The 111,080-nt window shown below is 30.8% G+C and overlaps 2 protein-coding genes across 2 annotated transcripts; both read left to right on the forward strand.

Moving 5' to 3' along the window:
• The first annotated feature begins 12,036 nt into the window (after window positions 1-12,036).
• Window positions 12,037-12,408, forward strand: LOC142322619 (zinc finger BED domain-containing protein 5-like). The gene has a single exon (XM_075361695.1). The coding sequence runs from the start codon at window positions 12,037-12,039 to the stop codon at window positions 12,406-12,408; it is 372 nt and encodes a 123-aa protein (XP_075217810.1).
• A 1,964-nt stretch (window positions 12,409-14,372) lies between these two features.
• LOC142322855 (uncharacterized) lies at window positions 14,373-91,162 on the forward strand. Its single transcript, XM_075361939.1, has 6 exons — window positions 14,373-14,468; window positions 70,074-70,246; window positions 79,803-79,945; window positions 85,918-86,041; window positions 87,543-87,775; window positions 90,529-91,162. Exons 3-6 carry the CDS (start codon window positions 79,818-79,820, stop codon window positions 91,052-91,054), a joined length of 1,011 nt encoding a protein of 336 aa, XP_075218054.1. The 5' UTR covers window positions 14,373-14,468; window positions 70,074-70,246; window positions 79,803-79,817; the 3' UTR covers window positions 91,055-91,162.
• The last annotated feature ends 19,918 nt before the right edge of the window (window positions 91,163-111,080 follow it).

Here is a 111,080-nt window from a genome sequence, read left to right on the forward strand (position 1 = left end):
TCATCCATTGCAACTCAAGTATACATAATATATAATTATAACCCTTGATTCTGTTTCATAATTCTACAAAGTTTTTATAAGCGGTTTTTTAAAATACTTTTTTAACATCCCAATTTCATACATTTTCTGGTTTATTCGTTTAGATGTCTTTTAAAATTCTTTCAATATAAATTTTAATTCTGTCGAAAAATGGTAAAGAGATTTTCTTTTTATTTTACCGTTTTTTTATTTTAAATTCTTTATATCGTACCGTTCCTCTTTTTAACATCTGTTTTCTGTTCGTATTATATTTACGAGTATTGGCATTCTTCACTGAACTGTCATCTGAACCGTTATCGAGTCGCATAATAAGCCTTCTCAAATTGTCGCAAAACAGATCCTTAGCAATGGCGGCTCGTAGCTAAAATTAGTGGGGGTGCTGCTCCAGAAAATTTTTTTCTGGGCCTTTTCAAGGCCATGGTTAAAGATTTCTGTAAAATAAAAAAAACGTAAAAAATGAATCAATAGAATAGCTGGAAGCAGGATAATAATCTAATTCTACACTTTATCACAATCAAGAATATGGTACACGGAATTTGGTTTAACCAAATAAATAACAAAATGTCAATACAGATAATATTTTTTAGCATCATTAGATAATAACTTAATAAAATCTCCGCTTGAAAAAACTATAGTCCAGTGGTGTTTAATTTAAATTTCTATATACACAGAAACAAATATACAATTAGTTCGCCCTTCCAGCGTGTTTTTGGACATATTTCGGAACAAAGAGCCCTTGCTTTCCGCTATCTTCTGATCACTACTAAAAAAACAACTAAATCGTTTTCATATTCCTTCCATTGACTAAAGTAGAAAAGAGAATTAACAAGGAACGTTCCATCACACGCGGAGTAAAAAAAAACTACCTTCCACCAGCAAACCAAGGTCGGTACTGCGGGAGCGACAGTGCTTTCTCCCTCGCAGCCTAGCGTGCAGCTTACTATGTGCGATGCACACAACAGCCAAACACTACTCCGCTGGAACTGTTAAACGCACGGTTCCATATAAAGATTTTTGTATATTTTTCAGACTGCGGGATGGCTATTGACATTAAGCTTAAGGATTATATACATTGTACAAGTATAAAGAATGAATTAAAGAAAAGAGGACTCGTTATATTAAATTTTATCGATAATATAAAGTGGAAATAGGGGGTGCTGCAGTTCCACAGTGCCTATACGCGAGCCGCCACTGTTCTTTGGTCTACCACACTACTGTGTACACACACCCTCCAGTTTTCTATCATTCGCTCATCATTAGATGATTTCTGTAGTGTTGCAACCATTCCGGCAGCTTATGTATCGAGAAGGTCTAGTATTATTCTATTGTATATTATATATACAATAACGAAATTGAGCATATTTCTCAATGTTTGCTTCATCAAATGGAATGAACCGGACGGCTGAATTTAATTATTCATCTACTGAGATTATAGTTTCTGATTATTAATTTAAAATTTAAAAATTGTAAGAAAATCAAATTTCCATTATGATGATAATTTTTAGCTCAGATTATCGTGTATAATTTTTTTTTACATTAACGTTCATATAGAGCGCTTCATTAATTTCATTTTTGAAAAAAATTGTCAGTTCTAAAGTAACTTCTGTTTGTATCGCACACTGAAATTTTTAAGAATTCTCTCTATCCTTGTTAGATAGTCAGAATACAGATAAACTGTAAATATAATGTATACACATGGTACTGTACCTTCTGAATTTATTGGAAACTATGTGCGCTGTTGAAGTATTATGAAATGCTGAGTTTCTCCGCATTCATAACGATAACCACTTTGTCCTCGAAGCTCATTTGTAAATAATTTTCGTAAGACAGAGGTGTTTTCATAGATTATATAATCCTCCATAACGAAAACAAAATTGAATATGTTCATTGTACCATACATAATGAAAATTGCATTATTGTTATTACAGAATACAGATATTTTATAGATAACCAGCATTTTTTTTCAGTTGTGATCAAAGGTTCTTTATCAACTTATTTATTACATCGACGCCATTTATTCACATATTTTCATCAATTTCTGCGAAAACATCGTCATCGTTTCTTCAACTTATTAAGGTGTGTGCGAGGTGCATTCTACGATTAGTTTTATATGCATCGTTTACCCGGATTACTCCTTGTAAGATCATCCAACGCTCTAGTTAAATGGAAGAAGTGTGCAGAACAATCATTTGTGATTGTGTTATAAGGTGTGCGCAGCAAATGCAGATCTGTTTTTATCAGACTACACAGATCTGCTTGCTGCGTGTACGTTGTAGCACGACTATTTACATTTAAATAGGAATTTTGTTTCGTAAGCTACAAGTAGAGTTCTACTCGTTCGAGTAACAGTTAATTGTTAAGCGATAAATAGGTAATGTTTAACTTTAATTATCTTAGCAAGTAATATTTTAGATGTATGTTTATATCAATAAATGTATACCGTAGTTTGATGATATCATTTTCATTTATTAAGCGCACAGTTATAAACACGATTTAATCTACGGTATTTATAAAAATGTAAATTATATACTGCTTGCCGTTATACGCTTGTAATACAACATGATGATGATGTACTGCACTATGAGATAAGTAAAGAGATTAACCTATAATTAACGTCTGGTTACGATGATGTACGTGTACTAATGTTAAATATAAATGAATATATAAATTTTAGAATACCGAACGTTGAATTCTGAGTATTTTTGTTTGCTAGTCTTTAAGTATGTTCTTAACTTTCAATTTTAATATAAATGTATTTGTATCAGGCTCCAGTGATGTTAATTCTAAAGACCTTTTGAATCCTATTTTATAGCGATACATTGTATTTTGTGGACGATTCTAATTTTGATTAAACTAACTGTCCCTAATATGTTACCTTAATTTACCAATTTTTAATAAGTGGGTACATTTTGTGAAACAAAATATTTTTGATTTGTAAGTATAAGTGTTTTCTCGCAGCGATTCGTGTGCCTAGCTAGCACGTCCTAGCTCACGTATTACTCGGGTAATATTTTCGTACAACCTGTTAAAGACCTAATCGAATTCTTCTGGATTCAATGGTACTTATTACGGTCCTAAGCTGTAATGTTTCTTTCTTCTTTTTAATCTAACATTTATTAAATATTAATGTAAAAAACTACACCGTATATAATAACTACTCAGTAAATTAATTTTCCTCACATCGCCTCAAACAGAAGATCAATAAATATATTTCAAAAAATTTACATTTATTAGTATATTTTTGTAAAAATATCATTTTTTAATCTATGAATCTATTCTTGTTTGCTAAATTATTAGCTCGATAAAAATATGTACTTAAATACGTTGTATTATTTGGCAATCGATAAACTTTTGACGGACAAATTTTAAGATGTGTAAGCATGATAACTGAACGGGACAGTGAAAATGGAAAAGGGGATAGTTATAATCATTTATGGAAAAGCGGATGTGTTATATTGTATCTTATACGTTGTTATATCTTGTTTGTTACATACTGTATTAAAAAGAATACACCACACTTTGTAAAATTTTGTTTTTCAAATGTGAAAACTAAACCTATTTTTTCTATGGTTTTTGTATTCGTAAAAAAGATAGAATTATTAAAATGATGGAAGTATAAAATTGCCTCAACGGTGTATTTACCACCGTTCAAGTTTTTTGAATTTAAAAACCTGGAACATTTTTATCTACTAACTAGATAATTTTGGCTGCATAGGTATTAAGAGGATCTATTATCCGGATTATAAGAATTTATAAATTGGTAATGTAAAACATAATTTAAAAAAAAAATTAATTGCATAATGTACGAATTTTATTTTTAACAATAATGGGCAACTGCTTGTTTGATAACCTGCTATTTTTTTGGAAGAAAATATTTATTATAAAAAATGAATTTTTGAATATTCAATTTTCTTGTATTTTTCATTTTAAATGAAATATGTATTTTTAATCACTAGTACCATTTAATCGGTACCATTTAATTAATCGGAACTAGTACCATTAATCGGTAATAGGTCATATCTCTAGTAGAAAAAAATAAAACTAATATTAATATACTATTCCCAATAATCCACATAAAAACTCTAAACATAATCGACCGCAAATTACATTGCCATCCGCTTGATATCTAGTAATATCGTATGTTACATTAGATTCTCTGAAATAATTCATCAATTCTGTAATGGGTTGTACACCGCCGATCATATCAAAATACTCTACATTTTTATCGATTTTTTTTTCAAAACAAACCCAATGTGTACAGAGTCGGTTTGAAGAATCTAAACTGACTATAGCACGTTCATTTTTTCTAATCTTTTTCGATAAAGCATCTCGCATTAAAACACCACTAAAATGTGGAATTTTCAACTGTTTTGCATATTTAACCAATTCGTAATCATATAAAGTACCTTTCGGTATTAATCTATTTTTTTTTTTACTTTCACTATTAACTTTTTGCTTAATAGTACCGCCGCCTTTCTTTAGTTTCAATCTACCACCAAATTTAGATTTAAGTTTCATCGCGTTAGGAAAAATAGTCACAAAATAAAAAAATTGTTATAGGAAGTGTAATTCAAATCAAGAAAGCTTGGAAAATTGAAGCGATGAAGTAAGTAAATACACGTGAAAAATTTTAAACTATATTACAGCCATTCTATAATTGTATTTGTGAATTGAATGCTTATGTGAAAAGTATTCTAGCAGCCACCAAAGTAACAATAGTCTGCGAATTAAAACTAAAAAAAATCATTGAAATCAGTCCATATAATGAGAAGAAATGCTTTGACTATACATTAAAAAATTAGAAACATAAAATTATTTAGAGGTTTTGTCTTGCAAAGTGCTTTCAATTGTAATTAGATTTATCAATTTTTTTAATTTGTGGATGTAGATTGTAGGTATAATTTAATTTTTCTACTCCTTAATACAACTTAATTACATTTATTTAAATGTGGCCATTTATGCATTATTGTGCAAATTTTTTTTGTAAACATGTTCAAAAAACTATTTTAAGTTATTAGAAAATAAGTAATAATTTTCAATATTAGAATATAGACAATCTATTACAAAACTATCACTGGATACAAGCAGATGTCGTATATTAAAAAAAACGTTCAATGAAATTTACTTTATAACTATCTACAAATTTATATATATATATATATAGTTTGTTATCATACATCAATGAGCTTATTCTAGGTTACAGGCAAACTACGTAAAAAATTCCAGAAAACTGTAATGCTACCAATGATGTAGTTCATTTAGTTATGAATAAATACTGGAGTAGGAATAAATGATACTAGTAGTGGATACTTGATACTTAAGGCTGAATTTTTCAGAGCTTTGAAAGATTTAAGGATTAACAATTAATGAAATACCATATGAATTACTACACCATTTGGACCAGGTCTGAATAGAATGTGCACATTAGTATGAACAATCTATAAAACTGGAGAAGTATCCTCAGATTAAATAATCAAAGAAAGCAAGGGTGTGGAATTACTGTACTATACAATTAAGATTTTGTATCTCCAAACTAGTAATCGGTACAACTTACAGAAGAATAATGCATGAGATAAAAAAGCTACTAGAAGAAAACCAATTTAAGTTTAGGAAATTAAGAGAACATTAGAACCAATTTTATCACTTAATAATAATTCTAGAAGGCAGATGTAAGCAAACTACTTATGAAATATTTATAAATCTAAAAAAAAGATTTGATTATATAGACTGGAATGTTTACAATTTTAAGACAGCTGGATTGAAATAGAAGAAAATAGGAAAATAGAAGAATGTAAAAAAGCAAAGCTTAGGTAGGAAAAATATTTTTCATTGTTAGCTTTACTCGTAGAAATATTATAAATAAGTAAGATAAGTGGAAGAAGAAGTTTGCATGTTGTAATTTTAATATTACTACAAAATGGTATAGGAAAAGTATTTCTGAGAACGTGAATGCTTTGATTTCATTAACTATAACATTTGTTGATTATGAATTATATTGTAGAACATGAATTCCTGCTAAAAGAAACAGTGTGATATCTTCATTACCTTCTGTAATAATTACTTTAGGTTGCTATCCCTCTGTTCAATCATTAATTAATCAGCCTCTCTCCACTTAACGTTTTGCTATTTTAATTACTATAGTTCAGGTACCACAGACTCAAAACACTTGAAAGTTTTCTCACTAACAAGGTCACACGATTTCTAGGACAAATACATTTTATTTATGTCATTGGTTGAATCCTACAAAGATGTAATCAAATAAATGTTATTAAATCCACTTCTGTAATGCAATCTGCAGTGATTATGTTTGCAGGACTTTATACTGTTGTAAAACACTATTTTTTTGTGTAAGGAGGAACTATGATGAACTGTATTTGTATTGTTATGCGTTTTTAAAATATTTTTTGATTTTATCAGGAATGGTCCTAGGAAAGATGTTTAACCAATCCAGGCACCCTTAATCAGAGAAAAGCTCACTGTGGGTTAGTTATTTCCTTTTCTTTCCTCCCTTTTCAGTATCCTTATTTCTTCTTCCTAAGGCACGTACCCTTGGGGTTAGGTGAACTGTCCTGGTCCCACCAATGACACCATGCTACCATCTTCTGGTAATAATCAGGGCAGTTACTTTTTATTGGAGCTTAGCGGGATGGCAGTCTTGTTGCCTGAGCAATTGTCCAAGCCAGCGTTTCCAATCTGAGGCTTGATCAAGAAGCCAGTATCCTTAATTGATTAATACTTGTTAATTAACATACACTGAGTCAATTAATTATTATCAACAGACTCGCTCATTTTTAACTGAATGTTGTAAATTGAGCTCTATAATCAAATTAAATTACTGAAGTAAAAATTGTAATTGTTGATCATTATTGATTTAGAATGTTTAGCCAATGCCAAAAATATTTTTACTGTGTTAGTAGCAATGAAATGAAAGCACTCTTTCCAGAGATACTAGAAATCACTTACCAATAATTATCAAGGCGTTATCCCTATATTTTTTTATTTTATTTTAATAACTAGTCTATACAATAAATATAGAACATAGTTGTTACTTACAAATTCATAATGAACAAAGAGCACTGTTTTGAAACTCAAAATTTTATGAAAAATTGTTATAATTTTTCTTAACAGCATGGAATCCTTCTGCAGAGTTTCTTAATCAAAAGATATATTTGGCTGTAACTTCATCTCTAGCATACAAAAAAGTGAAATGCGAAAAGGTTAAAAAAAGCAGAAATTCACTTTGCTGGGTCAGCTGCTAGTAATGTTGCACATTGCATGATAAGCCCCCCATAATCTAGTTAGTATTTAGCTCTACAAGTGATAACTTTTTTTTGTTCACCAGGGACTGACTGTATAGAGATCATCATACTCCAAGAGAAAATAATTCATGACTGGTGCAAGTTGTACCTCAGATGCTTTACATGCTTCATAGTCCTAAGTAAGGCTGGAAATAGTGTAAAGCAACTAATTATTTAACGCCCTCTGTTTGGTGAAAGGTTTTTTGTATACACTGCCTCAGCAGAGATGGAAAGTTTGTAATGAATAACATGTTTGATTTGTGTTGTGTTCATTTAATTTATATGTTTCTTTTGGCACATTAAACATGTTTTTAAATTTCATTTTGTTCAAGCAGATCTTGGTTTTATGTCCTATGTAAAATTTACAACCAAGATATTAACATGCCTGAACGATATGTAATTTATAAACGCACCAAACTCTGTAAAAACAAAATGTTAAATGTACAAACATTATCCAGGTGAAATGTTATGTTACTCTGCTACATAAAAAGAGGTTTTATGACTGCATTAAGATGTGTGCCATTAACGAGAATCTATTGTAACTCCACATACAATTAACTCCAGTCTACAATTTTTGATGTCTTATTTATATGCATTATCTCTTTTGTGACATCAAAAATGTTATGTAATTATTTTTATGTCCATTTTTAAGTTAAACCAATGGATCGTCATTTTTTTATGCATTGTTAACAGAACTCTTTGTTTATAATCTACTTAAACTACAATCATAGCCCTAACCTTTTTAATCTACAGGTACATTTTATAAAGAATTGGAGCAACCTTTAAAATGCTTTGTGGTATATATTTCTTGGCAATCTAAGGTACAATTTGGGAATATTTGTTTTGTTTAATCCCATGCTAATAAAATCTTCAGACAGTTCCATTAATTGAACCAAAATATTCCATTTATACTCACATCCAGTTAAAAATAAATAATTATACTTTTAACTGATTTGAACTCCAAGATTTTGGTGTTTGTTAATTATTTTCATGTGAGCTTCTTAGTTACAGTTCATTTGTCTGATAAGATTCAAATCTTTTGCTTTTTCATTTTATTGAAACATTTTTGTAATTTTCCGGATATAAGTATTTGTGTTGAATTCATTATGATTTAAGTCTTATAAAATAACAATATTTTTGTCTTTCTTTTCCGGTAACAATGGATATCTAATATAAATGAAACTAACAATAAATTCTTGAACATTGCTCAAAGTTAATTGTTTTGTTTAGAAGCTAATCAAATGTGTAGCTCAGTAAATAGTAAATGAATCGCCAACAAATTTATTGTAAAATATTTTATGTCTATCAAATACTATGTATTATATACATAAAAAACTGTAAGCTGTTCAGACCAAGGTTTTACCACAGTTAACTTTGGTTCAATAGAGCAAATCTAAAACAATCAATTTTGCTATCTGTGAAATTTTGTTTCCCTGATTTGTATTTGAACAAATCAAAACAGATGTGTTTTACATTATAATGTGTTACAATTCATTTGATTTCCTTCTTGTGTCTGGAATATGCAGGGCGTAAAATATGATATATCTCTGAGATAAATGGGATGTCCCACTATCTCACAATCTTTCAAAATTAGTGGGGACGTGGGCAAATTCTAGGAAAAAGACAGGAAGTCTCCATGAATTTTTCCTATTCTTTTATGTAAAATAACAAGAATAAGATGAATGCTAAATAATATAACACAGTGTCAGAAATTTATAGATCTGTTCCTGATCCTTTAAATTGCAATTTAAAGGTTCATATTTTTTTCTAAAATGAAGGTTTTCTTATTGGTTAAATGGATGTCCATTATGATTTTAACAAGGTTGTAAAAACTAATTTTTCCTTTTTTGGTTTGCCTGCCTTGTCAGTATTATTGTTCAGGAAGCTATTGTCAGCATTCCTGTCATTCCCAGCTAACAGCAATTGTCATAATTGTATTAGGTTGAATCTTTCTCACTGTTTTTGTGTGATGTTACATTCAGAGCAATTATTTTCCTCATTTTCTATTTACTGTTCATCTGAATGTGCTTGTATTATTAGTAGTTAAGAAATGTGATGTAAAAATTATTGAAATATATAAGTACATCGATAAATAATTTTATTTTAATAAGTTTTTCTTCCCCACTTTGTACTGTAATTTACAAAGCAGTGCCAATTTATACATTAATACATGTTCAGGCATGAACCACAGCATACCAAAACTTTTATTGCACTAAATGATGAAAAAAAGTTTTTTATATCAACTTTATAAAACAGCACATGTACAGCCCTAGTATATGTTTTACTGTACTGCAGATTCTATTTACACTGATTACTCAAGCACTATAAAAGCAGCAAATGATTATTTTACCAGTAGATGAGCTGATAGGTAGTTTTCATCAGAATAAATTGTTGAAATAAATATTGGTCGGGGCCAGTAAAAGACTTTTCTATCACAATTTTATTATGTAATAAAATGTGCTTTGTAAAAGGAAGCAACATGGAAAGATTTTTTGAAAATCTGACAGGCTTTGGGATTGCTAAATAATTTAAAAAATTTCTTTGTCTAGAATTGTTTTTGCTTGATCATTAATAACAACATATTTGAGTATTAAAATCACTAAACTTTATTTATTTTTAATACAACATAGATACTATGAATGACCATTTGTATTGTGATATTACATAAATTTATAAAAGAAGACATATTTAAATGTTTACAACAAAAAAATTGAGCATTAATTGATGTTCCATCTCCATGTATGGACATTACAGGTTAAAATTTTCAAATGTATAATTTCCCAGTAATGAAAGAAATAAGTTCCTTCATGTTGTTTTGAAACTGCGTACACTACTCCTGATTTACTTTAGTTTCAGAACTAAATTTCTACTGAAACCATTGATTTCACATTCTATAATACTTCAGGATGGTACTTTTCTGAGATGTACATACTGTGCAACCATTAGATATTAAGACATGTTTTAACGTCTTATCTAGGACGATAGCTCTCATGAGATGTCCTCTTTCACTTCCATGATGAACAAAAAAGGAAATCAACTTTATTAGATATTCAACTAATATTATCCATCAGTAATTATATTTGTTTATTACCATAAATTTATATTAAACAATATTGTCCTTCAGTTTGAAAGCAGGTAGTGACCCACGAAGTAACAAACTAGCCACTCTTATTTTACATCAAACTTGCGTTCCTTTTAACAAAGGACAAATAGTTCCTGTTTGTGAAAAGTTTTTTTTTCATTTAATCTGGATGAAGTTATCTCAACTGAATAAGATCTGTGAATTATTTAAATCTGGAAAAATAGTAAATTAAAGAAGAAGTGGGATTTGTATTAGCAAAAATAAGATAAGATATTTCGGCAAAATAAGATATGAAGGAAGGTTCATTGATGAACTTGGAGTAATGAGTCTTACCACAATAAAAGAAAATCATCATGTACATCAGTGGTAGTCAACCTGGTCCCTACCGCCCACTAGTGGGCATTCCAGCTTTCATGGTGGGCATCAGGGGTTTTGTTTGTTACTATACCACTTTCCTTTTCTTTAACTTAATTGAATTTTTTTAAATTTTCATAGCATTATTTAAAAACATTTTCATTAGGTTTTCATAAAATTCCCCATGACAATTAAAATTTCAGAAAATATACTATTTGTATCGCCCACGCATAAGTTTAATTCACATTATGTAAGTGAAACTAAATGGCGCTATAGTACAGCCACAAACAAAAGAGCTTCATCACAGAATAGATTGTTCATCTGGTCAGTACGCAGTTAGGTATGTGAGAGTGACCACGTGAATACAGCTTCAAACAAAATATTGTGAGCCCATGTCTCAAATAATAAATACATTCATGGCTGTTTGCCAGAGTATCTGAAGATGGGTTTCATAGAATCTGTTAAATAAACAACATCCAGTGTGTTTATTGTGTCATAAAACATTATCCAATGAGGCAATGAAGCAAAGTCGATTGTGAGAACATCTTTCTACAAATGATAAGGACAAGCCCATTGAATATTTTCTGAAATAAACACAAAATTTCAAAATCGTTAAATCATTTAAGAAACATCATGCAGCGAACAAAGATGTATTAATTACTGCTTATTACATTTCACAATTAACTGCAAAAAGTGGTAAAAGCTATAATGTTGGAGAAACTGTCATCATAATACCCTCTATAAAAGAATTTATCTCAACAGTAATACATCACGATGTAACTGAAATTTCAAAAACATTGTCCCTAAGCGATAGCACAGTAAAGTGACAAGTTAAAGAAATGGCAGTTAAAAACTTATAAGTATTCTCCAAAACTCTTCATTTTTCATGCAATTGGACAAGTTTACCATTGCAGATAATGATGCTTTATTGATTGCATATGTACGTTATTTTGATAAAGTCAATACATTACCAGAAGAAATGCTATTCGCAATAAATCTCATTACAGATACAAGATGATTATCTATATTTAATGCTGTGAAATCATACTTTACAAAAAATAATATTCCTCTGAATAATATTTTTGTATGTGCTGCTGATGGAGCACTATCAATGGTAGGTTGCTTATGTGAAGGAAGAAGTACCAAATGTTTCATGTATTCATTGTGTGGTGCACAGACAACATGTTGTAGGAAAACATCTAAGTGCAAGTCTCCATTCATCATTAATTATAAAAATTCAAGCTGTAAACAAGATCAAATCCAATGCAAAAAACGATAGAATGTTTCTGGCATCTTTGCCAGAACAATAATGAAGATTTTATTAGGTTACTTTTGCACACAGAAGTCCAGTGGCTGTCAAAGAGTACATCTTTGGCTCGTTTTGTAGCATTATATAATAGTGTCATACAATTTTTTGAAAGTAATAATGAGACCAGTCTGTGCCAACAGTTAAAAACAGTAAAGAATGATTCCTTTTATTTGGCAGATATTTTCAAGATATTTAATGATGTCAATTTGCAGCTTCAAGGAGCTAATAAAACTCTTATAGGTTACCAAAGTATTGTGTCATTATTTGCTGACAAACTTGAATTACTAAGTCGTAATCTATTGAAGAGAGAATTTCTTCAGTTATAAAAGATGATGTAACTCCAGAGGATATTGACAGATTCAGTAGCCACGTCAACAAACTTAAATTGAACATGGAAAAACGATTGGAAGATATTTTGAAATTGAAGTTGTATGAATGGATGAAAAATTCTTTTACCGCAAATATTGAAGAGGCCGATACAACTTGTCAAGAAGAATTGTTAGAAATTAGATATGATGAAGAAAATAAACATAAATTCGATAGTGGTGGATATGAAAACCTATGGCAAAATAAAAGAAATGCCTGTCATATCCAAATATGTGGAAAATGATATTCAATTTATCGATATCTTTCCCTACCTCATATCTTGTGGAATCAGGCTTTAGTGCTGTTAATCTATTATGACCAAAGAAAGAAACCGCCTGAAAATTTCCGAAAGAGCAGATCTTTGTTTGTTCCTTACAAAAATTGAGCCAGATATCCAGTATTTAGTTTCACAGCATTAGCCTCCAGGATATCATTAATAATTTAATTAATAAAATGTAATTTCATCAGACTTCATGCTTCTATGTATGCAAAGTAATAATAAGATAGATTTAACTACAGTAAATAATAATTAATATTATATACTTTAACTTGCTGTAACTCAGCTTTATAAATTTTATAAAGTTACTTCCCTACTTTATAAATCACAGTTACTATGGAACCGGTGGGCGGTTAGGAAATTTTACTATTAACAGAGACACAAAAGTGGATGGTAGATATAAAAACATTGACTACCACTGATTTACATTATTATACAATAAACTTCTAATTATCAAGCTTTACAGAATATATAGTCTCAGTAGAACAGGAATTTAAAATTTTAAACTCCATGTAGCAGGATGTTTTCTTTTCAAAATTGGATTCATGACATGCACTCTGGTTATGTAATTTGTAATTATTTCTATAAAATTACCTGAAAAATAAAAGTGAATGGTGAAAGAAATAAAGTAGAAGTAATCATAGAGAAAAAAAACAATGCACTTATGAATTACTCTATGAAAATGTTTCTTATTTCAGCTTGTAAAAAGGTTCAGCCCCATTGGAAAATACCAATGCAGCAGGCCTGCATTGTGCATATTAGGTTGGATTTTATGTATTTTTTTTTTAAGCAGATTAAGAAGAAAAAACCCATTTTTATACTAATAGATAAAGGAATGTGTTTTCCTCTGCCGTTCTTAATCGTTTAGAAAACAATATAACTCCAGAAGGGAAGGCTGACTTAACTGCATCTCTTCTGTGACTGGTGTGGTGAGGAAAACAAAAACATCCTCCTGTAAGTATAAATAAAACTGTGGTACACTTCTTTGTCTTCTGATTTTTACCTCTGAAAAAGTCTTCTGTGTTCAAAAAAAACCAGATGTTTCCAGTATTATAAAGAGTGTCCCAGGAGGATTCTACTAAACTTCATAGGCATATTTCTCTTATTAAAATAATGAAAAAAGTTATTATAAACATGGATCTGCAAATAATTCATTAGCAAGTTACAGCTAATGAAATATTTTAACTACTAATAATAATTAGAATTTTTAATCTTCTACTATATTTGTAGGATTAGAAAAATTAAAGTTAAAAATAAATCGAAATAGTTCTGCAGAATCAACATAATTTGCTTTACAATTAAAATGGAATTAATTTTTTATTCCATTTTTTCATGGAATGAAATTTTTGGATTGTAAATTCTGAACTTCGGTACTACAAGGTTTTCCACCGAAAATTTGTGAATCATAAATACAACTGCTGCAGAAAAAAAAAGTTAAACGTTTTTGATTATTCTTTTTTTGCTCGTGCATGAACACAAAAAGCTACTTGACCCACTTTTGCTTCTGGAGCTAACCGCTTTGGTGATATCGATTGCTTTCACTATCGATTCGTATCTGTTCCGTTCGATGTTTTAGATGTCGATAGTTATTGTTGCTAACCTGGTAAACAGTGATAGACCAGTGTCGTCTGAGCCGCATTCGGTGCTGGATGCTGCAGTGTGAGCGACCTGTAAACGAATAATAAGTCGCAAGTCGGCGCGAAAGAAAACAGACTGCACTACGATAACGGGACTCAACACGAGGTAAAATCACCTTTCATTACTGCCCTACTTATTATTTAGTAATATAATAACTAACTAAAGAATCGATTTGTTTATTAATTGTTTAATAATTTTTTTATCTGTTTTATTATTACAAATAATAAGTGAAATTAATTGGAAATAATTCCAAAACTAAATATCTTGTTTTTGAACTATATAATCTTTTTAACGATTTTCATTAACTGCATAGACTTTTATTATTATTCTGTATGGACATAACGCACCTAATGTATTTAATATTTGTAAAAAAATTTAAGATAAAAAATTTCTTTGTATTAATATTTTATTAAATTTTAATATAGTTTTAACTAAAATCAACTTTTGTGAAACTACTCGGGCGTAAATATTTCTGAGTACGTCTGAGTTTATTACAAGCAGCAATTAACAAATTCTATTTTAAGTTAATTTTTTCTAATTCTGTCACTGCTGCGATTTCGGTTAGGAATATGATTTAAAGGTTGTTTGTACTTTTATTTCTTTTCAAAAGAAAAATTGTTGCATATAAGTTTTAATGCTGTAACAAAAATTTATTTATTCGAATTAATTCGTCCGAAACTTTGAAGAGTGTATCAATAAAATTTTATTTTTTGATGGTTTTAAATTTTGTAAAACTACAAGAAAATGGACTTAGAGCGATTTTTACTAAGGATGAAACGTTGAATTGATGTGTATAATTAAACGCTGAATATGTAAAGAATTTTTGTACTTTATTTCATTATCGCATTGCTAATTGCATTAAGGACATTTTTATAGTCGCTACAGAAACGAGTAAAATCGATTATATGGTCAAAGCATAGATTTGTTTGTTATTTTAAGCCTTTTTCTTGTTGATGTCAAACGGTTCGTAGATACGATTAGTTAGGAAGAGTATTGATGCATAGATGTTCCTTTGGCGGCGTTGATCTGATTGCGCGCTAAAACGTGCGTAACGTTGATTGATTTCTCTTTGCTTAGTCTTTCCTTTCATAAAAAGATTAAGATTAGCATTTTTAACTTCTTCTTGCGCATTTTGAGTTAACGTAAAGTGTTTTATGAGCAGTACTAGTTAAATTATATATTAAATCTCAATGTACTTAATAGTTCGACTACTAATATAGAGTGACCGTCACGTTTGCTGTCATTGAAAATGAAACTTTTGTGGCCGGTACGGACTTACTACATAGTTCATTTTCATGTTTTTTAGAGTACTTGGCAATGTTAAGATTTTATCTTATAGTTAAAGTAATATTAATAAACAAATAAATTTCAGTTGGTTTAATTCTGTATTAAGATTATATTACTTTCCTATTTCGAACAATTTACCGTAGAATAAAACTGTGATGTAGATTATAAAAATGTTTTATTTTATCTTTTTGAAATAATTTTTTGCCTCGAAGTCAAAAGAACAAAAATTAATCATAATAAAACCTTTTACTTTTTTCTCAACTTTCTTTAATTCTGATTGCATTTATGTACTAGAAGTGACATTTTTTTTATTAAAAAGATTTACTAGCTTTTTAATTTCTTATACCCAAAAAAATCTCTTCCTTGAAGACTGAATGATATTTTATTCTATCAAATTAAGGTAGTACTGTATTTTTTAATAGTTTGAAAAATTGGATTGGTTCTATTCGAATAATACAACACGCCTTTGCCGACTCAAAATTTTCGTATTCATTTATTTTCACAGTATGATGTAAAAACCTGAATTACAAGTAGCCTTGATCGAATAACGTCCTCATTTGTAAATATAAACCTTTTTTTAATCTTGATAATTTAAAAATGTTTTTAAGTCTTTTATATAGAAAAATATGTTTTGTTTCTCTTACTGTCCAATGAACAGTACGGATAATTTCACTTTTTTCATTAGTTTTGAATATATCTAATTTAACGAAGGTTTTTATTAGTCTTAACCAAAAAACTTCTCCGTCGGATATTAAAAAAAAAAAAATTACTTCAATATTTGAACGCTTTTTATTGAAATACTGGATACTTGCTACTGCCTTACGAAGTTCAGTTAGTGAAATGTTTGGAAAAATGACTTACAACTGTGACTTCTACTACCTTAGAATTATTTACTGTTTATGAAACGTAGTTTGCGTGAAAAAAATTAATTAAAAACATGAATTTAAGATCGTCAAACGTTCGTAATCGTAATTTAGGATTTTGTGTGGGTGGGGGAAATTTAAAGTTATTTATTTATTTATAAAATTTATTTTTGCATTTACACCTTTTATATTTTCTTTCACGTTTAGTATTTTATTAACAAAGACATCTGATTCATCAGAACAAATTTTCTATAAATTTTAATTAAAAACACAACTTAACAAATTTAGAGGTATGTTTACCATCTCAGTTAATGACAATTAACCGACCCGGGGAGCTCCTGGATCGGCTCTGGGCTTCGTCTACGTCTAGAGAGTGGAGCCCTGACTGGTTGAAATATATATATATACGCGCGCGCGCGCGTACATTTTTGCTTCTTTTTATTTCTGAATCGTTTAAAACATGGATTATAAAGTTATTAAAATATAGATTGCCGATTTAATGCGTTCTCCCAGTAAACTTTCAAATTAACTGTAATTACATCTACACATGTCTTTTCTGCAGTTAAATTTTTCTTATCCACATAGTTTAGTCTTTTCTAATTAATTTTGTTGCTTAACATGTTTATTATTTTGATATATAAGATATATTTACGTGTTGGAATTATACGTACAGGAATGGTATTTTTTTTAACTCGGGAGGCGCGTCGTTCGGGAACTACTCAGCAGCCAGGCCATATTTAATTGTAAAACTGTCCGTGTGATAGTTTTAAATATAAGTCCCAACAGTGTAAAAATGTTGTTTTAAAACGAAGAAATAGAATAATTTCGAGTAATAGTAATATAATTTCGTAAACCGGGACCGTCATATCGATGCGGTTTTGATTTCTCTACTTGTTTTAGATAAAACTTTTGTAATCACTGACTTCACGAGTTTCTTAATTTAATTATCTGTTTAATATTTAAAATAATCTTCACGAAATATTAATTATTTATTTATATAAAATGAAATTATTATGTAATTATTAATAGACGGATTTTTTTTTAGTATATTCTCGTGACAAAACCAGTCTTTCTATTTAGTGCCATCGATTACAATGATCGTTAACCGTTTTTTTATTTTAAAAATAATTATTTACAATCGAAAATATTTTAATGATTCTACTCTTGCTTAAATTCGCTTAAGTTTTTCAATTTTATTATGCCACAATAATTATAACCACAAAAATTATCCAACAGATCTAAAGTTTTGAAATAAATGGAGCTTTGGTCGTTTTATCTAACAAAAAAATATTAACTCATTAAAAATGCATAGTTTTTATAAACAATTACATATGAACAAAATAAAAAAAAGAGCTATATTTATTTTTACTTATTAGTGCATTTATTTTTATCACTACATTTCTGTTACTTTATTACTACATTTATTTATATTGATTTATTTATTATGTTATTTAATTTCCTAGTAAATTTTGATTTAAAATAAAATAAAATAAATCTTTATATATCGTGGATAGATTGACAGATAGAACCGTGGGAGCCGCTGGTCGCAAGAGAGAGAGAGAGAGAGAGTGTCTTTGTTTCGAACCGTGTGTGCGTTACGTGCTTCGATTTAAGAGTTTCACCATGGATAATTGATAATTTGGGGATTAAAAAAAATGTATACTATTCTTTGAAACAATGCACCGTTACATCTTTTTATATATTAAGATTCCAATTTTTCTCTACCGGACGCAAATCTTAACCGATTTTGACGTAACTTGGTGGAGTCATGTAAATCTAGTGGGAGTAGACCATTATTGATTTTTAAGCGAATCGGTTCATAGGAACTGGAATTACAGCCAAAATACGGGTTTTTGGGTTCATTCTCAGATTTTTTTTTTGTTGTACTCGGCGCAATTTTTAACCAATTTTGATGAAACTAGGTAGGATGATGTAAACCTAATAGAAATAGAACCCTATTGACTTTCAAGGGAAGCGGTATATAGGAACCATTGTTGAAAGTAAAAAACTGGGGTTTTGGGATGTTTTCATGTGGTAAAGGTTTTCATGTGTTGAAAGGTTACATGGTAGAAAAACAAATTTAGATCTTTGAGATGTGCGAAATGGTTTCCCAATATTCCCAAAACATCAAGTTGTTACCTAAATCAGAGTTTTGTGAGCACCGCCAGGAGCGAACTAGTTTCGTAATAAACCAATATGTGACCTGGCATGAAGGAAAGGGGTTGGGTGTCTAAAAATCAGTTTCAAAGTTTTTTATCGTTTTGGGTAAATTTGAACTTTTTCTTTTTTGTGAGCACGGCTCCAATACCACAGAAATTATGGGTAACAGTATCATAGTATGTTGTTGGCAAGTAGTAGTGTTAAGCGATTGATGCAATCACAACTATGTGAAAAGTAGGAAGAAAAACACAAATATACAAGTGAAATAAAAAAAAACCCGAAAGCAATATTATTTTCAAAAATTATTACAGCAATGCAACATCCTTTCTTTCTTAACTAAACCCGGAAATCTGTCCTTCTGACGCACTTAGTGCTACATAATTTTTTAAAGTTTAAACGAGTTACTTTTTTTCTTATTGTAGTTGTAAATGTTTGTTGATGTAAAATTATTTTGAGCTCTTGCCCTTCAGGGAAAAAAAGAAAAAATTATATATATATATATATATATATATATATATAGAGAGAGAGAGAGAGAGAGAGAGAGAGAGAGAAAATTTCATAAATTATCTCAGTTTCATGAGGTCTGAGTGAAGGTAACACTTTAGTACGATCTTTGTCTTCTGTAGAGTATTTAAAAAAAGAATTATAAATAAATTTAGTCTCCCGGAGTTTTGAATGCACCGAGATCATTTAAACAAGTAGCTTTTAAATCTGCTTAAAGAATAATTTGTAAAAATCTATGAAGAAAAAATTGATTGATGTTTATATGTACTATTTAAGGTATCAGTTGTCGGTTAGTGAGTAGATGGAAATTTATAGTTATTAGATATTTCCGAAGATTTAGGTAAGAATTTAATAAGTATTTTTAAATTAAAAATTAGCGTTTGTAGATAGGTATGGAATGTGCAGTAATAAAAATATGCCTGTCAATTCTTACAAAAATTAATAATCGATGAACAGGAAGTACAGCGAACGATAGTTAACATAAAAGTTAATGAATAGCTTGTATAAACAAGCTAAATTACTGGATATTTCTCCTGGTGCCAGATTTTATTTTTTACCAGGAAGAAAATCCACAATCAAAAAATTATATTTCGTACGAGTATTTTAACAAAATTTATTTATTTGTTTTAATTCTCATACTCAGAAATTGTTTATTATATTCATCCACAACGAGTATATTAATATTAAAAAACCGTCCTCGTAAGATAAGAAATAATAGCTCCTGTTTGAAACTTTTCAAAAATCTGTGCGAAAATTGTTTACGATCTTATTTTAATCGGTTGAAATCTGTCAGTAAATTCAATCTCGGCTGTTAAACCGTAAAAACATTATTTTTGTCGGTTTTAAATTAAAAAATAAGAAAAACTTCCTCGGAAAGTTATTTAAAATTTTATTTTCGCCGGTTGTAATCTGTTGGCAAAATTCATCTTAATCGTTTAAAAAAAATAATTATCAGAAGGAGAACGAAAATTACTTTTTCAAGCGCTTAATATGCCAGTAAGCTAAATATTAAAAATCTATTTTTTGTCTAAAGCACATTGTAAAAATGATTTTTCAACCTATAATCTTTTCACGTTAACAAGCAAAAGATATCGCTATGGTTTTCGTCGTGTAATCTACAACAAAAATAAATTCACTTATCAAATTTCGTTAAATAGCTTATTAAAAATATCATATTAACAGCAAAACAGATGAAAATTCAGAGAGTACCGAAACACGCATTCTAAAATGAATTATTTTCCAAGTCTTTATACTCGGGTAACCCTCCCCCCCTGAGTATTAAGCATGGCCTACCTTCGCAGCGCGCTTATAGCTGACTCTCTAGGAGAGACATAAGTATGGTTATTTGGTTTGAATATAAGTATTTATTTCCTGTTCAGATAATAGATGTAAATAGGTTTTTGAATTGTTGCAATTCATAAATATTTTATTTTTGTAATTTTACACCTATGTACGTAGTGTGGCGTAATATGATTATTATAACTATTGTTACTTAATATTATGTGACAATGATATGATTATTATACTCTCTTTAAAAAGCTACTTGTAATTATTAATAGGCCACAAAGAACACTATTAACAATATCGCTTCTTTTATTAAATTAAAAATTAAAAATTCACTTTTTACTACTATTGTACTCGTATATTCATACACACAATAATAATAATATATATATATATATATATAAATAATAGTAATATAAAGTATATTCCAACATCTTTACAATTATTTACAAACACGTAAACTCTTCCTTTTAATTACCTGAAGCACATTTGTGTTCCAATAACGTTAGGTTGTCATTTTATCTTCAGTAAAAACTAGGAAAATGTAAGTATACTTAAGGAGTATACTCGCACTTAATTCACGCTCACACAAGTGAGAAAACTGAACAAGTGTGTCTGATGAATTTATATTTTTTGTATCACTTTGTTGAGTTTAATCAAACGAACTAAAAATAGATTTATGTCGATATTAGATATAATTTTTGAGTATAGTTTCACCGATGTGACTTCGACTAGTTGTGACACGATCTACATCAGTTAAGAAGCAGATAATATACGGGTAAAATGATTAATTAATTATAACACTCCAGTATTATAATTAACACTAGAGTGTTAATTACTTATTAATTAATTATTTACAAGAATGGAGGTGAAGTGTTCAGTCCAGTCTTGTGAATAATCTGTCATTAAAACATTTACATAAATTCTTCCTTAATATTTACATACATAAATTCTCCTAATAGATATGTTTATATTTTTTAAGCATATTAAATATTTTCAGACCAGTGAAATAAAAACTGTTTTAAGAGTTCTCTGCGCTCCGATAGAGAAGTAATAGACCCGATCCATATATATATATATATATATATATATATATATGTAAGTAAGTTATTTTATTCTCACTACATCAGTTGGAAAAAATTTCTTAGTGCCTTAAAAACGTACACATTTTTATGAATAACATAGTGTGTGTGTTTTTTTTTGTTTAATTTCGAAGGACGGATTGATCGAATTTTTGAAGTCTTATGATTCTCACAATCGTTCCTTATTTCCTTAAATTCTCTACATTTTTATATAAACTGCTTAGAAAAGAGTTAAATTGCGAGCTTTCTATAATAAAATGTACCTATGTCTACGTTTATGTATCTCAATAATTTTATTCCGTAACATTAATCTGTTTTAAGATTTTAGACTCATGATCGGGGGTGCTTCTTTTGCTCCCCGACCAAAATAAGTTCCTTTTGTGGGATCATTATATATTATATATAGAAGAGGAGTATGGATCTATTTTGAGGCGTAAAATGCTTTTCGGATTTAATCAGTCAGTAAGCATTTTATATTAAAAAAAATATTTTTAAACGAAAACGTTGTTAAAAAAATGTTTAACTGTTGCAGGCAGAATTTTTTTTAATCTTGGAAGAGGGTTCCGACTCTCCTACGAAATATGTTTTTGTGGCATTCTAATCCAGGAAGTATTTTACCAAAGATTTTAAGAGGCAACTATTTAGCACAAAAGGTTTTAAATACCCTTCGGCCATACTCAGTTAAATTAAAGAAGATAGCGGTTTTCTTTCCTCTGCAGGGAATTTAATAATTTTAATCCAGATTTGAAAGATTTTTGTTAATCACTTAGCAAATGAATTTTGTTAATGATTTTTAGAATTTTTTCTATTCATTTACGTTAATTTTTCTCTTAATTTATTATAGATGTAAAACTTGTTTTCCTCTTTTTTATTATTTTACTTATAAAATCAGTTTTGTTTTATTATTATTCTATATTCTAATAGCAAAATGTAGTTTTTTGTTATCAATTAACATTGTAATAGCTAGAAAGATCCATTTAATAAGTGTTTATAGTCTTTAATTGGTTACCGTTATAAGATCTATCTTGCTTGTTTAGAATAAACTTGAATTTAATTCAAATCTAATAAACTCAAAATTGAACAAAATTAATACGAGTATTTTTTTTACTACTGTCACTAATCAGTGCTTATATTGTGCTTACGGTAGCAGCAAAGTAAAATTTTTAAAAAAGAAAATTTAAAAAATATACGAATTAATTCAATTAAAAAATTATACAAAACATTGTCGCAGTTTATTTTGCTTTTTAGTTATAACCTTGACATAATCTTGACAAATCGTTTTTATACTCAAGAGTTTTGTACACCGGATCGTCTTTCTATACGAACAGATAAATATATATTAAGGTAACAGAACGTGAGGGCAGATAAAGTTATATATGTCAAAAGGTTAGATATCTTGAACACAATCGATCCGAATGAATGAAATATCAAAATAAAATTCAGTTTATTTACTAAATTTCACCGGCGGACCACATAGATCATATCTACAAATCTACCGTGATCTAGTCTAAAAATATTATTTTTCGTAAAACGATGACGTAAAATAGGCCACGCTCTCTGTTTAAGCCTGTTGTTCACTCGGTAATGGAAGTACCTACATAAATAAAAATATAAGCTTAAACTTTACTCAAAGTTCAAGAACAAAGAGGTAAACAAATTGTTCAGATCAGTCCAGGGGTTATAGAGTTTTCAGACAACGTCGATGTATACATACGACTAAACACAAATGGAAAATTCTCATTTTTACATATAAATGTGAAAGACTTCACTCAGTCACTCATCACTAATTTTCTCATTTTCCGATTAGCTAGAAAGCTGAATAACGGATACGGATGTGTTCTGGTACAAAAATGCGCCGTTTTAAAAAACAATTGAAGTTTGTAGCCGGCATCTTGAATCAAACTTCAAATAGCAGATATGACTATTTGATATACGATTTTCGTGTAAAATTTGTTGAGTAAAAGCAATTTTTTTGTCAATAACAAGTCATGTTTTTGTGACGGCAACTATAAGTGCAAAGATGAAAAAATCACGCAAGAAATGAAACAAGGAAGAGGTGTTCTGTGGGAACGTTTTTGTTCCTTTTCACCTTGAGGTCGCAATCGATAACGAACGCACTTGTAACAATAGTCATTGTTATAAAACAACTCAAATATTGTTAAGAAGATTCAACATTTTATTCTGCAACATTGTTCTAAAATTGTAAATTTTACTGCTGTTCTAATCATCCTTTGAAAATTCTTAAGCGAATTTTAACTTAAAATTGTATAATATGTTATTTTTAACGACTTTATGAATTGAAAAAAAACCGGTATCATCATTCAAATACAGCTTTCCGAACCTTTGGACGGTGGTGGGGAGGGTTCTTCGATGAATATTTACAGTACACCTAACTACTTTTCATCATCGATAACAAATTTTGGTCTCTCCGAGCTCTTACGATTAGATGCACAATCAGTATCTTCAATTATTTTTAATGTCATGTACACATCCGATTCAGTTGTACTCATTCGTACTCTATTGAGAACTCTATCATTAAATTTAAAGCCTTACTCGAACATCCTTTCCGTATTTCATTAACAAAAATATTCTTTCGATTTAGTTTAATAATTAAATTAAAAAATAAACTCGTAAATAACTGAATTTGTAAGATTTTACCGTATTAAAAAACAGAGATTTGATCGCTAATTATTAATTCTTCAATTTTTTAATTAATTTACGAAATTTGTCCGTTCCATGTGCAATGTTATCGGTACCTGTAACGGTGGCATTGACGCACAGTTGAAATGGGTCGAGTTAACTTTAAAAAGATTAATAAATAAACAAAAACGTTTTTAGATTATTAACTGATTTACCATTTACATTGTCATTTTCAACAGTATGTTATTTAATTTCATAATCGACCTCCAAAGTATCCGTAATTGTATATTAAGACCACAACAATGTTTGACTTTTTTTTTTACAACAGTAACTGTTTAAATACGTTCAATACTGAATGTAATCTGAAAGTTAAATGGAATTTTTAAAAATCCGCTCCAGAACTTTTCCACGTTTTTTTGCAATATTAGCTACGGATATCTCAAAAACAGGAATAGCCCTTATAATAAAAATAACATTAATTTACGTTTTTATCGAAAAATTCTAAATAAAAATCGATATTACATGACCGTATCGGTATTAAAAAAATTAAAATTGGATTCATGGTAGCGGTTAGAAATCAAACTTTGTAAAATAGTTTTTTTTGTCCCCGTACTCATCTTTATCCTTTACGATTGTCAATCACAGTAAATTTTGTAATATGAAGCCGTTAATAAAAATTTTAACCCTCCGTATATTTCTATGTTTTAAATACCTCTGTCGAGCTACGTAGTTGTGAATTCTATAATTCACAAAGATAATTCTGTTTCTAATCGATTTATAAGAGTTTATTTATTATGTATATGTGAAATTAATTCTGGATGAAATCTACTTCAATCGTACGGTTTAAGGTCACAAATCTCTATGAACTTTTCTTTTTAACTACATTTAATCGATTAAATGAAAGCTAATATTAAGTGAAAGCAAATACTTTAGTTCTGGAGTAGTACATGTTCATAAAACATGTTTTACTCGAAGAAACGTATAAATTTCACTGATTTTTTATTTTTATTTATGAACTTTTTTCTAATGAATCGTGCAACCCGTGATTTTAATATATTCTTTACTTTTGCTACTTATTTATTCTTTTTTTTATTTATTTTATTTACTTTTTTCATTAATTTAAAATGCACTTAACAAAAATTAATTTTCAATATTATATATACGTGTCTAAATGTAAAACCGTTTGCCTTTTTGAAACGGTACTACCGACTACTACTACTGAACTGTATCAATTCTGGTCTGTTTTCGTTATGGATTCTGCTTCTTTTCGGGAAATTTATGTATTATAATCATGGATTTACTAGCTACTACCTGTTTGCCTGTAGAAATAGCGTGTATTCTAAGCCGCTGTGGATAACATATAATGTTAATAGCGAGAGGGAAAAATAACATACTGTGTTCCTTTGTTCAGATCTTATTTTTATTAGCGTTGAGAACGGAATATGTTTTCGTTAAGAAAGGTAATTAAACTACCTATCAAGAAAGAAACGTTGTAAAGCTGACATGCGATTATATAAACGTAATACGTATCCAAACCTTGCGTTTTTTAAAACATCTCCTTATAATTTCTTATTTTACATGAAATATCTTTTTCTCTTTACGTTAAAATTCTTAAAACAACTTTTAAATGAATTCATTTTATTGACGTTGCATAAAATCACTGATGTCTGGATTACATAGAAAATCTCATGTTTTTGCAGCTCATAGTTATTGTATTCTTTTTCAGTAGTTTTTGTACTCACGTTAGCGTGTTATCCTGATTCTTAATTATTCCTACGGGTTTCGGAGATAAAGAAAAAAATAAATCCTTATCTTTTTTTAGCTCCAACATGACGAACTATTTATGAAAAATTTATTTAACGCTGTACCCTCTCAAAGGATCCGACTCAACTATGTAATTTTATCTTTATTTTTTATCCTGTAACGCGAATTACGGGACGTTATAACGTTTTTTCCAATCGCCGTACATAGCAGCTATTTCGAGAGGGTTGTTATATTGATATATATATGTTCAAAATTATATTCGCCTCGGTGAAGATAGTAATAAAAATGGTTTTTTATTACATGGTTCATTCTCTTTTGTAAACTTGGCATGGATTTATTTCTGAGAGTACTATGAAAGTGTTGCTAATAGATTTTACGTCATGTCAGGTCGTCGTCTATAACCGTATATTGTTACGGCGTTCAACAGAAAAAAGTATATTATCGGGGGTAGGTTTTGTCGAACTCCTATATCGTTCTGAAGTCACAGATTTCGATCGCATTTGTCATTCTGTCGAAGGCTTTTTTAATTCAATCATATATGATGTTATCGTGACATCACGACCAAGAGGACACGAATAGTTTTGTGGAAGTACAGAACCTTCTTTCTATCTGACCCGTCTTTTTTTTATTAATAATCCAATTAATAATAAAGAAACGATCATAGTTAACTGTTCTTCAAATTTATAATTAAAAACTTTTTTATTTAGTCATCAACTTATGAGTGTATAAGAGAATTTTAATATTGCAGAATTGTAATGAATTATGTATTTTTTAAACGATTAGAAACATGTCAACAATATTTATCAGATATTAATATTAAACTGTCGTAATAATATGGCTTTTTCTTTGTATTTTTTAAATAATTACGAAAAATATTTATGCGTTAAAAACATAAAGTTCTTATTTTAAAAAAAAAACTTCATACATTTTCTAGTATGAGTACCATCAAAATTATTGTTGTTGTCGAAGTCATTAATAAAAATAATAAATTAAAATTAAAAATTAAAAGGAAGAAATAAATTAAAAGTACGAATATTCTGAAGCGTTGTAATTAAAACGCCTACATTATGGAGTTATCGGTTATTTAATGAAATCACTGACTTCAACTTTGAATTCCTTACTATTAACCGTTATGAATTGCGAGTAGTTTTATTTTATTCTCCGATTACGTTTTTCTATTCTCACAAACAATCTCATCTCATTACTGAAATTTATCATCAAAAAAACTAAAGAATAATCTAATAAAAGTCCTTTTTCTGACTACTTCTCGATCCAACTCGATTCTACACACGTGAGAAGAGGAAAAACAAATCCTGTATCCCCAAAGTAAACAATTTTTATTCATTACTCTCAACTGCCTGAGACGGTTTTGGATCAGCAATTTTGAAAGTAAAACCTTAAATGTAAGTAAAAAAATTGTTAAAAACTTTCTTTAAAAGCTTAATCCAAGAACACTATTTCTTTTTTTGCGCAAAATTCGTTTCGAGTAATTTTTAGTCGGGTAGCACTTCACAAAAATAAAAAAGTTGGCCAAATTTATTTTAGTTATTTTATTTATTTCTTGTGAAATAATATAAAATTTTCCCGATTTCATTCAATCCTGCTTTTTTTTACATTTTTCCTAATGATTTATTATAAAATACAAATAGAAATAAAAGTTATTGAGAATTAAACTTACTCTTATTAGATTTCAAACAAATTTTTATCGTTATTTAATTCTAATCTAATCGATATTAGAACTTCGTAAGTTTATGAATTTAAAAGTTTAATGTGTTAAAATGGTTGTCTATTTTTATTATAAAAAATTAATCGAATGTCATTAGGACGAATATATTTGATTATAAAATGACATGCTGTTGCTGCTACATAACACTTTACTGGGTCGGGAATAAATTCATTAACCTAGATTCTATGACCATAAATTGCTTCATGTACTTCCTTTATCCAGTAAGCTACTCTCTCTTCCGTTCAAACCAGAAATTGGTTTATATAAAACGTCGATTATTACTGTCAAATTTTAGTTATAATATTTAAATACTTTTCTAACATAGCTAAAAAAAATTTTAATTTCATTATAGGTTTTAAGTGAGAAAATTGACCGAACGAATAAGATTTCCGTTTTTTATTTTTGTGTCTAGTTTAATTTATTTCGACCGTATTTTATAATTTGTTTATCCCTGACTTTAATGTATGTCGAAGATACGATAAAAATACTCTGGAAGAGGATAAAGGGATGATCGTAGAAGGAAGGAAAATATATTTTATTTTCAGATGATATGGTATTTTTTGGTACTGATGCTCAGGATATTCAACAGGTGATTTCAAAATTATAAAAAATTACGAAAGAATATGAAATAATGAATATTAGGAAAACTAAAGAATGAGGGTAGGAGACGATTAGCCGACGACTGTTTGTACAAAAGAAGGAAGAATTGAACGAGTAAAACGGTACAGATAAAAGTACTATGTAAAAAGTAAATCGCTAAAGTGAAACCTTAATAAAAGCAGAATAACAACGGCTAAGGAAGCATTTAATAAAAATATACAGTTATTTTATAGTAAGATTAAGTTAAACTCAAGAAAATATCTTGTTAAATTCTTACCTGTAGAGTGTACTTATGTGTAGACATAAATACTAAGAAAGAGGGAAAAAGAAAACCCGGAGGCATTTGAAATGCGAGTATGAAGTAGATTAAAAAAGAATCAATGGACAGATGAATAAAAAATGAAAACATAATCCTTATTATGTCTTCATTTTTATCATTATGGAGAGAGATAGAACGGGTATAGAAGCCTAATCAGTACGATACAGAATGGAAAATCTAACTGACTATGTGGGACATACAATGAAAGAGGGGTTCTTTACAGATTGCTAGAAGCGACAGCAGAAAGCATACAAAATCACCAGTACACCCACGGGTCCCTAAAGCTGCTTTGGAACATCTCTGGCTTTGCACGAAGAGTCCGTAATCCGAAGAGATTAACTCGACGTGCGTCACGTGAACTGGTATTCCACAAATGATTGTTTGGCGCGTATTACGTAAACGATCGCACTTCAAGCCATAAAACTAATCACGGTTCAACACATTACAGATGACAACAAACTTGCTCGGCCGCAGTTTTGTGCGGAAATGATGGGTAGAATTGCAGACGATTCATTTTTGGACAATATAATTTTTAATGAAGAGTCAACGTTTCACATCAGAGCAGGTGAACAACCAAAACTGCCGAATATGGGCTACCGGAAAACCCTCATGAAACTTTGCAACACATTCTTGATAGCCCTAAGGTCAGTGTTTTTGTGCCCTAAGCAAACAAAGACTGTACGGACCGTTCTTCTTCCAGGAGGCAACCGTAAATGGTATCGTTTATTTGGACATGCTTCAAAATTTTTCTATTTCTTCAGTTAGACGATGATGACCAGGATGGATGTCATTAGTATCAGCAAGACGGGACACCACCTCACTACCGCCTAAAAGTCGGAGATTTTAGATTTTTAGATTCCCAGGTCGGTGAATCGGTCGTGAAGACCCAATTCCACGACCACCTCACTCCCCAGATTTCATCTAGATTTCTTCTTGTGAGGTTTCATTAAAGATCGAGTTTATGTACTACCTTTGCATGCTGATCTTGTTGAGTTAAGACTTCGAATTAATGCCGCAGCTGCAGAGATAGCGCCCGACTTGCTGGCTACAGTCTGGAATCAAATCGACTTCAGGTGGGATATATGTCGCATTACAAATGGAAGCCATATCCAACTAACTTTACAAACTTGCGACAAACAATGATGTGTTTTTCTATGAAATGAGACCTCAACCGAATCCGTAAGTCATCTTAATAAATATTTATATACTTTTAAAGTTGTGAAATCACCCGGTGTTTCGTCTTCTCCTCATTTACTACCAGTCCCGCTTTTAAAGCTTCTTTTATTTTCCGAAAATCTCCTTCATTGTTGGAGCATCTCGAGCAATGATCACAATGCTATTAGCGAATACACGTATCCCACCGTATTTATGCAAAATATTTCCGATTAAGTTATCCTTATTTAGTTTTCTGTGAAGCATTAAATTAAACTGTAAGTGGAGAGACCGTCACACTTTTTCACGTCCATATGAAAAAGAGTGACAGACTCTTCACCGATTTAATTTGTAGATAAAAACGTCTTGCTGAGGCTGCCACCAATTCTCAATTTAGCTCGAATTTTTTTTCACCGTCGACCCCACCGATCTAATCAGCCTTTCCGGAATCCTGAACTCTCGTAATATTTTTTGTCTGTCTCTTCTAATATCTGTAAAATTGTTGTGAAAATATACGAATACAATATGTAAGTTGAAATTTTGTTGACAAAATCGCTCCATAATCTGTCGCACGATAAATGGTAGTAGTAGTTCTGTTTCAACTTAAATCACTGATATTTTTCAATAGACGTTCCACAAATACACTTATTTTTTTTTTATACAACAATCGAAAAAAAATCTAAATTACGATTAACAGAATTGTACTCCGTTATCTCATACAAAAGATCCTGTCATCCGTTTTATAAATCGAACAGATTATTCCCACTTTTCAGTTGTATGGCATCTTTTCCTTTTTTCCCACACCGTTCTTCATAGTTCGAATTATGTTTTTAGTCAGTTCTTTTATAATTTTACCACTTAAATATGAAAATCATTAACATCTAGTATGTCTCCTTGTATTGTTTGTATAGTAATTTCCCGTTATCTTCTCTTTCATCGCATTTCATTACCAATATTTTAGTGTTATATATTTTCGAAAACAATCTTTCTTAGAACTTAACGCATTCGAATCAGATTTTCCTCCGACTCATTTTTTATTTCAAATGTGCTGCGGCCGATAAGTGATGTAACCGTACATAATTGATTTGGCGCCCTTCGATTTCTTTTCTTCCCGAATTTAAAGAGAGCTCTTAAAGGGCTTATTTTAAATTAATGAGAGATTAAGGATTTCATTTCACCAGGAACAATAAAGTAAAAGACGGAGTGAGGTTTGGATCAAAGAAAGACCACCGGATTTCTTCAACGTCGGGAAAATTTATAGCCGTAAACTGTGATTACATAAAAGTAAAAGCGACCTCTCTTAGTCGATAGAATGAAATTTCGTCCCTTTTCCTTTTCTTCGAACATCTCTTTCCGTTTCACCAGTTATCAGCGAGTACGAATATCGTTTTCAGCCGCCCCTTGTAAAAGAGTCGCTAGATTAGGCCACAAACGAATCGGCTTACTTTGCGTTCATCAGCAGTGCGTATTATTTGCGAACTCTAAAGGATAAAGTTTTTAATGTAATTTTTTAAATATCAGCACCGCATGTCTACTAATAATAGGTTGCCTGGAATTAAACCTCGGGACAACAAGATCTATTCTCTTTTTACTAGCAGCAAAGTAGGCTTAGATAGTTTCGCGGAAATTAAATCCGATATAGGTGATTTTAAAAAATCAGTCCGTTACTTAATCCTCAGAACTGAACGACCAAATGCGGGATCTAAATGAAAAATACGGGAAATTAGAAAAAGAGTATTTAGTCCGAATTAACAATGAAGTCGTTTAAAAACCGTAAACAAAGGGCAAAAATGTAGACGTTGATGAGCATTTTAAATATCACCAGTAGATATACTCTCGATGTCTATTTGTAGATTGGTGACTATGCCTTTTCCATTCCCCTTCTACAGACTAGGATAACTTAAGATTAATCTCAAGAAAGACCAATAAAAAACCTCTTCCGTTATAAAACTACCTCGGTATCTTATGTAAGATAAGATAAATGTTTTATGGAAGAAAAACTTTAAAATTTTGAAGGTTGTTACATTTTGGCCCGCTTCATTATTCAGTAATTTATTTTCGCAAGATAAATTTCGCATTTAAGTAATTCCGGTTTTTTACTTAGAGGATATTTTTTAAAACGTACAATTTTAATAAATTGTCTTATGACCAATTCCCGAGCGAGGTTCAAGCCGAGGTATCAGCCGAATTCTCTCTCGTCTGTTTTTTACTACGAATGCTCTTTTATTCAAATTTCTACTTTTCTCTTAGTCTGCTATACGCAATTTAAATTACAATCGTTATCTTTACAAATTAATTTATCTTATCGGTATCTTATGTAAGATAAGATAAATGTTTTATGGAAGAAAAACTTTAAAATTTTGAAGGTTGTTACATTTTGGCCCGCTTCATTATTCAGTAATTTATTTTCGCAAGATAAATTTCGCATTTAAGTAATTCCGGTTTTTTACTTAGAGGATATTTTTTAAAACGTACAATTTTAATAAATTGTCTTATGACCAATTCCCGAGCGAGGTTCAAGCCGAGGTATCAGCCGAATTCTCTCGTCTGTTTTTTACTACGAATGCTCTTTTATTCAAATTTCTACTTTTCTCTTAGTCTGCTATACGCAATTTAAATTACAATCGTTATCTTTACAAATTAATTTACAGCTAAGCTACTTGCTCTCTCAACGGTTTAGTTTTAACTTTAATATTTCTAAAGACAGGGACCAATTTCTTAGAATATTTTTTAATGATTCTTAAATTTTATTTATTTTGTACTTTTGGTTTTACTAATGCCTTTAAATCGATCAATAATGATTACCTAAAAGCCGAAATGTGCATCTATTGATGAATTTTTTTTCAAAAAGTTTTTTCCTTTTTGTAAACAGCTGTTTAGCGTTTTCTTTATTATTTTACAGTATTATTTTTTTAATCTCTGTAATATTTCGTTTAGATCTTTCAGAATAAAAAAAAGTAATTTTCCAAAATAAAGAATAATAAAATAAAGGTAATGAAATGGAAATTCCCAGTCAGTTATTATCAATAAAGGGAAAAATAATATAGATATCCATTATATATATATTTAAATTAACACAAAACAAAAATAAATATTTACCATGTAGATTAAAAGGACCATTTTGCTACATTTAAAGAGTATAATAATATTCTTTGAAAAATACTACTAAAGATTAGTAGATATCATACGATTTTCATATTTAGATAAAAAATTATAAAGGATGGACTAATTAAAAAAATAAATTATAAAGCAGACATCAAAATCAGAATAGCACAAGGAGAGTCTCAATGAGAAATTAAATTTGTTAATATCAAACACAGATATCTGAATCAGAAGGAATTTTTTAACAATTTTTTTCGTGAAGAGGTCACTTTCATAATTGACTAGTAACAAAAGAAAGCTTAAAAAATATTTTTTTCAAATTTTTAAATATATTGTTATAAAAGAGAGTACTTTAAATTAGGTGACTCGATAAATTTCGAATTTATGCGGTTATTTCACGAATCAAAGAATAAAGAATACTGTTGAAATTTCTCTTTGTAAGATGAATGCTCGTAGAATATTTATCAACTAAATCATATTTTTAAAAGATATAAAACTTTCCATCCTGATAACTTCTCATTTAAATTAAATAATAAATAAAATTGAAGTTTATTAACTAATTATTAAACATCAACTAAGTAATTTCAGTTTAATTAAGTTTATTTTTAGGGATGAAAAGCATTACCTTTTGTAATTTCGGTTTCCCTTCTTTTGTAATATCGATTAAAAACTGTTCCCAACAAAGTAAATCTTTTAGAGAAAAAAACTGACTCGTATTTTAAATTTAATCATTTTTTTTCTTTCTTGTCACCGTTCACCACAGGACTACATTTAGTAGTCAATCTCTGGCCGATTTCCTTTTCTTCTAATTCTTCTTTGTTTTCAAACTATGTTGTTGCGACTATTTTTTACTGCTAAATTCTCAGATTCCTAAAAATCTTCTTCCTAAATGTATCTGTCCCTTATATTTGTTAGATTTATCCCTCCAATCACGAGATCTTCTTTCACCATGTAATGTTCGTTTTGGTCCTATCGCCCTACTCGATAAACCTCTTCGTCAATCTGTTTTCATCCCTTCTAGTCAAGTGCTCGTTGAAGTTCAATCTTCTTTTTCGAATGGCATCTGCGAGTCTGTCTATACGGAGGTATAGACAGACTCGTTCTTTCGAAGAACAGACAGTTCTTCGTTCTTTCGTAACTTCCAACCCTCATCAGTTTCCAGTTGTTCGAATATCTTTCTTAGCATTTTCATTTCAGCCAACACCTATTTATCAATCTCTCCTCGGTTTAGAGTTACATATTCTCTAAAGCACTGCAGACCTAACTACTGTGGCGTAATGTCGATTCTTTCTCAACCGTGATATTGTATTTTTATTAAATAATTTTTTTGAAAAGGCGTAGGCCTTCTACAGTTTATTTGTTCTAGCCTCATTTGTATCAAATTTAATCCATTATATGTATATATATTTAAATTAATACAAAACAAAAATAATTATTTACCGTGTAGATTAAAAGGGCCATTTTGTTACATTTAAAGATTATAATAATATTCTTTGAAAAATACTACCAAAGATTTTAATTTTTAATTGGATTTCAGGTAATCGGTTAACGAATAATCGATATGGTTGTGATGAATGTACATAAATCTATCTGTAATATCCGTCCAGCAACATCTTAATTATGCAAAACAATCTTCTGCGTGATTTGTATTTTTTGAATCGCTTATTTTTAAATTATATGTTTAAATTTTCTGGATTTTCTCTTTTTTAATCATTTGTTGATTTGTTGTTTTTCTGGACTCGATTAAACGGTGTATTTTTCGGATGAATGACAAATGATAAACGCTGCAGCAGACGCATTGCAATGGATCATTGATTTTTCTATCTCTTCTAATATTTACGATTTTTCTCGGCCGAAAATATATTTTATTGTTCTCTTCGGATCATGAAATTTACCGAAATGAAAACTGAAATTTTTTAAATTCAGGTGTTTTTGAATACATATCGTTATCAGATAAAAGTGTTTATGTAAATAATCTGTTTCGTCGGTTTACTAAAAGCTTCAAATCGACCGACTCTTCTGTGTCATCGATCTCCATAATAACACGATGTATTTAGCCGCACATGGATACAGGCTATTGAATTCAACATTCTACAAACAAACCGAACAGAATTATTAAATAAATATGGCTTTTTTATTATTTGTTATAACTAACTTTATGATGATCGATAACATCAAACTCATTAAAGTTGGGTTACTTTGTAAAGAATAGTTAAACGATTGTATCAGGATTACAACAAAATAAAACGAACAAAAAAGTTCGAAACAAACATTACGTAGAGCACATTACCTATTTTTTATTTGGCTTGATGGTATCACCACATAAGCTTGAAGCTTGTGTGTGAGATATGGAGATGGAATTTTGTAGCGTATTATAAATGCCATGTTTGACCGGGATTCGATCCCTGGACCTGCAGATGAATGGCCGAGACGCTTCCACTCCGCCACGGAGATTTAATTCATAAAAAAATACTAATATTTACCAAAAGAGGATCGAAGCCTAGAAAATGTTCCCAGACGTACATAAATTGCGTGATATACAATTTATATTATAATTTTTTAAAAACTGTAAAAAAAAATAAAAAATTCTTGTTCCAAGAGTTAACAAATTCGTCGGAGACATTTAAGATATATTTATAATTATTCTGGTTCGGGTCAAAAATTTCGAGTTAACCGTAAAATCAATACGCTCAATTAAAAAAAAATATCATAACTTGAGTTCCGGGTGCTTAAGTGACGTACGTGATCATCGGGTTCGACACCTACACGGTTTTACCTATAATTTTAATATATATCGGCTAAAAACCGGGTCACAAGGAGGAACAACATGCCTTTCCACATTAGTATGAACGGGCCTATCTTAGCATTAACAAGCGATGGTGTAATGCTAAAACTGACGAATCCAGTTCTAATAACTGCCTTCTTAAACCCGTAGATAAAACGGGTAACTTTTTTATAACGGTTAACGGGATACAACGGGTAAATTTCTACCCGCTACAGAATGTCGCGGGTAATGGAAGAGACCACTACAATTTCAATAACATGATTTTAGCGTTCCTACCGTTTGCGACCGTCGTTAGTTTGAACTGAACTGAACGGGTGAACACTAGATATTTTGACATGTTACAGGAGGCTTGATCGGTCCACTCGGTAACGCTAATCGAAACCCACACACGGGTCCTTATTTGAGGCATGGGCTCCCTGAATTCAAAATATTTTATCATCTTTCAGCGGCTCTAGTTACACTAAAATTAACATTATAAAATAGCTAATACTTTTTGATTGATCGTACGAAATTTTAACGCAATCTACGAACTAGCATGCTAAACCAAGAAAGTGGTAATTACCGCTTACTTCTTTACTCTTTATTTTTTATCAGTTATTTCTTTTCTTTTTTTTACTTTAACCATATCATAATAAGGTCTGTAAATTTATAAATAAACTTTAGCGCTACTTAAATATCTCCTTTACTTTTCGTCTCTATGCTTTATTTTTGCATTTTATTATACATCTTATAGGAGTTATATTATAAATATTTTTTTAGAAATTAAAATAACGCTCTTTAAATCTTGTTGGAGTACGGAAATTAATTTTTACAGCATTTATAAGTACCTTTGACAATTTAAGCGGATATTTAATTTTTTTAAATTATATTGTAGGGTGAAAATTTACGCCGGTTTAAGGACTTCACCCCGTTTGATGGTCTGTAGAAGCAATTGTCCTCCACTGAAAAAAATCAATTGATTATTCTACGAATCAGTTCTGGAAGTTCACAGAAAAAAGTTGATTTTTTTGGCTCCAAAAATATTTTGTAAGACTTTCTTTCTTCGAAACATCTGTATTAAATAAATTCATGTATCCAAAATTGTATTAAATCACTGGTAATAAATCAATAATTTATTTATAATCTCGTAAATTACTATCCGCTAATTCATGTTACTAAATCAAAGATCTTAAATGGTTTTTCGGAGCAAGCCCTCTGTTCTTCGTGTTGTATTTTTATATATTAATTCATCAGCTACCGAGTTCTCTCTTCACTTGTTCTAATATGCCAGTGTGTATAATGCACCGTTTCACAAAGAAAGAGGTACGTAATTGATTTATTCATTTACATTATTTTTCAAAATCTTTCGTATCAGGGTAACTCGTGTAAAGCACCCGAGCACAAGAGGCACCAATCGGAGTTGTTTTCTCTGTTTTCACCATACAGCGACCCAGTGGTGGACAGAATGAAGGTATTACTCGGAGGGCTGAATTTCTTCGAGCTCAAGTCATTATGTAACAATATCTCGGTTCAGTGAAGAAAGCAATGAGAGACACCGTTTCGCTTCAAACTTTCCCTAGTAAAACTGGTATGGGATCCTGTTGTTTTTGAGGACAATATGTTGTTTTAGCTAACGACTTGTGTTTCGTGTCTGGTCGTCTACCGCTATTACAAAGGAAAAACAAAAAAATTAAATCAATACTGTTGACGAAGTCCCGATTCATTTTTTAGATTTTTTTTGCTAAGCATAATCTTTGAATTTATTTGTTTTCATAAAGAACATAACTGTGTGATTTAAATTGTCTGCTCGTTTAAAATGCAAATTTTACTTTTTTTTAAGAAGGGAAATAACTTTTGCGGAATTAAATGATAATTTTGATTTATCATTTAATCTTTTAAGTTTTAAAAGTCAAAATTCGTAATACAGCAAACGACCTTTATTTACAAAATAAAGAACTACGCTATATGTTTATTGTAATAAATTGGAAAATAAGATATGGTCAAAAACCGTCCAGAAAACTTGCTTAAAATTCTACTAAAACATAGACTAGATGGCCATTTTTGGTTGCTAAATAATTATCATCGGTACACACCACGGAAAAATTATGTAAGAAAATTAATTAAATAAATACGTATATTTTTTTTTTAATAATAAAGTATTAATCGACAAGTAACATTTTTCCGAAATACTGCTAATTAATATTATTTTATAATTTTAATTTATTATGTGTATTTTTTCCTTAATATAAATCTATTATGGTTTGTTGATCTATCGAAATAACCATCTAGTTTTGGTTTTTAAGTAAATTTGGTACACAGTTTGACCGTAATCTTGTTTCTCGGTTCATAAACAACTTTTATTTTATTAAATCCTATTTTATTTATTTATCACTGTATAACTGCGTATCTTTAACAATTAACTTTATAACTTATATATGCATATGAAAGGTGCTAATAGTTCTGTTATTTCTTTATCTTTTAACTAGACCTATCGATCAAAATTAAAAAAGATACAGAGGAAACCGTTGAATATTATTCGTAAAAGATATAAAAATGAGGTACGACGCGATCGCTATGTTGCTCGGTTCCAGTACAAACGTGTGAAATCTGTAGTGGTTATTTAGCAGCTATCTTATCAAGGCAGGTACTTGTTTCGATACACCCTTCCACCGGTCCAAGACGTCGTTTCACATTCAATATCTTGACCTTCATTTCTTCCCGTTCTATGTTACAAAAGCGAAACAATAAATGAATGTATTATCTTTCGTCACACGGATTATTGTTTGTGGTAGAAAGGATACCGTTCAAGAAATGCTTGTAGTAAATCCGCATAACCTGTACGTAATGCGATCATCTTTTATCTAGTCTTCTAAATCGGTCGATTATAGAATGTTAACATGTAGATTTTTGTAATATGTTTTTGTAACGAGCAACATTGATAATGTATTTACCGTGTATAATACAATACATGCTACCATTGGATTTTTAAAAGGATTTAGGAATCATTTAAACAGTTAACAAAAAGAAAGTAACCATATATGAATGGATATAGGTTAGTTCCATCTTGGCGTGATTAAAATGAAAGTGGATTAGTCCTTAACTAACCAGAAATTCTTAAGTATGACAGAGTTTGAAATCATGTAAAAAATATTATATATACGTTATATATCATGTAAAATATTAAAACCTTAGTTTTAAACGTCATCAATTACACTTTTATTTTGTAGAGATTTTCGGTAATTCTAGAGTGTTTTTCGGACCGCATGTTCGATATCTGCAACTTTAAAACTTTGGATTCTTGATAATCAGAAGGAAATAGGTTACGTAGAATGTAAAATATATACTTAAGAGACGATTGGCCTCTCAGTAAAAAGCGGGTATCTCAGTTTTTCGCTTATTTAGACTTTATATATAAAGTACAAGTATTATGTAGTACTATGTATATGGTACATAAATAGATCGCGGCTGCAATTATCGTGCAAACAAACGGGACGGGATTAATATTATTAAAAGGAATGTTATGTATCTTTTTTTTTTTATTCGATAATAAAATTCGACCCCTTATATTAATAATTATATTAGAATGCTTAATGCTTAATGCCTATGCTTAATAACACTTATAATAATAACAATAGAAAATCGATCACTTTTTACAATAACCTGGAAATTAGTCGTTTGTTTTCATCCGGTTGCAATATTTCGTTTTGAGAAGTTTACTTTATCGGATAATTTTTTGTTTTAATTTCTGTTTCATTTTAAAAAATTTTACTACATCTTCTTTGCATTTTTTAAAAAGTTTTTATACGTGTTAACGTTGTTTTTTCTAGGTGTTGAGCATTTTCGATGTTTTATTACATTAAAATGGTAAATATAGAAATAATTAGCGGTCCAACCCATACATTAACATTAATTTTCAACCACTAGCTATACGAAAAATCAACTAAAACACTAACGGTACCGGGTGAACTGACGCTCAGTGCAGTCTCTTAATATATTTCATATACTGTTGTGACAACTCTTTCACCGGTAACTGTTCCAGACCGATATCAATATGGCCGTCAAATTTTACTGTTTGTTCGTGTGTTTTTTCCTTTTCCTCTTAATAATTTTAAATTAATATCTTACAGGTTTTCAAGAATTTAAATTATAGATTAGATCAAAAATTAAAAAAAAAAGAAATAAAGAAAAAACATGGTATTTTGTGAAAGGATGTTTTTATGTGAAAGCATTTTATGGTTATCTTTTAGTTATTATTAATCGTGTTATTATTATTTCTAATAGACAATTATTATTTCTGATCGTTTTTAAAATGTACGCGTATATTTAATTATTAGGCTGTACTAACACGAAAGTGAAACTATTAGAATTAAGTAGAAAGTAGTTAAAAATTACATCTTTAATAAAATATATGGAGCTCCATGTAAATTTAAAACTTGAAAAGATCTGCTAATTCTTATAAAAGCCGGAGGAAACATTAAATTTGTTTAACTTGTCTGCCTACACGGTCATTTTATAATGTTTATATCAGGGCAATGATCTTAGCACGCATAATAATAAGAACGGTGTTATTTTTAATGTCACTGAAGGCAAATAAATAATACTTTGATATGCGTTTGCAATAGACATTATTTGTTAATAAATAAAAAATCGGAGTTTAAATCTCTTCGATTGAAACCGAATCTATTCGGTTTCAATTGTTATTTATCGAATTAGCGATCAAAACCTTTATTGTACATAACAGCTTTCCACCGTCGACCAGACTTTGTTGCGGTACTATGATTCAGTAGTTAACCTTGAATGAAATAGACGTTCAACTCGGACAAGTCACATAGCGTTACACTTGAATGTTTTTCCGGTTTCACATTTTCAGAAATTTGTAACGGATTTGAGCAATACTCCTACTGTTACTTTTAATCGATATTAAGATCATTCTGTTACTTACCAACCACCGAATTTTATTTATAAAATTTTTAATTAAAAAAATATATAATATTTATCAGTTCCGGAATAAATAATCTATAGACTACAGTTACAGTAAGAATGAGCGTCTATTAAATGAAAACGATTCTATTTTCTCATTATTTCTCAAGAGTTATATATATTTAACTTTTTTTCTGTTTCGGCTGAAGCGATTGAAAGAAATTCTTCAAGTAAACCTTTATGTTAAACGATCTGAATTAACTAGTGTTCATCCGCAGAAGTTAAGATTCCAAAAAAGTCTCGCGAAAATTGTTTCCAACTTAATTTAACTCTACTACCCTGAAATCTTTTATTAAAATTTGTCTTAGTCAGTAAAGAACATAAAACATTGAAAATTGTTCCTACAAGACGATTAATCGAAACCGCATTTGAAATTTAAAAAAAAATTTATTGAATTAGTTTAAATTTTTATAGTTTGAAAATGCATCGTCTACTAGTAAATTACAAAAAGGGCGGTTTTGTTAAAAGGAGGATGGGTCCTCGTTCGAAAAAACACACAACACACAATGCATCGCAATAAGCATTTACATCGCTCTCCTACAATGAATGTTGTGATATAAGGTTTTCTTAAAAAAACTTATGCCTCAGTATTTTTCTCAAAATAGTTATAAAAAGTTATTATAAATATCTATTATTATTTTAAGTAATAAGTATTATTATTCAAGTATTATTTTAAATAATAATTGAAAAGATTTTATTATTACTAAATGTGTTTGTTTACTAAGAAGAATTCTCTAGTAAGAACAATTTGATTTTGTGGTTAAGTTGAGATTTCATTACGAAAATAATAAAATTTTCATCGCTACTAAATGAGTACGATTCACCCAATTTTGATTAATGAAATATCTAAAAAAAAGGTCGGTCTATTTTCGAAATTTCACTCGCAACTGTATAGCACGTGATTCAAGCAGCAGTTCAAAATATCACTGCACGAAAAGTGAGGATATAAAATAAGACATTTTTTAGGTTTTAGCCGTACTCAGTCCTGTCCCTAGGGGAGGGGGGGTCAAGCTGACCCGGGCACCGCGTCAGGGGGTACCGTGAAACCGATAGGTACCACTTAAATTTTGCAACCTTTTCTTTTTCCTGTTTAATCTCTGGTAATTGCCTTTCAGATAATACTTAAGAGGATGAATGAGACTGATATATGAGTTTAAATGAAGTGTAGTCTTGCACAGTCTCAGTTCGACCATTCCTGAGGTGTGTGGTCAATTGAAACCCAACCACCAAAGAACACCGGTATCCGTAATCTAATATTCAAATTCATATAAAAATAACTGTCTTTACTAGGACTTGAACGCTGGAACTCTCGATTTCCAAATCAGCTGATTAGGGAAGACGCGTTCATCATTAGACCAACCATTGGGTTAAATTTTGCAACCTTTCTTTTTCCTGTTTAGCCTCCGGTAATTACCGTTCAGTTAATACTTCAGAGGATGAATGAGGATGACATGTATGAGTGTAAATGAAGTGTAGTCTTGTACAGTCTCAGTTCAAACATTCCTGATAGGTGTGGTTAATTGAAACCCAACTACCAAAGAACACCGGTATCCACGATCTAGTATTCAAATCCGTGTAAAAATAACTGATTTATAATTGAACGCTGGAACCCTCGACTTCCAAATCAGCTGATTTGGAAGTTGCTGTCTCACCACTAGACTAACCCGATGGGTAAATTTTGCAACCTAAAAACACAAAATTCTACGTACTATATATAGACTCAAAAAAAAAAAAGTCTGTTCTCCAATTTAAATGTGAATATATGTAAATATTTTAATAAAACTATTTTCCAAATGTTAATGCTCAAATAGATAAATCATATTTATATTCGCCGTTATAAATAATAGTTTTATAATTTATAAATATATCTTACAGTTTGTTTTAATAAAACATTCACGATATGAAAAGTAAATCTGTTTTATATTTAATTCCCTTTAGCACCCAAATTTCATTATTTACACTAATTGATGAATTTAGCAGGGGGGCGTACGGCCCTGGCCGTATTGCTCACTAAATAAATTGAAATTATACGGATAATTTTCCTCCTGGAACCTTTTTCTAAGTTCAGCCAATACATTAATAAAGTAATTAATTATTTAGGTTTTAATTTTAAGCGAATATGTTAAATGTATTCAAACAAAACACACCCAACATTCTGATGTATATATTTATTCGATTTAAAAATTAGGCTGCAACTCGAATTAGAATTTTCATTAAAGACCCTCTGCTTCTTTCTCGGTAAAAATATATTTTTATCTAGAATTCATTTTATAGAAAAAATCTTGAGAATAAAAATTAAAAACCATAAAATTTGAAACGACTACTGTCTAAAATTTAAAACGTTTAACTGGATCTCCGTTACTACTTTAATGTATAGTTTCTTCTTTTAATGGTTATACCGTAGCGATGTTTTTAATGGTTACATCAAAGATAGTTGACATTGAAAAGTCAACCTTCAAAATTCAAACCGCTAGAAAAAAACAAATAACGGTTGATCTTTCACAGAAAGGTCAGTCAACCTTAAAAACAGCGAAAGATAGAATGAACGTCCAAACTTAACCCGTCAAAATTTTTTTCGACTCTAATACTTGTTTTGTTGGCCCCACGCAAGCGGTTTATAATTTACCTGCCTATATGCTATGATGTCATTCCTGACACCAACATGCAATACCAGAAGATGCTGGAAAACTTAACATAAATAGTTATCAAACTTAACATCACTAGCTCAGTCTTGTGATATCACAAACGTAATGAAAAAATATGAAGATTTAATTGTTTTTAATGATACAACATTCTAATGTTTTTAATAACACTGTAAAAAAAATAGTTACAAATAATTACAGTGTAAGTTGATCATCCGATGTTTCAGATTTCGTTATTATAGCTGTATCTAATCGTTTAAAATATCGATGCCCATCGGATACGTTTTCTAATTGAAAGTGCTAAAATGCGTTTATTTTTTATAACTACCTTTGAAAGTTATTACGGAAAATAATTCAATAATATTCTTTATTGCTTTCAAGTCAATAATAATATACTTTTCTTATTATTAACCGGTTCACCTTACCGCACCCGTTAACATAAACGAGTTCATTCCTTTTTTGCTAAAGGTTTCCGGTCTAACGGCTGTTCATTAGTTTTGTTATAATATATCATAAACGGTAATATCAGCTAATAAAATGTTTAATGAAGTAGGGCGGCAATCGGTACCAGGTTATCAAATATTCGGTTTAACTATGCAGTTGTACAGTATATTTATTTATCAGTCGATTTGATATCAGAAAAATAGATCTAATAAATATTTTATTTTTATCGGTACATAATAATACATTGTAAAAATCACACCAGGAATGGGTATATATGCTACTCCATAATTAAAAAATTAATAATTCCTTCGAAATTTATATTTTTTTATTTTAAATATCGGGGAAAATTGTGGGTGTTCAAAAGGTGACGCCATCTTATGGAAGAATGAGTTATAATAGTTGTTGAAAGTGCATCCACTATGCGATTCACATAATTAAATACGACGTTCCACGCTCTTAAACACATATTGTAACGTTTGTTGAGGAATTGTAGCAACACACCGTTCAATTTCTTTCTGCAATTCAGGTGAGAGAATAAGTTTTGTAAGCGGTTTTCTTAAGGTATCCCCACAAAAACGTCAGAAGGGGGTGATAAATCAGGAGACCGAGGGCGCCATAACCCCTTCGAAATCAGTTGTCCATGAAAACACTGATCCAAGAAAGTCGTAGTGTTATTGGCTGTATGAGTTGTAGCGTTGTCCTGCTGAAACCACGTGTACTGTAGCCAATCTGCAGGTATAGTGTTTACAGATTGTTGCACCATCTCCATGTATCGATCACTTTTTACTGTGCCGTGAAAGAATGTCATGAAGATTCTCCTACGTGACATTGCACACTAAACACTCACTTTTTGTCCGTTCAGCTGATGTGGATTTTCCGTACACCAAATGCGTGAATTTTGTCCATTCACGTATCCATCGATGTGGAACCGTACCTCGTTAGACCAAAACCAGTCATCGAGTTCTTCCTCACCTGGCGTTACAGTTGATATGAACCGCTGATAGAAAGCTACACGTTTTCCAGTGTCTGCACGTAACAACTCGTGAACAAGTCGAATCCTGTGTGGATGTATCTTTAAACACTTGTGCTATGCCGTATACGGAGAGACCAGACTAGCTAGATAGGCGTCATACGCACAGACTTATACACAAACACATGCACAGACTTCTTGTGAATAACAGAATATGTAGCTTGCACGTCAATCAACTTTTCTGGTGTTAGCTTCGGTCGACCACTTTTGGCTGCGTCTGCCACATTCCCTTTCTCTTGGAACTTGTCGCACAGCCGCTTGATGGAGGACTTGTTTGATGCATCCACACCATACTTTTCGGTGTAGGCATTCTGGGTTTGTGCATAACTGGCACATCTAATGTACTGGGAGACAATTAATATTCTCTGCTGCGTTGTTACCCATTTCTCCTCAATTAAACCTACAACAAAAGAAGGAAACATTCTTCCATAAGGTTACGTTAGTTTTTCAATACCCTAATTAATAAATAACAATACATCTACGCAAAGATATTAAAATCAATAAGTACAAAAAGAAGTTTTGATGTTAATTGGAAAATGTTTAAAATAAACGTTAATCGATAACGCGTAAATTGAAGTTTATCTCGTAAAAAGTATTTTGAGACTTACCGACGAACTAATATAGCTTTTGTTTTTTTAATTTTATTTTAGAAACAGTATAAGAAACTTTTAATTTAATTTTAAATAAATTATTAAGTGACAGCGGAATTTTGTCAGATCCTTTCTTATGGACTGAAGTATTATTCCGTGTAACGCAAAATTGAGTATATGTTATCCGATTTGGTGGAAGTGGATATTTCATATAGTGCAAGTGTATTTATTTAATAAAAAGATATATTAATTTTACGAAAGATAGCTTACGGTAAATACGTATAAACGTATGGAAATATTCGAATTTTAATTTACTAAATTAATAACTTATGTTAGGTGTAATAACCAAATAATCGTTAATGTATACTTAAAAATAGATAAAATCAGTCCCAAAAATCAAATAGCCAGTCTTAATAATAAGTATCTCATACTAGGGTTACCGAAAAGAGCGAGGAATACGGTTTACATTCGCCTTCTTCGCAGAACCGAGTATATTAGACGGTTACACATTGGCATGACGAGCCTATTAAATCCAAAAGATATTCGGCCCTACATCTTTACTCCGTTTACCACAGAGACTGGCCGAACGATGAACATCGGTACTCTCAGAGAAAGCGACTCCGATTAGTGTCGCTCAACAATTGATGCTTTATATGTCTCACAGTCATAAGAAAGACAGGCTCAGAAATCGTAAAGCGTCAAATAATATACTCCATGTGAAAAACGATGCGTTAAACACAGCTTCTGCTCGTTATAAGGGATTATTAATTTTTAGAAATTAACCCGAATAAACCTAATAGGTTTATAATATAAAACGTTTAATACTAAATCTTAAAAACGTAGAAGTTTCGAACTTTATAAATTTTCTCTTTTTTAAAGTCTACTACCGCCCTTTCATTAAAAAAAAAAAACAGATCCCGTACAAAGCCCACGGTGTCCGCGTTCAAAGAATCCAAAATACATTCAAGTTTTCGTGAGTTATTTTAATCCCCTTTTGAACGGACCGGAAACCATAGTCACTTTTGAGTCTGACTGAAAGAAAACCGTATAAAAACTATAAAGCCGAATTATGCACCCGGAAAAATGTATACGGCACACATTTGTAATCATCATTATATATTCGATTACGATTCGTAATCTTATGTACAATAATTACGCGTATTTTAATTACGTCCGATTCCTCCGAATCATCTCGATTATTATTTCATCGGTGAATTTTTATTAAGGATACTGTAGTTCCATTTTATTATCGCTCTGAAAAAACAGTTTATTAAAAAAAAAAACGTAAACGTGAACTTATAAAAACCGGTTTCCAAACTTGAAACCGTTTATAATCCCTAAAAAAACGTCGAATTATTTGCATTTTCCTCAGATTTAAAATACAAACAAAAACTGTAAGAATATTATTGAAAAATAATATGTTCTTTACCGATCTTAATAAAATATATAATCGTTTATTTTACTTTTTTATAAGTCGTTTATTTTAAACGAATATTTATTTTTACCCGTGCGAACCTGAATATAAGTGTGACTTTTTATTATATCTTAAGAAAGTTTTTGAAAAATATATAGTGTAATTAGAAAGCGGTTATCGTAACCTCCTAATTAATGCGTACGTTGTGCGTTACAACGCATTACATAAAAATAGTACGGTAAGAAAGCCGAGTGATACTTAACAATAGAATACATAAAGAGCTATGTGCTTTTACGCATAACGGGTACATACCGCGTGCTTATTAAGTGTTCCGAATAACTTCTTTTTTATTCATCGAATATATTATTAAATCGCTTTCAGTTTTCGTAAAGTTAAAAACAAAATGCGATGACTGATTTTTTTACTAATATATCCGTCGTTATAGCAGTTTTACTGTTGCATCTTTTCTTTCCTTCGATAGCCTGTTATACTAGTAGCGTTATAACTTTACCGATGAGTTTAAAGCTCATGATAATCGTAAAATGAGGGTGATGTAATTTTATATACCTTTATTTTTTCTTTCGGCTATCTGATTTTATTTAATTTTTGAAATTTTTTTTCGAAACACTGAAGAAAGACTAAAGAAAATTATCTTATTTTTAGTAATTTTTAACCCGTCTCAAATTTAAGCATATACGAAATAAAAGAAAATAACTCTAAAAGAGTATCCTACCGACTTCCAAATAACTAATATTTTTGTCATCGCTCTTCGTTGATTCGGGCGTTTATGGATCGAAATTTTTCTGGTTATCAGGTATTAATATTTTGTGGAATAGCTATTTGGGCCGCAATTATTATTTTTTTTTAAATTTTATATGATCGTTTTCACTAGCGAAATGATGAAAAACAACCGTTATTACGTCGCGGATGAAAAAATATTTTAAAATAAAAATCTCACTTCGGTAAAGGGAATGTATGAAAACGACTTGACGGCTCATTTATTATTTTTTTTAAATCACATTCATTTATTACGTTTTTAGAAACGTTTTCTGAGTTATTATTTTTTAAGTAGTTTTAACTTGAAAAACAGTCGACGATTGAAAAACCGGTCGGAATTTCAATACGGCCCGAATCGGGTGAGAACGATAAAAAAAGTCACTTAGAACACTTCATAGAGAATATCTTCATTTTAATAACGATATGTAAAAAAATACCATTTTCGTTTTCTCGCCGTCGGAATAGAGGGATTATTTATTCTGATGTTCGAGTGGTGCATTATGATGTTAGCTTGCGAATGTAGTTATGAGTGGTTAAAATATTATTTAACGAAAAAAATTAAGATCCATTCGACGACTATTTCATTTTTAATACTTGTGATTAATTTAGTTCAACGCCTGTGACGGGTGATTTCCTACACACGGTAATATAAAGACATAATCGTGCAAAAAAACATTATCTTTTGTTCGTATTATAATTTTTGCTGTCTGTATCGGCGCGAAAGTCGGCGCAACTATAATTTTATGCCTACGATCAAAGATGAACAGCGGATTTAGAATCTTCTAATAAATTTCAGGTCGATAAAACAAATTTTCACGTAAGTTGTATTTTTCGGACCTTGCAATCGATGACATCAAAACTTTCCTTCCGAGTAAATATTCTCATATGTCTTTTGAGTATATCGGTAAAGATTTCAGTTTTCTAATGCAATGAATTTCAGATGATAAATCGATTAAACTTTATTCGTAATTTTCGTACTGGAGACTCATAAATAGCTATAAAAAAGTACTTTCCCTTTTAATAAATAATTTGGAAGAAATTTTATTTTGCATATTTTTAATAATCGTGTGGGGATTTTAATAAAAAAATTACCGACGGTTTATTTTTAGAACAGCGAGATGCCACAGAAAAGTACTGGTTGGATGTGTCGTACAGTCCGGTTATACTACTAGTATACAAAGTAAACAACATTTTCTCTCTCCTTTCTTTATCCAGAAATATAATGACCGTTGTGATCGTTACAAAATTATCAAGAAATAGATTCTTATGCTTACTTAATATCAAGACCACGAGAAAATAAAAGGCAATTGCCTATTAATTAACTTTACTCGGTAAATTTAAATGATTTTTCAAAATTTAGTAAATAATTTATCAAAAAAGTAGTTTTTGACGCGAGTTTCTTATCTTTGTTTTTGTTTGCTATCCGTTGTAGCATTCGTTTTCTACATTTACCGGCTACTGAAGCGGACTGAATATATTGAAATTTTCATGTTAAACATTCCGACGGTCAGCGTTTTCAGTCGTTCGTTACATAGAATGTGATGTGTACAAATGCTAGAAATAATTGATCGGAAAGAAAAGTAACAATTTGAATGAAAAGTCAATCCAGAAGAACCGAGTAAAATACGTTTCTTACTTTTATATTGTCTGAACTACAGTAACAAGAGTTATTTACCTATTTTAAAATATATAGATAAAATTATACGTGGTGAGGATAAATAATCGTATAGTACTGGCAAAAAAAAAAAATTAAATTAGAGAGATGAGGATAATTTAAAGAGAAATGACTTTACTTAATCTTTAAAATACGTAAATCTTGAAAATACGTAATCTTGTGTTAGTCATTTTGACAGAGCTAATATTACAATATTAATTTATTTATTCTATTCTATTTGGAAATTATTTATTTAATTTTCATGCTTATCGTTTTAAATTCATAATCTATGTTTTTAAACATCGACTCTCCGTTCAGAATGTAGTTAAGGATTTTTTAAGTGTAAAAAATTCTAAAGCATATACCGTTCGCATCAGTTCCCCTATCCATCTTTTCCCTATTAAACAGTTACTTTGATTTGCCGCTTTACGCGCTGTTTCCCAGTTCTTCTTAGCCGTCAAGCAAGTGACTTTTATCAGCGTCGCTTCCTCTGAAAGTAGTTATGTTCATTACACAGCAAATTCCGGCGGTGAGATATGATTTGTAATGTTGAATACCGCATAGGTTCGGCATACTAATTCGCATCACTATTTTCAGATTAGTGAGAGACCGTTGCAGTCCTAGTCTTTTTTCCGGCATAGAATGCTTGTTAGTATTTAAGACGGCTATGCCCTTTTTTTTTTTGAGGATGACTTGTGTTTCATATCAGGTCGATTTCAGACGTTACGCTTATGGCAGCCGACGTAATATTTTTTAAAAATAAATTTTCAAATTTATTACTACTTTTTCACTCCTACTTTATATAGATAAAAGAGTTGATAAGGGACGTGTTAAAATTTTCATTGCCTGAAACGTTTCATTAAAAACAGTTAATTTAAATTATAATTTAACGGAATCATTTTTTCCTCATTTAAACATTTTAGTATTTTGGATCGATTACAGCATTTTTTTTTTCTTTTTAAATATTTATTTCTCCCGATTCACTTCGTAAATTTGAGGCTTGCATGTAGGAATTTTATAAAAGTAATAAATACACTGCTGCATAATTCTGAAATTTAATTATAATTCCTTTCAAGTAAATTATATTATTAATATAACATAAAAAGAATGAATAAATATCTTCTACGCGTTTTAAATAAATATAATTATTAATTATGGAAAACTATTAATCGAATCGTCCAGCAACAAAGTTACCGGTAGAAGACATAAAGACGAATCCCCATTACTCCAGGATTTCAATTAAAGTTCATTTATATATAAGTTTTTATATTTCTTCAGAAAAGAAAAGTATGGAAAATGGTACCTTTTTAATCAAGTATGGTATCGATTTCTTACGGAGAAATCATCACGAGTTATTTCTAAAACGAATTAATGATGTCAAAACTTGGGCTTTTACGGTGATGAAAATTCTTCAGAGTTGAATTTTTCATTAATATAGCCTACTTAATAAAATAGCCGAGACCTCTTTTTATGTTAGTTTCGTAAATATTTGTAGGTTAAAAAACCTGCCTTCCGTCTTAGTAAGAAACGTTTCAATATAAAGTAGTATTTCAGCAGATTTAAAATATGATATTTTCCGTTAAAATCTTTACTTCTTAACACTAACTTTTAGATAGATCTTCATCACTACATCGTATTTTTGTTGAATTTAGGAAAAACATGATTATTTTTACTTTCGTTAAACGTTAATCTCATCTTGTTATTCACTTATTAATGAGAAAGTATCACGAACTTACAGAAATAAATAAACAGAGAAAGTAAGTAATCAAACATTTAATTTAAAAATAGTACGTCTTCAAAAGAATCAAATGAATAATAACAATAACGCTTAATAAATATATGGTTATAGAGCAACTTCAATTTCAATTTATTTAAGTATAAATCAAATACGCTAGATCGCAGCACCTACATTTTTATTGAAAGTAATTTTACCAAAACTTTTTCTTAAATATTTTTACGGCATTTTTTATTTTAAATATTAAGCAAGATAATTATTTTGAGTTTTTTTCTGTATTATTATTGTTATAATTATATAAAATAATATTTATTATGCAATACATTTTGTTTTATTAAAAATTCATTAAAAAACAAACAATAGCATACCTATATAATCTATGTCTAAAATAAAAATTCGGGTGGGGCTATGTCGGGGTGCACGACCGTTAGTTTAACGTGAAACGTTACAGACCTTAGATGAAGTTTCTCCGAGCTACAGTCCGAGCAAATTATCTTTTTTTTTCTTTTTTTGAAGAGGTGAAGGAACCCCATTTACGGGTGCCGAAGCAGTGTCGGGTTTGCTAACAGGTTCCGCAAGATGTAATTATACATAGGAATACCTATGTATTCCTCTTTTTTTTATTTTTTCCCCTGTTTAGCCTCCGGTAACTACCGTTTAGATAATACTTCAGAGGATGAATGAGGATGATATGTATGAGTGTGAATGAAGTGTAGTCTTGTACATTCTCAGTTCGACCATACCTGAGATGTGTGGTTAATTGAAACCCAACCACCAATGAACACCGGTATCCACGATCTAGTATTCAAATCCGTGTAGCTAGCTTTACTAGGACTTGAACTCTGGAACTCTCGATTTCCAAATCAGCTGATTTGGGAAGATGCGTTCACCACTAGACCAACCCGGTGGGTGCTTATGTATTCCTGCGCACTACCAACTAAACCTCGACCCCTGGCAACCCTCTCTTCCTGGAAAGCGCTAATAGAGCATTACTTCAGAAGGGCGTAAACGCCGACACAGACAATCGGTCACCACAAGCTAACATCAAAATCCAACATCACGCGCGCATCACACAAAACACAGCAAAACGCATCAGAACATCAACACGATAACATACCAAGCACAAACATACCGGACAGGCACATAGATACCTCTCACACACAGAGACTAATAGTTAGACAGTTGTTAAGGCAGGACGATATAGACCTTTTCGTTGTGCTGAAAATTTCCTCCTGGTACCCGTATGTTTCGGTGTGATTTTATAGACGTTTCACGTCAAAACAATTAATTTAACTAAGTATAAATAATAGCAATGTTATTGTTTGTTTGTTTTGCGATGAACTTTTAATAAAACAAAATGTATTGTATAATAAACATTATTTTTAAAATTATAACACTAATACAGAAAAAAACGCAAAAATTACCTTAATATTTATTTACTTAAATGGAGCTGTAGTTTTCATGAAATTATTAGTTTAACCGCATGATTTAATTCAATGTTGACAGACAACGGAGAACAACCAAAACTTCTTCTTTTATGAGGATATTCATTGTGTTATTGGAGTATGTTGAAAATTAGGTAGGTCGATAAAATTCGAAATGATAAGGTCTTAAGGCGAATAGGAGAGGACAGAGATTTGAGACAAAATCTTGTAAGCAGACGAATTACATCGGTAGGCCATGTATTAATAATTCAGATTTAGTTAATCTGGTGAAGGAAAGTAAAAATTGTAGTGGAAGAAAAAAAAAATTTATGAAACGGATAATCGGGGATGTAGGATGTAGTAAATATGTTAAAATTAAAAAAATAAGCTCAGAACAAAAGAGTGATGGGTAGTATCGAACCGGCCGACTGACGACCTAAAAAATAAATAAAATTGTTTAAATTAGCAGGTGAACTACTGTACGGGTTTAATCCACGGGTTTTTTTACATTCATACGCATTTTTACGCTATGAATTAATAATTGCTCTTTCAAAATTAACAAATTGAGTAAATTCCACATCATTCTTCACTTTTAATGATTTTTTTTACTGACTTTCGAAGAAAAGGACGCTATTATTTTCGGTCACATGGTGAAGGTTGGTGGGAGGGGGGTGAAAATTAATTTTCTTTACGTTTTGAGTGTGAGGAGTACGGAAATACCATTCACTTAAATTATGCTTTCCTTATACGCAGAATCTGTCCTGAAAGTAAGGAGACTGAGAGTAGAAAACACACTTTATTTGACAAAATCTTTCAATACACCTAATATTCTTTAAAATAAGAACCTTGGGCATCGACACAGCGAGTTTCCCATTGTTTGTAGGCGTTTTGGAAGTCCTTTCCTGGAATCTCGTTGAGCACCTTCGTCGCGGCCCTTTAGACAGACGTCTTCCACAGTGTCGTATCGGTGTCCTTTCAACGCGCGTTTCATGCTCGGAAACAGGAAGAAGTCACAGGGAGAGTGGTCGGGGCTGTATTGTGACTGGGGAAGCGTGATTATGCCTTGTCCGATCAAAACCTCCCTGACAGCGAACGACGGACGTTGTCGTGGTCCAGAACCCATGATATCGCGTGTTCAGTGACAATTTCATGAATTTGTGTTTTCGGAATCCCTAATTCTTCTGCAATTATACGGACAGTTAAACGCCGATCAGTGTTCAATAATGCACGCACACATTCAACATTAGCGTCCGTAACCATCGTCGACGGGCTCCCGGACCGTTGCTAGTCGTGGATGCCTGTAAAGGCTTGTGCCATTTGAACAATCGCTATCTGCACATTGGAGTATGCTGTCTTGATCATGTCGAACGTCTCGATAGGAGACTTCCTCAGTTTAATGCAAAACTTCTCCGCGTAACGCTGTTCCAACGTTCCCTCCATTGTTGCGGTAACGCAGTGACAAAACAGGGACTCTCAAACCTATCCACTCGCTTCGACTGTTCGAAACCAACTCAGCTCGTCGCATTGTGAAGTTGAAAGTTCCCCACCTTCCCCCGCCTCGGTACGCGCAATGCTACAACTTGTCTCCTTACTTTCAGGACAGACTTGTAGTTATTTATTTATTGCCTATATATAACATTATGTGGCTCGAAAATCCGCAGAAGTACTAGTTCGATTTCATTCGATTTAGATCTGCTGTAGTATTGTACCTGAATTTGTGCATGGGAAATTTGATGAATACTGTTGAATCGTTCTCAAATTACGCTCAAATTAAGGTCAAAAACCATTTTAGCGGGGCAAATTTTAGCGTGGTTCGTTATGATGCTAAAAGTTGTTACTTGGAAACATAATAAAATAACAAAAAGTCGGTCTTCTTACGCAGATCTGTTCAAGAGTTTTGTTTAATAATGATAACCATTCTGTATATTATTTCTGATACTGATTATATTACATATACACATACAGGGAAACGTTAAATTTTTTATGATATTTGAAAACATCTTAAGTAGATTGAAATTTTGGTATTATCAAAATGATTCTTAATGCTTCTTTTTGTAATTTAAACATTTTTTCTCTTTATATCACTCGTCAGAGCGATCTCAGACTATCACGTTAAACCTTAAATAACTCTCATAAAGACTGCGATAAAAATTCACTAATATAAACACACAATTTTGATAAATATCTCTGTAAAAAAGGCACAGAACTGAGTTTACGACAAAAATAATTATCGTGATTATAATTATTATTGTGATTATTGGGATATAACCTTTCATCAATAAAAATTTCAAAATATTTCACTCAGTGAGAAATAACAAAAATGTCTCCATCACTGTATCGCTGAACTAATTTTTTTTTATTTAATAAAACAGTTTTCTTCATTTATATTTATTTATTATTTCAGATCTGCAGATCTGTTGTAGATAAATGAATACTACTTTCTGTTCGCGTCATAATACAATATTTATAGCAGGCGGCGCATTGCTGTGCACATTGAGTGCGAAAGAGATAGACTGATAGGACGGGTGGAACAGTTAGATAGTGATTTTCATTTACGAAAACATCTCGTCTAGCTCAGTATAATCACATAGTATGCAGTACATTGTCAGAGTTGTTGGATAGTTAATAGCGCGGTTAGCCAGCCGTCAGCCTATGTGCACAGCAATACGCCGCCCATTATAATATAGATCTTATAAGAACTGAGTAGGTGTGCTACTCGATCCACCGGGTTGGTCTAGTGGTGAACGCGTCTTCCCAAATCAGCTGATTTGGAAGTCGAAAGTTCCAGCGTTCAAGAAAGTCAGTTATTTTTACTCGGATTTGAATACTAGATCGTGGATACCGGTGTTCTTTGGTGGTTGGGTTTCAATTAACCACACATCTCAGGAATGGTCGAACTGAGACGTACAAGACTACACTTCATTTACACTCATACATATCATTCTCATTCGCCCTCTGAAGTATTATCTGAACGGTAGTTACCGGAGGCTAAACAGGAAAAGAAAGTAAGGTAGCACACCTTACTTTCCATCCGTTGAGTAGCACACTCAACGGATAAGAAAAATACCTGTCCCGGAATTTTTCCGGGCAGATCAGGAAAACAGTGGATAAAGCTTGATTAGTGTCACAAAATAGGCCATGAATTACGAAGTGTGATAAAAAATAACTAGTTTTAATTTTTATCATAAATAATTTACTTTCTCTTTTTTACTGATATTGTTCGCTTCAGAGATACTACACACTTACGCTAGCGTTTCTTTTATTAAGGTTTTTTTTTAAACCTAAGTTCATTTAGGTGCCTTGTCTGGAGAATACGGAAGGTGTGTTGTGGTTGTTTCCTCCAGATTTTCTCACGTAAAATTATCAGTTTTATATATATCATATGTATTTCACTTTTTTGACCGTACAATTTTTGCGGTAAGAATTTGTAGTGGACGACACATTGTAATTAAAAAAAACAACAGTAAGGAGGAACCTTAACGTTCATTCGAATTCTGCATGATTTTTACGGCCTTGGTTCTTCAGGAAGCTTCCATTGGTATGACTGGATTTTCGTTTCGATATCAAAATCCTACACCCACGTTTCTAGTTATTCTGACTCACGTTGATGTTAGCTTAACAATCTTTCTGTGATTATTGTTTTTGTTGAAAATTCAACAATATCAGGACAAATTTGGCCGCTGCTTCGTTTCATATCCAAAATATCAATCAAAATTCTTTTACACGAAACATAACAGATTCTTCCCTCTTCAGCAACTTCTCTAATAGGATTATATAATTTATTGATCACATTTTCCTTTATTTTATCGATGTTTTCATCAATTATCGATATGTTAAGACATCCAACCCTTTTGCAGTCTTCAGGCCTTCATGAAACCGTTTGTATCACTCATAAACCTTGATGTTAAGTAACATCTTCACCACTTCACAACACTTTATTTCATTTTTAACGTAAATCCTTTGTTCTGTCATTTTCAAACAAAATAGATCGCCACTCGTAATAAAATGAGTCCTAATTACTCGGCTGCCAAATTTTAACTACGCGTCTATTATTGCTGAAGTTATTGTTGGTATACGAGTCTCGGCTGGTAAATTTTGCATATATGCGTATCATGGGAATGAAAAGAGATATTGGAATGAAATAAAAAATTAATAAAATTTACAATATCTTAGCTACAAAATGCAGTATTTATTTTTCAGTATAATCACCGTTTACACTGATACGCCTTTCCCAACGTGTGACAAGTATTTGCATTCCGTCACTGAAAAATTCTGGCGGTCTTTCTCGGATCCAAGTAGCCACTTCACCTCATCACCGGTGGCATAATACCTTCGAGATTCCTCTTGAGATGTGGGAAGAAGTAGAAGTCGCACAGAGCCAAATCCGGCGAGTATGGCGGATGCGGAATAGGCTCAGCTTCAGCTTGCGGAATAGGCTTCAGCTTGCGGAGAGTCTTTGTAGTGGCGTGCGACGTATGAGGCCGCTCATTGTCATGTTGCAAGATTATGGGCATTTTAGTCTTTCGAACGCGACTACTCGTCGTCTGAGGTGTCTTAACTTCTCAATGTACCGTTCGGGGTTTACAGACGTCCCGTGTTCCAGATACTCAATCATATAAACGTATTTGGCGTCCCAAAACAACGTCAAAAGGAGTCTCTTTGCCGAGGCTTGAGTTTAAAATTTTTCGGGTTTTGGCGATTCGTAATTTCGGTTTTCCATGCCTTCTCTTCTTTCTTCAAGGTCGTAATGATGTATCCAGTTGTCACCTCCGGTCACAATATTGAAAAGGAAGTCGTTTCCTTCGGCACAATAGCGCTGTAAAAGTTATTCACAACAATCGACACGACGCTGCTGGTGTTTGTCTGTCAGTTTGCGCGGTACTCATCGTGCACAGATTTTACGGTAACCCAATCGCTGGATAATATGGCCTACTCGTTCTTTATATATGCCTAACTGAATAGCGATGAGATGCTGGGTGATTCGCCGGTCACTTTAAAACAAATCGTTTACCTCCTTTCGATGTTTTTCTCGTCAAGTCACAGAAACTAGTCGTCCTCTGCAAGGTGCATCCTCAATTGTCGCTTTACCAGATTCACATTCGCGAAATTGCTACGCCCACCTATTCGCAGTACTCGTGTCAACAGTTTCACTACCGTAAACCGCTTTAAAGGATGAAAAAATATTCGTAGGATTCACATTTTCTGCTGTTAAAAATTCGATCACTGCGCGCTGTTTTAACCGTGTTGACATATTGACCGTATTCGACTCCGTTTTAACTGCTACTGAAAACAAATGCGTAAACGGATTTCAACTCATTATCGCAAGTTTGTAGAAGGGGATTTTAGCTATCATGTCCTGCCACGCCCAACTCGATAGTACCTTCTGTCGCCGTGTAACACACTAGTGTCCAAAATGTGTCAGCCGAGCCTAGTATGTTATAGACATCGCGTGGGAAAAAGATAACTCGGTCAAAAAGACAATGCTCAAAATTAAAAAAGTTCTCATTTTTTTATCACATCCCGTATATTCGGAAATATATATAAAAATTTATTTTCAAAGACCTCTTTTCAGTGATGTAACGTAAAATAATTTTGATATACAAGTATTGTAGTAATAGTAAAAGAATAATAATAGCACAAAATTAATTACTTTTTACTTATTACAATTAACTCTTTAATTAAAAACATTTGAAAAATAACACAAATTCACAAAAAAATATTATAAAAATTAAGAAATAAAACTGACCTAAGGATAGGAGGTCTATCTTTTTAACAAGGTTATGTTGAGGTTGCCTTCGAATAAATTCAATCTTGAATGAACTGCGAGGAGGCAAAATATTTATAAAAAGCACTCCCTATTTTAGCATACGATTTACTTTTGATAAGTTTATTAAATTAACTTACTACCTTAACGGTAGCGAAGAATAATTTTTAGAAAATAATAAGAATAAATAAATAAAAAATGCAGCTATTCACATTAAGCGCTAAGAATTTTTGTATGTTAAGCAACAACATTATAACCGAGCAAGACTAACGTCGCTAAAAAAAAACTTCAATATTGTCTATCAAGAACTACTGTTTCAATTTGTTTTTCTTGAAATCTGGTTTAAGGATAAAATAAACATTAAGTAGCCCCTGAAATAAATATCAGCTACACAGTATTTACAACGTAAAGAGAAATTAATAAACTTAAGCTTAATACTCAGAGCTAATCTATTCATATAAATCAAAGCTTAATCTTGTTTTTGAATTTTGAGCGTTATATATTTTTTATCGAGTTTGTCTTTTACCCATTCGATGACTATAAAATATATCAATATCTTCAGCAATATTAGAGGGGTAGTTCCAATTTGGCAGCCGAGTAATTAGGATCTGTTTTATTACGAGTGGCGATTTATTTTGTTTAAAAAAGACAGAACAAAGGATTTGCGTTCAAAATTGAATAAAGTGTGGTAAAGCGATGAAGGTGTTAATCGACACCAAGGTTTAAAAGTAATACAAACGGTTTCAAGAAAGCCAGAAGACGTTGAAGGCTGCAAAAGGGTTAGATGTCCAACCCTTCCAACACATCGACAGTTGATGAAAACATCGACAAAAAAAAGGATAATGTGATCAGTAAATCATCGAATCCTATTAGAGAAGTTGCTGAAGAGCTGGGGATCTATTATTGCTCGTGTGAAAGAATTTTGACTGATATTTTGGGTACTTTCCGGCAGTACCTTCTATATTGGAGTTTTTAGTTAATAATTTCATAGTACACTGTATTCAGAGTAGTTTGAGGGCACTTGTATACTGATAGAAGAAATTTCTCACGGCACATGTCAAGCGTAAGTGATGTCAGATATAAGACTGTCAGTATAAGTGCACACTAAGAAGGATTTTTTTAAATTTATTCCGAGTTTAAAGAGTTAAAATGGAGTAAGAATGGAATTTACTATAATAAGTAAATAAGAATAATAAGTAATAAGAATTTACTATAAAATAAGTATATATATACTTATTTAATACTTTTTTTTTCGTAGTTCCTCGGTAACAAATGCAGATATCAACTAAATTTTTGCTGTGCGTAATCTTCATGTGAATATCTAAAAACTAATTTCTAGTTTTTTTTTGTTTTTTTGAAATTATGAGTTTAAAGGGTAAATATGGATTTTTGAATTTTATTATAGGAATTTCACTTTCATTTCCGCAGAAACGTCCATATTGTTTATCACGATCACTTTATTTCCTTGAGAAGAAATTATCTCCTGGCAGAAAAACTTCTATCAGAGGAGATTGAGAATCTCCTTTGAAATATTAAGAAAATTTAAATATTTTCCTTAATTTTATTTACTTAGTTTTTATTGATTAAAATGTTCAATTAAATGAATCTTAAGCAAATAAATCATAATTTTTTTTTTCAAGAAGGGGATTTTAACCCCAAAAGAAAATTCAAAAGCATTTTTAACGAACCTTGTTTCACACCGTATTCCCTTTGTTTCTCTTTAAAAAAATTTTTCTTAAGTGCATCCTCAATTAGGTAATGTTAAACTACAAACAAAAATTATCAAAATTTTTATTGTATTTAAATGATATATATAATTACACTCTTCTTGTGGAGTATATATTATATTTATTCCCTTTGAATAACCTATCAGATATTTCAAATGCCCGGTATAAGGTAATTCATCAGTAAATAATGTAAGCTTTTAAAAACTACATGATATGAATATTTCTCATATGCCTAATATCATTGTCTTTATTTTTGTTTCGCTTCTTCAGACTATAAAGAAGTATATAAATTATTTATATTAGACACAATTTAATTGTATTACCTTTTAACCAAATTCTACTGGCGTCCTCTTTAAGTTAGCTCAGAAAGAGTATCCGGTTGTAGAAACTCTTACACGTCTACGCCCACCAAGAAAATTGGGGAAAATGGACCTGAAAGAAGAAAAACCTAATCTGTTTATTATTCAAAGAATTCTTTTCGGTATGAACGGTTTGCTAGAATAATTAATCCGATGAAGCGTGTAAACAATTGGAGCGAAGCGTAAAGTGAAATGTTAAACGACCTTACAAAGAGAAAAATAATCGTGGACCAGCGACTACATCTCTATTAGTATAAATTGCGGAAAAAGCAGAATAATTTTTAGCTGTTCGCAATAATTTTAAATTAACTGTATACCCTTATAAGCTATGAATAATAATTTTCTTTACAATTTCTTTATATTCCAAATATTGTTGTTAAAAGCTTCGTATCACATATCCCTGGCATTTTAAGTAATCGAAGGCCAATTCGGCTTTTAGGTAATGTTAATTCCAATAATATTTTTTTTATACACCGATACAATAATTCAGGAACATAATTTTTTTAATAAAAACTTTTTTCATGCAGAAAAAATTCAATTATATCAACATATCTAGTGAAGAATTTATTTATTTTTACATTATCTTTAGAAGGACTTTACGTGATCGCTTTATAAGATCGCTATCGTAAATCATAAAACTTGAACGAGATTGTTTCCATTCGATTAGTTATCGTGATTTTTTCCAGTTTTTATTGTAAAACAGACATCACTACCAACCTTATAATCCCATGAGGATTGTAATATATAAAAGTAAGATTGGCTTGCCAGGTTACATAATATAAATTTTTTATTTATTTTATTTTTTAAATTTAATTTTAACTTAACTTTTTTTAATTATGACGTCATATATATAATATTGATCGGAAATAAGAATTTCCTATCAAAATTAAGGAAACAATATTGAAAGCTAAAGAAAAATCGTACAAATTTGTATGATTTTTAAATGGAGAATTGTTTTGTAAAAAGACCGCGATCGATCAAATAAACAGGTTTTGCATATAAATAACTTTAATGACATCCCGTAAATTGTGTTTAGTTTGCTAATATTACATGTGTTTTGTCTATGTTATGTCTATATTTATATTTCTTAGAATTTTGTATTTATTTCTGTTATTATTGTTGTTGATAAAATGGTTTATGATGACTCATTTTTTAATGAATGTATTCATGGTAAGTAATAATCTAATTTACTAAAGAAAAGTTACAGGTACTATTCAATTAAAAAACATTGGGCTGAATTAAAATTATCATTTAATAAAGCTGATCTTGATTAATTCTCGATGAAGTATCTTTAGAGGTAAGCATTTTTTATTTTCTGTTTCAAATTGCCAAAAATATTACAAACATTTTTAAGGGAAAGTAGATCGGATAAAGGGGGTTTAATTATGTTTTATAAAACAAACTATAATTTATTCCTAAAAATACATACTTAAGTTTATCTTTTGAATTTTTATTGGGAACCCTTATTGTAGTTTATAATTATTTTATAATTTTATAAATTTATACACCGCCTGATATTAGCCTAAGATTCTTTTTAAATGAACCGGAATTTTTCTTCAGCAGTTTTTCTAACAATGATTACGTCATTTTCTTTGGTGATATCAACACTGACACGAGCGATAGTATTGAAAAAAATAATACACACAATAATCAACACAAATACATGTGTACTTGTATTGATTATGAGAATCTGCTTTCTCTAAATGGATTCATAAAGAGTATTTTTTGTACTACACGAGAGGAAATTAGAGATGGCATTTTGGTTCAATCTACTACCGATCATATTTTTATTAAAACTTGTAGCATCCATTTCGAGTTAAATACTGCAGTAATTAATTATAAAATTTCTGATCACTATTTGGCAGATCTGCTATAAAACATTTTTCAATGATCGTGAAGATAAGATTTATAAAAAGTTTATTATAATAATAAAAAAATTGAGGGTGTATTATTTAATTATAGTTTGACTGATATCTCATACAAAGAAGATACTAATGATTTTTATCAACAACTGGTTTCTGTATTTCAGAATTCTTACGATAATAACTCACAAATTAAATCGTGTGACAATCCCATCTCTTATCGCAAAAATAAGCCCTGGATGACTAAACAGATTGTTATAGAATATCCATAAAGGATGCTTCCTTTAAGAGCTGGAAAAATTCCCCTTCAAATAATACTTATAGAGCTGACTATAAAAAATCAGGAATAGGATTACTAAAATAATAAGATATCGTAAAAATTACTATTTTAAAACAGAAATAAGAAAATCTAATAATGATCCCAAAAAACTCGGGCAATTCAATAATCCTTTAAGTGGAAACTCCAAGAGTAATCTAGAAGATGCCATTTTAATATCGGAACCGATAAAGATATTGCTAGTAGATTTGGTAAATCTTTCGCCTCAGAAGTTGAAAATATAATTCCAAAGTGTTAAAAGTTAAAGCAGTGCAGAATCATGCTGTTGAAATGAAATTAATGTAAATTTTCATATCCCTCTAGCAACCCCTCGTTCTGTTATAAACAAAATTAATCGCTGCTTACATCCAAGTCTCCAAGCTTTGATAAGGTTAGTCAGAGACCTAAAACTACCAAATAAAACACTCAATCATCCGATTGCTTATTTAATAATTTTTTCCATAAAAACAGGCACTTTGATTTAATGAAGGATGCCTTAATAAGACCCGTATTTAAACAGGGTATCGTAATTTATTAAACAATTATAAGCCAATAGCTATTCTCTCTCGGTAACTGAAAAAGTTTTTGAAAAATACATGGTAAATTATTTAAATAACTAATTAGTAGAAAATAATATATTACGTAAAAAACAATTTGGTTTTCAGAGAGGAAAGAGTATTAGAAATTCATTGGTTGAATCTGTCGACTTCTTAAATAATAAATTAAATGCTAATTGTCACGATCTTGCAGTTTTAGTAAAGCTTTTGATACGCTCAGTCATGAAGTCCCGATAATCGGTTTAAAAAGAATAGGAATTGTAGGTCATCTCCTTGACTGGTTTCGAAGTTATTTAAACGACAGATTTGTTGTTAAAATAGGTAGTAGCTTTGGCGATCCGATGAATTGTAATTTTGGGGTGCCACAAGGAAGTCACCTTGGCCCGATTATAAATCTAATTTATGTTAATGAAATTTTAAATAATTTATCCCATAGTTTAGCTTTACGTATGTTGATGATACTGTTCTTTTAGTTACACAAAGAGCTTCAGGCAGCAGAATCTTTATCACAGGATGATTTTAATATGGTATCATAGTAACCGACTCGTTATAAAAATAAAAAAAAACTGTGCTCGTACTTTTCAAATCTACTCGTATTAAATCTGATTCCTTGCCCATATTAATTGCGCAAAATTGCAATCGTCCCTTCAGAATCAGTATCAGTAATAATGAGCCGTACACTTGTAATAGATCGACAGTAAACGATGAGGTTAAATACCTGGATCTGATAGTTGGCGATAAATTTAAATGGGATTTTCGCTTAAAAAAACTTTCCTGTAAAATTAGAGCTTGTGTGAATGGAATTTATTATCTAAAACATGTCATCTCATGTAAAACTCTTTTATTAATGTATAAAGCCCTAACGGGGTTTTTAATCAAATGTAGTGTGGAGGAATGGAGTTTGGCAGCCGTTTCGCATTTTAAATTATAAGTAAACTTAAAAAAAAAAGCGCTTAAAGTGGTTTCAAGTTTTTTGTCAAACGACCCAAATTTAAATCTATGTAAGCAATGTAATACGTTGACCCCTCTAGGTTAACATTTCTCACTTTGTAAATTATTTTCCAAAGTAATAGATATCTAGTAAAACACAATGTACACATTTATTTACGACACAAGAGAATGTACGCGGTAACTATTTATTTTAATTTATATGATAAAAAGACTTTAAAAATTTTAATTTCAACCGTTGTTAATAAATTGCCTTCACATATTTTAGAAATGGATAAAAAGAAAATATTTGAAAAAGAGGTTTTTAATTATTTATTACAGGAAATATTTTAATAATTATTTTTCCTTTCATTTAATTTTTTTTTTTTTAACTATGTATTAATTATTGTTTTTTGTATATTACAATCGTTATATTTGCTTTTATTATAAAATGTATGATCTATGTATTATTTACTTTTGTAAATAATATTATATAATATGTAATCTGTAATATGCAAGAATAGCCTAAATTTAGATGTATAAATGTATTAAAAGTTACCTTTACGTTAACTTTTATTTTTAATTAATTTAAACTTATAATAATTCATTTTTTACTGAAATCTATTTAACATAATTTTATAAATTAATCTCATATTTAATTAATTTTTATTTACTTAAGTTTTACTTTCTGACGCTACCTTAATTAAGTAATTAAGTATTTGATAAAATTTTAACTATATTATATAAGCATATTTTTCATTGTATTTTTTGTGTTAAATATGTGTTAAAATACGTTAATACCTGCTGATAAGATTTTTGTTTTAGTGGGACCCTATATTGTACAATTTTATGAAAATATATAAATAAATAAAAAATTATTATTATTAATTAACACTCTTATTTTAACTTTCTTTTTATATTATTTTCATTTGATAATTTGAGACTTATAATTGTGTTACCTAAACTCTATATCATCCTACAAGTATACATTTACAAGTTTCATTTTTTTTTTACTTTTTTTTATTTTGTTACGATGTGTAATAGATAGTCAGATGGTAGGAAGTTTCTAGTAGGTTTTACACTAGGCCAAACACACATAGGAAATACACTAACACGATTGTATATTTACACACATTTTCAAAAGATTTATGTGAATATGCGACCAGCAGACCGTTGAAATACAAGTTTTAGGAAGTATGAAAGGAGAACTTTCACCTCTAACAGTTATTAATTGACCTTGATCATCGAACGTTTATAGGTAAATACCTGCATTACCTGTTTAATATATTTATTCATATAGTTAACGGACGTAATCTTATCACTACAGACGACCGGCGCCGTTTCTACCGACAATTTAACGGGTACAACTTTCTCATACCTCACAATACCCGTAATCATATTTCAATATAATTAATTTTAATAAAACTGATTATTTACGTTATCTTTCAGCCGCAGGATACATTTTCATTGGAAAAATACTTTCTCTATAAAATATATATATATATATGTATGTATGTATGTATGTATATTTTATACACTGTATTGTAAAATAAGGTTAATGTTATTTTTCTCAAGGATTTGATCGTTTTGAATGTTTATTTATTTATCGCTAACAACAAAATATATTAAAATATAAAATACAGAATTCGATACAATACGCACATTATAAAATTTTAAATTCACTTAAGCTAAAAAAAAATTAATATTATTTTATAAATTTAACAAATGACAGCTTATTTTGGCTTCCCCAGCAAAATTGACAAGACGTTATCCGTTAGTGAGAGCATTCATTTCACTATAGTAATATATCAGATCATTTACATACAGTATATATTGTAAGTCGATATAATAAAAAAAACGAAAGTTGAAAATGCTGTTAATAATAATTACTGTTGTATTTATGTAAATAAAATGTCTTCTTATAACGGTGAAAATTTGATCGGTACTATTCATATTTCTTAATTTTGTAGTTTCTTAGTAAGTAAATATCATAATTCGCTTTTAGTTTAAGTCGTCCTATGTTGCGTTTAATATGTCTCGCTAAGTTTTTAATGTATGCCTTATAACATCAAATTCCGTAAAAACTTTATCGCTTGAACAAAGTCTTATGTTTATTTAATATGTTTTTGATTATTTTTTTCACTATAAATAAAGTGCTGGAGGGAGAATTGATAAACCAACCGATAAGTCGTATTGTAATATTGATTGTACAAATACGCAATACATTAATTTTACTTCATTTATTTTACGTATTGAGTTTAGTTTATAGAATAAGTTGGAGATAAATCACAGATTTTACAAATAAACAAAGTATGGCCAACCGTCTTAAATTTTCATCTTTATGCAAAGATGTTTCTGGCATTTAAATTTTTCTATCATCGGACATTTACATGTAGAGGCACTGTTACAATTCACCTGTAATTTCAGATATAATTCGTTCTGCGGTTATCCACAGAATATAATAAAATAAATATGTTATTTCTATATCAGATAGATCGTGTCTTGAACAAATAGGTACGCTGCTTCTCGACGAATTGCAAAAAAAAATAAGCTGTGAAAGTAAATAAATATGTCTAATAAAAATACATCATAATCTATAAGACAAAAATAGATAATAAGAGATAGGTAAGAGGTTTGAATTATTTAAATAAAAAGTTAAATGTATTGTTATTATTAAACCGAACGATTTTATTTGTACAATATTTATTTTCATGTAAATCCCTATTTATTATAAAAAAGATTTTATATTTACTCGTACTTAGTTTAGAATAGATTGGAAAACAATATTACACTCAAAGACCGTTGACAAAGATTTTACTTAAAATCTTTGTTTTTTCGATCGTTAAACAATCATCATTACTGAGCATCAAGGAAAATTATTACCTTTATAAGAAAAGGAATATGTAGATTAAACGAATAAATTTTAAAAAAGAGATAATAAAAAACATTAATTGTCAAATAATCAATATTTCTGAAACATTATAAAACAAGTATTTTTATCAGGTTTATTTCTTAGAATAATTGTAAAAAATACAAACAACTGCTCGTTTTTGCCAACTCCCAAAAGGTAGCATAAATTTACCTTAAACCATTCAAATCGTAGGGGTAAGATGGTTAAATTTTTTTTTTTGCTTTTTAAAATTTATAAAATCATCTTTAAGCTGGGTTTTTATACTGTAAAGAAATTCACAAGCTTATTACTTTTTTTATCTTCTTTTTGTATTTCCTCAAACATAATCATTTCTTACTCCAACTTTCAATATACATTCAGAATATTAAATATTTAAAAAAACAGTTCTTAGGGTTTTCTTTTAGGTATCAAATCCTCTTTATTTTTGCCTTTTATACGTTACAATACGATGAAAATTGACCTAAAATATTTCCAGGTTCGAATTCTTGAAAAACTAAAACTACAAAATAATGTACGTTGATTATATGCGTTTATAAAAAAATTTAAGTATTCTATAAAATAAACTAATATAAATATCTTGCATTATAATATCGTTTACAAAAATAATTTTCTTTTTCTGTAAAAATAAACTACCGTTCTATTAAACTATTACTCAAATTTAGCCTGTTTTTTAATTTTTGAACAGAGATAGCCGATTAGTTTTTGTTCATAATTTAAAAAAGCTGACAACACAGTTGTAGGACTTTTCCCTCACGCGGCTTTTTTCTGATGCACGGCTTATACGCACATGTTAATTAAAAATATTTATCGTTTTATATAAATTCAATAATTTTTCTTTATTTAATTCAATGATTCTATGTAAACCGCGCGCGCATATCTTATTTCCTTCGCGCGGGTGTGGCGGTACTAGCTGCCACTTTAAATAAATTTTTACACTTTAAATATTATTCGTTTATTTAATTCTATTGCTTAGCTGTAACGTCACGACTAGTCCGACCGCTAAATGGGATGTGAGGTTTGTAAGGGGGATGGCTGGGTTAAGACCTCACTTTTATGGGGAACAAATTTGTGTATCCAACGAGATTCTAATACAAAAAACTGCAACGAAAAAGACCCACTGTACTGTCTTCTACAACGTTTCAAAATTATTACTAGTTTTTGGAGTGAGGGTGGGTTTTAGCGAAAAAAAATTTACACCGAAAGATGTTTTTTTTTATATTATTAATCACAAAAATATTTTAAAAAATAAATGCAACGAAAATCTTCTCTTGTACTGCCTTCTATATCTCTTGAAAATTAAAACCATTTTTAGGGGTGTGGTGAAATTTTGCAAAATTTTTTTACAAAAGTTTATTAATATTCACAAAATTATCAACAAAAAAAAAATATATATAACTAATTATGCAAAATCTGGAGACGATTTCGTTTTCCCCCTGTAACCCCCACCTAAGACCAATTGAAAATTTAATAGCATCAATGCCCCTGTACTATAGAAATATTATAGCCAAGTTTGGTGAAAATCGGTCAAGTAGTTCTGAGATATAAGATGATACGCCAATATACGAGGTGTGATAAAAAAATACGGTGAATAATTTTTTATTAAAAAAAGTAATAAGGTTGCATAGAATTCGATTTAATCTCCTTCAAAGTACTGTCCTTGGCTAGCAATGCACTTATCCCAACGTTGACTCCATGACTGGAGACATTTCTGGAAGGCGTCTTTCGGAAGGGCTTTCAGCTGCTCGGTCGTGGCCCATTTTTTCCACTTTTTGTACATTTTCAACTTTTTTTGAGGTTACTGGACGTCCCGCACGCTGCTCGTCTTCAACAGACTCATTTCCGTTTTTAAATCGGTCATACCACTTGTACACAGTCTACAAAGTTACCGCATTATCGCCGTACACCGATTCTAACATTTCGTGAGCTTCTTTGGCACTCTTTTACAACTTAAAACAAAACTTAATGTTAATGCGTTGTTCAAAATCCATGTTGCGCGACAGACACGATAAACACAACCTCACTCTAGCGGCTCTGGCAACTGACTGGCAAGCTCGAACGTGCTACAACTTGTCCCTGCCTGTCTCAGTTGATCACGCTATTGGACAAATTACAGCATATGGATGTAGCGTCGGCAGTTGCCGCTATAAAAATTCATTCACCGTATTTTTTGATCACACCTCGTACATACATACGTACACACATTTTGTCGCGGGAATTTCGATGCCATTTTTCGGTTTTCTGGGGTCCTTAGGGGTCAATTCGTCACGATTCGGTGAAAACCGGATACGCCCAATTTTTAACGATCACTATACTTTCCCTTCTATATAGCTACAGCTTCGCTATAACTTCTGTATAGACGGGAAAGTAAAAATACACATTATTTTTTTTTTAAATTATCTACGAAAAATTTCTAAATTTCTGCGATTTTCTTCTTTTTTTACAACTACCATTAATAAACTGAGAAGCGTTCCGGAGCTTCTACGTCAAGAGCGAGGGAAACGTTGAAGGAAACAGAGATTTTCAGACTTTATTTATCAGTATTATTCTCACAACCATGAGGATAACGAACACAGGGGAGTCCAGTGGGCGGAACCCCCTAACTGGTTAGTTATTTATAAAATTAAGTTTTTACACTTACTGCTTTTGTCTTCCACGTTCGATATTTAAGAGAAAACTTTGCTCTATCAAAACTTTTATGAAATTTAATTGAGAATATAATTTAAAATTACACAAGGTATGTTCATTGTCTTACCTGAACACCCTTTGCCCTAAATAATATAGGTGTTGATGTTGAAAACGATCTATAAACACTAAATAATGTATATATAAAATTGTCCATTTAAAGCATTAAAGAGACAGAAAATATTATTTGTAATCCTTTTAATTATTAAACCGGTATGGAAATTTGTCTTTAACATTTGAATAATTATAAAATTGTCTTAAAAAAATAAAAATTATATAAAATAATAACAAAACTGGTAATATTTAAAATAAAGTAGGTGTTTATAAAATAGAATTCAGTGGGAAAAATTATTTTAAAAAATTTAATGCGAATGAAAAATAGAAATTGAAAAAAAACGCTTTCTGGAACATTTAAGAGCATGTAAATATAATTAGTAAAGCTCTAATTATGCTGAATCGCAGTAGGGAGATTAATCATATATTTTCAAGAGTAGAAAACATTTTCATATAAAACTATAGCGACAAGTTTAAAACCCTTACTCTTCAAAATATACATTTGTTTTATATTTACATACTTTGTTTTTTATTGTATCGGATGAAAGATTTAATAAAAATTACATTTATCACACAATTACAATATTAATAATATTTTTCGTTTTTCTTTTTAGGATTTTTATATGAAGACAGAAAAAGCAAAAATTTCCATCTAAACTTGAACAGTTACATCACTTACTTATCGAAAAATTTTGACGTTTAGAAATATTTTGCAGTATAAAAAGTCTGAAATTTTGTAACACATTTATAAACTGATGGTGTAAGTTTTCTTTTTACATATTTATAGGTAAGTCTTTATATTAATTATTAAAATTCGAAATATTTTTTGTATAAAATAATCGAACGAACTAAGCTCAGTTTAATAATTTGAGCTTTTTACAATTTCCTATTTATGTATAAGTATCTGTTGATTAAAATACAAAATTTTCGATGAAATTTCATATTTCAATCTAGCTAGAAATTACGTCCATCAGATCAGAAAAGTAAGATGGCAGTTTACTGGTTTCCATTTTGGAAAATGCTAGAACTTTTTTGTAACTTTACTAAAATTTCCAAAAACTTACCTTTTCTTTTTTGTTATTCTTATTCGTCACTCGATATAAATATTATCCGATACTCAAAATGACGAACGATCTGAAAAAGATAATATAACAAAACGAAACCGCCGTTTACTTAAACGATTCATACGTATTAAATTTTTCTTACGGTTCTAAATATTTTATTTTAAATGTTTCTAATAAAATCTTCCGTAAACGATACATGATTTACTTCGATCCGGAACTGAACTGCGAATCGCCGAGTACAAATTCTTATCTAGATCGATCTTTTCGAAAGGATTTTCTGTTAAAAAATTTTAATAGCATATCTTTTGGTCGATATGCGTGCACTTCTAAAATTTTCCACCAGGAAATTCGTACCTCGTTAAATCACACGACCCGACCGGATTCCTCATCGATTAATCCGTTTTGGAAAGTGAATACAAATAAGATTAATTACATTAAACCGAAACGAGGTGATGCTACATTTTTTTATCAAATACGTTTTCAGAACGATGATCGTTGTCAGCCGAGGTACAACAAAATACTAGACAGTTTCCAAATAATTTTTTGCCACTAAGAAATAAGGACGTACACCTTGTAAATGTACTTTTTTATGAATAATTTGAAAACGATTACTCTTGCTAACTAAATAAAATTATGGCGGTCGAGTCACCCGCTTAATGTAAATAAGTTCCCTATATCAATTTTACAAAATTCTTGTCTCTTTTATTTAGAGTAGAAAAGTACTCACAAAATTCCAAAACATCGATCTTCTTAAACATCTTGTAAAGTTTATGATTAATACAATATTAATTTTTTTTGTTAAACACTAATCCTCAACACTTATTTCATACGGTAAAGCGCCTTTCCTAGACTATTTACTTGAAATTTCCCTTATTAATGCTTGAACCGTAAGATAAATTTATTTCATTCGCAACTGTTTATGATTGTAGAACGAGGTAAATCAATAACTGAACCGGTTTATTGAAATATTTGATTCGCTTTGTCAACAGTCTATCGGAACGGTACAAGCAAAAACAGTCACTTCAGAAAAAACAGTTTGTATTAAAGCCAAATGAAACTCAGCCGAATTCTTACCGCATTTCCATCGTGTATGTAAGTCGATCACATGCTTTTCTTTTTATCAATAAACAGTAAAAAAAAGTAAATTTTTCACGCTTTACACTCTACTGAACAATCGTAGTTCAAAACTATAGCCATTTCACGGAATGCAAAGAGGAATTTGAAATAATTTAAACAAATAAAATCTGAATATCAACTTTATTCTCAACCTTCATTTATTACAGTGTAATCATTAAGTCGTGTTCAAAAAATGGACACAAAATAAACAGGAAACAGAGTAATTTACTTCTTTTGATAACAATAATCTATCTTCTTTTATCAAAAACAGATAATTTTTTATTATCTGTTATTAATAATAATAAAATCAACAACAGAAATTATTATTAATTAATAACAATTCACTATTATTATTGTTAATAATAGTAAACAATAAGTTTACTATTACTGCATTTAAATATTTTTTTATGGGTAAAGAATTTAAATTTTTTGCGATCATTTTTTTTAGATTATTTAATTATTTTTGTGAAAGTTTGTATTATGTGTTCGGATTGAAAAGTCGGATAAAATCGTGGGTAAGTTATTATATGGCTTATTCTATTCGTCCGCAAGAGAGACGGTCATCTACCTCTACCTCTCTCTCACAGGCTCTCTCACTCACTCTCTCTGTCTCTCTCTCTCTTTCTTTCTTTCTTTCTGTGTGTAACCATCGTTACGATTGCATAATGAAAAGTAGGTCGAGCGGTGGAAATCTGAAATACCATCTTTTAGCCGTTTTTCGATCGTAATTTCTTACCACAAAATAACCAAATTACACGCTATAAAACCGACATACTTAACTACATCTGTCGGGGGTCTAGGACAATCTTTGTTATCGTTTTCATTATTATTGTCATCATCGTTGGACTGACCTGAATTATTTTCATAGAACTTTGTATAAGTTTAATAAAGATGTATTATATAGAGAAAAAGCGTTATAATTTTTTTGTTGAAGCCGGTCACTTTTACTAACAAACTCGTTTTTATACGTATGTATTCAGTAAAACGATTGACTCTATCGGTGTACGCTCATTGCCGGTTTAGAACGGAATTGTTGATACTTTTATCTAAATTTCTAACGTTGTCGTCGAAAAAATAAACTCGAAAATATCGTGAAAGATTAATTCACTTTCCAAAAAAAAAAGGATCTAAGTCTTGGACGCGTATTGAATTACCGTGAAAATGTTGACATATATGCCGTTCGGGTTCCAGGCTCCCTGTTTTTCTTAGGTAGTCTTCTTCGTAAAATAAATGACCGTGTTTTCCATTTCTGTTCTATGTTTAGGAGGCCCGGATTTTCCCGATAGGAATTCTGCTGTACGATAATCTTACAAAAATATAAAATCCCTAACGGTATTATAAGTACAATAAACACCCGTAGGAGTCGAGCTAAATCCTCGGATCGATCCAACGTGGGCCTGAATTACACCCGCGTAAATGTGTAGATATTGAGAAAGGACGGATGATATAGCCACAAAAACCGCCACACGAGAACCCGATTACTAGACGGTTTCACAAAGTACCACCTCCCAACGACGAGCACTTATCTCTCCCGCAACGCTCCTGGGGATTTTTGGGAAATGTTTTTTTTAGTATTTCACTGTTTTGCGTTCGCCAACAAAATCGCTTTTCCGGCAGAAACTAAGGAATTACCAAAGAGTAGTCGAAGCTTCTCTCATCCGTATCCAGGATTGTGTGGCGTGCAGAAATATCCGAATGAAAAATAAACTGTTCAGTTTTCCCTCTGTAAAGAATAACGTCAGTCAACTATACATGCCGATCTCTTTTCCTTAGAGACAAATTGCAGTGGTCTATTCAATTTTTATTTCGTTTCTCTTCATCTGATCTACAGAATTTTAATGGAAGAACAGTTCATATTAGAGTTATTAATGTAATAACTTGTTAAAGTATCGGTTTAGTGTATTTTACGTGATAAGTTTGTGCGATTAGAACTTGTTATGTAATTATACTTAATTTAGTAACATCGTAATATTTATTTCATCGTAAAATTATTTAATTAATATTTCTAATTTTATATTATCCTTATCTATTTACTAAATAAGGAATAAAATATTTCCAATATACAAAAATAATGCTCTAGTTTTGGCATTAAATAACGGTACATAAATATTTATTAACAATTCAAAAAGTATCTCGCTACTTGAAGGTAAAAATGATTCTTATTTAAATGAATTATTACATAATTTATTTTACCCGGAATAAGCTGTATAATCTCTAATGAAAAGAAATCGTTTCAATAATAATTGTTTTAGATACTTTACAATAAAAAAGGTGAGAAACCTTGATTATATTAGCGTAAAAATTAATCTGACAATAGTTTTTAAAAAAAACTAATTTTTTTGTCAGCCGTCATTTTTACTACATTATTTATTCTTCGTTGTGAATATTATCCGCTAAATATTAACCATGGAAAGAAAATCATTTGCGTATTTAACGATAAGCAAATAAATATTTGCCGGACTGACAGTGTTTACCTTGACCGTTCCGAATTAAACAGATTCTTCCTCTCAACTTTCTGGCAAAAGTCAATATTTAGAGCTAATTTTATAAAGACCTAAAGCGACTATCGATTCATTACAGTTTTTTAAGAGCCAGAAAATTGGCCGCTAAAAGAGGTTTGTTATAAAATATTACAAGATATTTTCATTTCTAGCTTACTTTACAGTTTTGTAATCTTGAACTCGTTAAACAGATGAGAATTTATAATAGGTAGTCTAAAAAGTAGTCAGCCTTTTCCTCACTAGATAGCGTTAGCGTCCCAAATTTCAGGGTACATGAGCCGCAGAGGGTCAGGCCAAACATTCCCAGCCAGGCACATGCGTCTCCCTCCGAAAAGGGAAGCGCTTAGCTTCCTCAAAACACTAGGGCCTCCGAAAGGCGTATTCCTGTTAGGTCGAAAGGCGCTAGCACCGAAAGGACTGAAGGGGAATCACGCCGGCAGTACGAAGCTCGTATGCGCCTAGTCTCCCACGATCAGCCCCAGCCAATTATTTCTCATTGGTCTAAAGGACCGGAACACAAATACCAACTCCGTCCATAAATAAAACACAAAAATATCTATAACCGCCACCAAATAAATAATGACCCGCCCGACAAACGAAAGACACAGCAGCAAAGGACATTAGTCCAAGTTCTGCAGTTAGTAGGGAGATAATTTAAAACTCCCGCTATCCTTGCATTCCGTTCCGCCGAACGTTATTTGATAGCTGGCTGTAGAAACTAGTAGATATGTAAAAAGCGTTTGAATTTTTATATTCAAAGATAAAGTACTGCGCCGTGAAGGTGACTGAACTTTCCGTAAAAAGATAAATGATACCAGAAAATTGGTGAGTAATAGAACTGTTGACGTCATAGTTGATGCGACTAAAATTTTGGTATTTGTAGTTACAAACCGGTTCAATCATGGACAAGACCTAGGACTAAATCCGATTCTACCGAGATCAAAAGCCATTTATGTGGATTGTTCTATCCTTCATCTGTTGATACCCTTCTTCCTCGGATAAGTATCATGAGAATTGTTCCAGTATCTGTGGCGTCATTGCGGTACATTCTATTAGCCGGTAGACCGTCGCTTCTTTATCGATCCTTTTCGAGAAGGTGACTGTTCAAAGACCTGAGACTATGATGACCTTTGGACCTAAGGTGACTGTTCTAAGGCATGGGTATTTTCAAAGACCTAAGGTTTTTCTACGCGAGGGTTACTTAAAAGCCGAATTAATTATAAAATTGCAGGATAAAGCTGGATTTACAACTCTTAAAGTTTACAAACTTCTTTTGTTTCCATGAAGCAAAGCTAATTTTACTTGAAGCGATGAAGATTATTAATGGAAATACAGTGTGAATAAAAGATTTTCCACTAAACGAAAAATCGGTCTCACGGCTTGTTTTTCAGTATTTTTTTTTATTAATGTAGACCTCATTAAAATTTTAATAGCAATAGACGGTGAATCCTTTGGTGATTTCGATTTCATGATAATTTCCAATCTTAATTGGAAATTATAAGTGAGCCTTAACGGAATTTCAGTGATGGATCATTTTCTTTAATTAATAAAACAATGAGTTGGGAAGTGGTGATATTTCAAACACTTAAATGTATTACGTGTTCTTTAAAAGCCGTAACGGTGAGGTGGTACGTTAAATTTAGATATTAATGAAACGGATTCGAAGAATTTTCTTATTCATCTGATTTTGGTAGAATTGTATAAATTTTTATGACTCGTCAAACTGATACCTCGCATAGATCATGAGAAAGAAATTTAAAACTTGTGGCGGCTATATAGTTAACCACAATGTCTGCTTTGAATTTTTATGGTTTTTAGTCTTGAAGGTGAATAATGGTCGCTGATAATGAATAATTTAAGATCCTACAAGATTTTAAAAATGTTAATTTTTTTTTTTAAATACATACTTTAGATCTTATTAACACTCCGAATAAATGTCAACATAATGTATGGTAACTGACAAAGTATTTAATTAAACCGAATTATTAAAAACCCCTGAATTTATTTGATATATTTGAAACAAAGCGGTTTTTTGTTATACAATTAGCGTCTTTAGTTCTCTCAAGCTTAATAAATTTTGCATAATACATTCTCATCCATCTGTTTGTAACAAAATGAGAAAACAAATTTTATTAAGGCGTAATAACACCATTATCGAAATTAATAATTACTTTATCACCCGATAATGGAATGGAATGCAAAGTTGGCGGGAGTTTATTTCTCCCTACTTATCGCAGAACCTGGACAGAGTCCCTTGCTGCTGGATGATTCTAATCGGGCGTGTTTTTTTAAAAGGGTTATTTTTAAATGGCGGGTCTAATTTTTCAAGTTTTGTTTATTATTTAGTGATTTTAAGACGGATTTAGTTGCATTCCAATCCGTTGTTGAACCAGCGTTATCGAACCCATTTTATGGGCCGACCGCGGAAGGCTAGGCTTATAAAGTCTGTCCTCCCGACGTAATTCCCCTTCAGACCGTCCACTGAAGTCCTTTCGGTGCTAACGCTTAATAGGCTAGCAGGAATACTCCACAACGGGGCACTAACTATCAGGAGGGAGCAATGCGACCCCTACTCCGGAGGAGTCGCAATTGCTAGTTTATTTTATTTAACTTGTAAGTTTTAAAGGAGAGGTTGTGAAGAAGTTCTTCATCCACTTCTGTTATGGCTGCCTTCCAGGACGCATCTCTGCTGGGCTCTGTTCCGGACTCCAGTCCGTGATGTTGGGGCGAGTATAGGGTCTTCCTTCTTCTTCTTCTTCTTCTTCTTCTTCTCCCTCTTCTTCTTCCGATGACCTCTTCATTCTTCTTTGGCCTGCACTTTCCGAGAATTGTTAGTAACCGAAGTTACATACCGTTAACCTTAAAATTCCCGAGGCCCCGAAGGGCTGATCGGGGGAAAGTGCAGGTTTCTTCCTTCTTCCGTGCTGTCAGTGGCTGCTGGGCCGGTGACTGCTGGGCTTGTGACTGCTGGGCTGATGGCTGCTGGGCTTGTGACTGCTGGGCTGATGGCTGCTGGGCTCGTTCCCTCTTTCTTCTTTCTTGAAAGGAAAGGTAATAGGGAACTTACAAAATGGTGATACCTATTCGCGATCGCGGTTTTGGGGCGGCGATTTTCTTCTAAGAAGTAAACAGAAATTATTTACTGCACATAATTATTAATCTCCAGACACACGTGTGTCCGGGAAGGGGTTGGGGGGACCGCGTGGCCGCAGTGAAGAAACCATTTGTTTATTGTGGTGGCTGTTGGTATCTGCAACAAAAAAAAACAGAACACACACACGAAAAAAAAAAAATTTTACTTTTATTTTATTTTAGGGTGACAGGATGAAAGGAAGGAAGGCCGTTTCCCAAGACGGCACGACGAGTCGTTCCACACCCACGTCTCTCCCGTTTCTGAAACAAAACACACGCGGGGAAAAAAAAAGTGAGGACCGCGTTTTTGTTTTAACCACGACTTACCGTATTTTGATGTCTTGAGACCGTATAACTCCCGAAAACCATTCACTCGCGACCCCGGAAACGCCACTGACGCGCTATTCCGTTTGTGGCTCATGCGATATGGAGGCCCCTAAGCCTGGTTTGTCGATTCTCCCCCGATAAAAAGTTATCTATGAAGTAGTATAAACTATCACACGATTGTAAACCTATTCTAGTTGAAAAAAAATGCGCTGTAAATGATTCTCCAAACGAGTAAAGAGAATGATCTGAAGGGTATCAGTTCCGCAGTATATTTTAAAACACAATGTAGGTAAGAGAATTCGGAGATTAGCTTCGTCGGATGACGAGATCGGACAATGCCGTGTAATCCTTCATACTCTTTATTATTGCTTTGTTTTACATTTACTGCAAAAAGAATACATTGTACTTAACGAAATTAAGCTTAACTTCACACCTTTCTTGTTCAAAGTGAACAGCAGTAATTTTAAAATACATTTAAAAAACATTTTTTAATATCTAATTACCTTTAAAAATATATAACCGTGTGATATAACTTTATCAAAACATTTGGCATGTTAAGAAGAGTACTTTTATTTGTTATAAAGGTTAATAATTGTTTGGAGCAGATCGAAACGCGTCAGAAGATGGTATTACAATTCTCCACTAGGTAGTAGCGTATAAAAGTGGATAGTTGAATCATGACCTGGCTGAAAATTTTTTTTTTTTCAAGTTTGTTACTAACGTTATAAAATGCCATTCTCCACGGAACAACGGTTATTTATTGTGGAAATGTGTTTTAATGTGAAATACAGTCATACGCACACGCGAAGGAACAATTTCGTCGAAAGAATTCTGTCATGCTGTGCCTAACGACTTAAATGTTTGAAAAGGGTCAGCCGTTTCCGATAGACCGGGAATGTTCGTTACAAGAAAGCGAGACGTTCTTATATGCTAAGGGACTCAAAACTGGTGAGGGTGCAGGTAGCATTAGAACGGTTCTCGACAAAAGATTTGCGCAAACTGGCATCACAAACATAGATGTTGTACGGGAGTACACAAAAGGCAACAAGGAAATTACGTCTCCATATTTACCGGGTCATCGGATACTCGAATTAATCATCTACTATAGGCGGTCGACTGCATTAGTAAGAAGTTATAAAGTAGGTCTGTTCGATAAAATATTTTTTTAGCGAGGCGTATGTTCACCTTAATAGAGACTTCAACAGTTAGAACAGATATTGGTTGGCAGAAAACCCTCATGAGTTAACGAAATACCGTTACACATATTGAAAGTTGAGGTGTGGAATGCGATTTTGCGACGACGAATAGTAGGCCCGTATTTTTTGACTCGAACTTCCAACAGCTAATTGTACTAACACGTAATCATGTAATCTTTTACAAATCTAGAAGCAGATAAACATGACTGTTACCTGTAACAAGGCGGGACAACGCGTCATCTAGCAGCTTTTGGTCACCAGTGGTTTTCTTTTTCTGGAGTTATATCAAACCACATAACACTCGTAGTTTCTGGTTACCAGTGGTTTTTTTTTTCTGTGGCGCTATCTCAGAGGTTTTATGTAACGAAAATCTATTTACTGTACGAGACCTGAAACGGGACATTGTAAGAGAGATTATGTTCATTGACCGTACGCTCCTACGCAAACTGCTATCCAAACACCTGCCTTGAAACTCAGGATGGGCATTTTAACACCTACTGTAAACAGATATTGTAAGCCGACATGTACATCTCAGTTTGCTTCTACATCAAACTCATAATAATTGTGATATACGCAATAAAAACATCATTCGTGTATATCGATACAAAACATTTTTGTTGTAGGTAATATCGTGTGATATTATTATTAAAGATGCTGGAATTGAGTTAACGCTGTAAATAATTGCAGAAATAGCAAATAATTTAATCGAAATGGTTTTAAAAAGAGTAAAATAAATGGCCCGCAGTGATTGCTGGGAGTCTAGGGGCTTTTGGTTCGGGTAACTAGTTTATAAATATATTGAATTTGTTTGTAGGTGAAAAAAATGTCATCAAAATAGTTGTTTTCAGTGTAAAAAAGTTGAAAACCGCGTAACTTGAATTCGCGAAAGTCGAGAAAATACTGATATACTTTTATAAAGAATACCTATTCTTTTTTTCATTTTTATTTATTTTCAGTTACCTTATTGTTATTATAATTCTTTATATGTATGTATTTTATTATTATAGGTGAAGAAGTTGAAAATGATTAGACAAGGACCAGATCTGTTGATGTTACTCTCAGGAATACTAATTATAAATTCTCAATCTATTCTACTAGTTAACAGTCACGGTAGATTAATAGAACCACCATCTAGAGCTTCTATGTGGAGGTACCCGTTTACTTTTTGTAATTAATATTATCTCTTATAAAAAATGTGATATTTATTTATCTTTTTTTAAGTTTTATCATTTTTCTGTGATTACTCGCAAATTCCCTGGCTCATTTCATGTCCGCGCAATGTTTCAAGAGCGGTATAATGTGCGTTCAAGAAAGATTATTTTTTTAATCCCAAATAATTACATTTTTTTATTTATTTCTTACAATAAAAATACTAAACTTCAGAACCGAATTCCTCAAAAACTAATCTACACAAAATTACTGAAAAAGTCAATTTATCATCTCAAAGCAGTTTTAGAAATATTAGCATGCAACAGTCCATCCTAAGAAAAGGAAAATGTAATTGAGTGGATAAACTCTCTCGTACTCTGATGGATGAACGAATTTCATAGAATTAATGTTTTCTCCTATTGGTAATTGTATACAATTAGGGTCTCTCTTCCGATTATGATTAAATTTAAAATATACTATATTTAGGACCTAAGTTATTGATTACAATTGAAATTATTCGTCAGAAACGCGTTTCATTCAAGCTACGTCCCTCGTAAGTTACACAGTACTGTCACAAAAATTTCGTAATTCAGCACTTTACATGTTTAATGTACATTATTTGCATATATTTAAGGCTAATTAGATGAAGATAGCGAGAGTTAGGTTAAGTTTAGTTAACCCACCAGGTTGGTTTAGTGGTGAACGCGTCTTCCCAAATCAGCTGATCTGGAAATCGAGAGTTCCAGCTTTCGAGTCTTAGAAAAGTCAGTTATTTTTACACGGATTTGAATACTAGATCGTGAATACCGGTATTCTTTGGTGGTTGGGTTTCAATTAACCACACATCTCAGGAATGGTCGAACTGAGACTGTACAAGAGTACACTTTATTTACACTCATACCTATCATCATCTGAAGTAATACCTGAACAGTAATTTCCGAAGGCTAAACAGGAAAAAGAAAAAAAAGGTTATGTTGATATCGTACGAAGTTCAGTACACGGAATCGTTAATTACCTAACCTACCCTAACCAAACTCAAATTTCATTTATAGCAAGTTATTTACTCTGTAAATAATTAATATTGTACTTATGTAACTTGCAACTAAGCTTAACCTAATTTAATTTAGTCTTAAGTGAATCTATTCTCATTCTTAAATTAATTAAACAAACAACCAAACTGTTAGTTTGATCGGTCTTCCTTAAACTCGGCACCATTGCCTCACTTTTCCTTCACTCATTGCTGACGTGCATATGTTTCACACAACTGACGGTGAATCTCAGCAGCATTGTGTCCTCTTGCGCTTAGAAGTCTAATTAATGACTGTTCAAACTTCCCAACTGGTGGGATTTATTACTTTTTTCTCTTTTTCTCTACCCCTCAAGGCCCGATCCAAGATCCCGTATAACACGGCCTTGAGGGTGCCAGTTGTCTCTACTCCCCTGAGAGGTCATGCCAGACCCGGCTATGCCGTTCCTGACAGCACCACCCAGTAGCTAGGTCTCAATCTTTTAATAAGCGCCTACCGCTAATCCAGGGCCCCAGACCGGGTCTCGGTTTTTCTTTTCCCCACCTAAGGACCCCAGGAGTCCCCGTTAAATCATTGAAGGTGGGACGCCGGAGCATCCCACCCCTTCTGAACGGGGCTGTCCTCCCTGCCCTAACGCTAAAAATCATAAAACAAATAACATTTAAAATTTTTAACATTTATAATAAAAAAATGAATCACAAAACATAATAACATTCAATACCTTAATCTATAGAGCAATAAAATATCTAAAACATAATAATATAAATTTAAACAATGAATTAAATAATATTAAATATATCGCTACAACTAATGGAAATAATGAAAATTTAATAAATAAGTTATATACTAAATTAAAAATAAAATATACATAAAAGATAACATAAAGCTAGCAAATAATAACGGAAATAAATATGTTAAAATGGAATATAATATAAATTACAGAAAATTCAATAAAATTTTTAAATCATTCCGATTAAAAACTGCTTACGTAACTAATAACAAAGTAATAAAGTACATAAATAATAGAGATCCTTCAAAAATAATAAAAAACAATAATAAATTTAATCCAGGCAAACAGGGTGCATACAGTTTGGGATGTGCAAGCCGCGATTTTAAATAAGTTGGTTGAACAATCGATCCTTCACAATCAGAATTAAAGAACACATAAATGTATAAACAAAGGATACATAGAAAAATCTAACTTTTCCAAACACATCCTCGATCTAAATCATAATTATGACCCTAACAATTTTATTAATATCCTTGATTATTCCAATAATATATATAAACAAAATCTTTTAGAAAAATTTCACATATACTTAAATAACAACAAACTGATAAACGAGCAAACCAAATTTGAAAATGATATTTTATTCAGGCAAGTTTTAAACGATAATTATTAATTCTTATGTCGGCCAAACTGAATTCCTTATAATAAACATAACAATTGTGACTACCACACTGACAAGACGCATTACGTATGACTTGATTTTAATAATTGACGATCGATTGTTATATTCATACAAATATGTTTCAATTTAATATGTGAAGTATTACTATTATATGTATAATTAGTTATGATACCTCTCTGATGATGGAAATAATTTTACGAAAGCGCTAGGATGTAAATTTATACAAATATTTGTTGTTAAGCGGATTATATTTATATTTAAAATTTTTTTTAATATAGTATATATACAAACGGGCCATGTTAAAGAAAATTATTCCATACTATCTGTTTATTATTAGATCTCTCATTTATGCTTACGAAAAATACTGTAATGTAACGATTTCTTTGTTGTATTGTTCTTAGCTCAGTGCTGTGTAAGAACGTTTTTGCAGGAGCATAGTGTTTTGATTTAGGTTATTTAATTATTTATTGCGATACAAGTCTTATTTCATCGGTGGCCCCAGCAAACGTAAAATTCTTTCAGCGGAAGAAAAAATAAAAATTATTCATTTGCTGGAAAAGGGAATAAGCCAGTCGACATTTACCGTGACTTTAAAGGTTCCATTGACGATAGCAACAAAGAAAAATTATTGAAAGTGCGCATCCAAGGAAACAATTGTAAAAAAAAAACATTCGAGCACCAGTCTACGATTAACTAGACGAAGCAGTACTACGTGGTTCCGAAATAAATGAAACTTGCAATTCCCAATCGACGGAACGATATTGAAAACAGAAACTGAATTCTTTGCAAATAAATTAGGAATAACAACATTCCGATGGTCGACAGTATAAATTTAAACAACGATATTAACTGACGTTGGGTAAAATTTCGGCGATTCCAACGATGTTGGGATTTATGTTATACAAGTGACTGGATTCAAAACAAGTGTAGTAAAATAAGTGAAGGTTATGGAGAAGCGGACATTTTTAACGCGGTGACTTGTCTTATTTAAAAAATATTTCCAGACAAGACTTTAAAATTTACGGGTGAAAACTGTGCGGGCTGAAAATTAGCAAAACAACGAGTGTTTGTTCTTGTTTGCTCTAATATGGCAGTGACTGTAAAACGGCAGTTATTAGTAATACGAAAATCATGTTTATGATTTTTTACCTGTAAAATATCAAAACAACAAAGCCGCACAGATGACTGCTGCAATATTCGTAGATGAAATACGGACGCTGAATTAACTTAAAAGAGTAGGAAAATTCGTTTAATAGCGTTTAATTGTTCAGCACATTTAGATATCCAAGGACTCAACCAAATTAAAATTGTTTTTTTATCAGCTAATAAACTAATGCTCTTCAACTGATGGATAAGTATGTTAACAAATGCCTGAAAGACCACTATAAAAAGAAAATGATGCCTGGCTTATTGAAGAGAGAGAAAATAACATCAAATTTAATTTATATAATTCAGGGTACCTTTTGTCAAAGCACGGAACTATGTTACGCCCCCAACTGTAAAACATACGTTTAAGAATTTTCGGTTTGTACTACAACGGAATTTTTCTGATGATGAGATTATGATAAAGAAGACAGACGATCTACCTCTAAGTAATTGGATAAAACAGTTCAATGTTCCACTGTCTCCTAGTCTGCACTACCTAATATCGATAATTACCAAGCGATTGTTAATGAGTTAGCCATCACAGCAGCACTTAGTGACAATGACATCGTTGAAAATATTCTTACCCACAATAAAGAAGAAACCTCTACTTAAAAGCCCTAAAAGCAATAAGGCTGGTATCATCCTACTTAAGATCCCACAGTACCGACAGTTCACTGCATCAACAAGTAGCAAATAAAAAATAACATTGAAGCTGATTATTACAAAACAAGATGCAAACAATAAAAAATATTATGCGTTTCTTCAGAAGCGTGTAAAAATTTTAAGCACTGATTAGTGAGAAATTTAACACAATTTTATGAAAAGACTTTAAAATAATCGCATGTAAATAAACAGATTATTAGTCAAACTTTTTTATAGTGTAATAAGTAAGAAATGTTTTTAAAGTTTATCTAAATAAACAGTGAAATTACAGGTACTCAGTCTGTGTGCATTTTCTCCAAATACCTTCTCAATAGTCCTGTTATGTCTATTGATTCTAATTATCTTATTACAGTTACTTCTTGTATATGAAAAATAGAAAAGGGTTTAATTATTGTCAAGTTTTGCTGTCTATTTAATTTATTCTTCCTGGTTCAGTAAGACAGCAGATACAGGAAGAAAGAAAGGTAATTTTTCTAACTTTCCCGGTACCAAAATTCCTCGTTAATGAAAATATGAAACCTCGAGTTTTATTAAATAGAGCTTTCACAGTATTATTTTTTTTTTATACAAATATTCCCTACCTTTTTTTGCAGTAATGTACAAAGTGAAACATTATCTCTGCCATTCATAAAATTACTGCTGAGGATATGAATTTGGTATCGCAGCAGTGAAGTTTTTTCTGTTTTTTGTATTTTAATTGGCACTGCTACAGTCATTAAGTAATGACAACAGTATGCAAGGAAACTGTATCCAGCATTCCTTAATTTAGTAATTTATAGAAACAGTTTTATCAAATTTGACTTTTCTGTTGTCATTTTACTTGTTATTTCATATTCTTAATTTATAGCAATAGTATTTTTGAGCCATTTCAGGTGTTCTGAATAAGGTTATACAATACCAGTTTTCTTTTTTTAATATTACTTACTGAAGCTGATAATGATAATTTTTTTTTAATTACCTCAAGCAACAAATGTTTAATTCATCTTATGGGAAAAGAGTCATTATTCGTTGAAGATGAATAATTATAACTATACTCTATAAGAAATAACAGTTATTAAATAAATTTATCTCTTTGTGAAAGATGGGTTAGCCTTTCAGCCATAGAGTATCTCCACAGTTTTCCCTGTTTGTTATAAGAAGTGACTAAAAGGACTGAATGAATCTCTTCTTACATGAGATACAGTCCAACATATAATTACACTAAAATGAAGCATACAACCACAGAAAAACATAAAATAGACAGAAATGTATAAAGGAGAATACCATACCAACTGTTCTTTTAGTTCAAAAAATATTTATTCTCACCTTACCCTTACAAATAGAAGGCCTCGTTGATTTAATGTTGCAACCCGCCTCGAGGCTAAGGTCAATGGGCTAACCCACTCATTAGCCTGAAATCCAAATTATTAAAAGAAAATTCAGAGAAGTTGCAGGACTAAAAAACTAGGAAATAAAAACTGCAAGTGCTTTCATGGAATTAGTTTTGGAACTTGAATTGTAGGTGAATAAAATTAAAGGAGGAATTGTTGAAGAGGGGATGTGCAGTGATGTCCAGAAAAGGTTGGAGATAACTTCCCCTCACCAACTACAGGTAAATGAGGATTCAAATCGGTAAGTAATGACTTAAGAAATTTCCATGAGAAGTATATTATACTTGTCTATAACTTAAAAGCATGACTGTAGTAGACTGAATTTTTTATGATATAGATTTTTTATTCTTACAGATATGGCTTTAATACACCTCCAAATTATAATGATCATGAACTGTTTTGTGGCGGTTATTCACGCCAGTGGGTAAAAAATGGAGGGAAGTGTGGGATCTGTGGAGATGCATGGGATCTACCTCAGGTTAGGAAAACTTCTTTTTTTTAAAATTAATCATTCTTATTAATTAGACAAGTGCCAAAACTTTGTTTAACAATAATCTAAAAAGTTCTATGGTTTATGCAAATAAAGCGGCAGAGGAAAATCTAATAATTTTTAACCAGTAAAATTTAGTTTTAAGCTCCAATTAATCTGTAGAATAAATCGTAAAGATAGTTTAGCCTTAATATACTGGATATGCATAGAATGTGTCAGTCATTCAAGCAAAGGTGATTGCTAACATTTTCAGTAATTTTGATATACTTAGTTCTTGAAGACAAAAGTGGAACAGATTGAAACACTATAAATGCTATACTACACCTTTTTTTGTAGAGGGTAACACAGGATAGCATTATACATTTACCGTAAACATAATGTTAAACATATAAAATGACACATGCTTTAATAATATTCTAGATTACAGTATAACTGCATTTATCTGGACTAGATGCGACTAAACAGAAAATTGAATTTAAATCACATTCCAAATTAAAAAATAGAAAATGGCAAATAAAATAGGTTTCCATTTAGTCATCATGTCACCAAAATTTCTTGAAACAAGTGATGCCCTAGTTCAATGTGTTATTTAAAACAATTATCAGAATATGTATGTTTATAAACAGAGGACCCAAAAAATAACCAAATTAAACTTTTGGATTTTAGAGAAATTAATGAATGGAATTTATTTTAGATATCTCATGATAGAATACTTGCTTGAAATATATAAGTCAGGCTCAAAGTTATAAAAGTTGGGTTTATAAATTTGGTAAAAAAAAAAAATAAATGTTTATGCCAAGCGTAATTGTAACGGAGTAAGTAGTTTATATTGCAGTATAATATAATCAAGTAATATTTAAATTATCCCAAACTTAATCGGTTCAGATAACCCAGTATTCCAGATGAATAGGGTTTGGATAAATATTATTATACTGTAATTCCTAAACAATTAAATATTAACTGCATGTTAATTGAAATATATACTAGGAGTAACTTATCTTTAAATGAAAAATAAGTAATTGTTATTTTTTTCTAATTTTTTAAAAAATTGTTATATCTTTCACCTGCAGTAAAATTCTACTTAAATTATTTTATTTTGATTTTACTCTAACTACAGCAGGAGATTTTTTTTAAAGAAAATTTGAATTTTTTTAATGCTCATCTTACCTTTAGTTAAATATAATTTATTTTAATACGAAACCAAAAATATTATGAGCCGTATTAAGATAATAAAGATAAGGGGCACCAAATGTAATATTATACAGTCCCTAGTTTCCATTTTACTTTTGAAATGTCATATGAATGATTCACATCTACACATACGTAATTAATTTAAATGGATTATATCTATGCTTATTTGCTATTTAAGACAAATAAGGATGTTTTTCCTCACTATGACCAAATGTTATCTGTTATATAACTAACATGTAAATTATTAATGAAACCACATTTGTGTCATCTTTTAATTTTAATAATCGATTATTTTCAGCCACGACCTCATGAAGCTGGAGGAAAATATGGACAAGGACTGATAACACGGAAATATAAAGTATCTTCACAGTTTACAATAAGAGTTGAGTTAACGGCTAACCACCGTGGATATTTTGAATTTAGATTATGTCCCAACAATAACCCAAAACAAGTTGCAACTCAGCAATGTTTAGATAAATATGTACTCAGAAGAGTTAAACCTCCTGCACGCTCAGTGGATGAAGAGACAAGGTATGTTAATTATTTTATTTTATATCGTTATTGATGGGTCTTAAATATTCCAGCCTTGTTTCAGTATATTACATCTTTTTTGTTTTTTTCTGTAATTCCTTTATTTATTAAAATAAAACTAAAAATGGGGTCTTAGATAAATTAGTAAACTACATTCTTATAAGCTGATGGTTTTACAAGTCACAGAATATTTCAGGTAGCAAGTTCTTGGAAATAGAAGGGTAAGAAGTAAGATACAGTGCTAGCGGCCAAAACCACATTTAACAAACCAGTTCGTATAAATCATAAAATTTAAATGATATCTGATACAGTTTCATTGAATACAGTGGACATATATTGATAGCTAATGACCACAGAGTTGATGCAAATTAAAATTTATTAGAACATAAATAAATTCAGCAAAAAGACTGAATGTTTAAAAATTGCATTTGTATTTGAATTGCTAATTGTGATATGATGCAAGCATGATGACTGCTTACATTCCTAAAGAATTGTTTCTTTAGGAAAAATTATTTGTGATTTTTTACAAAGTAGTAAACTGAAATTTTTTATGGTACAGACTCCTATTTTCACTATACAAAAAAAATGGCAACAGGATACAGTTTGAACTCCACTCAGCATTCTTAACTTTAGTCATCTACAGAAACATAAGTTCATTGATCAAGTCTTTTGGCTAAACCTTACTAGACAATCTTGAGTTTCCAGGATCCTATTCCCTGAGATGTTTCCAGGTATTGTGGAATTTCAGTTTTAAATCAAACATTACATAAATAATACACCGTGTTGGTAGAAACCTATACATATTAAAGCCTGTTAGTATTAACTATAATTTTATATGTCTTTCTGTGAAGGGAAATACCTAAACTAATATTATAATAAAATTTCTCTTATTAAACTGTTATCATACTTTACTTTTTATTCCCATTACTCAAGCAATGTTATGTAGATTATCTATAAAAAGTACTTAAAATATGGATGAAATACTTTACTTTAAAAACACTTAATAAGGTTTAAAATACCTAAAAAATGAACACGCATGACTGCTGCAATGCAGAGTAAGGAAAATAAGTACTTCATTTAAAACAAATAATAGGTGATAATCTTTCTGATTATTTTAAATTTTAAGATTTTTAAAGTGTTTTATTCTTGTTACAAGTCATTTTTTTAAATTACTTTGTTGGTAACATGGTTTGAATATTGTGATAAAGAACACCAGATGAATTGAAAAATTAAGTAATTATTTCTCTTTCAAATGTTGACAAGTGAGTTCAGATTCCTATCCATTTCCCATCTGTCACTATTCCTATATCTATTTTTTTCTCACAGTATGATGAGTAATTTATATCCTCCCCAAATTCCAATACTGCTTTAAATAAGTTTTGAGATGCTCAGCAGTCAATCTGCAATTGAAAATGCATACAGCCCTTGACAATCCCCTAACACCACCTCACATCATCATTCCATAAGGACTAGACTGATACTTAATTTCCTGGCTGACATCAGAATAGACCCTATTAGCAACATTGAGTTTTAGATGGGTAAAGAGACTCTTCTAAAGTCTTTTATCACCATCCTTGTTATTGTAATCTTTGTCTAAAGTTTTGTTGCATTTATCATAGTCTGCTTTTTCCATTAGCCAACTTCTTGGTTGCTCTTTACATATAACATTATGTATGTTAAACAATGGTGCATACAAACTGTGCTAGCAGTTCACTTACAGTCCAGTCAGCAACTGGACTTTGTGACTACAAAATTGTTCCTTACCTTTTCAACCATAGATCCGAATTAAAATATAAAATGAAGTCCCATCACACATTTTGGCATTTATTAGTAACAATAATTGATGACCATCTAATTTACTGGTATCATAATTTGGGAAAAGATAAAAATTTAAAAAGATCAACTGAAGAAAAAACAATTAAAATGAAATAGATTATGAAAAAATACAGATGTATGAACGTGCCTATGATTAACAAATGTCTGGAAATAAATCACCTCTCCTTCACAGCTCTACTGATATCTGGAGAATCGCATTTAAGAAACAGATCATCTTTTATATTAAATTTATCTTGTCTTCAGAGGTGTATATGTTTATCCAATAGCATGACAAAACCCTGTTAGAGACCAAGTAGCACACAAAAAACTTGTTAATAACTGTTTAGGTTGTAATATGACAACTGTGGTTTTAATATGTTACTGTGTTTGCTGTCCACTGTTTGGATGTTTTAGTGAATCTGATTTCAATCAGCGATCCAAACTGTTCAAAAGAAAATTAACTTTAAATCACAAGTACCACATTTTGAACTTCCAAGAGAATGATTAATGTTAATCCGAATCAGCCACACTATAAAGAGAACATCTGAAATACTGGCAAGAGGCTGCAAAGTTCAAACAAACTGTGCCAAAATAGTTAAAATTGCAACAGGTGGGGGTGTTACTTTTGCTAATAAAAGATAGCTGGTAGGAGAGAATGGGCTCTTCAACTCTACCCAAGTAATGCAACAAACATTCCTTTGTAAATTCTGAGGATGGAGACTCTTGTGACAAAACTAAAAATATTCTTACAAACTGAGAACATGAAAAACTGAAATTTTTAAATAATCTTATTTCAAAAATAAAATTAATCATTTTTCTTATTAATATTATTTTTTATTTTTAGATTTGTTGATGCTCTCATGGACCCCAGGTTGGAAACCACTGCTTAGAGCATTAGTGAATCTACATACATTATGTTTTTTTATTTTTTGTTGCAGATTTTTTCCTGGAAGTGAGAATAATAAAATTTTTGAACTTAGATATATGTTACCAGATGGACTGACATGTTCTCAGTGTGTTATGCAGTGGCGATATATAGCTGGTAATAACTGGGGTACCTGTGAAAACAAAACTGAAATGGTCGGTTGCGGACCACAAGAAGAGTTTAGAGCTTGTGCTGATGTCGCAATAGAAGATGGAAGAGGAGACACTGTTGAAAATGTTGTTCCAGATGAAGATCTACCAGAAGACGGAGATGGAGGTGCTGAGATGAACAAGGTCTATAGAGAAAGAAGTGAAGATTGGTGGTTGTTGACATTGACTATAGCTATAAGCTCTTTGCTTCTGGCATTAACAATATATGCTCTGCTTTATTTCTATTATTATCATGCAGGTTGCGCTATTAAAAGATGGTTACATCCTATAAATAAATCTTCATCATCAGTATCTCCAATTCCACCTCCCAGAACAAAAAAGGTAATCGCAACAATCGGATTTCAAGGAGTCCCAGATAATTTAGTTTAAGGAAAGTGTCTTTATACCGAGCATCAGTGAACCATATTTTCAAACTACTAACTTTATATGAAGCTTTACTCGGTTTCAATCCAAAGATTATTTAATAAATATGTTTGTACTGGGAACTAAAAACCAACTATTAAATTTTGTTAATTTTATAATATAGTTTTTTACTTCATAAAAATATTTATTACAGTTATAATTTTTAGTAATTAAGTTTTAATACGAGTGACTAAACTTAGTATGAGGTAAACATTAGACTTATAATATGATACCAAATTATGATAAATATCTTAAGTTTAGGTTTGGGGTGAAAGTATTCCTTAAATTCCATGATAAAAAACAAAGTTCCTTGGCAAGGTATTATTAAATTCACTTGCAGAACATATTGCAAACTCTTGTAAAACTTGTTTCACTTGTGAAAAGTCATCTAGCATTTTGACCTTTTCCGTGAAGTGTATGATTATATTTTATAAAATTCATAACATTTAAAAGAATTTAATAAAAATTAGTCAACTAATTTAATAAGTTAATAAAATAGTTGAATAAGAATACATCAGTTGGAATACATCTACTGGAAGTAATGAACAAGGGCCTTCAAATGTGAAACAACCCCTAAAACATTTTTTCTGGGGATGTTTAATTGTTTGTTGGATATGAGCCAATTATGTATTTTCATCGAATATTTTTCTAATGTATGGAATTCTTTGCCGCTGAATATAAAAAAATCTGACATCAGAAAACATAACATTTTTCCAGTCTTTTTGCTCCAGTTAACATGTGATTTGGCCCACAAGAGCCCTCTTTTTGCATATTGCTGGTTTTAAAAGCTGCTTTTTAGCTGGTCAACAAACTTTCCATCCAGCTGCAAGAAGTCTGCATCTAACAGTTGTCAGGTGTAAATCTGTTTCACTGGCTGCTAATTCTCAATTTAAGTCCAAAGCAGATAATTTTAGATCACGTTTTCTTTTCCTCATCAATAACTGATGCAATATTGGAGTAGTTTTTCTTTTATTGCCACATTCGCCTTTGCTTTGAAGTGAAAAGAAACCATTTCTTTAAATTGTTTTAAAATAGCACTCACTATCTGTAGTTCAACGCTACACTCAAGTTATTTTTCGTTGTGTCATACTAGTATGCTCAGAAAAAAAATTTTCAAACGAGCACTTTCTTAGATGAAAGTGCTGTTCTTTCTTCTTTCATATGATGTTTTAATAAAAAATGAAGTACTTTTACAAAACACTATTTATAATGTGAAAACTGCTAAATAACAAAGGAACAATAACCTCACATTACACAAAAAACTTAAAGAATAGGTGTGGTCAAGCAATGTAGCCATAACATAGAAATAAACAAAAAAATCCTTTGTTCAAATCAATTTGTACACTACTATATCTTTAACTTGCACTATAGAAGAAATCTTATATAAAAATTGTATTCTTATGCATAATTTTTATAAGTTTATCTCAAAGCTTGTGTTGAAATAATATAAAGTATGCATATCTATGTTTGCTAAAACAAAAATTTAAGCACGTGATGCAGCATAAAGAATATGCAGTGAAGCTTATTTTATGTTTTTTAAATGAGTGACTGATTATTAAAAGTAATATACTTATTTACCACAATACAGTTAAAATAACTGAAAAAATTGTTTGGTTATTTAAGCATCAAATGATTACCTAATACTTACTTTATTGACCAAAATCTCTCCAGACACCACTGCTTTGGTAGGGATAAAATAAACTTAAGAAGCAGGAGCCCACCTTCACTTGATAAGACACCTCAGCCACTAATCTGGCATATTATGCTATCTCTAGATAGAAAATATAGCCTCATGATAGTCCTAAAGACTGAATTAAATTGTCCAGGACTCCTGCTGATCTCTAATAAAGAAGCAGTTGTGCTACCAGATAATAAAAAATGCATGTGTGGTATTACAGATTACTCCCATAGAGTTTCAATGGCACAGCTTATAGCTTAGTCAATATTTTCATGTACAACGCAGTTCCAGGGACAGGCAAGGTGGTTCCCTTAGGAACTCAATACCCTCTTCTCATGTGCGCCTTTAATTTCTGGAGGAAAAGTATTTTAAGATCAATAATGTGTAGCTTCCATTTGAGTAAAACTGCCTTGAATTCCTGAGAGATTATGGATGCGGTGGCAACTGCCTGATATTATCTTGAGCTTCCCCTGGGTGAAGCTTTTCTTTGTCTTACGCTGTAATAATTCCAAGGAAAGACCATCTTTTCATACTGATCACCCCTTTCCTTATCCTTGATTCCTCTTCCTAATTTTTGGTTCTGTGGGTGTAAAATTGACTCTGCCTAGGAACATAATACTGATGCCATGTCCTATAGATTCAGAGTAACCTCAGTGTGACTGATGAGTGGACTGGATGTGGATCGACAAGGGATTCTAATGCTTTCCAGTGGCTCCACACTGAGACTAAGTGCCTATTGGGTAAACCCATGTCTCCTAATCCCACCTAAAATATGATACAATTGGCAACACAGCTGGTGTAACTGACATATTTCCCATTATAACTGACCAAGAAAGGAAGGAAAGATCAGGAAATGAAAAGTAAATGAAGGGAATAATCAATTCACATTGGTATTTCTATTTAAATTATTTTACATCCTTGATTATAATGAAGGAAAGAAAAGTGGGCATATGAAACTGTTCATATGCCCATTTCTGACCCAAACCAACACTGCTGTTAGTGTTAATATTTCATTTGTACTTTCATACCACAATGAAACTTGTGGAAATCTTAGTGCTGATAGAAAAAACTGTTGATAACACTTGTCTCTACCTGCAATACACAAGGACTGTTGTTCTTGTTCACTGTACCCTTCAAAAGGTCAGATAAGTAAACGTCTAATAATAGGTTTGAAGAATGAGTTGGCAATAGACTGTTACAAATTTTCTTTTCCTTAGAAAAACAGCAGGTTATGACACCAAACGCATAAGTGACAATCATCACTTGAAATTAAACAAATTTTAGAAGTGTGAAAGGTTAGCCATCTGAATGAATTATGCATAAAATTTTGTATGCTAATACTGGAATAAGCTGGTAAAGCCAGTCTGATTAGGGGATTTTATCATAACTGTTATAATAATTTGCAGCATTTCAGTATTTCTTTTTATATTGATTTTTAAAAGAATTGATTTAATTATTTTATTTTCAGCTATTAAAAATATGAATATAAAAACACAAAATTAAATTTCCTGTAAAATGCAATAAAATAAAGATTCAATTAATTATACACATATTTAAATTACTTAACTATGTTCACATTTTATAAGAGTTGTTGCGTTTTTCTCCTTGGTTATAATAAATTTTATAAAAAGTAAGCTTCCTCTCTCCTTCCCACCCCTCTAAATATAACTGATGGTTATAACAATCACAACAATTATTTTATAAATCAATAAAATATTTAGATTTTAATTTTAAATAAAAATTGATGAACTGCAAATTCACGAATAAAACTTGTATTTTAAGTTTACCTTAGTACATTAATTACTGTGATATATTTTAAGTGTGTGTACACTAATACTGCCAGGTCAGTACAAAATTCTATTGATGTGTATGATGAAATATGATTAGGCTTGTGAAAAAACAGAAGTAAAAATGACTTACTTTTTAAGTATGTGAAATTATGTTTTCAAAATATATTTTTAATGCTGTTGTAATATAAAATGTACAAATACAATAAATTTAAAAAAAAGCTATATATGAACACATATATATCATATATGTTATTTAACTATATCAAACTTCAACAGGCAACTCACCTAATAAGAGTTAAAAAATGAACATCATAATAACATTACCACTAAAAAAGGAACTGAACACTATCTGAAAGGATCTTATAGTAGTAGACTTCCACATATTTAGAAAATAAGTTGTTTTTACAATTTTTCTTATGAAACTACTTAAAGTTGTATGAATACAATAAACAATAGATATATATTTCTTATACTACAAAGCGTAATGTTTTATAAAATAATCCAATATATATTGAGTGATTTTCATCCTTTCAACCTACAGAATAACCTTGTTACCTCCTGAATCCATGAGAAATCAACATTTATATGTCCTTTTGTCGATAGACTGACCTGTTTTCCAACTTGATAAATTTATTCTGTATATGAATAGTGATACAAGAACATGAAAAATAAAATATACCCACCTACACATAAAATGTGAATCTTTCTCTTTACAAAAAAGGTTACTTTTCAAAAATACTTGATTTTCGTAATCATTAATTTTCCAAGGTTCCATTTTTTTTCTTTTTTATATAATTCTTCTTAAGTTGAAAATTGGAAGGAAAGTTGAGTCCACAATCACTTTCACTAAAAATATACACATTTATTACATTGAAGAAGACATTTGTAACCTAAAATTTCTATTTACCACATGAAGTTCCAATCAAGCTAATGTATTGATGAATCAGTCATAAAAATAGATAAAACAATAGTAAATTTTTGGAGATGAAAATATAAGCTAGCCAGATTTTTGAGAATTTTCAGCAGAAATTGAGTCAGTAAAATTACAAAAACATCATGTAGAATTTTCAAGGTTGCCAGTTACAATGTTTATATTAGAATTTCAAAATTCAGGCTAACAAAGCCAACACAAGCAACCTCTCTACATTGAAAACATATAAAGTTATTATAAGATCCAAAAGAAAATTGTTTTGGCATAGTTTTGGGATTGCCAGCAATGATTTTGATATTACAAATTTTAAAAATTCAAGAAGAATGATTCAAAATCATTAATAAAAACATCAAAATCATGTAAAATGATTGAAATTCAAAATAAAATCATTGCAACAAGTGTTTGAGGTCGTTATTGCATTTTGACATTAATTAGACAATTTTCTTTTGCCAAAAAACCCTTTCACGTTATCATAACTCGGTATAGCTTGAACAAGCCGAATTGGCACAGCTCTGATGAACATCATAGCTGTCTATCTTACTGCCTAACGAGCACGGATTTATAATACTATTCGATTAAAGACAGTATTTATATGATACAACTATTATTTATTACAATCAATAAACAAATTCATGTCTTATTAGTTACTTATTTAATCCTGAGTTTATATATTGTTAAATTAATTTATTTCTATTAGATACTGAAATAGATATGTTATGAAATATTATGCAAACTAATCGGCTGTTACTGATTAATGTTTAGGCCAAAGTATATTTATTTACAGTGTTATAACTGTATATAATATCCAAGCCAAACAAGCACAAGATTGATGTCTACTGTTTATACCATGCTCTTCGCCCTTTGTTCTGGGAGTGGCGGACAACCGTACGCTAGCCTAGGCAATGAGTCATAAGAAAAATTTCTTTATTTAAATTTGTGTAAATAATAACTGAACTGTGTCATTCTAAAAATTAAATCTTGATTTATAAAAACCGTTCCTGATTCATTCAGAAACTAACTTGTTTTTGTAAATCATACCGTATAACATGAATAATATGATTTTTGGCAGGCAGTTATGTTAAGACTATTTTAAATTTAAATCTACTTAAAATCTCTTTAACTAAATTCTCACTTTTTTGTTATTCTTATTTAATAAATTTTTCTAATATGGTTGGTGAGTCTAGTACCAGCCATCAGGGACTCGACATGTATTAAAACTTGTCCAGTTAATTGTGTGTGTATCTGAAGAGAAAGGTTATTATCCGATTATAGCGTTCTTTGAGTTTCAATTCTTGAAAGTAATTGAAGTCTTAAGTGAAATTTTAAAAGTAATTTATTTGCATTAAATTGGTAAATTTTGGTCGGCTCTATTCTTATGGTAATGAACTGATTTTATTATTTTGCATATTGTGTCTAATTTACATGGAAAAGACATTCACCACCAAGTGAAAGAAATTATACACAACGTTTTTAATTACATGAGAAGAGAAGCTACAGTTGGAATGTTTGTTAGTGACTCCAAAAAAAGTTGTAGAACATGTTGCATGTGCCACAGGAGTCTCAAAAAGAACATGTTTATCAAATTATTGGTAAAAATATTTTCGACAAAAAATGCAGTTCTCACAAAGGAATAAAACACAAAAAGGAAGTGACAAACTCGGATAGTTTTGATCGGAATACTATACGACGTAAAGTGTTAAAATTTTACTTAACCAAGGGCTGCTTGTCTTCTCTAAGGAAACTTACCACAAAACTAAAAAGTGACGGGGTATTTAATGGGCAAAAGAGTAGCTTACAGAGACTTTTGTTAAGCATGGACTTCAAATGGAAGAGAATCAAAAATAACAGGGCAATTCTTAAAGAAAAACATGATATTCAGTACAAGCAGTTTGTGTATTTGAATAAAGTTGAAGGAAGACCAATCGTCTACATCAATGAGACTTATATTTAAAGTTCTCATTGCCAACAGAAATGTTGCCAACCTTCAAATGCGTCTTAGTGTTTTATTGTGCCAGTTTCAAAAGGAGAAAGGAGGCATTTCAAAAGGAATCTGCATAACAGTAGCAATGCTACTGTTATGCAGGTTCAGACTTGTATAGACATGTACAAACATGATCTAGTGTAGCACACATTCATCAGAACGATCCCAAATGTGAGACAGTAGTGAACCAGTAAACACATCATTGTGAGTGCTTTGTGTGTCTGAATTATTGTGTATTATATATGTACAACTTTATTTCCTTTAATTAGTCATTAGTTACAAAATGCCTAGAGTTTGTTTAAATCATTCTACCAATGTTTGTTTTGTATGTGGTGAAGTGGCGCTCAAGTTCCAAAGGCGAAACCTTACTCCATTAGTAAAAAAGTGTTATGAACTTTATTTTGGGTGTAAATTCGAGGACCAGACAAGGGCCTGGGCCCCACATATCTGTTGTTTATCATGTTCTAGGCTTCTCAGCCTCTTCTCTTCTAGTTGTATAAGTGTCTCTTATGGAGACACTTGTAATGAACATAACCCAACAGAATGGCGCTTGCTTATTGATTCCTCTAAAGTTATTTTAAAAGTTGTGCTTCTGCATAATGGCAATAAATTTCCATCGGTACCTGTGGCTCACTCTGGTACTATGAAAGAAACATATGAAAACTTTAAATTTATATTAGAAAAGCTTCAATATGCAGTGTATGAATTGAATACTTGTAATAATTTGAAGGTAATGCACATATTCTTGGTCTGCAGCTCAGATACAAAGTACTGTTGTTTTTTTGTGAATGGGATAGTAGGGACAGAAAAAATCACTTCATTAGAAAAGAATGGCCTAAACGCGAATCACTCATTCCTGAACAAAAATGTGAACTATGACCCACTGTATTATCCTAAATGTGTATCTACCTCCGTTACATATCAAACTAGGACTAATGAAGAATTTCGTCAAGGCCATGGACAATACTCCTGGCTTTATATACTTAAAAGAGAAGTTTCCTAAAATTAGTGATGCAAAAATTAAAGAAGGAATATTTGAGGGTCCACAAAAACGATCACCAATGCATGAGGAACTATTGAATCCACTGGAGAAAGCAGCTTGTTAAGCATTCAAAAATGTTACTCAGACTTTTATTGGGAAATCGAAAGGCGGACAATTACCGTGATATTATCAACGATCTTATAACAATTATGGTTGTTATATGTCCTTAAAAGTACACTTCCTGCACTCGCACTTAGATTTCTTCCCGGAAAATCTTGGCGCAGTGAGCGATAAGAATGTTAAACACTTTCATCAGGAGATCTCGGCTATGGAAAAGAGGTATCAAGACAAATGGAATCCTAATATGCTGGCCGATTATTGTTGGGCCATCAAGAGGGATGCTCCTCAGGCAAAATGTAACAGAAAATCGTCATTTCTTACTTTGTAGGTGATTCCGATGTTTTGTGATTCAAGAAGAAAAATATGTAATTTTTCTTCTTGAAACAAAAAAAAAATATTTTTTTTGTCCCAGAGTCATCATTCTCAGATGAACTGCAACACGTTTTTAAAGTGTATAAGAGAAAAATTAATGCCTAACTTGCCAGTAACAGTGTCGTTATTTTAGATAGCTTCTTATCACAATGCTGAAGAAAGCCGAGCACTGAATTCAGCAGCAACAAAAAAGTCGATTATTGACTGGCTGCGGACTAACAGCTTACCATTCCATGAAAATTTGACGAAAGTTCAGTTGTATGAGACGATTAAAGAAAATATATATCTGAAAATATATAGCATAGTTAAGATATTGGAAGAAAGCAGATTCCCTCTTTTATACCTACCCCCATATCATCCCGATTTAAATCCCATCGAAATGATATAGACACGGGTGAAGAACCGGATAGCAGCCGAAAATGTACAATTTACGATAGTTGCTACAGTGGGAATTTGTCATAAAAAGTTCACGGAATTTTCAGTCGAGGACTGGATAAACTGAAAATATGAACATGTTAAAAAAAACGAAGATAAGTATCGCAAGCTGCAAGGACCTTTAGAACAACATAGTGGACATGTCATCATTAATTTTGGAAGCAAGAGTTCATCAAAGACGAAAACATGCAGTAGGGAGTGAAATGCTATTTATTCGGCAACTTTGTAATTTTTTACTTTAGTTACTTGTATTATGCTAGAGCTAGTTACTAAATTCATAACGAAATACATTATAACGTAAAGTGTAAAAGTTCTACTGAAAAAAAGGATGGTCAAGCTAGTAAAAACAAGAAATAGCTACATTTCAAAGTAATAATTATATTTAATTCTTTTTTTTACTTTAAGTATTTAAAAATAAATTAGTTAAATACTTACGTATTTTTTTATTTGGTTATGAATTTATTTAATTTGTTATATAAATATAAGACTAAAAATAATTTAAAAATTTATGATGTGAATTTGTTTATTGATTGGAATAAACATTAGTATAAAAAGTACTAAAAAAAAACTATACCGTAAATTAATATAAAAAAATTATTTAAGTTAAAAAATTACTATAAAATTAAAAAAAATAATATATATTGTATATATACCGTATATGTAATGTCTTCCACGAGTAACATATTACAGCCTCGCGCTAACTAGGCAACCATCGCCTAAACTGATTTGTGTTAATTCTGCTTGGACAAGTTATACAAAGATATCTTAAGTGATTGTAAAACAAAAAATACCATACAACTAGTATCCCAATATATTTTAATACTAAAATAAAATTAGTATTTTACTAAAAACTTATTTAAAACTAATATCACAGTAGGAATATTAAAAATAAGATAATCTTTATTTTTTTTAAAAAATCGCAAACAATAAAAAATACAAAAATCTTTTTTTTTAAAAACATGCTTTTAAAAAATCTAACTTTTCGCAAGACCACAATGAAAAGCATGGGGCACTACCTCAGTTCTATTTTGCACCTTAACTTTACTTCATCCAAATAGATTTACTACATATTGTATATTGAAGCTACCGTTTCCGTTTTGCATCAAAACCTTTGTCACATTTAAAGAAAATATGTAGATAATGATATGATACTGATGTAGATATTGTATATGAAAGCGCGCCCTATTCTTTTCATTATGGTCTAGCAAAAAGTTAAGATTTTTTAAAAGCATGTTTATAAAAAAAAATTACCTTATACTTTTTATTAGCATGAAGTTTAAATATTTACGGGAGTAAATATAATATGTGAGTTTTCAATATCTCGTATAAGGGTGTTCGAAGCGTTACGTTGGTTGATCGACTACATCGATATTCATCCCAAAAACCTATTGCGCATTTGTACCATCCGTTAACCGTGGAACGAAAGTGAGCTAAAGAAAACCATGTAAAAAAGTATAAAATTTAACGAAGTGTGAGAGGAGACTAAAGGACCCCCTACTTGATAGCAAAAAGATTACAACTAAAATAATAAAAATGGTTAGCACTAGAATAAAATATACACGTATGAAAATAAAAGTTGTGTGTACTTATGTACGCCCGTAAGAAGTTATACTTCTTTGGCGTGAATAAAAAATTTTTTTTTTACTTATTCAAACAAATTTGAGTTGATTCAAACGATCGTTAGACGACATTAAATACCACGAATAAACTTTGAATAAATAGTATTTATTTTATACAGTTTAAAAAGTATTGAAGTATTCGTTGTTACATAAAACAAAGTTCATCCAATATATTTCGATTAGTTTAGTTCCATTTTTTCTTTATCATTTCCTAGGATGACGATTGAATAGGCACGAGGGTTATCAGCGGCTTATAATACTAAAAGTATGATACAAATAGTTTTATTTTATCAAAAATGTTGTTTTTGATAAATTTAAAATTATTTACGTAAAATCAAGAATTTATCTGATATGTACTATTTTCTGTCATTAAAAAATACAACCTTACTCATAAAAAATAATACTTACATAAATATAACCAAAATTCTTGATACACAATTTTCATAAAAAAATTAATAAATATACGCTGCAATGTAAATAAAGTTTTGTGAATATGAACAATATTCACAGTTTAAAATATGTCTTCAGAAATTTGTGTATATAAATATATATTTATTACGTGTCAATATCTGTTATGTTTACAACACGTGCTAATGAACGACTTAGTCAATTAGACACTACACGCATGTGCGTCCAAACTGATCCACTTAAGCCTGCGCAGACACTCTTCATGGAGTGTTACATCAGCGCGCGCAACTTCCGCAACTTGTTGAAAATACACTGATCAGTTTCTCCTAACGCGCCAAAAGAAGTATAACTTAAAAAAAACTGATTGTTAGTATCACACGTCAAATAAATATTAAATTTGATGAAGCAGGTATAACAATACCCGGTCTAAAACCTTTTTATCATTTCCTAGGATACGGCGAATGTTTTTCGGCAATTTAAATTTATGATGCAAGGCCACATAACATATAGAGTCGACAAGGATATGGCACACAATCAAGTGGTAGTCACATCGAACAGATAGTGGTGCGTTTTCTAATGACACCAAATACCCTTGAGTAGCTCTGTTATGTGCTAACCGCAATCGGCAGAGGATCACTTCCTCTCATTGAATTTTTCTACTTAAAGAGTCCGTGGCAATACAGTATCCTTGACGTGTCGGAGTTTATTATCTACTGTAGCAGTCTAGCCACCTTGTTACTTCGCTCAAAGAGTGTGTTTTACAGAATTAATAAAATCAGCGTTAGTAACACGAACAATGAAAGACTGTTAAATACATGCGTCTTTAGCAGCGGAATCCTCACGTTCATTACCCGAAATTCCCACGTGGCTGCTACGTAAGTTTTTGCGGGATCCATCAGAAACTCACTTGTGTGTTGTGGTAGTATAGATTTCGGTGATAAGATGCCAATATAATCCTTCTAGTGCACTGCACGAGTCACTACAAATAAGGATATGACTGTATTTTGGATTAATGATATTCAGCCTTATTGATGGCTTACAGTTTAGCAGTAAAGATACTTGTGATACTAGGCAGACCGAACGTACAGGTTCTGTCACTAACGACAAATGCGCATCTAACGGTATCATTTCGTTTCGACCCATCTGTTATATTACTGTGTCTGGGTTTGTCTTTTTTACAATGAGAGATTATACATTGAGAGATATTTGTAAAACATTTGCTGAATGGCGATAGGAGTTGTTGATTTTTTATTATATATGGAAAGGTCAAAATTAAAATTTATGAGGTTGAGTTTCTATGTAGGATATCAATAAGAGAATACCTAAATTTTTCACCTCTTTTCTCAACGAAAGAAAAGGTGTTAAAATTTAAAAAATACAGTAAACGCTGGATACGAACACCCGTTGGTGGTGTATAACGAGGATGGTCTTCACACCATTGTAAATAAGGTTCACGAGGACTGCTTTAAAAACCGGTTGTCCTTTAAGACAGATAGAGTAAGATGCTAACAGCTGGTCCTGTCTATCCCAAAGTAATGGCTCACTGCAATCAACATGTATGTTTGAGACAGCTTGATCTGAAGACACCTGTACCAAGACGAAGGAAAGCTTGATATACAGCATCCAGCATCTTAAGCACGTTATGATATGCTGAAGAGTAGATGACGCAACCATAATCCAAACGGGACTGAACTAAAGAATAATAGATACGCAACATACATGATCTAATGGCTCAATTTAACGTCAGGAGAAATAGCAATTAGCTCTCCATTGTAAAAGACTTATGGAATAAAAGGATCTTTTTCTCAGCGAGAAGGTGAAACCAGTAACCTTGGACCAAGCTTCAAGGATATAAAGTATTCTGTAGTAGTCTCTCAGCTGTAGCTATTTAACAGGACGTAATATATATATAGCAAAATAAAGAATATGAAAAAGATAGCTGCACACATTTAGTAATGCTGTTGATGCAAAATGTTTATGAGGTAGCCGACTGAGAGTGGTTTCAAATATATGAGTGATAGGGAGGTGAAAGTATATATATAAACAATGTTCTTCTACTACTGTTTATATGTATGTTAAATAACAACAACTCAATTGAGAAGATATCAGCTACTTTTTTTATCAAATCTTTATTTACTTAGTTTAATTTTAGCAAAATTTGAAAAGCAGTAATAACATATTTTTCAACAAAAAATTGTAAAATTTTTCTGTCAGTGAAAGTAACTTAATGTGTTGTTTCAATATACTGTAATTTTTTTGCATTTTTGATTCACACACACAAAACGTCATCAATAATATATAGAAAGAATTGTAAGTAACTACACAAAGCACTGCTTATACATTATACAATGTATAAGAATCGATTAACTTACTAATAACCAAAGTAAAACATTTTTTCTGTGTTTGTAGAATTATCCACAACTACATCACAGCACTCTACCAAATTCAAGCTATTCTTTGGTTTTAAAAGGTGGTTTCCAGAATACAACCCACCAAATAAATTAATACCATAGATTTTTTAAAAAAGGATATTTTCCTAGTATAAGTAGAATTCATTTTTTGTGTTCTTAGTGCTGGTGTATTATGCAAGCTACTAGTAACAATTAAATCAATGTGCTACAAATTTATGTTACACCAACTGTCACTGTTTACAGTATGTGATTCATGTAATACTAGTAGAGAAAAAAACTATTACCTAACCAAACTAAATGTTACTGTGCTGTATAACTTTAACTATTGAAATTATAGACATTGTTTTACTTAAAAGTGTCGCTCAAATTCAGTTAAAAAAAAAAATTAAATCAGGTTTTGACTAACTAGAATAATGGATGATTACTGGATCATAACCCACGCTTGGCTAGTACCTGTTGGTGGCAAAATAAATAAAATTGTATATGTTACTGTTGCTGAATGTGTCTTACATAGTTAATTTTGTAGAGAATCTGGCATTCAGTAAACCTTGACCTCAAAACACATGAACAAAAATTAATAATTTTGACAACCCAAATGAATTTGGTCTCTAGGTTAGATAGATACAATATCAAGATATGACCAATCTAATTTAATACCTTAGTGACAAATGCTCATTCAAAATTTTCAAGTTTTCGCTCCAGGAAACAAAATCCAGTATTAAAAAATGATCCAGATGTTGGGTCAAGCCAATATGATAATATTTTACTACCCATCATATAAAAGACTTAATGAAAAAGTTGTATGCATCTACCTTAAACCAGTGCCACTTAACAAATTCTTATGAGTGTCAGGAAAAGAAAAGAGCTTTAAGGTTAAAGGGAAATGGATCAGCTACAACTACAAAGCAGAAAAAGTGAGATGTATCACTCGGAAAAAAATCAGCAAGACTGAACTGTATCACCTTCCATAAATGTGTTAATCTGGAAAGAACACAATCTACCTCCCACTATAAAACAACACAATGAAGACTAGTTTTCATACATATGTAAAGTGACTGATTAGCAATGTGTTATGATGAAAGGTAAAGATTGTTCCAGAACTTTAGATTTACATTTATTAAAATGTTTTTTTTTTTTAATTTTTATCTAATACTAGACTAAAATTTAAGAACATCAAAAATCAGGATCTGTGTACCTAACACAAATTAAATTTGTTGCACTAAAAAATCTATTTATATAATTATTCAACTTAAAATGAATGCTTTTTAAATACTTATATATAATTCCATGAATAAAATTAAAACTTAAAAACAAATAATTTTGTTGTAATATTTGACATTTCATTGCATTCAGAGACTAAATTTTGACCAATTAGGGAACAACCATACTATGGTGAAACTGATGGAGTCCAATCACCACAGATCATTGAGGATTTTAACAATTTCTTAGCTCCGTTGATCAGCAGGATAAAGAAAAAAAGACAAAAATGATTTTAAAGGAGAGTGAATTATACTGAAGAGGATGATGTTATACTGACATATCACCAGTTTTTTGAAAGCAAGTTGCTAATATTTTTAAGTGTTTTTTTTTTTTAACTTAAAGATGAGATAATAAATTTTACAATGTAAGGAAATTTGTTGGGGTAAAATTAAGAGATAAAGTAATTACCTTGAACTCGACCACAAGGTAAATGGAAAAGTGTAAAATCTAGTACTAAATCTTCAGCTTTTTAAATATGAAATTATTTTTACGAACAAAAAATTACTTTATAATAAGAGAATGCAAAAAGCCTTCCTAGTTGGAAATTTCTTAGAGTTGTAGTTTTTGATCACTTATGTCCCACAATAAGAATTTTACAAAGCTAATTGTCAATTTCAAAAATAAATTTTATGAATTATAATTACAATTATAAAGCAATACAAAAGAAAAAAAAAATCTTTCTTCAGAGCCAGTGGCTTAGTTTAAGTCCCACAACTGAAACAGTAAGAACTGTGTTGTATAATGTATTGAGATAAGCATTATTTACAATGTAAAAGAAATAAAGTATTATCTTGTTTAGAGGAACATACAAAAAAATCAAATGTTGCTGTAACTTGGCAATTTGAGATATAAATGTATTAATGAATAATATAACCCGATCCACCCATCCTGTGGAGTACAGGATTTCAGATCAGATTCAGTCCATAGTAGAACATCACAGGTTCAGATTTTATTACACATATTAGGGGCACTGAGCCTCAAACTATTTTTTATACTAGAACTGAAACAGTATAGCACTGTGGATACTGAAATTGAGAGTGGCTAGTTGAAATCCTGCGTTCATAGTAACCAATTATTGGGCTTAAAGAAAAGACACAATTTCTTTTCCGACCATGTGATTTAAATCTCACTAATTCATGCTTTCTTTCTGAAACCTAACACAATCTTTAAATCTGTAGTGTTCATACTGTCTTTTTCTGCTGTCGATTATGCCATTACAAACAAAAATATCAGTATAACAGCACATAAACTATGCATTTATTTTCTTAACATTGCTGTATTTTTATTTTGCTTTTTGATAATCCTCGAGATATTTTGTTAATTACTTTTCTGTTGTATTCGCTATATTTCATGTAATTAAACATTTATTTATTTTTCCTTCATAGAAAAATGTTTTAGAGAAAAATACACAGCTGCTTCACATTACAGATTTTTTATAAGACTTTTCTTTAGTAATACCACATTTAATAATTTCAGTTATTTATCAGGTCTTAAAATCAGAGTGATATGATTTTAAAAAACAAACCAATAGAATATGGTGCATGAATACTGTATCTATGCTCATGGAATCTAGTAGGAAAGCTAAAGATCACTCATATTAGCCAACCAAACTATAAAAAACGAAGGAAAATTAAATGTGGTTTAATTTATATTTACTAATTTTTGTCTAAAGTCAATATTTTCAGAAATATCTTTATGCAATTATATAATTTCAAAAATGTCTAGTCTCACATTCTTACATATTTAAATTTAGATATATAAACTTAATAACTCCTCCTGGGTTTTAATGCTTAAGAAATTTACTTATTCCACGATGTTTTTTCTGTCATGATATTAATTTTGTTCATACGTTAATATAAATAAAATACCTTTACAACAATTTCTTGTTACATATAAACACACTGACACTGTTGTAATCAGTTGAATTACATGTAGTTTTGTTGAAATAATTAACATTTATTATTGTTTGTTTTTTTCTTTTTTAATTCGTATATATACATACTTATATATTTAAATTCTATTAAATAAACCAACTAGTACAGAAAATTGAGATAAGACATGTCTTACCTTAATTTTTCATGAAAATCACTTTCGCAGGATCCTGCATCCTGTCATGATTAAAATAATGATATTGCATATTAATTTACTTGAGTGCTGCTATCTATTGCAGTTTTTATAAGACCATCTCCCTCACACACTGTCTGATGATTTATCAAATTAAAATTTTTTTTGTACTTATATTTACGTAATATTTTTCTAATATAGTTAATTTTATGATATCTTTATTAATTTAAAATTTGTGTTAATATAAGAAATAGAAAGTTTATTGTTTATTAAATGGTCTGCCATATTAGATAAACCGAATTTATAATTTTTGTAATTTCTATAATGTTATGAAATCTAGAAACTGGACTACCAAAAATTCATAAATTAAGCATCCCAATGCGATCAATTTTAAATCTGCCCCTTTTATATTACATCCAAAATAATAGATAAAATTCTTAGGAAAAAAATGAATTTACTTCATACATTTAATATAAAAAATAGTTATGAATTAGTAAATAAATTAAATAGCTTAAATGTAAATAAAGACACTAAAATGGTTAGTTATGACATAACTAACATGTATCCTAGCATACCACCATACCATAGAGTAAGTAAATTAGTACATGGCATTACTCATACACATACAGTAGAGCCTCCCTCAACCGAGATCTCTCTTATCCGAGATGACTGGCTGCTGTGGTCGAGTAGCATCTCAGTTTTTCATCCAGCAGTTGCAAATTCGAGTATTCAAACTTCCATGCCCAGAAGAGGCATGGCATCTTTTCACTATGCTACAAATCATTCACTAAATCGATAAATAGCCTCGGATATAAAAAGTCTAAAGTACAGTAAAATTTAAAAAAAATTAACAACGATGTGTTTACTTCATGTACGAATTTTATTATAGCCTATTATTGAAGAGTATTCATTGTACATAATTACTATTGCATGGTAACTAGCATTGCGTATTTACAGCGCATGGTAGTAAACCAGAATAATAAATTCTCATTTAGTTTCTGTTATCTACTATAAGTGTAAAGATCGTCTATATTTTGTGAGTTTGTATCTGCTGTACTATAACATAGTGTAGTTGTGTTGTTTACTTGTATGTACTGTATTGTGTTTACTGTTATAATGGCTAGTTGTAGTAAAGATATTACTAATACAAAATATAAATGAGTGGTAGTGTCAATGGACAAAAAATTAGAAGCAATTAAAAGATTAAATGCCAAAGAATCGATTAAAAAAATTGCTTATGAGTTTGGTGTTGGAGAAACAACTGTCAATGATTAGAAATGAAACAAAAAAGAAACTGAAAAATACTGTTCAAAAGTGCCCAAAAAGTTTTTAAATAAACGTTCTATGCTGAAGAAGTCTGTCCAAGATGCTAGACAGAATTATATCTTTATTAATTTATAGTTCGTGTTAATATCACAAAATAGAAAAAAAGCATCCTGCAGATGGTCCAGGATGCTTTTCCTTGTGATTCAGGCAACAGAGAACCTTTGTTGTACCAATATCTGGCCCTGTTTTACAAGAAAACACTATTCAATTCAACAAAAAAATTGAATAGTCCAGATAGATTTTCTGCCAGTAAAGGCTTAGAAATCGTCATAGCACAAGACAATTAGCCGGATCAGGGGGAAAATTATCTGCTGATATTGACAGTGCTACTGATTTTACAAAAAAAATTTCTGCTTTTGTTCAGTAAGAAAATCTGTGGGCAAAACAAGTACATAATGCAGACACAGGATTAAATTTCAGAATCCTGCCATCGAAAACACTAGCTCAAGGGAAGAAGCTTCTGCACCCGGCTTTTAAATTAGTTGAGCGAATAAACTAAGCTAATAAATTAAGCTGCTAAACCTTGAGCATTAAAAGATTTAAAACTAGATTCATCGCCTGTTAAGTAAGCTAACCAAAACTTGGTGTGGATGAGTGCAGACATTTTTGAGAATTAGTTTAACCTGTTCATCCTGCATGCGTCGAAAAATTATCTACAAATAGAGAAATTACTGGAAAAAACAGTTCTGTTGTTGGACAATGCGCTCTGCCATCCATCTGAAGATGTTCTAATTTTGGTAAACATTAAGAAATTTTGTTTCCACCAATGTAACATCCATTTGTTAACCTGTGGATCAGGGTGTCATAACAGCAATAAAAAAAACATTATAAACAAAAGATGTTGTATTCTAGCATCAGAACTTCAAGTTACACCCGCATTAAAGGCACTGACCATCAAACATGGAATTTACATGGTGGCAGAATTGTGAAATTCAATCGATCAAACAACAATCAATAAATCATTTACAAAAATATGGCTAGAAATTCAACAGGTTAACAATCTGAAAATTTTATGTACTATGCCATCGAATGAGGAGTTCTGTGCTTTATTAGAAAATATACCAGGATGTGAAACTAAAGGAAAATGAAGTGCAGGACTGGTTAGAATCAGATTCAAGGGAATCAACATTTAAAATTTATGATGATGACGAGATTGTGAAAGTTGTGATAGAAGAAATTAATGAAATCTCCAGTGAAGATGAACCAATTGATGAAAATGAAAAAATTAGCCACAACAAAAGGACTATATTTCTCACAAAAACATTCTAATATTTAGAACAATGAAATAATGTTCCTTTTCTTGACTTAACAGTAGTGCAAAACTAGGGTGATTGCGCTGCTATAGATCGTGTTACTCAGTTAGACAAAAGAAGGTGATAGACTTTTTATTTAAAAAATCAAACTATGTTTATGCAAGTCGATGTGAGAGTGATATTAGTGACAATTGATTTTATTATAGTAAACAGGTAAAATAAAATAATAAATAATATTATAATCATTTTTAATTCATGGCTTATTCTGCTACCAATTTAACATTAATATGGTTTGTTGCCTGAATTCAGGAATGAAACGTAATGTCTCTGTTAACCACAGATTCCATTATCTGAGCCAGCAACATCCCCATTATGTCGGTTAAGAGAGGCCCTACTGTGGTTTTAATATGGACATGGTATGTTGATATTCTCATTATATATAACCCAGTAATAAATATAAACATCTAATAATACAAAACAAATTAAATTCCTATAATGAAAACTTAAAATCCACATTTGAAATAGATAATAAAATGTTAAATTATTTAGAAGTCAATATCGAAATAAACAAGGACAGCCAAATTGAAACATTAATATACAAGTATACAGAAAACCTACATCTAAAAATAAAACAATTCATAAAAAATCAAATCACCCTTGGTATCATAAAATTAATACTTATACAAATATGATTAATAGAGCAATCCAATATACACAGAATAAAAAAAAAGTTAAATAATGAAATAAACATCATAAAACATGTAACTGTTGAAAATGGATATAACACTAATTCAATTAATATATTTAAAAAACTGTCAAAAGACAATAACAAAATGACTACCTTACAACCAATACATAATTATGACCAATAATAATAAGAAACAAAAGAGTGAAAAAATACACATGAACTATTTATACACTAATATCATTGAAAACATTAATAAAACTTACGATAAGGAAATATTTAAACTAGCATACAAACCTAATAACCACATACTACAATATTTTAAAAACAAAAAATAATAAAATAAACAATCTGTGTGGAGTTTTTAAAATTAATTGTAATGATTGTGATGCTATTTGTATAGGAAAAACAATAAATCCTTTAAAAGTAGATTTATTGAACAATTTAAAAATTACAAAAATAATTTAATCAAAAATAGGTTTATCTAATATGGTAAACCATTTAGTAAACAATCTATTTATAATATTAACATAAATTATAAATTAATAAAGATAACATAAAATTAAATATATTAGAAAAATATTACGTAAATACAAATAAAATTTCAATTTGATAATTCATCAAACAGTGTCTGAGGATGATGGTCTTATAAAAACTGCAACAGATGGCAGCATTCAT

The sequence above is a fragment of the Lycorma delicatula genome, chromosome 4 (genome assembly GCF_047948215.1).
Source record: "Lycorma delicatula isolate Av1 chromosome 4, ASM4794821v1, whole genome shotgun sequence".
NCBI classification, from domain to species: Eukaryota; Metazoa; Arthropoda; class Insecta; order Hemiptera; family Fulgoridae; genus Lycorma; species Lycorma delicatula.

Coding starts and splice junctions, on each gene's coding strand:
- LOC142322855 (XM_075361939.1), top strand. CDS start 79,818: ATGATTAGACAAGGACCAGATCTGTTGATGTTACTCTCAGGAATACTA. Junction 79,946..85,917: donor TCTAGAGCTTCTATGTGGAG/GTACCCGTTTAC, acceptor TTATTCTTACAG/ATATGGCTTTAATACACCTC. Junction 86,042..87,542: donor ATGCATGGGATCTACCTCAG/GTTAGGAAAACT, acceptor GATTATTTTCAG/CCACGACCTCATGAAGCTGG.
- LOC142322619 (XM_075361695.1), top strand. CDS start 12,037: ATGCAAAAAACGATAGAATGTTTCTGGCATCTTTGCCAGAACAATAAT.